Below are 141,886 nucleotides of genomic sequence, written 5' to 3' on the forward strand. Positions count from 1 at the left end.
TCATCCCTTGTTTCTTGAAGTAACTGTTGAGATGGGTGTTGCGGGAACCGAATGGAAAGGTGAAGGGTGGAGTCATCAGCGTATGAGTGGATAGGGTTAGATGTACAGCTTAGAAGATCATTGATGAATAAAAGGAAGAGAGTTGGTGATAGGACAGAGCCCTGAGGAACACCACTGTTGATAGATCTAGGAGAAGAACGATGGCCTACTACGACAGCAGCTATAGAACGACCAGAAAGGAAGCTAGCGATGAAGGTACAGATAGAAGGATAGAAACCGTAGGAGGGCAGTTTGGAAATTAAAGATTTATGCCAGACTCGATCGAAAGCCTTTGAGATGTCAAGTGCAATGGCAAAGCTTTCGCCAAAGGCCCGAAAGGAGGATGACCAGGAATCTGAAAGGTAGGTGAGAAGATCGCCAGTGGAGCGTCCCTGACGGAACCCATACTGACGATCGGAAAGAAGGTTGTGATAGGAAAGATGCCTTAAAATTTTTTTATTAAGAATTGACTCGAAAACTTTTGAAATACAGGACGTTAAAGCAATTGGACGATAGTTGGAGGGTTGGGAGTGGTCACCCTTCTTTGGGACTGGCTGAATGAGAGCAAACTTCCAGCAACAAGGAAAGGTACAAGTTGACAGACAAAGGCGAAATAGTTTGCCTAGGCAGGGTGTAAGCACAGAAGCACAGTTTTTGAGAACAACAGGAGGGTTTGGCCATGTGGAGAGGATGGAGGGTGAAAGACTGACGAAGAGAGTGTATGTGAGTGAGGTGGAGGGGGGAAGAGGGAGGGGGAGGCCGAGGATGAGATGGAGGGATGGGGTGGAGAGGTATATGAGAGAGGGGGGTGTGAGTTGGGAGCAGGGCAGTGAGATGGCGGGGGACAGGGCGACTTGGAGGCGATTTGTTTGTGGCCATCCCAAACGGGACTGCGGCGTCTGGCAATAGATAGATAGATATATAGATAGAAATAGGGTTGGCGCCAGAACTGATCCCTGCAGCACGCCGGCGTTAATTGAGTGGAAATTGGAATATACATCATCTACTTTTACTCTTATTTTCCTGTCACTAAGATATGAAGAAATCAAAAGAACATAAGACATTAGTCCATAGTAAGGGAGTTTAGACAGAGGGAATGGTGCCATACTCTGTCGAAAGCTTTAGAAATATCAAGAGCTACTGCATGAGTTTTTCCAAAAAGATCAATTGATTGATGGATGGTATGAATTAAGAGATTGAGTATGTCAATGGTGGATCTTTCGTGGCGAAAACCATATTGTCTATCACTAATTAAGTTGTTGGATTCAAGATGTTTAACAATGTGCTTCTTAATTAAAGTTTCAAATACCTTACCAAAAGAAGATGCGACAGCTATTGGTCTGTAATCAGAGGGGTCAGACGAACTTCCTTTCTTCGGTTGGAAAACAGACAGAATATAAGAGAGAAGTAGGGGGGCAACTGGGTAAATATGATTTGGAGCAGATGGGGGGGTGGAAGGTGTGTGCAAGATTTTCACAGGAGAAATCTGTTTGGCATGTGAAGAGGTGTGAGGAGTGAAGAGAAGATGAAAGGGGGTGCAAGGAATAACATGGTGGAATGAAGTGATGAGACAGGTTGTGGTACAAAAGAAGAAAGCAGATAGTGAGTGGACGAGAAACAGGGGCATTGAGAAGTTGAGAGACGGAAGAGAAAGTTATATGTTGAGAAGAGAGAGGTGAAAAGATTAGTAAGAGAGAGTATGAAGAGAGTGGATGAGGAATTTTGAAGGAATCTGAGTGTAAAGTGGGGGGGAATGTAAGAAAATGTTCTGGAAAAAGTTGAATGTAGGGAAGAGTAAAGATATGGTCTTCGAGAAAAGTGAAGTCAGTGAATGTACAATGAGGCTGGAGGAGGAGGAAATGGAAAATGTGAGTGGGTTTATGTACTCGCGAAGTGTGATGAGTAAGGATGGCAGTTCAGAGGATGAAGTGCTTGAAAGGATACAACAAAGAAGAAAGGTTACTGGTTCTTTGAAATCAGTGATAAAAAACAGAGCAGTGAGCATGGAAGCGAAAAAGTTACTACATGACAGTATTGTGATAAAAACTCTAAGGTATGGAAGTGAAGCTCGGACCTTGTTGAAGGGACAGGTCAAGAGTGAGAGCAGTGGAAATGAGTTATTTGAGAGAAGCATATGGAGTCACATGGAGAGACAGACTGACAAATGAGGAAGTGAAAGAGCATTGTGGTGTGGATGTGGATGTGATAGAAAGCGTTAGGAGAAACACACTGAGGTGGCTAGGCCATTTGGAGAGGAAGGAGAACAAGAGACTGACAAGAAGAGTGGCCTTTGGTTCCTTCTTCCTTGCATTAAAAAAAAAAAAAAAAAAAAATGTGAGTGAGGTGGAGGAGGGGAGAGAGAGGGGAAGGCCAAGGATGAGAAGGAGGGATGGAGTGGAGAGGTACAGTATATGAGAGAGCTGGGAACAGGGCAGTGAAACGGCAGGGGACAGGGTGATGTGGAGGCGATTTGATTGTGGCCACCCCTTACGGAATTAAGGTGTCTTGACAATATATTATATATACATATATACATATACAGTAATCCCTCCACTATCCGACGTAATAGAGCCAAAGGCATGTCCGGAAAGTGGTCCTGTCTGGATAGTGGGCACCAGCCTCCTGGACTTGTACTTATGGACCCTAACTCAGAAAAACACCTATACAACTCCCTCTGGACATGCATAGCATCTATTTAAGACCCAAATCACCCCAATAGGGACATAAAAGACTGAAATAAGTGCAAAAGAACCACAAAATGAGGTTTTAGAGGTGAGTTTATACAATGTTAAACATTCTGGGTACAGTACTTACAACAAGTCCCTGGCTCCTGGACTGGTACTTATGGACCCTAACCCAGCCTAATTTTGAAAACCACCTAAATAACTCCCTACCGGACATGCATAGCACATATTTAAACCTATTTAAGACCCTATTCACACCAATAATGGACATAAAGCTTGAAATGAAAAGGAACCAAAGAATGAGGAATTAGAAGTGACTGTACCTCATCCAGGGTAATTACAGCACATTTGTGGCTGCCTTTTGCAAGGTTTTGGCAGTGGTGAAAATGCTCTTGAAGCACATACAGTCACCCAGTGTTGTGCTGCACTTACAGTAATTCTTTGCACTGTGAGTTATAACTGTTTAACACTGCACATTGTTAATTGCACCAGGCCACTTCCAACCGCCATTTGCACTCCACAGTTAAACCTTTGCACTCTAAATTCTAATTTCTTAACACTGCACAACTTCGTGAAATCCCGTGTGGTCTAGTGGCGAGGTATTGCAGTTTATTCACTGTTTATTTACAAAAAAATGAGCACGTGTGGCTCCCATTACAACATGCTACCACTCACAATCGAAGTTAGGCAATAACTGTTTCAGTGTTGGTGTGTGAGAGGGAAACAGAGTTGCCAGATCGCAATGGCCACATTACCAAACTCCTCAATTTTCATTACCAAATTTAACTTTTCATTACCAAATTCATAATGCTAGCAATTATTCTTCACTAATTATATATACAAGTGGAAATACATGTAATCACTCTTTGTTTAATTAACAGCACGTTGGTTATTTTCACGCTATGTACGTTAGCAGATTAATCAGAGAGAGCAAACAATCCACCATCTCCATCCTGTGTATCCTCATACATGTGAAAAATCCGTTTGGTAATGCATTACTCTGATTCATTACCAAACGAATTTTTCATGACCAAATTGGCCCACATTTGGTAATGAAAAATACCAAATGGCAACCCTGACAGGGGAGGGGGCAGGGGGGAGGAAGGAGGGGGTGAGGGTCTGTTGTGTAACAGCTGTTCAGCGCCACGCGGCAATTTCAAATTACGGGTGGGAAAAAATTCGGAGTTTGGGGGGATTTTTTTTCTTTTTTTGGCCATTTTTGGGTTCCGAAGGTCCAGGCCCACAATGTCTGGTAAGTGGGGATGTCCGGAAAGTGGACATCCAGATAGTACGGGGATTGCTGTATATATATATATATATATATATATATATATGTATGTGTGTGTATATATATATATATATATATATATATATATATATATATATATATATATATATATAAAAATATATAAGTAATCACTCTAATATCCGGACGCCCAATAACCGAACATCCCCACTAACCGAACCTTATCGTCCTGGGATCAAACATTCCCAAAATGGTCCGAAAATCCAAAAAAATTGGAAAAAAAATCGATTTTTTGCCGTCCGTAATTTGAACTTGCCGCGCGCGCCACGTGAGAGCATTGTTTTGGTTCGTCATTCCTCCGACGTCCGATAGAGCGCCGCTGCATCCTCCCCACTTCCCGCCTGTCTCTCACCGCGACAAGAGTCACCGCTCGACGTGAGTTTGCGGCTGTCTTCAGAGTCTTCTGTAGTCGGTACGCCATCACCACTACCCACCGATGCACCCCTTGGACGCCTGCCAGTGATACTCTCGGGCTCTGACAGTGAATAAACAGCAAGAATTTCTCCACTAGACCACACGGGAATTTTGAGTGTTGTGCAGTGAAAAAAACGGTGTGTTGTGTTAAGGTTTTCAAGTTGGGAGAAAAGACTAAGTAGAAAAGAAATTTAACGTAACTAACCTTCTTTGTTTTGGCTTTGGAAACTTAAAAAAACTTGGGAAAAGTTTATGTGCAACACTTAAATTTAATGGAACATTATTTGGACTAAAGTGAACACTGTGAAAAGAACGGACTTCTGTGTGTTAGTGACTAAGTTCAGTGCAAGACTTCAGGAAGAGTGTAGTGCAAGTGCTTCAGGAAATCGTTCTTACTGTCAGAGTCCGACAGGAGGTGGTTATTCATCAAGGTGGCCAGGGACTTGCTGTAAGTAGCCAAAATGTTTCATGTTGTACTATTTCCCATACTATATTTACCAGAATGTTTCATATTGTATTTTTTCCCATACTATACTTACCAGAAAGTGTCATACTGTACTTCTTTCCATACTAAACTTATCTCATGCATGTGCAGTAGGAATGTGTTTTTCAGAGTTCGGTTAGGTTCGGTTAGGTTAGGTTCGGTTAGAGTCCATAAGTACCAGAATGTTTATTAATGTATGAACATACTTCTAAACCCACATTTTATGTGTCTATTGCATTTATTTCAGTCATTTATGTGCCTTATTGGTGTGATTTGGGTGTTAAATAGGTGCTATGCATGTCCGGAGGGAGTTGTATAGGTGTTTCTCTGTGTTAGGGTCCGTAAGTACAAGTCCATAAGCTGGGGCCCAATATCCGGACAAAACCAATATCCGAACCTACCGATGGCTCTATTGATCCGGATATTGGAGGGGTTACTGTATATATATATAATATATATATATATATATATATACATACATACGTATATATATATATATATATATATATATATATATATATGTATATATATTCATTCATTCATTGCCAGATGCCATGTATCCCAAACGGGGTGGCCAAGGGCTTAGAGTTAATTGTTTTACAGGGAGGGGCACTAATCCTCCACCAACCCCACTTGACACGTAGGGATGCCAACAGCATCCGGTGTTCCCGGGCGGTCACCCATCCAAGTACTAACCAGACCCAACGTTGCTTATGAGTTTATTATTTACTCTACTTCGGCCTTGGTATGCTATTTATGGACATTTGGGTGAAAAAAGTAACGTGCCTTTTATTTATAAAAGAAAAAAAAAAAAAGCTTGATCATATGATGTATGTAGCAGTCACATGCTATTCTTCATATGGTGTACGTAGCAGTTGCACGCTATTCTTCATATGATGTATGTAGCAGCTACCGGGTTAATCCCAACACATGCTTGCACTTATATTTGTGTATAGTAATATGAATAGGTTAATGCAGTCTACAGCTTATTCCAAGGAGGCCTATGTCAAATAAGTCCTTCAAGTAATAATCATATTTAACGTATTACTGCAGTAGTAGTGGTAGTACTGTAGTTGTTAACCCCAAGTTCATCTGAATATGAACCCAGTAGACTGCAGGCCAAAGCTGCCACCACCTTTTTGCAGTCCACCATTCCACTTTCGGGAATAGGAAGGGACGTGAGGAGCATTTGCATAACTGGCAGTGCAGCCATCCAGCTGTCAGTGCCACCATACAAAGGTGCCCCTCTTCAGCACCCCATATTACTATACAGCTATGAAACAAGTACAGTTCAACTCAGATAATGCGTAAGTGTGAAAATGGTCCTCGTTACACCTTCCTAAATGCCTGGTGGTCTGGTAGTAGAACCTTGGGTTGGAACAGGCTGTAGTATATATGGTACACTACAATAATTCAAGTTCTAAATGTGGCTAAAGGTTTCCCTATCATATAAACACTGCCAAGGGCATAGGTTGGTCACCCACTCTTAACTGTTCTGGATATATATATATATATATATATATATATATATGTACGGTACAGCAATCCTTGTAATATCCGGATGCCCAATTTCTGGATACCCCAATTTACGGACATTTTTGGCCTGGGACTTCGTAACCCCAACATGGCCCCCCCCAAAAAAAAAAAAAAAAAAAAAAAAAAACTTTTTCCCCTCCGTAATTTGAACCTGGTGTGCGGCGTGGAGCAGCTGTGTTTTGACATGTAGTTCCACCGATGTCTGCTATAGCGCCTCTGCATCCTCCCCATTTCCCACCCATCCTTCATCGTGAGTGCATGCTTGTCACCATGGCCTCCCACGTGCTTGCTTTTGTGGTGGTGCCCTACCTCCTGCAGGCTCTCCTGTTTCTCCCCTGCCTCTTCTTCGTGTGTGTGATGGCGGCACCGCCACCCGAGAAGAGGAAACAAGTGGTTCTGACTCTGGAGAAGAAGAGGAAGATATTGGACAAGGTGGACGCGGGATGGTCGATGTCATGCATCAATTCAACCTGGCCTGCTCTACATTGTTTGATATCAAGAGATCCCGCGACAAACTTACCCAGTACACGGCTGACTTCGCATCGAAGACCAAATGCAACATGCATAGGGAGGTTATGTACCCTTCCAGGTTTGCTGAAATCGACCGCTCCACTCTGATTTGGTTTCGCCAACAACATGCTGCTGGTGTGCTGGTGAGTGGTACGGAGCTGAAGGCTGCTGCTGAGAAGTTCGCAAGGCTCCAAGATGCCCCAGACTTCAAAGTATCCGAAGGTTGGCTCATTGCTTTCAAGTTATGACATGGACTTACCAATCATGAGGCCCATGGCAAAGCTCTGGAGGCCAACGAGGATGGAGTAGAGGAGCTTTGGCAGAAGGTGAAGGGCTTGATCGACAGGGAGGGCCTCACTCTCAGTCAAGTCTACAACTCTGACAAAACTGGTCTATTCTATCGCTCGTTGCCAACAAACACCCTAGCCGAGGAGATGGAGAAGCATGTACCTGGCCACAAGCTCTCCATGCAACGGATATCTGCTTTGTGTTGTGCCAATGCTAATGGCATGCACAGCTCAAGCCTGTTATTGTCGGCCGTGCAAAGCAGCCTCGGTGTCTTCGTGGGGTGACGGATGTCCTTCCTGCGGTGTGGTACCATTCTGTGAAGGCTTGGTTCACAGCCAAGATCTTCAGAAACTGGTTTCACCAGCACTTCATCAAGGAGGTCATCCATTACCAGATGAACACACTGGGAATCCCACACGACCAGGTAAAGGCCCTCCTTCTGGACAATGCACTTGCGCATCCATCCGACAAGGAGTTGGTGGCTGAGAATGGCCGAATTAGGTGCACGTTTCTGCCACCTAATACGACTGCTCTCATCCAATCAATGGACCAAGAAGTGATCGTGGCAATGAAGAGGTTGTACCGTCGGAAGTTCCTGGACGAGGTGATGGTTGTTCTCGAAGACGAGGATGAGCGCAGGGAGGGACAGGACACACAAGGCCAGCGGACTTTGGAAAACCTTCGCCACTACAACATCAGGTCTGCCACCTACAACTAGGCCAGTGCATGGAAGGAAGTCCCTGTCAAGACTTTGGAAAGTGGTTGGTTTCGTCTGCTTCTCGGAGCCAATGTGGTGCACGATTTTCTAGGTTTTGACGTGGATGACTTCCATACATGTCTTTGTGCAGCTGGCGACGATGTTGATGTGGGCGAAGTGCGTGAATGGTTGGATGATGACAAGGGCAATCTTGGGTGTCAGATCATGTCTGACATCGAGATCACATCTTCAGTTGCAGGTACAATTACCCAGCTTGAAGATTCCGACGAGGAAAGCGACAATGATGCAGACTCCTCTTAGCATGCCACTACTCCGGCCATCCCAAAGCTGAGCACACTCTGGGAGCACGTAGAGTTTGCTCTGGACTACCTTGAACACCTGGACTGCGACAGAAAGATGGGACCCTTGGGACTTGACACTTTGAGGCAGTGCATAATTATTCGCCAGAATCATTTTTCCTTGCGTCAATCAACAATTGGCAGTTTTTTCAGGCCTGTTACCCCCGCCGTGCCCAGCCCTGGCTCCACACCACTGCCTCCCCAAGACAGGCCTTCCACCTGCGAGCCACAGCCCAGCACATCAGCCACGGTGGAGTCGCCACTGGACGTGAGTTTGTGCCTGTCTTCAGAGTCATCTGCAGTAGGTAGTACATCACCACATCCCAGCGATGCGCCCCTAGACCACCTGCCTCACCTACTCTCGGACTCTGACAGTGAATAAACAGCAAGAACTCGCCACTAGACCACATGGGAATTTACAGTGTTGTGCAGTAAAAGGAACAGTGCGCAGTGTTAAGAAAGTAGAATTCAGAATGCAAAGACTTAAGTGCAGTGTGCAACACTAGTTACATGAGAGTACAGTACTGTACAGTACAACTGAGTGCAAGTGAGAAAAGAATGTGCACTGTTAAGAAATTAGAGTTCACACTGTTAAGAAATTAGAGTTCAGAGTGCAAAGACTTAAGTGCAGAGTGCAACACTGGTTACAGGAAAGTTCAATAGAGCACAAGTGGGAGACGAATGTGCAGCGTTAAGAAATTTGAATTCAGAATGCAAATGACTAAGTGCCGTGCAAGACTTGTTTACTGTAGGTGCTTCTGGTGCACCTTTTTCCTGTCAGAGTCTGAGAAGGGGCGGGTTATTCATCGAGATGGCCATGGACTTGTAAGTACCCAGAATGTTTAATAACGTACTGTATTTTCCATACTCACTCTAAAACCTCATTCTCTGGTTCCTTTGCATTTATTTCACTCTTTTATGTCCCTTATTGGCGTGAATAGGGTCTTAAATAGGTGCTATGCATATCTGGTAGGGGCCAAATATCTGGATGGGCCCAATTTCCAGACATGTCTTTAACTGAATTACATTGGATATTAAAGGGATTACTGTAATCCATCAATTACCGGAACATAATAAAGCAAAAGGTATGTCTGGGTAGTGGTAACATCTGGATAGTGAACACTATTCCCCAACAATACCCAGACCCTACCTATACCTAGACATGGGGTAATCATAATCTGTAATCGTAATTGACTGTAATCGATTATAGACTTTTGTGTAATCATAATCATAATCAATTACTTAGGCATTTTTTTCAGAGTAATCACAATCGTAATCAAATACAGTACTCTCATATTGTGATCGTAATCATGGTTACTTTTACAATTACAAGGTCCCAGATAAGGTATTCTTCCACAAATACTCATCAAGAATAAAATACTGTAGTTCAGTGTCAAACAGTCAAATATACACCATAATAGTCCACAAGTAATAAGAAAACAAAAGTGAACTGTAGGTTATCACTTAGAAGCTTCCATATAATGTCCTACCTAAGCTAGAATAATATCACCTGGGAAGATCTCAGTTGGTTAAAAAGTTAACAGAACGAAAGGGTCAAGGACAAAGTGAAGAAAAGTCTCGGAGCTTGAATTATTAAAACACATTTATATTGCATCCATCCATCCATCATCCAATCCTACGTTGCCCCATGAGAAGCGTAGAAGCCCGAGGCTAGGCAGTTGGTCCTGATATTTAAGATGAGAGTGACCAGTCTCACTCATCCCTGATTGGCAATACATGAGCAATAAACCCCAATCACCCCTTGGATATAAACCTTCACCGGCTCAATCCAACTGGAGCACAATAATTACCCACTAAACCACCAGGTGCCAAAATTTGGTTATATGGTTACCACTCGGCATAGTAAATGGTTTCCTGGTGTACAGGAAACCATTTGGCTTGTCACTCAGTGTAGAGTCACCCACAGGCAGAAGGGAGAGGAAAGAATGAAGGAATGAAAGACAGAAGAGTGTAAAGTCACCTAAATTGGCAAAAAAAATAAAGGAACAACTTACTGGACATAGCAATGTACAGTATATTTTTATCCAGAGTAACAGTCGCCATAGGTTCTGCAGAGCTTGACTCTATGTTCTTCCTTATGCAGGCAATTCTTATTAAAATGATTTGCATATAAGATATAAATCCCTAGAAAATATCAGTATTATATTACTGGACAATGTTTTTGCTTTTAAAAACTGACCAGCTATTTACTTAATCAATGTCAAGTATAAAAGAAACGTGCTCATAATTATATAGTGCATAACAGTACATGCAGTCATGACTGTAATCATGATTACTTCTTATGTAATCGTAATCAGTTACTCTTACTTTTACTGTAATCATAATCGTAATCATAATCTGAAGTTTGCAAAGTAATTGTAATCGTAATCGATTACAATACCCCTGTAATCGCCCCATGCCTGCCTATATCCACCTTCAACCTATTCCAAACTTATTTCTACAGTACCTATGCTTAAAATGGCAGTGTTTTCCAGTCATTCAGGCATATATAAACATCAAAACACACATAGGCATATCAAAAGTAATGGTAAACATCAAGAAAACCCTGCAGGAAAACCACTGAAAACAAAAAAACACCCTACCCAAACACTTCTGTATGACCCTCCTTATTTTGCTAGTGTTTTCAGGTCATTCTGGCATATTTTGGCATCAAAACATAAACAGGAATATACTAAATAATTTTCAACACCATGAAAACCATGCATGAAAACCACTGAAAACCAAAAAACACCCTACCTAAACACCACTGTATTTACAGTACCTCTCCTATTTTTGGCACTGTTTTCGGGATATTCTGGCACATTGTGACCTCAAAATACACATAGGAATATCCTAAATAAATTTTAGCACCAAGGAAACTACGAAAGAAACCTAAAGCTGCCTCCCGAAACACATTCAATTGGAGTACTTACCACCCAGAGCATCGCTGCCAGGCTTTGTAACCCGCCACCTCCAGCGGGTTGTCCCGTGTGGTCTAGTGGCAAACACTAGAGCCTAACAGAGGTCAAAGAACTCGTCCTCGTCTTCCTTAACCTGCTGGAGCTGGGCGATGACTGGGGATGTGCGGTGCAGTGATGGTGGCCTACCCACCTCAGGGGACTCCAAAGACAGCCGGAAACCTACATCTAACAGAAATTCAGCGGCTGTCAACGTGCTCAGTTGTGGATCTGAAGGTGAAGACGGGAAACGAGGTGGTGGTGGTGGTGGTGGTGGTGGTGGTGAGAATGGGCTGGCACTCATGGGGGTCACAGGCTTGAAGACATATAGACGTGTACGGTAAGTAGGAAGACTACTGGGCCTTGAAAGCAGGCTGTGAAGCCTATGCCCAGAGTTGGACACACACACACACACACACACACACACACACACACACACAAAAGACTTGATGAACAAGTCAATCCTTGTTTGATGGTAGGACCGACGATTCTGCCGGAGGATAACAGCGTCTCGGACTGCCCGCAGCTCCATTGCCAGGCGGAGTGGCACCAACTCCCTGTCACAGTGCGGATGCCTGGCATACTCCAGCATCCCCTCCAGGTAGCCACAGAGGACACTGAGATGAGGGAGTGAAGGAGTTGCAGAGGGCTGCGAGTCAGGGTCCTCATCCTTGTCCTCGTCGGTCCCGCTGTCTTCATTCCATGCCAGCAGAGGCAGCAGCGGCGATTTCCTCATCAGACATGGTCTGGTAGTCATGATCGCCATCGTCGTTGTACAACCAATCCCACACGTCATCAACATTCACCTGCTCTCCTGCCTGTCTAAGGCAACTGTGGAAATCTTCCACATCAAAGCCCTTGAAGTTGTGCTAGGCTTCGATTCCCTGCAGGAGACGAGACCAACCGTTCGCAAGGGTTTTGATGGGGACTTCCCTCCACGCATTCTCCCAGTTGAACAAGGCAGACTTCAGGTCATAACACCGAAGATTCTGCATGGTCTGCTCCCCACATGTGTCTTCCACTGCGTCCTCGTCCTCCAGCACCACCATCACCTCGCTGAGGAACCTCAGGCGGTACAGTCTCTTCGCAGCCACAATCACACCATGGTCCATTGTTGAATCAGAGCAATCGTATTAGGTAGCAGAAACATGCACCTTATCTACCTGTCAAAAGCAACCAAATCCTTCTCAGAAGGATGTGCAGGAGCATTGTCCAGGAGCAGGAGTGCCCTCACCTGATCATGAGCAATTCCAAGGACCTCCATTTGATAATGGATAACCTCTTTAATGAAATGTCTTTGGAACCAATCTCTGAAGATCTTAACAGTAAACCAGGCCTTCACAGAATGGTGTCACACAAAAGGCGGGCTATCCATCGACCAAAGGAGACAACAAGGTCGTTTTGCACGCCCAACAACAACAGATTTGAGGCAGTGCGTCCCGTTAGCATTGGCACAGCACAAAACAGGGACATGTTGTTTGGATAACTTCCAACCAGGCACCTTTCCTCAGCCAGGGTGTGGATGGGCAAGGGGGGGTAGAACAGACCAGTTTCGTCAGCATTATAGAGTTGACCAAGGGCAAGGCTTTCGTCCTTGATCAGGCATTGCACTTTCTGGCAAAATGGATCAACTTCTGTTGCCGTGTCCAAGGCTTTGCCATGTGCCTTACGCAGTAGTTTAACCCGTCACGTCCCAAGTTATTTCGCACCTCTGACACCCCCCAATCCCAAGGTATTTTCGAAACTTTTTTTTTGGCTAAAACCAACCTCCACTTTTGTTGAGAAACATCGAAAATTCATAGAGAAATCGCTCACCTGAGGTTTAAAATACTCGATCCAGGTACCAGTACCTCCTTACCTGACTGGGTGTTCTAACAGGCTGGCACCAGAGAAAACGAGTTCTACGGGAGGGTAACTATTTCACACCACTCATAAACGCTATTTATTTATTTACTTGGTACGAATTTACATGTAGTATGAGAGTATATTGGTTTTCAAATGGTAATATACGCATTTAAGCATTGTTTCACTCACTAACTCATCACCATACCTGACCTTCTTTTGCCACATTACCTGATCATTATTTCTGACTGTTTCTTCCTCTAATGCTATGTAAACTTTGTCCTCCACATTGTCATCGATTGGGGAATCACTCTGGTCCTGAATGTCTTTACTGGCCAGGTCACTGATAACAGGTGAATTGCCAAGACAATGGCATGAGGGGGGGAGAGGGAAGGTTATGCAGTGTAAGGCATTGTCCCTGCTTGGCATCTTGAAGAGGAATAGAGGAAGGTGTCCCACGTATATGTACGAAAAATCACACGCGAAAATTGAAAATTGTGCAAATTAGGGACCTTGCAATTGAACGTACCAGTACGTCGCCAGGACTGGCAAATGCAAAATGTTGCAACGTACCCATACATCGATGGGACGGGGCGGGTTAAACCTGAAGAGCCATCCCTCCGACGCCTTGAAGTCCTGGATGTTGTGCAGACATGCAAACTTCTCAGCAGCAGCCTTCACCTTGGTCCCACGCACTAGCACACCGGCACCACATTGATGATGAAACCACATCAAAGGCGAACGGTCGATAATGGCGTGCCGGGCCTGGGCCATTACCTTCCTGTCGCCGCGTCGTGTGCTTTCACCAAAGTCCTGTCCATACTACAAGCGCATGTCGCGTGACTTCTTGATATCGAACAGTGTTGAATGGGTTAGATTACAACATATTTGTGAAGAACACATCCTGTGGTCCAGCCTGGGTCATCCTTGCCCAATATCTAATGCTTCTTCTCCAGACTCAGAACCTCCTCCTGCTTTTCAGGTGGTGGTGGGGCCATCACCACACACACAAGAATGCAGCATAGCATGGCTACAACCTGAAGAAGGTAGGGAACCACAAGAAAAGCAACCGCAGTCACAGCTATCACTGCAAATGGAACCACTCAAGGGGGGCAGAAAGGCGGGAACTGAGGTGTGGGTTTCTGTTCGCCTGCAAGCAGGAGAGTACAGCGCTGCCATACTGCACCAAACAGTTGCTTTTGAGTACAAAGGAAGCCACTCGCAGCAAACCGACATCTGTCTATAAGGCTCACTTCTGTTTGCCCAGGCAAGGGTTAGCATGTGACAGCAACAGCAGATGACCAGTAGAGCACCGCCTCAGGCAGTGTATGACTCATGCGGCCTGCCAGGCGACTCTGACCATTCGGTAGGGAAGCGGACAGGTGTGCATGATGGGGGGTTTCTGCACTAACCCTGGAGGCTAGAGGACTCCTGCCATTCAGAGAGCAGTACATTTACTCGTGGGTTGTGGCCTGTGTTACCTGCATGATGGCCACCAGTACCCCTCAGCCAGGAACAACGCTCGCCTCCTCGGTTCAATAACAGCCATAGAATTTTCTCGAAGATATACTCAATCTCTTTCCCAGGCAAAATTACATAGGATATCTCTGTTTAACCTACCAACCCTAACCCTTCCTAACAGGGCTGCATGGCTAAGGTGGCTAACTGTGGTATTGAAATGAATACCCATACCAAATGGAAGTGCATTATATAGTACAGTACAGTATTGTACTGTATATACAGTACTGTACACACATACAGTAGAATACAGTACTGTGTACAGTACAATACTGTAGTAATGTACTATCATATGCATTGGTATAGAAATTATTGCAGTACCGATACTCTTTGTCATCATGGCGTGTGAAGGAATATCTTTGTGTGTGTGGTGCGTGTGTGTCTCCCGGTGGCCGCGCGATTTTCAACCTTTGATAGAGAGGTGGACGGGCGCTGTCACCGAACATGTACTTGCGGGTTGTGGTCTGTGTTACACGCATGGTGGCCACCTGCACCCCTCATCCAAGAACCACACTAGCTTCATCCTTTCAAAACTAACCATAGGAGTTTCTTGAAAATATGTTCAATATGTTTCCCTGGCAAAATTACAGCACACAGTTTAACTGTATTTTACCTTACCATACCTAACCTATCCCAATATGGCTGCTTGGCAAAGGTGGGTGACTGGCACTGAAACGAATACTCATACCTAATGGATGTGTACTGCACAGTATTATACTGTACATACACACAGAATAATGTACTGTGTACATTACTCTGTAGTACTGTACTATCATATGCACTGGTACAGAAATTACTTTACTGTACTGATATTGTACTCAGCATGGGATGCTCTCTCTCTCTCTCTCTCTCTTTGTGTGTTGTGTGAGTGCCTCTCAGTGGCTGCGCAATTTTCAACGTTCGGTAGAGAGGCGGATGGGTGCTATCACCAAACGTGTACTCGTGGCTTGTGGTCTCTGTTCAATGATGGTGGCAGCTGGGCAAAACTTAGCCCTGTGGCCGCGCGACTATTGACGTTCGATGGAGAGGCAGACGGGCACTGTCAGTGAACATGTACTTATGGCTTGTGGTCTATGTTACACGCGCGGTGGCAGAGGAAAGAGCTAGTCCGGTGGATGTGCGATACTAGACATTGGGTAGGGATGCATACAGTCATATTGCTCGGCTGCTGGAGGTTCATTGGGAGTGATCGGATGAGTGTGCGACTTTGACCGTTCAGTACAAGAGTGGATGGACATTTTAGCTCTGATTGTGGGTTACGGACTTCTTCCCACTCACGGCTCGAACCCAGCGGCCACGATACCGAATTTTGGACATGCCAGCTGGCCAGCTGAAGTTCTTGGGCACTTTTATGTCCGGATAATAGCAAGTAAATCCAGATAATGGTTTAATAGAGCCAAGGCTCTGCGTTCGGATACTGAACATGTCCGGATAATGAGTGTCCGGATAACTGAGGGATCACTGTGTATATATATATATATATATATATTTATAATAATAATGTACCAGTACCCATGAACTCAGTAAGAGCGAGGAAAACAAATCACTTGATTTAAAATTTGATGAGTCTACACAATTCCTGACATCTTCAGAAATTCAATGGCAACTTAACAACTTATAACAGGTCATGTTAGCATTGTTTGCTGCTACAGCCTATGTCAGAATAATCATTCAGGTCAACCAAAAGTCTGAAAACTCACCACAAACCTGTGTTAACTTGTTCCACAACTCAAGCTTCTTTCCCCTCTCCCCTTTGGCTTCATCTTGTTCTGCCACTGATATTTTAACATTCAGTGGCTCCAAACTTCCCGTGGCAACTCCATTTTCCCATTTTTCACCTGGCTGAGTCTCACTTTCTCCACTGCCAGAACTCAATGCATTGAGAATGCAGAACATCTGATGTCAGTAGATTCAATGCAGGTGTGGTAAAGTTGTAAACATTGGGTAACGGTCGATGGTTTGACTGCAAAACTATTTTATACTGAAAAATAATGCAACAGTAAATTTGAATGCTGTAATAAAATACCGGCATTCATATCATGGCCTACAAACAATAAGTTCAGTATATGTCTATTATGAATTACTATTAACATAAACAACACTGTCAGTAACACATTATATAATTATCAGTACTCGGTCCCCAGTCAATGTTCTTACTGACTCCACTTTCTGATTTTAGAAAATGGCAACAAAACATTAAACAACTAAAGATTGCTATATTTTTTATTAAACAACATTTGTCCGGTGTTGTATAAAAATCGTACAAACATTACAGTTACCATGGATGGAAGTAAATTCAGTATAACCTGAATTTTATACAATTTTAATTCCTGAAAATATCTGAGGCCAGAAAAAAAAAAAAAAAAAAAAAAAAAAATCTTGGCTAAAACCCTGAAAGCCAACCCCTAGGGATTATTCGTCTGGGCTAAACCTAGATAGATAATATAGCCCTGCTAGGGTTATGGGAGGACACTAACCATATACGGTGTATAAGTAAGCCTAGATGCCCCATCACCCAGTCTTTAGTACAACGGTGATGGGTCTGCACGGCTGGCATCTTGAAGTGGTCCAGCATGTAATAGTGGCACTTGTTTTAGAATGAATTCAGACCATGAAAATAAATGTTGTGGTGGTGGTGGTAAAAGTAATTGCTGTTGTGGTAGTGGTTGTTGTTGTGGTTATTATGGTGGTGGCAGTGGCATTTTTTTTTTTTTTTTTTAATGTGTCCAACTCTGGAAATAGGCTTCACAGCCTGCTCCCAAGGCCCAGTAGTCCTCCTACATACCATACACCTCTATATGTCACCACTTCAGCGCTAACACCCACCATCCATATTGAATACATGCAAGGGCTGTCTCATACAGGCCTGGTGTACAGTATTTGTATTAGCAGGGGTATATTTATAACATGTCAGCGGGTCTTCTGGTAGATCAGTATGTCTGCTTTTATTAAATTCAGATCCTTAAACTGTACCCTGCCCCAGTGGGGATTTGAACTTGGGTCCAGTAGGACTGCAGGCCACCTCTCTACCGACTGAGCTACCGCCTCCCCCGTGTTGTGGTGGTAGTGGCTGTTGTTGTTGTGGTGGTGGTTGTTGCTGCGGTGGTGGTGGTGATTGTTATTGCGGTGGTGGTGGTGGTTGTGATGGTAATTGTTGTTGTGGCGGTTGTGGTTGCTGTTGTTGCGATGGTTGCTGTGGTGGTCGTTATTGTTGTTGTGGTGGTGATGATGGTGGTGGTGGTTGTTACTGCTGTTGTGGTGGTGGTGGTGGTTGTTGTGGTGGTGGTGGTGGTGGTGGTGGTGGTGATGGCTGTTTTGGCTGTTGTTGCTGTTGTGGTGGTGGGGATTGTGGTTCCTGGTTCATCTGAAATGTGAACTCGGTGGACTGCAGGCTCAAGTTTCCCTACTGCAACCGACCTTCCTCCTTTCAGGGGATAGGGAAGTAGCTGAGGGACGCTTGCATAACCAGACAGTTGAGCTGCTCGTGCTGTCAGTGCCACCATAAGATATATTCCGACACTGTCTACATTCCAAAAACAGCAGTGTTGTGGCATTTCCAGGTAAACAGTGGTCAACTTTGCCCATTGTCAGGAACACAACATTGTCTGCTTCAACCGTTCCAAAACGGCAGGCACACAGATACATCGAAAGTAGTGTCTTGAAGCATCTAGACTTTTTCGTAATTATCTAGGGTGCTACCCCTCTGGGCAAAGGAAGCAATCCTGGTGCAGCACAAACTCTCGCCCTTGCGATCTCGAGTCACATGCTTTACCACTGAGCAACCTCACTCCCCAAAAGCCCTCTCCTAACAACAGCCCTCTGACCTGCATCTGAAACATATAGATCCATGACCACAAGGCAACCAGGCCCTCACAAACATCAGTTAATCAGTCATACTCAAACTATAGCAACCCCAACATTTGCCAACATAGAACAATTCACTCGACTTAAACCGAACAAGGACTGCAACACATCCTTCTTCACACAGACCCATACCCCACTATTTAGCATGCCATTCAAAACGGCTGATTACCTCATTCTCAACAAAGCCATACCCCATGTCCCCCTTGCTCCTTCACAACATGGATTTAAGAGCACTACACTCTACCGACTAATCTCACACAATAAGCATCGAACAGCATCGATTCTGAGACACCCACACATCGCACACTTCTCCCAACAGACTTTAGTAAATCCATCATTGGCATCCCCTGACACAAACTAATCAAGATTTACAGTGCAACACAAGCTTGGAGAATAACAACAAACACTGGCATGCCAACCATCTGTCTGGTAAACAAGCACATATAATGATGTAACATTCCATGGCATGTTGTTATGAACATAAAATTTCCCTAACAGATTTCCACATGGCTCTGTCCTCTCACCCACACTCTTTAACTGAGATATGCATGATATTCTCACACCTCAGCCACCCACAAACATATTTATCACCATACCAACCACACACCACATTGCAGACATTATGCACCCTGCAACAGGACTACCTCAACACACTGCCGACTTGAGGAAAACAGACTGACAATCACCTCAGTCAAATCCACCGTCACTCTCATCACCTGCATTATACACGAAAACAGGTACTCCTCTCACATAACAATTAACATTGTAAATGAGCTGCACACACCCTCCAGAGATCCCTGGAGTGATATATAACACTGGACTCACCTTCAAGGATCATGAGTACACAAGACATCAAGAGGCAGTGCATCTCCAGACTCAACACACACAGGCCAACAAAAGGACCAGCCTTTGGGCAACAAAACGAAACTCTCTCCATAATCTACAAACACTATATCAGTGCTGTCCTATGCCTCCCCCAGGATAGGCTTCCATCAATAACTAATATTCACTATATCCATCCATCCATCATCCAATTCTATGTAGCCCAGGGGCTAGGCAAGTTGGTCCTGACATTTAAGATGAGAGTGACTAGCCTCACTCATCCCTAAGTGGCATTACATGAGCAATAAACCCCAACCACCCCTTGGATATAAACCTACACAGGCTTAATCCAATTGGAGCACCTTAATTACCCACTAAACCACCAGGTGCCATAATTTCGTTATATGGTTACCACCCAGCGTAGTAAATGGTTTCCTCATATACAGGAAACCATTTGGCTTGTTACTCAGTGTAGTCACCCATAGGCAGAAGGAAGAGGAAAGAATGAAGGAAAAAAAAGACAGAAGAGGAAATGTAAAGTCACCCATAGGCAGAAGCAAGAGGAAAGAATGAAGGAGAGAAAAACAGAAGAGGAAGGATGGGCAGACACCAAAAGCATTGAGCGAGTGGATGGTGAGCAACCCCACCTACCACAATATTCTTTAACACTCTGCAAATCATACACAAAACCCTGCACATCACCAATGGCTGGACAAAAACCATTACCACAGCACACTTTCACTTAACTGAAGTCCTCCCTGTCAAAGACTACCTTAATATGAAAGGCATTAAATTCTGTGTAGCAGCCTGTGCCAATACACAATATCCATCACTACATGACACACAACACATCGAGGCAAATAACACAATCACCACATAGTCATTATTAAATCCTCTACAATATCCAATCCCCTGACATTCTAACACTGGTGGTGAAGAAATCCCTACATAGTCACTATACATAATGGGGCAATACAATTCCTCAATTAGAGCACTGTATTAAATACTCCTGACAACCACCCATTGGAGGTGTCCTTAAACAGAGCAGGGCATTGCCTAGCCCTCCTCAGCTACCAGCTTAGATTTGGGCTGGGTGGAATCTCAGATGACATTTGCCCAGTTGTAGAATTAACCCACACAGTTTAAAGCACATAATGGAGTACTGCACAACACATGCCATACTGTGATGCAGACTCATCAACTGTGTAAAGAACCTGTGAGATAATCACAGTTGCTTAACTGCGGTTGAAGGTTGTGTTCGATCAAACCGGGGTTGATTAGACCTAGACAGGTCATACAGCCCTGCTAGAGTTACTGGAAAACGCTACCCTTCCCAGCGAAGGCAGCTACTCACGTGGGGTGCAAACTCTCGGCCTCGCAATCTTGAGTCCAGCACTCTACCAGCTCCACAGAGACTGGGGTTGAGCAGTAACAACAGTACCAGTTGTTTGGGAAGTTAATAATACATGAGAACTGATGGTACAGGTATGTAACACATGGAAATCATGCTATAGTTTGTTTTTATAATTTGTAATACCTTAAACCACTCTCACACATTGAATACCAAGTCTTGGTTACACAAGAATCCTTATTTTAGCTAGGAATGAACTACCGTGGTTGCTGGTCAAATCCACCTCCCAGTATGACAACACCTGGCCAGCAAACAAGTTGAAAAGATGTAAGTGATCTTCCACTGGTAAGAACAAACATACTAATGAATCTCCTTGGTTGCTAATCATGTATAGTGTGTGTGTGTGTGTGTGTGTGTGTGTGTGTGTGTGTGTGTGTGTATTTTAGGATCTTCCTCAGGTTAGAACAAACGAGCATAAGCATACAAACATATGACTTTATTTCATTGCCTGGATGCCAGTTTAGTCAAAGAGACCAAAGCCCATGTCATCATCAGACTCCTCCTCAGGCTCCTCCTTCTTTTCTTCCTTCGTCTCTTCCTTGGCCGCAGCTGGGGCTGCACCACCACCGCCAGAAGAAGCAACTGCACCACCACCTCCCACTGGCATGGACCCAATCTTGCCCATTCCTGTTGACAAATGAATGAATGCCAGTCTTCATCATTCTGACCACTTTTTCCTAAACATGGTTATAGTGAAATACAGTCCAAAAAGCAAGGAATTATGGACTCATGATTGATTATTCCTGCTGATATGAAAGGGATGGTGAGTGAATGTCATAAGGTCACATTCTTGGCAGTTAAGATGGCTCCTTTCCACCCCTTACCAAAATTCTACACTCACTGAGTGCAAAAAATGATATAAAGTGTATGGTGTAAGATAGAATTACCAGAGGTAAGGAATATATCAAAGGCTTGAGCGAAAAACAAATTGGCTTTAGAAGTGGAAATGAATGTGGATTAAATATGTAACAAGACACTGAGGGGGGGCTGTGAAAAAGACTGTAAGGTATATAGGGATCTGTAAATAGAATATATGGCAGTCAGACAGGGAGCAAGAAAGTTTTCCACATGTATGGAATGGATGGGAAGCTGCTGAACACTGCAGAATTAAGATGATGTAGTGAGGCCTAAGTGATGGAAGATGGGTGTCTGAGTTGTTTAATATCAGTGCTGGAATGAAACAAAATGTGTGATGTCCACATGGCTGTTTGATGTACAGGCCATTTCATGAAATGTGTATCATACACCTGGAAGTTATTCTTGGCCAGATTCAAAGTAATATACGCTATATCAACACAGTTTCAATTCTCAACCATACAGTGCGACAATTACTGATGACCTTAATGAGTGAATGTGCTCTCCCACTTAAGGCATTCATATGGATGTCAGAAACGGCAGCTCCGTAATGGTTAAGAAAAAGACCCAGGCTGATACAGATTTAAATGTTCAAAGTTAGCTTTTGAGTATCCTGAAGTCTGACACACATTCAACCCTTTGAGATTCTAATGAGGCAACTGCACGTCATATGAAATCCAACCTCTGAGACTCTGATAATGTGTCCAAGCATCATAAAAATAATTACCTGTCCCCGCCCTGGAGGGGCTTGGGGACAAGTATTTTCACTCAGTTTGTCTGTTTGATTGTTTGTCTGTCTGTCTGTTAACAACTTTAAGCAAAACTACTGGTGCGGTTTTGACTATGATTACAGGATGATGGGCTATGACCTTCTGATAACCTAATTAAATGTTGGGCCAAACTGAGCAAAGGCCCAGGCTGTAGGGCCAAAATATATATATATATCTCATCTCATCAGCCGTTCGAGTGTCCACTGCAGGACCAGCCTATCCTGACCAAAGTGGGGACGATACAGCCAATATATCTCTACCACATGGCTTAGGCTGTCTGGTAGAGATTGTATGTAGGGTAAGAAGTGCTTGTAACTGTTGTGTTGGAATGGCTTTGGATGTGTGTGTGTAGTCTGCGAACCTAGTGTAATCGGCCCGCGCAAGCCGATTGGGTGCAAACATACTTTGCAGTATGCGACACTGGTTCAACCACAGCACCACATATGTCTGCCAATGAAATACGTGGCATGAAGAATGCTCCCAAAGTTTATTACCTTGGCACGGCACGAACCCTCGTTCTTCAGCGTATGAAAATGCACACTTTACCACTGTACCTCAGAGGCTCTCATATATATATATATATATATATATATATATATATACACACACACACACACACACACACAAAAGGGGACAGGTAAAATAAGTTTTTCGCCATAACTCCTTTCAAATTCATCATATCGACATGAAACCAAAACCTAAGGTGCATCTTTCAATTCTGCATCCCATAACATGTCTCATTACATCAGAGGGGTCACCCCCCCCCCCAGTTAGCAGTAGTGGGGTCAGTGTCAGGTGGGTCATGCCTAAAATTTCAAATGGGCATAAAATCGTCAATTCTCACACAATTTACTCCAAATTTGATATGTGACATTGAATACATATCCTGTTGTGTTTATAGGTCAGCACTAAAATGACTGCCAGGGATGGCCTTGGCACTGCTTCTAATTGTTTATTCATCATTAAATGTGACTACGCTTCATAAGAAAGAAACTAGAGCATGACATCAAAAGATCCTTTGTTGCCTCCTCTTCCTGCAGCATCATCTTTCAAGTGCAAGGTCCCCACACAACAAGAGTAGAGGAGGCAATTTTCAGTGAGAACCAAGATATTTGGTGAGTACTTGTGCTAAGTCTGTTCTCTGCTCTGCTAAAAATAATTTCATCCGTACTAAATGCTCTCAACTCTCCAATTCGAATTCTTCCCATTCCTTCTGGCACTTGCCAAAAACCTTTCTAACAACTTTATCTCATCATCCTTCCCTCCTCTTTTCTACTCTGATGGCTCTGTAGCTATTTCTACTGATAAAGCAGATCTCTTCGCTCAGCCTTTCTCCTCCAATTCCACCATAGATGATTCCGGTGCTGTTCCTCCATCACTTCCCCTCTCTGACTTCCTCATGGCCGACATTAAAATTTCTTCAGCTGATGTATTTTCTGCCATCACTGGCCTCAACACTAACATGGCATATGGGCCTGATGGGGGTCCCTCCTGTTGTCCTCAAGTACTGTGCTTCTGTGCTTACACCCTACTTAGGTAAACTCTTTCACCTTTGTCTATCAACTTGTACCTTTCTTTCTTGCTGCAAGTTTGCTCTCATTCAGCCAGTCCCAAAGAAGGGTGACCATTCCCAAACCTCTAACTATCGCCCAACTGCTTTAACATCCTGTCTCAAAAGTTTTTGAGTCTGTTCTTAACAGAAAAATTTTACAGCATCTTGCCTATCATAACCTTGTTTCTGATTGTCAGTATGGGTACCATCAGGGATGCTCCACTGGTGATCTTCTCACCTACCTTTCAGACTCCTGGTCATCCTCCTTTCAGGACTTTGGCAAAAGCTTTACCACTGCACTTAACATCTTAACCCCTTAACCACAGGGCGTCAATTTCGTGACACTCTGGTGCAATGGATCATACCGCGGGGCATCACTTTTGCAAGTCTGTGTTATTTTGAATTCGCCTGGGCTTTGAAGTGGTCGCTTGTATCATCTTTCAGTACTTCCAGTGTCTAACAATAGTCAGTGCTGCTATTGTCATCTGTTCTTCCATCCACTGTTGACAATTTTGCCATTTCTCCCCATTCTTGACTCCCCTCCCTACCTCCCCTCCATTACCCTCTCCTCCCGCCTGCCCCAGCTGCGCAACGCTAGGCAAATCTTGCCCGGATTTTTCACTCATTTCATCCATTGGCATGAGCCCTATGCCTTATTCTCATACAAAATAATATATATAAAAAAGAAAAAAGGTAATTGATAGTGCCATGCACCTGGAATTGGCTAATTATCACCTGGCAACACCCCACATGCACTCATTCACTAATCCCTGTTTATATCCCCTTGAAATATGCTGTATGACCTGTTCTCATAATAAAAATATGTATAAGAAAGGAAGGGAGAAGCCTAAGTGATATTTACATTCACCTGGAACTACCTAGTTTATTATGTATTGTCTAGATTTCCTGCCAATCATTTCATAGCGTATATATTAGCAGCTTTCACCACGCTGATGTTGGCAACCCTTCACTGCCCCTAGACCCAGCAGTCAGTTTACTCTCGTCTTTCAAGGTGAAATTACGTCGGATTCGCGCCTGTCCAATTCCGCTGCTTTTTAGCCCCATGCAAAGGTCCCTGTGACCTCATTTGTATCGTTCGTTCGTTTTTAAAGGCTCCAACATGCTTGCATGTGTCGGCCTTGGTCACCTAATGGCGGCTCTCCACGCTGCACGATCCATTGCAGCCTCCCTGTTCAGTCCCTTAACCCTGAGGTCACACTTAAAGACCTCGACCCATGTCTTTCTCGGTCTACCCCTCATAACCCCACCCCCAATATTAACACTTCTCACCTTCCTCACCCATTTATCATCCCCCATCCTCTCCACATGTCCAAACCATCTCAATCTACCCCTCCTCATCACAACACCAATACACTCCAGTCCCATCCTGCCTCTCAACTCCTCCATCGTAAACCCAGCCCCTCCAGGCCTTGGACGCAGGGACGCACTGCACATCCACCTAATCATTGTAATTTCTGTACGTCTGAGCTGGCGAATATCTTCCTCCTTCACTACCCAGGTCTCACTACCATACAGCATTACACTCCTAACACATGCTGCATACAAAGACCCCTTAGCAAGTAGGGAGAGTCCTCTCAGTGTCAGGAAAGGCAAGAGCTCCCTGAACTTCTTCCAACCACTTCTCACCCTAGCCACAGAGCTAGCTCCAGCCCCACCTCCAGCACACAACATGTCTCCCAAATAACAAAACTCTTCCACACACTGAAGAGATTCACCAGCAAGTTCAAGCCTTTCACGTCTGACAATCTCCACCTGCGCTCCCCGACACGCCGTACACATAAAATCAGCATTATCTCGCAGTCTACCTCTGATACCACTATATCTCTTATGCACCCATTTATCACACACACCGCACAAGATGGAATTACTTCCCACGCCCTTGTGACAAACTGCACATGGCCACTCTCCCTCGTCTTTGACAGTACCGCCACCAACCCTAGATATCATCACTTTTGTTTTATCTGCATTTACCCTTAAACCCTTGTGCCCCATACCATCTCTCCACTTCCTAAACCTTTCCTCCACCTCCTTTTCGTTCTCTGCAATCAACACCAAATCATCAGCAGACAACAACTCCCACAGGAGTCCGTTTCTAAAGTCACGTGAAAGGGCTTCAAGTACCATGTTAAACAACATGGGACTCAAGACTGACCCCTGATGCACACCAACATTCACGGAAAACTCATCGCTCAAATCTCCATTCACTCTTACCTAGGTGTGAGCACCCACATACATAGCCATAACCACCCTAACCAGCCACTCCTCCAAGCCAAGCTTTCTCATTGCCCACTTCACCACCTCTCTAGGGACTCTGTCAAAGGCCTTTTCCAAATCAACAAAAACAAAATAAAGATCCCTTCTCCTACCAATATATTTTTCCTGAAGCTGTTGAACAATGAATATAGCATCAGTGGTCCCCCTACCTGGCATAAACCCAAACTGCATCTCATCAATATTCACTCTTTCTCTAATCATACCTTCTAAAACTCTCTCCATTACCTTCATTATCTGATCTAAAAGCTTTATACCTCTATAATTTCCTCTTTCCAGGGCATCACCCTTTCCTTTATACACATTTACAATTACACTCTTCAGCCAATCATCTGGGACAACACACTCATAAATAATCCTGTTTATCAGGTCAGTGACTATATTCACCCCTATATCGCCTGAGGCCTTCAACATTTCGGCAGTCAACCCAGACACACCTGCTGCCTTCCCCACCCTCATCCTGCCTATTGCCTCACTCACAGTAGCAGTATCAATCAAAGGCCAAGGGCCAGACACTGGATCTGCTGGTTCCAAACCTTCCCTGTCCCAGTCAAACTCCTCATTCAACAACCGGTTATAATGCTCTCTCCATGCATTTTTAATATCCTCACTGTTCATCACTACCCTTCCTTCATTATTCTTCACACACTGCTCACCTATAATATCCCGATTATCCCTCTTCACTTGACCTGCCACCCTAAATATCATATTTTTCCTTTCCCCATGATTTAGGTTATCAAGGTAATAGTCTCTGTGACTCAAACTTTGCCCTGTACACCTCTCTTCTAGCCCTACACTTGGCAGCCAAATATTCCTCTTTGCTACCACCCTTCTTCCATTCCCAGAAAAGCCTCCTTTTCTCCTTAACTGCAGCTTCTACACCCTCATCCCACCACCAAGTTACTTTATGTCTTGGTGGTCCTCTTGTCCAACCGCATGTTACATCAGTAATTCTCAAGAAATTGTTCTTGAGGGCTCTGTACTGTTCATTAACGCCTCTGTCTACAGCTCCCTGTTCAGCCACCACTCTCCTCAACTCGCTTTAGAAGGCATCCCTTACTACTTGGTTTTTCAGCTTCCATATTTTCCTCCTAGGTATGTAAGTCCTCTTTTTCATCACTTGTCCTTTATGCACCATATCACAAATCAATAGTTTGTGCTGCTGCACACACTCCTCACTTCCTATAACTTTAACATCCCTCACTAACCTCCTATCGGCCCTTGTAACCAGAAAATAATCTATCTGACTGCTACTTCCCCCAGACTCATACATAATTAATCTACTGTCTCTTTTCCTAAAATATGTCCAATTCCGCTGCTTTTTAGCCCCATGCAAAGGTCCCTGTGACCTCTACTCCTACTAAAGCTTGTGTGGGAAGGGGTAAAGGCTAAGTGACTCTGCTGTGGAACGTGAACTAGCTAATTTATCAATGATAATGATGGACAGTGACTACGATCTTTCTGGTCTCTAAAACAGTGCAAGTGAAAATGTAAATTATGTGTAAACAGCAAGTGAAAGCAATGAATGTAAATATAACTGAACAGTGGAAAATAGTTTTATAAGTTACTGCAAGTGACAGTGCATAGAAGTGTAAGTAAAACAGAAATGTAAATAAAGTAAATAAAATAAAGAATGTGAATAGAAATGTAAATAAGTAGTAATATAAGAATACGAGTATATATACAGTACTAGGAGTAATGAAAGTGAAAGTAATGAAAATGAAAGTGACAGCTTCGCTCTCTATGCTAGTATACACGAGAAAGTGAATGCCTGGAGTGAAAATAAACTACTAGTACTGAAAGAAACTTATAGATAAATATTGTAAAGTAGTAATATAAGAATACGAGTATATACACTAGGAGTAATGAAAGTGAAAGTGAAAGTAATGAAAATGAAAGTGACAGCTTCGCTCTCTACGCTAGTATACATGAGAAAGTGAATGACTGGAGTGAAAATAAACTACTAGTACTGAAAGAAATTTATAGAGAAAGTGAATGCCAGGAGTGAAAATAAACTACTAGTACTGAAAGAAACTTATAGATAAATATTGTAAGGTAGTAACATAAGAATACGAGTATATATACTAGGAGTAATGAAAGTGAAAGTGAAAGTAACGAAAATGAAAGTGACAGCTTTGCTCTCTAAGCTAGTATACACGAGAAAGTGAATGCCTGGAGTGAAAATAAACCACTGGTACTGAAAGAAACTTATAGATAAATATTGTATATATAAATAAGTGTAATAAAGTACTAGGAATATAATGTGTGAGTGTGTTTATAAATAATAAATGACAGCTCCACCTCAGAATACAATCGGGGAACCAGCCTGGGAGGAAAGCTCGTATGCGCTCGTAATTTACATAGCTTTCACAGCGTTTTTTTTTTGGAGTATGGATTCCAAACTACCTGAAATTCATAGAATAGTGTTTGTAGTTATAATATCAGGCAGTGGTAACCATATTACGGAGTGTCGGGAAGTGTAAAGTGGAGACTTCATTACCCAACTTCAGAAGTCTCCACAAGTCCTACGGTAGTCGACGAACGCTCAACAAACATCCCAGGGGAAAGCTGAAGGTATGTGCCATATGCATATGTAATTATAATATTCTAGGACTAATAACTGATTTTTGGCAAATATTTTTAAAAAGTCAGTCAGAACACGAATTTCCCCGCGTGAGGTGCATGGACCGCCTCCGACATGCCCACACTTAAGGGGTTAAAGGCTTTCGATCGAGTCCGGCATAAATCTTTAATTTCCAAACTGGCTTTCGATCGAGTCTGGCATAAATCTTTAATTTCCAAACTGCCCTCTTACGGTCTCCATCCTTCTATCTGTGCCTTCATCAATAGCTGGTCATTCTATAGCTGCTGTTGTAGACGGCCATCGTTCTTCTCCTAGATCTTACAATAGTGGTGTTCCTCAGGGCTCTGTCCTATCACCAACTCTCTTCTTTTTATTCACCAATGACCTTCTAAGCTGTATATATAACCCTATCCACTCACATGCTGATGATTCCACCCCTCACCTTTCCATTCGGTTCTCACAATGTCCATCTCAGCAGTTACTTCAACAAACAAGGGATGAGGCTATGGCACACCTAATGTCTGACTTGGCTCGTATCTCTGACTGGGGTAAAAATGATCTCGTTGTTTTTAATGCATCAAAAACTCAGTTCTTACACCTATCAACCTGACAAAATCTTCCACAGGAAGTACCCACTAATGTTTAATAATATCCAGCTTAATCCTCCATCATCCTTAAATATACTTGGGATTTCATTCTCTCAGGACTTATCTTGGAAAGATCATATTACATCTCTTGTAACATCTGCTTCCAAGAGATTAGGTGTGCTAGGCCGACTCCATATCTTCTTTACCCCTGCACAGTTGTTGACTTTATACATGGGTTTTACACGCCCGCGTAGAGTACAACTCTCATGTGTGGGGAGGCTCCCCACATACAGCTCTTCTCAACAGGGTGGAGTCAAAGGCGTTTCGTCTCATCAACTATCCTCCTCTTACTGGCTCCCTTCAACCTCTGTCTCTTCGCCGCACTGTTGCACCTTTATCTCTTTTGTACTGCTACTTCAATGGTCATTGCTCCTCTGAACTATCTGCTTGCATCCCTCCACCTCTACAATGGGCGCATAGCACCCATCTAGCAACAAACTCTCACCCCTTTTCTGTCTAACTCTCTATTGCAAGAGTTAATCGTTACTCCCAGTCTTTCATTTATGGAAGAGGAGCATAAGACAGTATGGATCAGTTGGATCAAGGATTGTGTGGGTAAAGTTGAAAGTTGGAATACAAATGTGGGCGATTGTGTGTGTGTATGCACCAACGCAAGATCGTGCTAGAAGAGTGAGAGAAGAGTTCTGGACAAATGTAGAAGTGTGCATGGAAAAGTTTGGAAGGAATGAGAGAGTGTTTTTGATTGGTGATATGAATGGTAAAGTTGGGAACGTGAAGGTGGATGGAACAGTTGGTGAGTGGGGTGTGCCTGCTGAGATAGATGAGAATGGCAGTGCGTTAGTGGACATTTGTGCTGGGAGGGGGTTGGTGATAGCCAATACCCTCTTCAGGCATAAAATGATCCACAGGTATACATGGCGAGTGATGAGAAGGGTGGGTGGTGAACTGAATGAAAGGAAGGCAATGATTGATTATGTGTGTGTGGATGAAAGGATGTGAAGATGTATATTGGATGCAAGAGTTTATAGGGGTTGGGGGAGTGGACTTTCTGACCACTACTTGGTGGTGGCCAGAATTAAAGTCCAAGTAAGATGGAGGAACAGAAGAAGGGAAAGACGAGAGGAAGGAGTAGTTGCAAGGAGAGTGGAAAGGTTACAAGAGGATGAGAAAAAGGCAGAGTATGAGAGAGAAGTGGAGGAACGATTGGGGAAATATGAATTGGAGCAGATGGGGGACGTGGAAGGTGTGTGTAGAATATTTACAGAAGAAATATGTGCAGCATGTGATGTGGTGTGTGGAAGGAAGAGAAGACGGAGGGGGGTGCACGGAACAGCGTGGTGGACTGAAGAGGTGAAACAGGCTGTGGCACAAAAGAAGAAAGCATACAATGAATGGATGAGGAATAGGGGCGTGGAAGAGGTTGAGAGGCGGAAGAGAGAGTTATATGTAGAAAGAAAGAGAGAGGTGAAAAGATTAGTAAGAGAGAGTAAGAAGAGAGTGGATGAGGAATTTGGAAGGAATTTGAGTGTAAAGTGGAGGGACTGTAAGAAAATGTTCTGGAGAGAGGTGAAAAGAGTAAGACAGGGTGGAAGTGAAGTTAGCAGGGGAGTGAAAGATAAAAATGGTAGATTACTAGTGGAGAAGGGAGAAAAAGTGAGCAGATGGAGAGAACACTTTAAGGAATTGTTGAACGTGGAGGATGGAAGTAATGCGAGTATAAGTGGCTGGGGAATGGCTGGGAGAAGGAGGGAGGTGAGAAGACAGGAAGAAATCAGTAGGATAGAAGTTGTGGAAGCAATGAAGAAAGTTAAATCAGGGAAAGCCCCAGGAATTGATGGAGTGTGTGGTGAAATGCTGAAGCATGGGGGAGAGATAGTAGTAGAATGGATGTGGAAGATGTGCAGATTGGCCTGGGAGGAAGGTAGAGTCCCGGAGGATTGGAAGTCAGGTATAATTATTCCCTTGTACAAAGGAAAAGGGGAAAAAGAAGTGTGTGGTAATCATAGGGGCATTTGTCTTCTTAGTATAATAGGAAAAGTGTATGGTAGGATACTTATTGACAGAGTTAGAGAAAGAACAGAGGAATTAGTTGGAGAAGAACAGGGAGGCTTTAGGAAGGGAAAAGGTTGTGTAGATCAGATATTCATTCTCAGATCTTTAGTGGAAAAGTTTCTAGAGAAGGGAAAGAAGTTGTATGCAGCTTTCATGGATTTGGAGAAAGCATATGACAGGGTGGATAGACTAGGATTGTGGAAAGTGTTAAGAATATATGGAGTAGATGGGAAGTTGTTGAATGCTGTGAAGAGTATGTACGATGGTGCGAAGGCTGCAGTGCGTGTGGATGGTGAACTAAGTGAATTTTTCTCTTTGAAAGTTGGGTTGAAACAGGGATGTGTCATGTCTCCATGGTTGTTCAATCTGTACATGGATGGGGTAATAAAAGAGGTACAAGGTAGGGTAGTGGATGTTGGAGTGGCCCTGGTGAGAGAGGATAGTGTTTGGAAACTCCCTGTGCTGTTGTTTGCAGATGATACTGTGTTGTTGAGTGAAGACGAAGGGGAGCTGCAAGGCTTGGTGGATGAGTTTGGGAGAGTGTGTAAGAAACGGAATCTAAAGGTGAATGTAGGGAAGAGTAAAGTGATGGTCTTTGAGAGAGGTGAAGTCAGTGAATGTACAGCGAGGTTGGATGGTGAGGAATTGGAAAATGTGAGTACGTTTAAGTACTTGGGTAGTGTGATGAGTAAGGATGGAGGTTTGGAGGGTGAAGTGCTTGACAGGGTACAGCAGGGAAGAAAGGTTGCTGGTTCTTTGAAAGCAGTGATAAGAAACAGGGGAGTGAGCATGGAAGTGAAAAAGTTACTACATGACAGTATTGTGATACCAACTCTAACGTACGGAAGTGAAGCTTGGACGTTGTTGGAAGGACACAAGTCAAGAGTGAGAGCAGTGGAAATGAGTTATTTAAGAGGAGCCTGTGGAGTCACATGGAGAGACAGGCTGACGAATGAGGATATAAAGGAGCGTTGTGGTGTTGATGTGGATGTGATAGGAAGCGTTATGAGGAACATACTGAGGTGGTTTGGCCATGTGGAGAGGATGGAGGGTGAAAGACTGACGAAGAGAGTGTATGTGAGTGAGGTGGAGGGGGAAAGAGGGAGGGGGAGGCCGAGGATGAGATGGAGGGATGGGGTGGAGAGGTATATGAGAGAGGGGGGTGTGAGTTGGGAGCAGGGGAGTGAAATGGCGGGGGACAGGGCGACTTGGAGGCGATTTGTTTGTGGCCACCCCAAACGGGACTGAGGCGTCTGGCAATAGATAGATAGACAGATAGAAGTATTGGTCAGTTCTGGAACTGTCTCCCTCTGTATTTCCTACTTCCTATGATGTCCAGTCTTTCAAACACAGCATGATTGTCATCCTGAAATGAACGGATCTTGAATTTGGCTCTTTTTCATATTGTTTTTGTTTTTCCTTGGAAGGAATGGTTTGTGGGCTCCTGGTCTTTGGTTCCTTCTTTCTTGCATATAAAAAAAAAAAAAAAAAAAAAAAAAAAAAAGGTAACACGACTTTTCTTTCCAATACACTTTCATTGGTGCCTCACCAGAATCCAACAGCCACTTGTACAGTACAGTAATGTACACTTCAGAACACTGTAAACTGTACTTACTGGAGAGAAGAGGAGGAGGAGGGGGGGAGGAAGAACAGTGTGATGTTTCAGAATGCCACAGCAGCACTACAGGGCCAACCAGGTTTTGGAGGGAAACCGATCACAATGTTGCCATTTAATAATAATAATGTTTTGGAAGAGACATAGAGTGTGGTGTAGGTTCATTTTAGTATCAGCAAATTCAGCTTCATAGCAGCAGAGGAATACAATGCAGAGTAAGAGAACATTTACCTTCTTGCTACCAGCCAATGAAAACTCTGCATTAGAATTTTCCCTCCCCTGCCTCAGCCAATCAAAACTCTTCTACTCCCAACCACTGCATCTCCCCTCCCTACCCACCGCAAGCACCCCGTGAGCTGCTAGGCCCACCAACTGTCAATGATCCGTCCCTCCCTCAACACTCCACCCCTTTCATATTACAGTACATGTACAGTATGACATGCTACCCAAAAGTTCCAGGGATTTGAATACTGTAGGAAAATAAGTTACCTTCCCTCCTAGTTTTCACTGTCGCCTTCAAAGTAGTCCCCTTGGGCACGTATACAGTGGTCCCATCGTTTTTTCCACAAGTCCATGCATCCCTGAAAAGCTTCAGGCGTGATGATCTTGAGCACCTCTTGCGATTCTGTCTGGTTCTCCTCAACACTTCATTTCTGCAACATTCGCGGCCTTTCATCTAACTTTCGCTCTGTTGAGCACCACTTCTCCTCCTCTAAACCTCACCTTCTTTTTCTAACGGAGACTCAGCTGTCTGAGGCAACTGACAGCAAACCCTTTTCTGTATCCTCCTACTTTCTCTATACTCATTTCAAAGCCAAAGGTGGCTGTTGTGTATACATACGCAACGACTTATCTTGCTCTCGTGTTCCTGAACTTGATTCTTCTGAATTCTCCACTCTCTGGCTTCGGCTTTCCTGTCATTCTCTGACTAAATATATCTGTGCTGTTTACTTATCCCCTAATTCTACTGACTATCAAAAATTCTTCGACTATCTTACTTCTACGATGGAACACATTCTGTCCATTTCTCCTTTCTCTGAAATCTCCATTCTTGGAGATTTCAATGTTCACCACCACCTTTGGCTCTCCTCTCCTTTCACGGATCCACCTGGTGAACAAGCCTACATCTTTTCTATCCTTAATGACCTAGAGCAGCTTGTACAGCACCCTACCCGTATCCCTGACCGCCTTGGAGAGAGCTCCAACATACTTGACCTCTTCCTCACAACTAATCCTTCTGCTTACTCTGTTAATCTTTTCTCTCCGTTGGGCTCCTCCGATCACAACCTTATTACCTTAACCTGTCCTATCGCTCCAGTACGGCCTGCGGACCCTCCAGGGAAACGTCGTCTCTGGCATTTTGGAGCTGCGGACTGGGAGGCCCTCAGGCAGTACTTCTTTGATTTTCCCTGGAATGATTATTGCTTCCATGGCCGTGAGCCATCTGAGTGTGCCTTGCGCATTACGGAGGTTATTCTCTCGGGCATGGAAGCATACATTCCTTTCTCATATCCTTTGACTAACGCAAGAAAGCCTTGGTTTAATCACGCTTGTTCTAATGCTGTCCGCAACAAGGAGAAGGCCTACAAAAGGTACCGGAGCCAACCCACCCCTGAATCACATAATCTTTACGTTTCTGCCCGGAATCGTGCTAAGTCTGTTCTTCGCTCTACTAAAAATAATTTCATCCATACTAAATGCTCTCAACTCTCCAACTCGAATTCTTCCCGCTCCTTCTGGCACCTTGCCAAAAATCTTTCTAACAACTTTACCTCATCATCCTTCCCTCCTCTTTTCTACTCTGATGGTTCTGTAGCTATTTCTTCTACTGATAAAGCAGATCTCTTCGCACAGACTTTCTCCTCCAATTCCACCTTAGACGATTCCGGTGCTGTTCCTCCATCACTTCCCCCCTCTGACTTCCTCATGGCTGACATTAAAATTTCTTCAGTTGATGTATTTTCTGCCATTACTGGCCTCAGTACTAACAAGGCATATGGGCCTGATGGGGTCCCTCCTGTTGTTCTCAAAAACTGTGCTTCTGTGCTTACACCCTACCTAGGCAAACTATTTCACCTTTGTCTGTCAACTTGTACCTTTCCTTCTTGCTGGAAGTTTGCTCTCATTCAGCCAGTCCCAAAGAAGGGTGACCACTCCCAACCCTCCAACTATCGTCCAATTGCTTTAACGTCCTGTATTTCAAAAGTTTTCGAGTCAATTCTTAATAAAAAAATTTTATGGCATCTTTCCTATCACAACCTTCTTTCCGATCGTCAGTATGGGTTCCGTCAGGGACGCTCCACTGGCGATCTTCTCACCTACCTTTCAGACTCCTGGTCATCCTCCTTTCGGGACTTTGGCGAAAGCTTTGCCATTGCACTTGACATCTCAAAGGCTTTCGATCGAGTCTGGCATAAATCTTTAATTTCCAAACTGCCCTCCTACGGTTTCTATCCTTCTATCTGTACCTTCATCGCTAGCTTCCTTTCTGGTCGTTCTATAGCTGCTGTCGTAGACGGCCATCGTTCTTCTCCTAGATCTATCAACAGTGGTGTTCCTCAGGGCTCTGTCCTATCACCAACTCTCTTCCTTTTATTCATCAATGATCTTCTAAGCTGTACATCTAACCCTATCCACTCATACGCTGATGACTCCACCCTTCACCTTTCCATTCGGTTCCCGCAACGCCCATCTCAACAGTTACTTCAAGAAACAAGGGATGAGGCTATGGCACACCTAATGTCTGACTTGGCTCATATCTCTGACTGGGGTAAAAATAATATGGTTGTCTTTAATGCTTCTAAGACTCAGTTCTTACACCTATCAACCCGACAAAATCTTCCACAGGTATACCCACTAATGTTTAATAATATTCAGATTAATCCTGCATCATCCTTGAACATGCTTGGGGTTTCATTTACTCGGGACTTATCTTGGAAAGATCATATTACATCTCTTGTAAAATCTGCTTCCAAGAGATTGGGTGTGCTAAGCCGACTCCGCTCTTTCTTTACCCCTGCACAATTGTTGACTCTATACAGGGGTTTTATCCGCCCCTGTGTGGAGTACAACTCTCATGTGTGGGGAGGTTCCCCACATACAGCTCTTCTCAATAGGGTGGAGTCAAAGGCTTTTTGTCTCATTAACTCTCCTCCTCTTACTGACTCCCTTCAACCTCTGTCTCTTCGCCACACTGTTGCATCTTTATCTCTTTTCTATCGCTACTTTAATGGTCACTGCTCCTCTGAACTGTCTGCTTGCATTCCTCCACCTCTACGACGGGCGCGTAGCACCCGTCTGGCAGCAAACTCTCATCCCTTTTCTGTCCAACTCTCTAATGCAAGAGTTAACCGTTACTCCCAGTCTTTCATTCATGCAACAGGTCAGCTCTGGAACTGTCTCCCTCTGTCTGTATTTCCTGCTGCCTATGATCTCCAGTCTTTCAAACGCAGTGTGTCCAGGCATCTCAAAATGATCGGATCTTGAATTTGGCTCTCTATTGTATTTTGTTTTTCTCTTGGAGGGAACTGTTACTGCGGGCTCATGGCCTTTGGTTCCTTCTTCCTCGCATTAAAAAAAAAAAAAAAAAAAAAAAAAAAAAAAAAAAATCAGGTCAAATCGAAATCCTTTCAGTCGTAATTTCAGCTTAGGAAACAGGAAAAAGTCACAGGGGGCAAGGTCAGGTGAACAGGATGGGTGAGGAATGACTACCGTGTTAGTGGAAGCAGGGAACTGTTGGACAATAATTGATGTGTGGGCAGGGGTGTTGTCATGATGCAGGACCAACTCCTTGTTCTTTCACTGTTCTGGACGTTTGCGGCGGATGTTCTCCCTCAGACACTGCAAAACTTCACAGTAAACTTTCCCCTGACAGATTAACCGGGTGGGACAAATTCCTTGTGAACAATCCCTTGGATATCAAAGAAAATGATCAACATCGACTTGATACTGCTGCGAACTTGATGTGCTTTTTCGGCCTTGGTAAATTGGGAGACTTCCATTACGATAACTGTTGCTTTGTCTCAGGGTTATAACCATAAACCCATGATTCATCACCAGTTATGACCCTGGAGATGAATGTGGTGTCATCTCTGACCTGATTCTTGAGCCCCCTGCAAACTGCAATGCGATGTGCCTTCTGCTCGTTGCTCAGCACTCTTGGCACAAATTTTGCACTGATGTGTCTCATGCCCAACACATCCGACAAAATGTGTTGCACGCTCCCAAACAACAGTCCAACGATATCACAAACATCATGGATAGTTCGTCGACAATCTGCAAGGATAGCCTGACGAACATTTCCGACGTTTTCTGGTGTCGTTGCCGTTAACGGTCGTCCTGAATGGTCATCGTCTTTGACGGATGTTCATCCTTCCTTGAACTGCTTGTACCAGAAAAATGTTCTGCTTTGGTACATGGCACTGTCACCAAAGGCTTGATGAAGCAACCGGTGAGTTTCTGGAGCCGTCTTGTTGATCTTGAAGCAGAACTTGATGCAGGTTCTTTGTTCCATGAGGTCTGTCATTGCAAAACCACCAAACCATCTACACACCACGTTACAATAGTAAGCATAGCTCAACAACATGTCCACTCAAAAACACGGCTGGGGCCAAACGATGCACAAGGGGTGCTGCTGACTCCCCCTAGTGGCAAAAGGCAAAACTGCAAACGGTTGGCTCCCTCTGTTCAAATTACCAGAACTTCTGGGTAGCACCTTGTATAATCCCATTCTTTTTGTGTACAGTATTTTATTTCTTTATTTTCTTTTTTTGTGATTGTGGCTGGAGGTTTGATGACAATAACTGTCTCATGCAGGATAATAATGTACAGTACTTTTAGTCTTTGAGAGAGGTGAAGTCAGTGAATGTACAGCGAGGTTGGATGGTCAGGAATTGGAAAATGTGAGTACGTTTAAGTACTTGGGTAGTGTGATGAGTAAGGATGGAGGTTTGGAGGGTAAAGTGCTTGAAAGGGTACAGCAGGGAAGAAAGGTTGCTGGTTCTTTGAAAGCAGTGATAAGAAACAGGGAAGTAAGCATGGAAGTGAAAAAGTTACTACATGACAGTATTGTGATACCAACTCTAACATACGGAAGCGAAGCTTGGACGTTGTTGGAAGGACACAAGTCAAGATTGAGAGCAGTGGAAATGAGTTATTTAAGAGGAGCCTGTGGAGTCACATGGAGAGACATGCTGACGAATGAGGATGTAAAGGAGCGTTGTGGTGTGGATGTGGATGTGATAGGAAGCGTTATGAGGAACACACTGAGGTGGTTTGGCCATGTGGAGAGGATGGAGGGTGAAAGACTGACGAAGAGAGTGTATGTGAGTGAGGTGGAGGGGGGAAGAGGGAGGGGGAGGCCAAGGATGAGATGGAGGGATGGGGTGGAGAGGTATATGAGAGAGGGGGGTGTGAGTTGGGAGCAGGGCAGTGAGATGGCGGGGGACAGGGCGACTTGGAGGCGATTTGTTTGTGGCCACCCCAAACGGGATTGAGGAGTCTGGCAATAGATAGATAGATAGACTTTTAGCCAGAAGGAAGGGTTCTTCTTGCTGGGTAGTGTTGAAGATTTTATCCTTTCTGCTGGATACCATTTTAATTCAACCATTAGTTGCCCTGAATATTGTTGTGAGTTTCCCGTATTTAGTATGTGGTTTCATATATACCAGTATACAATATGATATCTTGTATTTTTACTGTTACATATTTTTATTCATGTTTTATTAGAATTTGTGTATTCTCTTATTTTAGAAATGTTATTGTTTTTAAAAGAAGGAAAACTTTAGTGCAAACAATGATAACTGTACTGCATGCACACACACACACAAATGATATCAGAGCAAACAGACATGTCTCAACCACCTCTGCAAACCTTAAGGAGTTTTCAGGAATTACGTTTGTCCTGTCTCCTGTAGTCTTCTCTAAAGTTTAAAGCACTGTCTGGTAATATGGTCTGCCAAAAATGTAAAGAGGCATTGTCAGCAAATATCTGAGTATACATGAATGTTCATAGGAATTTTAATAACAGCTGTTAGTACTGTACCCAACCAATAAATGTGGCCGACAACGTAAACATTGAGGGACCCGAATTTCTAGGATACGACAGTGAAACAAGTGTGATGGGTTTCGTTAAATACAGTAGTTGTTTATGAGAATTAGTGAAGTGGAAAAGAAAGTGGAGGGTCTAGTAGCAAGCAACATGCTTGAAAATACTGAAAACACCATACAGAGTCTGATACAGGCCAGTGAGACGGTGAACCAGGAGATCAAGAATTTGAAACAAGAAAATATTGAATTTAGGAGAAAATTAGAAGACAGCAGTAACAAAACACAGAAGGTGAGTAGTGTGTTACAAGACCAAAAGGCAAAGTGGGCACATGTGGAGCAAGAACAGAAAAGATGTAGTCAACTTAAGGGGAATAATTCAGGAAGAAGGGGAAATGAACAAGAAAAAAGGGAAGAAAATGTTGTGAAAATAGTGAAGAAGAAATAGAAAAACTGTAGAAAGGAACAGCTCTGTGGTATTATTTGGAAACAGGGAGGAGGAAGAAAAAGTTAGATCTGAGAGAGACTCAAATCAAGGAAGAAATGCAGCAGTCATCGATCCTGAAGGAAGCAAGTGGGAAAAAGAAACTGAGGAAGTAAAGAGGATAAGGCCTTACAAGAAAGGGGAAGCAAGACCAATGAGTTAAGTTGCTGTCAGAAGGTGTAGTAAACGATATACTAAAGGTGACCTGGAAACTAAGCAGAGGCAGGGATGGAATGTATTATAGAAAGAAAAGATTTGAATGAAACAGAACTTTAAAAATCTTTGAAGGAACAAGGAAAAAATGACAGGAGGACAGGAAGAACGTGAATTTTGGGGGGAGAGTGATGGATATGAAAGTAAGGAAGTGTTATGTGAGGAACTAGAAGTGAAGGAAACAAGGGCGATGGTTATGAATACCAAAAAGAGAAGAATGAGTAAAAGTGAAACCGGGGCAGTAAATCTAAATACTGTATCATGTATAGTAATGTAGATGGGTTAATATCTAAGAAAGGGAAAACTGGAAACTATATAAATGAAAAACTGAAATTGTTTGCTTGGTGGAGACTATAATTGCCCCAAGATGTTGATACAAAACTATATGGATGAAACAATTATAATATTTGGACGAAGGATAAAGAAAGCAAATTTCGGGGAGGTGTAATGATTTTAACTCTTACTTAAGAACAAAAAATATAGAAATTGGAAATACTGTGGCTGAACTTTTGGGAACAGAAATAGAGGACTGTTATGGAGAAAGAACAGAATAGATGCAATACTATTTTATATGTCCCTCCCAAACTAGGGCATGAACAAAAGAAGATTATGAACAGTTGATAAGAGAATCCATTACTATGCTAAAGATGTTAATTGAATGAGGAAATAGAATAATAATCATGGTAGATTTTAACTGTTGAGAAGTTGATTGGGAAAGTATGGATGCTGGGAACAATGAGGCATCATGGAGAAATATATTAATGAAACTGGTGATGGAAAACATGTTCATCCATCATCCAATCCCATGTCGCCCCATAAAGAAGCATAGGAACCCAAGACTAGGCAAGCTGGTCCTGACATTTAAGATGAGTGACCAGCTTCACTCATCCCTGAGTGGCATTACGCTAGCAATAAACCCCAATCACCCCCTGGATATAAACTTACACAGGCTCAATCCAATTGGAGTGCCTTTAATTACCCACTAAACCACCAGGTGCCATAATTTGGTTATATGGTTACCACCCAACCTAGTAAATGGTTTCCTAGTGTACAGGACACCAATTCGCTTCTCACTCAGTGTAGTCACCCATAGGCAGAAGGAAGAGGAAAGAATGAAGGAAAGAAAGACAGAATAGGGGGTGTAAAGCCACCTGTGGGCAGAAGAAAGGGGAAAGAAAGAAGGAAACAAAGACACAAGAGGAAGGATGGAAGAAGGGAAAGGGCAGACACCTAAAGCAACACTACATCGAGTGAGTGGATGGTGAGCACCCTCACCTATCACAGGAAAACATGTTAACTCAGTTAATTAAAGAAAATACAAGAAAACAGAGGAGACAACGAACCATCAAAGCTCGACTTGGTATTCACAAAGGATCCAGATGATGTGAAAAACATAACTTACCAATGCCCCTTTGGTAAAAGTGATCATCTGGTTATTGAGATGGAAGTGGTGGGAGTAAGGGAAGGAGAAAGAGAGAAAAAACACAGAAAATAGATACAATTAGGGGAAGGCAGACTTTGCTTCCCCGAAGAACTTTTTCCAAAATGTACACTGCAGTAATATGAATGCGACAACAAATGTCAATGAGAAATATGAGTTTTGATAGAAGTACATAAAACAGTAGTACATATGTCTCAAAATTCTCCAAAGCCATGGAAAGGAAGAAAGAATGGTTTAACAACAGATGTAGAATGGCACATGAGGCAAGAAAAAGAGCATGGAATAAAGTAAGAAGGTATAGTGAAAGCGCTTGGGAGAAGTACAAGCAGGTAAGAAATGAATATGTAAGGGTGCGGAGTGACGAAGAAAGGAAGTACGAAAAAGAAATTGTAACTAAAATGTAAAAAAAAGCCTACACTATTTTATAGGTTTGTAAATGATAAAATGAAAGTTACGGACAGTATAATCCAATTAAGGGATGGTGATGAAATTTACAAAAGAGAAGAATAATTGTGCGAAATAATGAACAACAAGCTGCAGTCAGTCTATTTGTTGGAAGAGGAATTTAGGGAACCTGAAATGAAACCCAGGATGACAGGCATGGCAGAAGCTGCAGCTGACACACATGAGATGCTACAGCTGATGATGGACTTGGATGTAAGGAAAGCAATGGGACCAGATGGTGTGGCTGGATGAATCCTGAAGGAATGTGCTGACCAATTAGTGTGGCCTGTTTATGTCAACATTAAAAGCTCGCTGGAAAATGGACAGTTACCTAAAGACTGGAAAAGAGCAAATATTGTGCTAATCTTCAAGGGAGGAGATAGGGAAGATCCACTCAATTACAGACCTGTATCACCTACTAGTATTGTTTGTAAAATCTGAGAAAATTATTAGAAAAAGATGGATAAAGTATTTAAAAGAAAATGAAGTGATAACACCAAGAGAATTTCGTTTTCAGGAAGGAAGATCATGTGTTACTAACTTATTAAGTTTCTACAGAAGGGTAACAGATGTCATACAAGAGAGAGAGGGATGGGCAGATTGTGTCTATCTTGATCTCAAGAAAGCATTTGACAGGGTGCCCTATAAGAGACGCTGTGGAAGTTAAAGACCTTTGGAGGGGTGCATGGGAAACTATTAAAGTGGATGGGTAATTACCTGATAGGAAGGCAGATGAGAAAAGTTATAAGAAACAAGGTTTCATAAAGGAGAAATGTGACTAGTGGAGTACCCCAAAGCACTGTCTTAGACCTAATAATGTTTCTAATATATATAAATGATTTGCCACACGGTTTGAACAGTTACATGAGTGTGTTTGCAGATGGTGCTAAATTAATGGATGGGGTATATGTGCAGGAGTAGGTGAGAATGAGAGGGCAAAGGAAGGAGTATGTATAGTTGTGAGTAAAAGATGGAAGAAGACCATAAGACAGTATGGATCAGTTGGGTCAAGGATTGTCTGGGTAAAGGTGAAAGTTGGAATACAAATGTGGGCGATTGTGTGTGTGTATGCGCCAACACAAGATCGTGCTAGAAGAGTGAGAGAAGAGTTCTGGACAAATGTAGAAGTGTGCATAGAAAAGTTTGGAAGGAATGAGAGAGTGTTTTTGATCGGTGATATGAATGGTAGAGTTGTGAATGTGAAGGTGGATGGAATAGTTGGTGAGTGGGGTGTGCCTGCTGAGATAGATGAGAATGGGAGTGTGTTAGTGGACATTTGTGCTGGGAGGGGGTTGGTGATAGCCAATACCCTCTTCAGGCATAAAATGATCCACAGGTATACATGGCGAGTGATGAGAAGGGTGGGTGGTGAACTGAATGAAAGGAAGGCAATGAATGATTATGTGTGTGTGGATGAAAGGATGCGAAGATGTGTAATGGATGCAAGAGCTTATAGAGGTTGGGGGAGTGGACTTTCTGACCACTACTTGGTGGTGGCCAGAATTAGAATTCAAGTAAGATGGAGGAATAGAAGAAGGTAAAGACGAGAGGAAGGAGTAGTTGCAAGGAGAGTGGGAAGGTTACAAGAGGATGAGAAAAAGGCAAACTATACGAGAGAAGTGGAGGAACGATTGTGCAAATATGAATTGTAGCAGATGGGAGACATGGAAGGTGTGTGTAGGATATTTACAGAAGAAATATGTGCAGCATGTGATGTGGTGTGTGGAAGGAAGAGAAGACGGAGGGGGGTGCAAGGAACAGCGTGGTAGAATGAAGATGTGACACAGGCTGTGGCACAAAAGATGAAAGCATACAATGAATGGATGAGAAATAGGGGCGTGGAAGAAGTTGAGAGGCGAAAGAGAGAGTTATATGTAGAAAGAAAGAGAGAGGTGAAAAGATTAGTAAGAGAGAGTAAGAAGACAGTGGACGAGGAATTTGGAAGGAATTTGAGTGTAAAGTGGAGGGACTGTAAGAAAATGTTCTGGAAAGAGGTGAAAAGAGTAAGATAGGGTGGAAGTGAAGTTAGCAGGGGAGTGAAAGATAAAAATGATAGATTACTAGTGGAGAAGGGAGAAAAAGTGAGCAGATGGAGAGAACACTTTAAGGAACTGTTGAACATAAAGGATGGAAGTAATGCGAGTATAAGTGGCTGGGGAATGGCTGGGAGAAGGAAGGAGGTGAGAAGACAGGAAGAAATCAGTAGGATAGAAGTTGTGGAAGCAATGAAGAAAGTTAAATCGGGGAAAGCCCCAGGAATTGATGGAGTGAGTGGTGAAATGCTGAAGCATGGGGGAGAGATAGTAGTAGAATGGATGTGGAAGATGTGCAGATTGGCCTGGGAGGAAGGTAGAGTCCCGAAGGATTGGAAGTCAGGTATAATTATTCCCTTGTACAAAGGAAAAGGGGAAAAAGAAGTGTGTGGTAATCAAAGGGGCATTTGTCTTCTTAGTATAATAGGAAAAGTGTACGGTAGGATACTTATTGACAGAGTTAGAGAAAGAACAGAGAAATTAGTTGGAGAAGAACAGGGAGGCTTTAGGAAGGGAAGAGGTTGTGTAAATCAGATATTCATTCTTAGATCTTTAGTGGAAAAGTTTCTAGAGAAGGGAAAGAAGTTGTATGTGGCTTTCATGGATTTGGAGAAAGCATATGACAGGGTGGATAGACAAGGATTGTGGAAAGTGTTAAGAATATACGGAGTAGATGGGAAGTTGTTGAATGCTGTGAAGAGTATGTACGATGGTGCGAAGGCTGCAGTGCGTGTGGATGGTGAACTAAGTGAATTTTTCTCTTTGAAAGTTGGGTTGAAACAGGGATGTGTCATGTCTCCATGGCTGTTCAATCTGTACATGGATGGGGTAATAAAATAGGTACAAGGTAGGGTAGTGGATGTTGGAGTGGCCCTGGTGAGAGAGGATAGTGTTTGGAAACTCCCTGTACTGGTGTTTGCAGATGATACTGTGTTGTTGAGTGAAGACGAAGGGGAGCTGCAAGGCTTGGTGGATGAGTTTGGGAGAGTGTGTAAGAAACGGAATCTAAAGGTGAATGTAGGGAAGAGTAAAGTGATGGTCTTTGAGAGAGGTAAAGTCAGTGAATGTACTGCGAGGTTGGATGGTGAGGAATTGGAAAATGTGAGTACGTTTAAGTACTTGGGTAGTGTGATGAGTAAGGATGGAGGTTTGGAGGGTGAAGTGCTTGAAAGGGTACAGCAGGGAAGAAAGGTTGCAGGTTCTTTGAAAGCAGTGATAAGAAACAGGGAAGTGAGCATGGAAGTGAAAAAGTTACTACATGACAGTATTGTGATACCAACTCTAACGTACGGAAGTGAAGCTTGGACGTTGTTGGAAGGACACAAGTCAAGAGTGAGAGCAGTGGAAATGAGTTATTTAAGAGGAGCCTGTGGAGTCACATGGAGAGACAGGCTGACGAATGAGGATATAAAGGAGCGTTGTGGTGTGGATGTGGATGTGATAGGAAGCGTTATGAGGAGCACACTGAGGTGGTTTGGCCATGTGGAGAGGATGGAGGGTGAAAGACTGACGAAGAGAGTGTATGTGAGTGAGGTGGAGGGGGGAAGAGGGAGGGGGAGGCCGAGGATGAGATGGAGAGGTATATGAGAGAGGGGGGTGTGAGTTGGGAGCAGGGGAGTGAAATGGCAGGGGACAGGGCGACTTGGAGGCAATTTGTTTGTGGCCACCCCAAACGGGATTGAGGCGTCTGGCAATAGATAGATAGAGATATTAAATGTATTGACAGTTGTAAAAAACTGCAAGAGGACTTGGACAAACTCCACATTTGGAGCCAGACTTGGTAAATGGATTTCGATGCCATGAAGTGTCATGTATTAGAAATGGGAATGAGTGAAAAAAGACCACACTGGACATATAAAATGGGCAATGGGATAATTAGTAAAAGATGAGAAGGAACTGGGAGTAATTATCCATGATGACTTGTCACCAGAAAAGCATATGGGAGTAATTATTCATGATGACTTGTCACCAGAAAAGCATATAAACAGAATAATTGGAGGCACCTATGGATTACTGACCAACAAGGGAGAGGCTTTTAATTATATGGACAAGGAAATGCTGAGGGAGTTGATAGTGACCATGATGTGACCAAAACTTGAGTATGCGGCTGTGGTATGGTCACCTCATTTGAGGAAGCATACTGATAAACTGGAGAGGGTTCAACGGATGGCAACAAGGATGATACCATGCTTAAGGGAACTGACCTACAATGACAGATTGGAAAAACTAAAGTTACCAACACTGCACGAGAGAAGAGAAAGGGGTGACGATCACGATCTTTAGAAATGCAAGAGAACTGGAAAGGGTAGATAGAGAGGATCTTTTTGTGTTGGATGATGGAAGAACAAGAGGTCATGACTTCAAGCTGAGGAAAAGTAGATGTCTTAATGATCTTAAAAGGTTCAGTTTCCCAAATAGAAGCACAGGTATTTGGGATGACTTAGACAGAGAGGTGGCGCAGGCAAAAAACATTCATGTGTTTAAAACTAGACTGGATAAATGTAGACATGAAGACAGAACAACACGAGCTTAGCTCATTTCCTGTATACAGGTAGGTCCTGTTATCTGACCACTTGATATACAAGAAACTGATGATACGACCTGGGTAAATTAGAGACTATTTTCGATATATGATCTCGAAAAATCCGATGATACGACATTCAGTCTGGGGCGAGGAGTGAGGATTCTAACTCAGTCATCCCAGCAAATGCAGTCACTGCCATTTTCTCTCAACCTTGGAGAGAAATGGCAGGACTGCTCAGCTGCAGCATTGCCAGACATGCAATAATTATCACAAAATGTAATATTTTGGCACACTCTGTGATATGCAATAGCGTGCATGCAATAATGCGATAACTTTCATAACTTCATAATCTGAAAAATAAATCGGGGATTGCAAAATTAACAAGTCTACTGTAAGACTAGTACAGTAGTAGGATTTAGTAACTTTTACGATAACCAGGATTATAATCTGGTAGGTACTTAACAGTTAAACAAATCAATAATGTTAATTAACCCCTAGGTGCCAGTTCATGTCATATGACGTGCAGTCGACAGACGATGGTTCACAACATGTGACGTTTTCATTTTTCGCAGGCATATTTGAACTTCCTAGCATGCCAAATTGACTCAAAGTATTGTCACTGCCTGTCTGGTGTGTGGGGTGATGCTGACTGGTGATGGTATGGGGTGGGGGTGGGGTTGAGGGTGGGGGCTGAGGTGGGAGAGTGGTGGGTGGGCAGCCCAGCTGTGAGAAAAGAAGCGTGGTGGAGGGTGGTGAGAGGACCGCATAGGGAGAGTGTGGCCTTGAAAGCCGGCAACAAAGAGTAAGTACGTGCTTTTGATGTGTTTTTTGTCATTTGTGACTGATTTGTAATGGAAAAAAAAATACTCTGAGGAAAGTCTGAATTAAAAAAAAAAAAAAAAAAAAAAAAAAAAAAAAAAAAAAACAGCCCGGTTCTGGGACCTGGTTAGGTTGTTCTGACCCCGGCTCCTAGAGGTTAATCACTCCACATATAAATATATTAATTCCACAGGAATTACCGATTTAATATGAAGAAATGCCTTTGTTTATGAGTGCAATAATTTGGATCAAAAAGCGATAATTTTAATGTGCCGGGTACGATGATACGGGTTTGGGAATCTGGCAACGCTGCTCAGCTGGCAACCGCCAGGCCAGCTTCCTATCTCTAACAAAATATTACCACCTATAGATGAGTGTTATGCAAGTTTTATATGTTTAATTAATGTGCAGTCATGTTATTTGCATACTGTTTGCTCTTTCAGGTTGCCTTCTCCGCAGTTCAGTAATATAGATATGTTTGTTGCATTTGGTATCATATATTTTAGCTTGAAAACTTACCTTTGATGGGGTCCTTGAACCCAACCAATACTTTACCACTGGTTACGTGTTTCATTATACGAGAATTCATTATACGACTATGCCAAATGGAACCAAACTGCTCACATCTTCGGGACCACCTTGTGCTACAAATAGGTAAACACACACACACACACAAAACCTCCCTCCATTTCGTGCCAAAGCACTGACCGCCGTGCATAATTACTAGAAACTTGTGTAATTTTTTTCTGGCACTTTACTGCCCAATAGCTGGCATAAATAACAATTAACTATACATATCATTTGGTAGGCAATTTATCAAAGTTTTTCAGTGAAAGAAAAAAAAAAAAAAAAAAAATACTATTACTTTTTCTATGGAAAAGTAGAGATTTTTTTTCCAGGTAACTTCAACTGCTCATTTTTACTTTTTTTTCTTTCCTTTTCTGAACATAGAGTGATAAAGTACAACTATTCAGCTTCCAAATAACACCAAAAACAGCATCCTATCATGAAAAATAAATTTATGCAGACTGATCAAACAAAAATACAGTAAGACCTCACTAGAGCGGACTACTTGGGGCCAAAGCCATTCCGAAAAATGTGAAATTCCAATAAAAGAGATATCAGGACTTCCCCCTGCTAACCCGGACTTCTTCCGATATATCAGACATTAGTCCGGATCGAATGGTTTTTAAACTGTTCTGACTACCATTGTGCTACTGTACTGTGTTATAACTTCACTACAATAATCAAATGGTACTGTATAATATATATAATAATACTATACTGTACACTAATAAACATGTCATTTATATACCATATTGTGAACATAGCTGAAGAGGTCAGGCAGTTCAGACTGCTTCTGGCTTTATCAAATTTTCTCCGATATAGAGGAATTTAGTCTGGTAGTTATGTGGTAGGTGGGGGTGCTCACCATCCACTCACTCCATGTAGTGCTGCTCTCGGGTGTCTGCCCTGTCCTCTCCTCCATCCTTCTTTCCTTTCATCATCATCTATCTTTCTTTCCTTCATTCTTTCCTCATCCTTCAGCCTACGGGTGACTTTACACTCCCTCTTCTGTCTTTCCTTCATTCTTTCCTCTTTCTTCTGCCTATGGGTGACTCTACACTGAGTGACAAGCCAAATGATTTCCTGTACACCAGGAAACTATTTACTACGCTGGGTGGTAACCATATAACCAAATTTTGGCGCCTGGTGGTTTAGTGGGTAATTATTGTGCTCCATTCGGATTGCACCAGTGAAGGTTTATATCCAAGGGGTGGTTGGGGTATATTGCTCACATAATGCCACTCAGGGATGAGTGAGGCTGGTCACTCTCATCTTAAATGTCAGGACCAACTGCCTAGCCCCAGGCTCCTACGCTCCTCGTGGGGCAACGTAGGACTGGATGACGATGATGATGATGATGATGATGTCTGGTAGCTCCTCGATTCCGATAAAAGCGAATTCCAGTCTATTGAAGTCCGTTATATCGAGGTTTTACTGTATCGCTAAGTAAAAATGTGGCTGAGAATCATAAAAAATTTGCATCTTTTTCCTTTTGCTTTACTGCACAATAACTGGCATAAATAACCATAAACTAAATATCATTCAAAAGGCAATTTATCACAGTTTTGCATGGTGCCAAAAATACATAAATACAGTAACCCCTCCAATATCCGGATCAATAGAGCCAACGGTAGGTTCGGATATTGGTTTCGTCCGGATATTGGGCCCCAGCTTGTGGACTTGTACTTACGGACCCTAACACAGAGAAACACCTATACAACTCCCCCCGGACATGCATAGCACCTATTTAACACCCAAATCACACCAATAAGGCACATAAATGACTGAAATAAATGCAATAGAAACATAAAATGTGGGTTTAGAAGTATGTTCATACATTAATAAACATTCTGGTACTTATGGACTCTAACCGAACCTAACCGAGCTCTGAAAAACACATTCCTACTGCACATGCATGAGGTAAGTTTAGTATGGAAAGAAGTACAGTATGACACTTTCTGGTAAGTATAGTATGGGAAAAAATACAATATGAAACATTCTGGTAAATATAGTATGGAAAATAGTACAACATGAAACATTCTGGCTACTTACAGCAAGTCCCTGGCCACCTCGATGAATAACCGCCTCCTCTCGGACTCTGACAGTAAGAACGATTTCCTGAAGCACTTGCACTACACTCTTCCTGAAGTCTTGCACTGAACTTAGTCACTAACACACAGAAGTCCGTTCTTTTCACAGTGTTCACTTTAGTCCAAATAATGTTCCATTAAATTTAAGTGTTGCACATTAACTTTTCCCAAGTTTTTTTAAGTTTCCAAAGCCAAAACAAAGAAGGTTAGTTACGTTAAATTTCTTTTCTACTTAGTCTTTTCTCCCAACTTGAAAACCTTAACACAACACACCGTTTTTTTCACTGCACAACACTCAAAATTCCCGTGTGGTCTAGTGGAGAAGTTCTTGCTGTTTATTCACTGTCAGAGCCCGAGAGTATCACTGGCAGGCGTCCAAGGGGTGCATCGGTGGGTAGTGGTGATGGCGTACCGACTACAGAAGACAGCTGCAAACTCACGTCGAGCGGTGACTCCACTGTAGCTGATGTGCTGGGCTGTGGCTCGGAGCATGAGGGCCTGTCTTGGGGAGGCAACAGAGTGGAACCAGGGCTTGGCACAGCGGGGGTCACGGGCCTGAAAAAACTGTCAATCGTTGACTGACGCAAGGACCGACGATTCTGGCGATTGATGATGCGCTGCCGGAAAGCACGCACTTCCTCCACGAGTCCCAAGGGCCCCATCTCCCTGTCGCAGTCCGGGTGTTCCAGGTAGTCTAGGACGAACTCTAGATGTTCCCGGAGTGCGCTCAGCTTGGGGATGGCTGGAGTAGTGTCCTGCTGGGCGGAGTCTGCATCATCATCGCCTTCGTCGTCGGAATCTTCAAGTTCGGGACTGACACCAGCAACCGAAGACGCGATCTCGATATCAGACAACGTCTGATACCCAGGATCGCCCTCGTCGTCGTCCAACCACTCACGAACATCGTCCACATCAACATCGTCGCCGTGCGTACGTAGCCGTGCATGGAAGTCATCCACGTCAAACCCTAGGAAATCGTACTCCACATCTGTTCCGAGAAGCAGACGAGACCAACCATTTTCAAGAGTTTTCACAGGGACTTCCTTCCATGCACTAGCCCAGTTGTACAGCGCAGACTTGATGTTGTAGCGGCGAAGGTTTTCCAAAGTCCGCTTGCCTCGAGTGTCACGTCCTTCCCTGCGCTCGTCCTCGTCCTCGAGAACCACCATCACCTCGTCCAGGAACTTCCGACGGTACAGGCGCTTTGTTGCCACGATCACTCCTTGGTCCATTGGTTGAATGAGAGCAGTCGTATTAGGTGGCAGAAACATGCACCTAATACGGCCATTCTCAGCAACCAAGTCCTTGTCGCACGGGTGGGCAGGTGCATTGTCGAGGAGAAGGAGAGCCTTTACCTGGTCGCGAGGAATTCCCAGTGTCTTCGTCTGGTAATGTATGACCTCCTTGACGAAGTGATGGTGAAACCAGTCTTTGAAAATCACAGCTGTGAACCATGCTTTCAAAGAATGGTACCATACGACAGGAAGGACATCCATCACCCCACGAAGGCACCGAGGCTGCTTTGCACGGCCAACAATAACGGGCTTAAGCCGGTGCATGCCGTTAGCATTGGCACAACACAAAGCAGATATCCGTTCCTTAGAAAGCTTGCGGCCAGGTACACGCTTCTCCGTCTCATCGGCGAGAGTGTTCGTTGGCACCGAGCGATAGAATAGGCCAGTTTCGTCAGCGTTATAGACTTGACCGAGAGTGAGGCCCTCCCTGTCGATCAAGCCTTTCACCTTGTGCCGAAACTCGTCCACTCCATCCTCGTTAGCGTCCAATGCTTCGCCATGTGCTTTACGGTTAGTAAGGCCATATCGTAACTTGAACGCGAAGAGCCAACCCTCGGATGCCTTGAAGTCAAGGGCGTCGTGAAGCCTTACAAACTTCTCAGCAGTAGCCTTCAGCTCCGTTCCACGTACCATCACACCAGCTGCACGTTGCTGTCGATACCAAATCAACGTGGAGCGGTCGATCTCTGCATACTTGGGGGTAAACATAACCTTCCTCTCCACGTTGCGTTTGCTTCTCGACGAGAAGTCAGCCGTGTACTGCATGAGCTTGTCTCGGGAACGCTTGATATCGAACAAAGTCGACCGGGCCAGGTTGAACTTGCGGAGAATGCGAGAGGAAGACCAACCCGCATCAACCTTCTCCAATATCTCCCGTTTCTTCTCCAGAGTCAACACCACTCTCTTCCTTTTCTCAGGAGGCGGGGCCATCATCACACACACTAAGAGTAGGGCAGAGAGCAGCAGGAGGCCTTGCAGCAAGTACGGCACCACCACAAAAGCGAGCACGTGGGCAGCCATGGCGAACAGTGCAGGTCTTGTCGCGGTGAGAGACAGGCGGGAAGTGGGGAGGATGCAGCGGCGCTCTATCGGACGTCGGAGGAATGACGAACCAAAACAATGCTCTCACGCGGCGCGCGCGGCAAGTTCAAATTACGGACGGCAAAAAATCGATTTTTTTTCCAATTTTTTTGGATTTTCGGACCATTTTGGGAATGTTTGATCCCAGGACGATAAGGTTCGGTTAGTGGGGATGTTCGGTTATTGGGCGTCCGGATATTAGAGTGATTACTGTATATATCTTGATTATTTTTGGCAAATATTTTTCTACAGCTAAGTATAAAATTATTTGTTTATAGTTAACTTCAACTCATCATTTTGACTTTCTACTTCTTTTTGGCAGATGAATACAGGGCCAAAGTAGGGGAGGAGTTAGAATCTGTGAACTGGAATGAAATGGATCTAGACAGCTTGTGGAATGCATATAGGGACTGCTTAGTTAGGAATGCTAACGTGGTGTGTGGTGTGGCAAGAGTAACAACAATGAAGAAAGGTACAGCATGGTGGGATTAAGAGGTTAAGAGAGCAGTGGAGGAAATGAGGAAAAAATGGTTAGAGCGGATACAGGACAGGGGTACAGTTGAAATATGAACTGAATATACTGAGAGCAAGAAGCATATAAAGAGACAAGTGACAAGGAAAAAGAAGAAGGTAAAGGACAATCTAGGAAGAAAAATAAATGCACTCTGAAAATAGGAAGTTATTCTGGAAAGAGATGCATTAATGTAGAAATGACAGTGGAAAGAAATACGAAAGTGTGAAGGATGTATGTGGTAGATTATTGACCCATGGGGATGAAGTAAGGACCAGATGGACAGATTATTCTGAAAGTCTGATGAATGGGAATGGAGAAAGCAAAGTGACTTAACGTGATTGGGTTTGGGGATGCATGGAGAAGGATTGCAGTGTCGGGAAACGAGTCACTCACAGAGGTGAACAACGCTCTGATGCATCTGAAAAATGGGAAAGCAGCTGGGGTTGATGAGGTGTATGCTGAGATGATTAAGTGTAATGGAGAGAGCAGAATGAAGTGCTTCTTAGAGATATGTACGAAGGAATGGATGAGTGAAACTGTGCCAGTAGAGTGGAAAAAGGTAGTGATTGTACCCCAGTACAAAAATAAAGGTGAGCGAAGTGAGTGCAAGAATTATCGTGGCATAAGTTTATCGAGTGTTGCAGGGAAGGTATGTGAATGAATTATTACAGAGAAAGTAAGGGAGATATCAGAAGTCCTAGTGATTGATGAACAGGGTGGCAGATGATGTGCGGATCAAACATTTGCAGTGAGACAGATAGTGGAGAAGGTGTAAGCAGGACTATAAAGTGTAACTATCAATGCGGGCATGCAACAAGGTTGTGTGATGTCCCCATGGTGTTCAATATGTATATGGATGGGGTGATGAGAGAAGTAAAAACATGAGTAATGGAGAGAGGGATGGCATTGGTAATGAATGGTGATGGATGGAACATCTCAAATTTGTTGTACAGTATGTTGATGATGCAGTGCTACTTGCAAATTCCAGACAAGAGCTTGGTATACTAGTGAAGAGTTTTGTAGATGTCTGTGAGTGTCATGCCTTAAGTGTAAATGTAAATGAGTAAAGTGATAGTTACAGAGAGATAAGGTGGCTCCCAGTGTGATGTTACAGAGAATAGAGAGAGACTGGAATTGGTGAGAGAGTTCAAATACCTGGGTACATGGATACAAGAGGGGAAAATGTACAAAAGAAGTGGAAAGTAGAGTGACACAAGGCAGGAATGTAGTTGGTGCTATGAAGGCCTTGATAAGAAACAGAGGCTTGAGTGTTGCTACTGTGGGAGGCTTACATGAAGGAGTGTTAATGCCAACTTTAACATATGGATATGAGACTATGGTGTGTCATGAAAGTGAAGTCAAGAGTGAGAGTAGTTGAGAGGGAACTGCTGAGGAGTGCATATGGAGCAGAAAGTGGATTGGATACGGAATAATGTGAGCTGTGAAAGATGTGGAGTAAGGAAGTCTGTGGACACCAGAATCAATTCTTGGGTGTACTGTGATGGTATGGTCAAGTGGAGAGAACAGATGACAACAGTGGTGAAAAAGGTATATCAGGGCGAATTTGAAGGAGGAAGGAGGCAAGGTAGACCGAGAAGAAGGTGGAGGGATGGGGTGGATAAGTGCGTGAGAAAGAGAGGTCCACAAGGTGATGAGGCTAATAGACAGACAAGAGATTGAGCTGACTGGATTAATTTTGTGAAATGCACATGACCAGGGATTAGGCACCCCCTTTCAATGTAACAGTGTTCGGATTAGCTCTATTAGATAGGTATATGCAAAGCTACAGTATGTGATGAAAGTTGTTTGGCCTATCAGATGTAGCCAGGACTTCAAGGGCTTGAATGACAAGTGAATGGAAGCAAGGCCCATTGAACTGGACAAACTTTGGCTGTCTAGACATTTCTACTCCTTAACTTGCCCTAGGGTGGGAAAGGTCTGGATGGTGACGATGACTACGACGACGATGATGATGATGATAATTTTGTCTTTTTCTTTTTTGAACATACTACGATAAAGTACAACAATTCAGCTTTAGAAAGACACCAAAATCAGCATCCTATCATGAAAAGTAAACCTATACGGACCAATCAAAGAAAAATATTGCTACAAGTAATGCGGTCAGTGTGAAAGCAGGTGACTCTGAGACAGACATAATTTGATAGGGGCTGAAACCTCATAAGGTTAACAGGAAACCCTGGGGGGAAAAAAAAAAAAAAAAAAAAAAAAAAAACTGTTTTGGATGAAGATATAGCAATGAATGGTGACGTACTGTATCTCAAATATAATCTATGCAGATGATGTGTTCTAACCCACTATAATCCTACCCAACCCAATCTGATCATACCTTCAGCAATGAGTTGGTTGAGTTCCTTTCCCTCCAGCTCAGACACAACCTTCTTAGCTAGAGCCGCATCACAGTCCACACCCACACTGCCAAGCACTTTCTCAATGTCCTTGGCTGAGGGGGTTGAGCCACTCAGGGCCGCCAGGCAGTAAGCAGCAACGTAACGCATACTGCAAAGGAGAGAAATGGCATTAAAATTGTGAATCAATAAACAAATAAATTAAATTTTACCCTCTTTAGAGTGTACAGATCTCAGACTATGTTACTGCAGAACATGCACTGGTGGGAGACGGATCTACGCCAGTAAGTGTTATATGCTTACCATTAGGATTTGAACTGTGATGCAGGAGCCACAGCCCTTTTCAACCCAGAAAATCTACCCCCAGGTGTCAAGTGGAATTTACATACCTTATTTAACTTGTATTACTTGGTCCATTTCTGATGCAATCTGCGAATGCTTGAGCGTACAGCATGCATCACTATCTTCATGACAACAGATTTGATGGATTATGGTGATTATGCCTTTCACTCTCATGGACACACCTTCTGCTCACGTCACTCAGCAAACAGGACCTGAGCAGAAGGTATGTCCTGTAGAATGGAAACTGCAAATTAAGTTCCAGACATCAGATGGCAGGAATGGTATTTCAAAGAAACAAAGAAATCATGCAGGGATGAAGCAGGATAAAACTTGATCTATATCCATCAACAGCTTGTTGAATGAAAGTATTGTGTCTCTCTATAGCCAGAGGCCTTAATCCAGAGGGGATGGCAATAAAAAAAAACTGCCTCAATGTTCCTCTGTCCTATGCAATCAGGGTACTCTCCCTCCATCTCACACAACCTTCAAGGCCCTATCGCATGGGCAACCCATTCATGAAACAGATGCCAGTGGTACCACAGAATGGTAGCTCAGGCCAGTGTTGCCTATCACAAGATGTTCCGAGTACCTAGTCACCTAGTTCTTCTTGTTCATTATCAAAATCAGCCTGGTTTTTCTCAGCTGGCCATAGCTAAGGTCAATAGACCTTATCCGCTGCAGATAATGCACACTAGACAGCCACAAGCAGGATATGAACACCACAAGTTCACAACAGATGGTGCATCTCTTACTACCAACAGAACTGTCTGACCTATCATAGATGTGAACCATATGAGTATTATTGCAATGGGTACTGTAGGCATTATTCTGCATGAAAAGGAACCCACTGCTTTCCCCATTGCCTTCATGTGGGAACTTCCCTTTTAAAGAAACAAAAGCACCAAATGACATTCCATTATCTGTACTGTATAAAATATTTGAAATGTTTGGAGAAAAAAAAAAATAATAATACACGGTAGCAAATGATGCATGCCATAACCAGGATAAAACCTATAGAGATGAGGAACAAGGAGACTATGGAGTCTGGGGCAGCAAAGGTGAACCTGGACAGTCATGAATGGGCCTGTTGGTGAAACAAACTTGAGTGATCACAACACTCCCACGGTAGCAAAATTGGACTGCTAATGATGCTTGTTGCGTACATGTCCCCTTCACTCAAATACTTCTCCATTCCATTCCTCTTCTTCATTGGTCGTCCTCTCTTACTCTCTCACTCACACACACTCTCATAGACACTCTCACCATTCATTTCGCATGACCAAACTATCTCAGGGTACAGGACAGGGTTGGAAAAAAAAAAAAAAAAAAAAAAAAAAAAAAAAAAAAGTTTTTTGGGTTTATTGTTTTTTTCTTATTTCTCATATTTATAGATAAATCAGTTAAACTAAGCAATTAAAAAGTAATTTAGAGTGAAACAGAAGGTTTTGTGTTATCTGAAGAACAGACACTTAAGACATGTATTTTTGTTACAAGGTGGTCCAGCTGGACAAAGCCTCTGTGAACTTGTACTGTACTGGAAATGGATGGGTGAGGTAGGCTTGACTACTCCTGACTCAGTATTCAGTGTCTCGATCTCAGTTTCTCCTTTGTAGTGAGAGGACAACAGCAACAAAATGCCTGCTAGTAGAATCAGAAAAAAAGGCAACAGAATGGGATGAAGTTGATATTTTAGAAAATGATAAACAGAAAGCAACCTGAAAATACTGCAACCAAAATAAGTGCTAAAATTGAAAGACTGAAACTCACATCCAAAAATGCCCCAAGAGGAAAGTTCATTACACTGGTCTGCATTTCAAAACTTTCCTTCAAAGGTTAGAGGTTTTTCAGCTGATTTAAGATCAGTTTCGCATGCCGAATTCAGAAATGTAATCCATTTCCTTCAATCAGGTCAGGTTATTTAGATATGCTAGATTTGAAAAAACTGCATGTATGGCTCAAATAGTGTTACTGAACTGGTGTGCATGAATTATGTTTTCGTCCTAAATTGTCACAGGTGCCTTTAAAAGACCTTCTTTTCTTCATTTCGGATCTGGATTGTCACTTCAATGAATCGAAAGTACAAGAACCACCCTGACAGGTTCTGCTATATCTGTGGAAATGTGATCCTTTCAGACCGTCAAGCGAGAATTACAGATTTTGTGAAGAAGTCATATCACGGTTACTTCAGAGTCAAACTAGGCGACCAAGATAAGCCATTCACCCCTCATATCTGTTGCAAAACATGTGTTCAAAACCTACAGGATTGGAGGAACAAAACAAAGAACAGTATGCCGTTAGGTGTTCCGATGGTGTGCCGGGAAGGTAAAGATCACACCACAGACTGTCATTTTTGTATGACGAATCTACAGGGCATCAGTCGCAAGAACAAACATCATGTTCAGTATCCTGAAATTCCATCAGCCATCAAGCCAGTCCCCCATGGCCCAGATGTTCCTGTTCTTGAACCTGACGTTAACATGGGATCGTCATAGAGTCTGGAGATGCGACCGATGCAGACGAGTCTGGTACATTTGAGCCAATGAGGGAGACTGACCGGTGCCCCTAAGCCAAGCTGAGCTCAAAGATTTGACGCAGGACTTAAACCTCTCCGAGGAGTCTGTTCAGCTGCTGGGTTCGCGCCTTTGTGAGAAACATCTGCTGGCACCAAAGACAATGTTCTTTTGGTAACGAAACCGAAAGAAAGAGTTCCAAAAATACTTTTCGTTTGATGAGGCATCTTCTCTCGTTTACAGCAACAACATCGCCTACCTGACTGAAGTGATGGGTTTGAAGTATGATGCTACAGAGTGGAGGCTTTTCATCACTTTGTCGAGTAGGAATCTCAAGGCGGTTCTCCTGAACAATGGCAACAAGTTCGCTTCGATCCCTGTTGCACACTCAGTTGAAATGGGGAAAACCCACAACAGTATGGAAAGTCTGCTGTCGGCTGTCAACTACAAGGACCATGGTTGGTTGATCTGCGGAGCTCTCCAGGTAGTTGGTCACATCCTAGGACTTCAAGGTGGGTACACAAAGTATGCATGCTTCATGAGCCTGTGGGACAGCCAGACAGACGACCAGCATTATTTCCAATGAGAGTGGCCATCTAGACATGGACTACAACCCGGCTCACACAGTGTTCTGTCCCACCCTCTAGTCGAACCACACAAGATTCTACTCCCACCACTGCACATAAAAATGGGTCTCATGAAGAATTTCGTGATGGCACTGGACCAAGAAGGTGGAAGATTCATTTTTCTGTGACAGAAGTTTCCATGCGTAAGCAGAGAGAAACTGAAAGTGGTGATATTCGATGGCCCTCAGATAAGAAAGCTCACCAAGGACACTCTCTGTGATGAATCATTGAATTTCTCTGAACTCTCTGCTTGGCTGGCTCTTAAGTCGATCACTGCGAACTTCCTGGGCAACCACCATAGTCCAGAGTATGAGAAAGCTGTTGATAAGCTGATGAAGAGTTTTCGTCGACTAGATGCACGCATGTCGGTGAAAATCCACTTCCTCAGATCTCATCTGGACTCTTTTCCAGAGAATTGTGGAGACTTCAGTGAAGAGCAGGGGGAGCGTTTTCACACAGACATCCGAGTGATGGAGGAACTCTATCAAGGACAGGGGGAAGTCAACTTTCTGGCCAACTACTGCTGGTGCCTAAAGAGGGATGTGGTGTCTGCCCAGCAAAAGCGGAAGTCCCTGGAGAGGCCATTCAAACCTGATTAGCCTAGTATATCATGCTGTACCCTTCTTGCGATCTATAAGAACTGCCTGTAAAGCCTGTACATATATAGCAATTGAGCTATGCTACTAGAAGAATCACTCACGTACCAATACGACGGGAAGTTATCATTTCTAGAAGGTATTTTATTTCCAAAATTTGACCTGACTGAGAAGAAATAATACGATTTTCGGAATCAGCGTAAGAAACTGACCCAAGAACAGCAAATATATCCTTAACCTTTATAATCACACAGACCAGTGTTATAGGGAAAAGGCAAGTGAGTTACTGAGTAAGGCAATTTGAAAGACTAAATAAGTAATTGTAAACCGACATTTTTGTATGGGCAAATATGAATTGGAGCAGATTGGAGACGTGGAAGGTGTGTGTAAGATATTTACAGAAGAAATATGTGCAGCATGTGATGTGGTGTGTGGAAGAAAGAGAAGACGGAGGGGGGTGCAAGGAACAGCGTGGTGGACTGAAGACGTGAGACAGGCTGTGGCACAAAAGAAGAAAGCATACAATGAATCGATGAGAAATAGGGGCGTGGAAGAAGTTGAGAGGCGGAAGAGAGAGTTATATGTAGAAAGAAAGAGAGAGGAGAAAAGATTAGTAAGAGAGAGTAAGAAGAGAGTGGATGAGGAATTTGGAAGGAATTTGAGTGTAAAGTGGAGGGACTGTAAGAAAATGTTCTGGGAAGGGGTGAAAAGAGTAAGACAGGGTGGAAGTGAAATTAGCAGGAGTTTGAAAGATAAAAATGTTAGATTACTAGTGGAGAAGGGAGAAAAAGTGAGCAGATGGAGAGAACACTTTAAGGAATTGTTGAACATAGAGGATGGAAGTAATGCGAGTATAAGTGGCTGGGGAATGGCTGGGAGAAGGAGGGAGGTGAGAAGACAGGAAGAAATCAGTAGGATAGAAATTGTGGAAGCAATGAAGAAAGTTAAATCGGGGAAAGCCCCAGGAATTGATGGAGTGTGTGGTGAAATGCTGAAGCATGGGGGAGAGATAGTAGTAGAATGGATGTGGAAGATGTGCAGATTGGCCTGGGAGGAAGGTAGAGTCCTGGAGGATTGGAAGTCAGGTATAATTATTCCCTTGTACAAAGGAAAAGGGGAAAAAGAAGTGTATGGTAATCATAGGGGTATTTGTCTTCTTAGTATAATAGGAAAAGTGTATGGTAGGATACTTATTGACAGAGTTAGAGAAAGAACAGAGAAATTAGTTGGAGAAGAACAGGGAGGCTTTAGGAAGGGAAGAGGTTGTGTAGATCAGATATTCATTCTTAGATCTTTAGTGGAAAAGTTTCTAGAGAAGGGAAAGAAGTTGTATGCGGCTTTCATGGATCTGGAGAAAGCATATGACAGGGTGGATAGACAAGGATTGTGGAAAATGTTAAGAATATACGGAGTAGATGGGAAGTTGTTGAATGCTGTGAAGAGTATGTATGATGGTGCGAAGGCTGCAGTGCGTGTGGATGGTGAACTAAGTGAATTTTTCTCTTTGAAAGTTGGGTTGAAACAGGGATGTGTCATGTCTCCATGGTTGTTCAATCTGTACATGGATGGGGTAATAAAAGAGGTACAAGGTAGGGTAGTGGATGTTGGAGTGGCCCTGGTGAGAGAGGATAGTGTTTGGAAACTCCCTGTACTGTTGTTTGCAGATGATACTGTGTTGTTGAGTGAAGACGAAGGGGAGCTGCAAGGCTTGGTGGATGAGTTTGGGAGAGTGTGTAAGAAATGGAATCTAAAGGTGAATGTAGGGAAGAGTAAAGTGATGGTCTTTGAGAGAGGTGAAATCAGTGAATGTACAGCGAGGTTGGATGGTGAGGAATTGGAAAATGTGAGTATGTTTAAGTACTTGGGTAGTGTGATGAATAAGGATGGAGGTTTGGAGGGTAAAGTGCTTGAAAGGGTACAGCAGGGAAGAAAGGTTGCTGGTTCTTTGAAAGCAGTGATAAGAAACAGGGAAGTGAGCATGGAAGTGAAAAAGTTACTACATGACAGTATTGTGATACCAACTCTAACGTATGGAAGTGAAGCTTGGACATTGTTGGAAGGACACAAGTCAAGAGTGAGAGCACTGGAAATGAGTTATTTAAGAGGAGCCTGTGGAGTCACATGGAGAGACAGGCTGACGAATGAGGATATAAAGGAGCGTTGTGGTGTGGATGTGGATGTGATAGGAAGCGTTATGAGGAACACACTGAGGTGGTTTGGCCATGTGGAGAGGATGGAGGGTGAAAGACTGACGAAGAGAGGGTATGTGAGTGAGGTGGAGGGGGGAAGAGGGAAGGGGAGGCCGAGGATGAGATGGAGGGATGGGGTGGAGAGGTTAATGAGAGAGGGGGGGGTGAGTTGGGAGCAGGGCGACTTGAAGGCAATTTGCTTGTGGCCACCCCAAACGGGATTGAGGCGTCTGGCAATAAAAAAAAAAAAAAATGGGGGGGGGGGGGTTAATGCCAATCCTGGTACAGGACCGTATCCTAAATGGCTTTGGGGATATTCATGGAATTATAATACATGTGAAAAATCCATTTGGTAATGCATTATTCTGATTCATTATCAAAAGAATTTTTCATTACCAAATTGGCCCACATTTGGTAATGAAAAATACCAAATGGCAACCCTGACAGGGGAGGGGTGAGGGAGGAGGAAGGAAGGGGTGAAGGGGCCATGGTGCAACAGCTGCTTGGCGCCGCGCGGCAATTTCAAATTACCAGAGGGTAAAAAAAAGTCGGATTTGTTTTCTAATTTTTTGCGATTTCTGGGCAATTTTGGGAATATAGGTCCCTGGACCAAAATGTCCGGTAAGTGGGGTGTCCGGATAGTATAGGGATTACTGTATATATCTATGTATATATATATATATATATATATATATATATATATATATATAAAGTATACATACACACACACACACTCGACCCTCCATTTCCCGGACTAAAAGGGGGAGGGGGGAAGACCAGTCCGGGAACCCTAAAAGTCCGGCAATTGCAAAAGCCCAGCCCCACACGCCATTCACCGTTCTATTGCCATACTTTGAATTCTCCAATATTGTCCAGCAATTACTTTGATATTCTGAAGCATTCTGGAATGTAGGCTACCTATACCAACATAACTAACACAGACAGTACGTAAAATAATAACACTGACACAATAACATAAATATAAATGCAATACATAATAACATAAATATAAATAATGCCACAAGTTGGAAGGAACCGGTGGGGTGAAGCAGGATGGTGGCCATGATGCTTTTCATGTACAAAAATATCTTTTCGTGTAATACAAATGGCCTTTATTGAGTCTAAACCTTGCTAAAATTATACTGTGTTGTGTAGCAGACTGCTTATACTTTTATATGAGGGAATAATGGCCGGACTTTTGTGAGAATCTCGGACTTGTACAGGCATATGTTGGGCATTTGATAATACTGCCCAGCCTCAGCACCATGTCCGTGAAATCCGAAATCCGGGAAATTGGGGTACGGGAAATGGAGGCTTGAGTGTACAGTATATATTATACACACACACACACACACACACACACACATATATATATATATCACAACACTAGCCATCAATTGGATTCATCTTGGGTAAAACAAACAAAACATGATAATCATTGTTTTTATTATTCAGGCTGTTATTGTTATTCAGACTTAGTTATTCTTTTCCACAAAAGATGGCAGAATATCCTAGGTTGGCACGCAGCTCAAGTGCAAGGGAATGTAGTGGGGAAAAAGTTCTTTGTTGGGTATGGACTGTAGCTGCCTGAATCGACATGAAGAGTAATTAGTAGGGTGACCACAGTCGCTTAACATGGCCATAAGGTTAAGCATTAGAAGCACATCATCAAATCAGTTCATCATCATCCTGATAGTCTGTTCTATTTTTCTGGTTATTTCTGGAGTGATAAATGCATGTTTCTTGTTAAATATTTTCCCCTGTTGTTTTAAGCTATGTTTTGCTGTAACAACTCTTGATTCTTCAGCGTAATGGCGGAAGTGTCTGCTGTTCGCAGATTGGTATCTCAGGTGCCTTTTAGTACTCCACCATCATTCACACTAAATTTACACAACTTACATGAAGGGAAGATGATCTCACCTAAACATATTCGGTAAATGGGAACGAAAGTGATGCACGGATTCAAGCTGTTGTCTTATAGGCCTATATTCTCAAGGATAATTATTTTAGTACCAGTACTAGATACATCTCAGGTTATTAACATTTGATATTTGATCACAATATACTGGAGAACAAACAAAATATACCTCCTTAGCAATATTACGGACAGCTGCCTGAATGCCCCTCATAACTTGTTTATAGCTGATCCCGCCGACCAGACATGATGCCAGCACTCCAAAACTAGCTCAAATGTATACAATTTAAAACCTAAATTAGCAGTGGATGCCAATCTGGAAGCGCTAAAACCTAACTGGGGGGCTCTGCCACCCAGACCCCCCAGTGATTATAACCCACCTAACCTAGTGACAACTAAAATGTGCACTACATAAAACTTGCACCAAAACAGTATCATCCGTTAAGAGCGTTCCTTAATCATGGTGCAATTATCACACGACTTTGTGATGGCACAGGTAGGTGCAATCATAAAGCAAATCTTTATAATACCATACAGGAGACATCCATTAAATTATAACACAGGTTAGTACAGTAATACTGCGCTCAACGAATAAATTAAACCACTTCCACTTCACATTCCGTAAAATATAAGATACGCGCAGTATTACGTACAATAATGGAACCCCCAATTTATGAACATTTTTATACACCATTTTTTAAAAAGCCCAGTATATACACTAATCTATAAAATATAACAAAGGATTCTGTCAACACTTCCTTCCAACAGGAAATCTGGAAATAGGGCATCACTGATGTACATATTTAATACTGGCCAAGGTAGAGCTGCAAAGAAAGTGGTTGAGGAGGCGAAGGCGAAGACAGGAGGAAGCAGCTCCTGTGAGAAGAGTGGAGAAATTGCAAGATAGTGAGAAGAGGACAGAGTATAAGAGCATAGTGGAAGAAAGACTGGGAAGGTATGAGCTAGAGCAGATGGAAGGGGTGGAAGACGTATGTAAGATATTCACGGAAGAGATAAGCGCAGCGTGTGAGGCGGTTTGTGGAGTGAGGAGGAGATGCAAGGGTGTGCAAGGAACAGCATGGTGGAATGATGAGGTGAAACGAGCTGTGGAACAAAAGAAGAAGGCATATGGTGAATGGTTGGCGAGTAGAGGTAGGGGAGAAGATGAGAGAGAGAAGAGAGAGGTATATGTGAGCAGGAGAAGGGAGGTTAAGAGACTGGTGAAGGAGAGTAAGAAGAAAGTGGATGAAGAGTTTGGGAGGAATCTGAGTGTGAAATGGAGGGAGAGTAAGAAATTGTTTTGGAAGGAGGTAAAGAAAGTAAGGCAGTGTGAAAGGGGAAATAGTAGGGAGTGAAAGATAGGAATAATAGATTGTTGGTGGAGAAGAGAGAGAAATTGAGGAGATGGAAGGGAGCACTTTGAGGATTTGTTGAATGTAGAGAGTGAGAGCAGTGTGAGTATAAGTGGTTGGGGAATGGCTGGGAGAAGAAGAGATGAGAGGAGGGAGGAAGAGATCAGTAGGTCAGAAGTAGTGGAAGCGATGAAGAAGATTAAGCTGGGAAAGGCCCCAGGAATTGATGGAGTGTGTGGTGAAATGCTTAGGTATGGGGGTGAGATTGTTGTGGAGTGGATATGGAAGTTGTGTAGATTGGCTTGGGAAGAGGGGAAGGGTTCCAGAGGACTGGAAATCAGGTATAATTGTTCCTCTGTACAAAGGAAAAGGAGAGAGAAGTATGTGGTAACCATAGGGGTATTTGCCTTCTTAGTGTGACTGGTAAAATATATGGTAGAATACTCATTGATAGGGTTAGGCATATGACAGAGGAGCTAGTTGGAGAAGAACAAGGGGGATTTAGGAAGGGAAAAGGGTGTGTAGATCAGATATTTGTTCTAAGATGTTTAGTGGAAAAGTATCTAGAGAAGGGAAGGAAAGTGTACGCTGCCTTCATGGACTTGGAGAAAGCTTATGACAGAATAGATAGGAAAGGTATGTGGAAGGTATTAAGAATATATGGAGTGGAGGGGAAATTGTTGAGTGCTGTGAAGAGTATGTACGAGGGAGCTAGGGCTACGGTGCGAGTGGATGGTGAGCTGAGTGAGTTCTTTGATCTCAATGTGGGACTGAAACAGGGGTGTGTAATGTCTCCATGGCTGTTTAATATATATATAGATGGGGTCGTAAAGGAGGTACAAGGTAGGGCAGTGGATGTGGGGGTGGCCCTAATGAATGAGGGTGAGATTTGGAAGCTTCCGGTGTTGCTGTTTGCTGATGATACAGTATTGTTGAGTGAAGATGAATGGGAGTTGCAAGGTTTGGTGAATGAATTTGGGACAGTGTGTAGGAGGAGGAAGCTGAAAGTTAATGTAAACAAAAGTAAAGTTATGGTGTTTGAGAGGAATGAAGTCACAGAGTGTGCAGTGAGGTTGGATGGTGAGGATATGGAGAATGTGAGTGCATTCAAGTACTTGGGTAGTGTGATGAGTAAGGATGGAACTTTGGGGGATGAAGTACGTGAAAGGGTACAGCAGGGAAGGAAGGCTGTTGGCACACTGAAAGCAGTGATGAGAAATAGGGAGGTGAGTATGGAAGTTAAGAAGTCACTGCATGATGGTATTGTGATCCCTACCCTGACGTATGGAAGCGAGGCGTGGACCTTGCAAGAGGGGAACAAGTCAAGAGTGAGAGCAGTGGAAATGAGTTACTTGAGAGGAGCATGTGGAGTGACATGGAGGGACAGGTTGACGAATGAAGAAGTGAAGGAACGTTGTGGGGTAGATGTGGATGTGGTTGAAAAGATTAGGAGAAATACACTGAGGTGGTTTGGACATGTGGAGAGGATGGAGAATGAAAGACTGACTAAGAGGGTGTATGTAGGTGAGGTGGAGGGAGGGAGAGGGAGGGGTAGACCGAGGATGAGGTGGAGGGATGGAGTTGAGAGGTATGTGAGGGAGGGGGGGGTGAGTTGGGGGGAGGGGAGTCAAATGGTGGGTGACAGAGTGACTTGGAGGCGTTTTGTCTGCGGCCACCCTTTGCGGGATTAGGGCGTCGGGCTATAGATAGATAGATAGATAGACTTGGTAGGAATCTGCTTCTCAAGAAGTAGGACAGCCCAGACCTGCTGGCATGCCAGCCCTGTTTCCTATATACATCATCATCACAATAGACTATTGATTAGAGGCTGAGTTTTGTGCCATATGCACAGTAGTTGCACTACTTGAAGGACTTCGAATTATGAATCGTAGTTATTCAATATAATTGAACAGGATGTGACCTGACTGTGAGTGGAGGGACTTTTTAAATGATGTGACTGAGTCAGCACTAACAGTATCATCTGACATAGAGTTCCAGAGGTCAATACATTTGATACTGAAAAATCTGCGTCTACACTCACCTGAAGTGCTAGGCTTGGCCACCTTGAATCTGTGGCCCCTGGTGTGAGTTAATGAAGGAAGAGAAAAAAGCTCTGGCAGTGCAATTGGGGACTGGCAATGGCAGATTTTCCAGCACTTAATAAGGTCAGCTCTGATAAGTCTCCCTTTCACAGAATACAGGCCCAGGTTTTTCAGACGGTCACATAACTGAGTTCAGACAGACCATTGATTTGATTAGACCATTTGCGCTGTAGACTCCAGGAGCCTCAGGTCTCTGTGACAGCCTGTGTTCCATACAGTGGAGCCGAACTCCATGATAGGTCTGATGTGCGATTTAAATAAAGTCAACATAAAATCTCGGTCACGACAGAGAATGGACTTCAATAAATTACTTGCGAAGCCTGCTGCCTTTTTTTTACGGTATTTCCTATGTGCGAATGAAATTTCAGGGAACTGTCAACTAAGATACCCAGGTCTTTGAGTGTAGTTTCTACAGAGAGGTTGGTGTTATTCATGCAATAGTGCCGAAGTGTGCCAACAGAGTTCCAATCTACTGGGCCTCTCTGACATCGTAGTACAGTGCACTTGTCAAGATTGAAAAGTAAACCCCAGGACTCAGCAATATTGTACACCATACCTATGTCCTTCTGGCATGCACTTATATCTGCAGCTAATGAGGAACAGGTGTTTTGACGCAACTTGAGGCAAATCTTCATGTCATCAGCAAAGTATTTGCATTTGGAGCGTATGTATGAGGGCAGAAAGTTTATATATACCAGAAAGAGCAAGGGGCCTAGAACAGATCCCTGGGGAACACCACTGAGAACATTCCTTGAGGAACTGGTGCAGCCGGACACAGACACTTGCATTGTGCGGCCGGACAGGAAGTCAGAGATCCAGGTCAGCGAGGAACCACTGACCCTAAGTGGCCTCAGCTTGTCAGTGAGTAACGAATGGTTGACGATGTCAAAGGCTTTGCTAAAGTCAAACAAGACAACATCCACAACATACCCAACATCCAACCACGACGTAACGTCATTATACACAAGTAACAGTTGGTCGTCTACTGTTCTACCATGTCTAAATCCATACTGCTCATTTGACAGCACTCCACTAGTGTCAAGGTAGTTGTATAATGCCTCTGTAATAAATCTTTCCAGGGTTTTACAGCAGACAGAGGTTAGGCTAATAGGCCTAGAGTTAAGAGGCATGTGTCGAGAGCCTTTCTTGAACATAGGAATGATAATGGATTTTTTCCAATCCTGTGGCAATTTACCAATGGTGACAAACTTTTGAAATATCAAAAACAAGGGTAAGGCTAAGGCTGGGCAATATTTCAAAAGACTGGGGTGGAGGCCATCTGGTCCCATACTGGCGTTCAGGTCCAGGGCTGCGAGCCTATTCCTCACTTCTTGCAAAGATAAGGTCACTGTATCAAGGATACCCTCAAAAGTTTGGTGAGGGAGGGGAGCATAAGGAGCATGTGTCGAGTAAACTGTACAAAAATGTGTAGCAAAAGTTTCTGCCATCTGAGTACACTCAGATGTTAACACTCCATTGTCCCACCTAATGGGGCCTACTAAGGGTGCACCTACTTTCTTATTTCTAATGTACTAGTGAAATAGTTTTGAGGAGACCTGTAGTTTTCTAATCAGTGACATTTCATGATTGATTTGCATATGCGTAGTTACGAAAGCTGTCGTTGAGAGGGTCATAGTGTGACAGAGTTCGAGAAGCCTAAGGAGATAGTTTTCCATAAACACTCCTGGAGTGTTTGTATGTTTCCCAGGCTTTTCTGCAACGGTTTTTCAAGGCCTTGGGAGGTGATCTGGGAAGTGGGGAAGGCGTGCTAGACATATTCGGCACACACTGGTCAACTAATGGGCTATGGATGACTGCAATCTGTCATACATAGGATCAATCGACAGGCTTTGGAGTTCAAAATGACTATTTCACGCAGATTACACTGTATTTATTTTGTTGTATTTGGCTTTATCCCAGGAGCACCTGATGTGCAAATAGCTATCTGTCACAACAGCGGCCTGAAAATAATATTGTAATAGCACCGGACAGTGTCCACAGTTGGGCAGGGGACTCGCTACCTCAATTTCTCCTACTCTGTCATTCTTGGTGCCTGAGCTTAATTTTTTTTTTTTTTTTTAATGCGAGGAAGAAGGAACCAAAGGCCATTGTTACCCACCGGTGCAAATCTAGACATGCAAAATAGTCCAGGAACGACTGGTGGAGGGGAGGATATTTCATAGCCAGTGCTGTGCTTGATTTCCAGTTGATAAGGGGTAAGTTACTTCCCAACAATTAGTACCTCTTTGGATGGACAGAAGTCTAATAAGAAATTTAGTAATGCTTGGTTATCATCATCACTGCTGGAAGGAGGGAGATATATTACAATAATGTACAGGTAAATGTAAGTAAATGGATGGCACAGACATTATCAGAGTTGGTGTTGATACCTACATAGCTTATTCTACTCCTTATATATATACATACTCCATGCTTATGGATATTGCCTTTGGTGTCAATAAATGAGAGGTTAAAATTATTAATTTGAACAAACGAATCAGGGATTTCAGGCAGCAGCCAGGTTTCAGTGACTCCAAAAATATCTATATCATTGTCTGACAGAAAATCAGAGATAAAATGTAATTTATTAGTGATACTATTTACATTGCAGAACCCAAATTTCAAATTGCAAAAACTCACTGTTGCCTGGGAAGACAGTGAGGTTATTGGTTTAAATTTCTCATGGGTGTATTATCTTGCGAGTGGGTTGCTGCAACATGATCTATCCATACATGTCCTAATCCTGCAGGTCACCATCACCTAACAATGTATTCTAGCCTACCGGTACTGGAACACTACCTAAACTAACCTGACAAATTAACTAAACCTAACCTGGTCTAAGTGTACCTAACAATTTACCCTAATCTAAATGAAATGAAATCCACTCCAGAATAATCATCAGTACAGCAAAAGGGGCATGGATAACACCAAGGACACACTGTCAACAGATAAAATGAACAAGAAAAATAATTTACTCCCCCCCAAAAAAGAGATAAATTAATTTGGGTAATGAGTAAATCTCTTCCATTATGCCAGAACCAAACACTCATAGGTAAGATTTAAGGAACATGATGATAATAGTGGCGCGGGGAGAAATTCAGCAAGAAAAGGTCAATTACCACCCTGAGAAGTTTGAATACATAAAACAAACTGGAAGAATACAAACTGAATTGGTATGGCCTTTCTGCTACTTAAAGCAAAGCGTGCATTTACCAATAATATAATGGTTATATGTCAACAGGTTACACGTGATAATAGACACATGCATCTGACAAAGCTGGGGAACAAATGTGACGTCACACGTGGTGCGGGCTACCATATATTGGCAATACATTCCTCACTGCTTATAGCTAATGCCACATACTCCCTACACCCTACACACCCTTTAACATGTTTATACCCAAGTATTACATTAATAACTGGGTTAAAGACATGAAACCTCAAAGACAACTGTACACGAGTGCCATAATACCATCAATTACTTCCTTTTAATCCTAATTTATCGTTATCAACACAACTTCATACAATCCACAATCATTATACATGTTTCTGCCACTGTACTATACAAATCGCAGGACCTTAAACACAAATAAACTCACTTTTAGGCAACACAGCACGAAACGCATCTACTCATGCGTTCTATGGAATCCCGAGAAGGTATGGCCAAAGAATTCTGAATCGAAACCTCGGGAAAATTAAGAATTCTTAATTTTTCTTCAGACGCTTTGTTTTTCCTGCAGGAATAATAGCAAATTGACAGACTTGGAGGGCAATATCGGAATCATGGATGCATTTAGCTTCCCTATTATATAATCAAAGACCTCAAAATGTGAATCACATGTATCAGTTTGCCAGCGACAAAATCAGCCGGCAGTTGTGTAAAGTAAAATTGATAACGTTTCTGTGTTTTATAAATGAAAGACTCAAACTTGAATCATATGTAATTAATGATATTTAAAACCAGTGCCTCCAATATTAACAGCGAGCGACAAAATATTGCCACTGGTATCTGAAATTAATATTTGAACTCTAGTTACAGTACATGCATTCAAAAAATCGCCTAAGCACAGTCTTGATACTGTGACTTACCTCACTCTACTGAATTTCCAGTATGAATCTGTAGCTGAAAATTCTCAGATGTTAAAAAATGCACAAATCAATGTACAATAAAATTTGCCGCACTTTTAGCCGCGTTTTCGTGATTCTTTCCACTCTTTCAGTTCACTGTTTGCCGGTATACAGAAATGTTTACCGTATCAAAAGTTACGCTAACATCTAACTTGATTCTGATTGGTCAAAACTAGACATTCATATCTGGTTCGGACACAGTTGCCAGATCCCTTTTCTCCAGCCCAATAGGGCTACTTTATAGACGTAAAAGAATGGAACAACAAGCTGTAAAAAGAAACGGAAGTAAAAGATTCATGGCGAGTCTTAACAAACAACTACATTAAAAAAAAAAAAAATGCATCACATATGATGAATTTCTCATAATTATCACACTTGGCCTACATAGGAGGTTCGCAGTGTCTAATCCGCAGGTCTAAAGGCGCACATTTGTTTGTTATCGCTCATCTTCAGCAAGACGAGGCGATACAGTTTTCGTCGGCGTCTCTCTCTATCTCTCTCTGTTCCCAAAATATCTCCAAAAGTTGTGGAGGAATTTTTAACAAGACTTCAGGAAATAGTAACTATGTGGTCGGGCAGAAGAGACTAAATCTTGGTGAGGATTTGATCAAAGACGACCAAATGCCAGCCGGAGGCCATATATCAAAGCATTTTGGCCAACATCTCATCAATGGATAGAGGTATTTTCTTCAGATTTGGTTTGTATGTAACTTGTAGCAGAGAGGTGAAAATTTTGACTAGCCCATCGGAAGAGGTGGTATAGGTTGAAAAGTTAAATATTTTCACAAATAAATTCGATAATTAGAGGGAAAACCTAGAAATAAAAACAGGATGAAACAAGAGCTCATTATGAGGCCAGCATTAAGAAACCATTGGATCCTGCTTTAAGTAGCTCCAAGTAAAGAAAATATAGCTACATACGGTCAGTGGTTACAAAGTATATACAAGGTACGACAAACGGAGGTAGTGTACGTACATTTAGTGTTTCTTGGCTTAAAAATATGGAGTACCTGTACAACAAAAGGAGGTGATGGGTCTTGCCATAGTCATGTCAGTATTAAAACAATATAAACAACATAAGAATGAATGCTGAGGTGTAATATTCAAGTAAAATCGTGAAGAGATAAATGAAAGTCTCCTGAACCGATAAGAATATGAACACTGGGCTACATTTTTTGGTGTTGGGCGGGAAGGAGACATCTTCGTCTGGCAATACTGTGGCCCACCAAAACATTGAGGATCACATGTGGCCGTCCTGAAGGGAAATGTCAGTCAGTTTTGGTATATATATTGGGTGTAGCTCCTGCTGCATCGCTGTCCATAAGGTAAGGGACATGAGCGACCACACTTACTTCTTCAGGAGGAGGTATGTGGGAAGTGGAGGCTTAATGTCTTGGAAGGAACGCCTTTGACCGACCTAGGGCTTTCCACTAGATTATTTAGGAAGTCATTTTTACTCATGAATTATGATATTAATACCATATCTTAGCAACCATATGTTTTAAAATAATTAAGTTTAGAGTATCCTCCGGTATAATCGAAATTTGCAATTAGGGTGATTGTCCATCCATTCAAATAATTTTGGTATATAAGGGGCTTGGTTATTTCACCACGGTAGTGTCATCCAGCATTTTCTTTTTTCCAGAGTTTTCTCATCAGGTTTCCAACGTTTTCTCTGTTAAGTGTGCTTGTATTATTCTTTTTTTTTTTTTTTTTTTTTTTTTTTTTGTAAGATCATTCTTAACGTCTTGAACTGTGGAAGTACCATAGTTAGTTATGCATTTCCTGCCACTTTAACTGTGTATATTAACCCATTTACTGCTGTGCATCAGTTTAATTTTCCTTCATTGCACCTACATCCATCTGTTATTTTGTTGTGCTCTGTGACATCCCCAATTTAGAGGGGTCTTCTCTATGATACAGTACTTCTGTCATAAATGTGTCTTTATGGAGTTTCAGTATCATCCCGTAAGTAGTTTTTCTGATCATGCCACTCGACTTTGACCTCTCAATACTGCCATCCCCAGCTGTGCCAGGGTGGTTGAAGAGGCCCTTATGGAGAGGGCAGATTTTCATTCAGCATATCGTGTAGCTTTTGGTAATGCTATTATGACTGATGCTTATGGGAGTTCGGTTGAATATTTAATGTCTCCAGTAGTGAAAAATTTAGAGCGCAGTAATAGTTCTAATAAATTTCAACTTTTATTTGTTGGGAATGAGCAGTGAATGTTGTATTTCAGGATGGCAAGAGTGAGGTGGTGGCCAACGCAGCCGGAGACAGAGTGACGCCAGCGCTGGTGGCGTACCATGACACTGAAGTGGTGAGTCACATGCCTAGATGCACATCATGTAAAAACAAAAATATGAAACATTTCCATCTTTACAGTTTGAAACAGTGGACAAAGAACATGAAAGTAATCTTCAGTAATCTGTCATGAATGTGTTTGCTTGCAGTTTTTACTGGTACAACATTTAGAAGAAACTCTGTACCATTACATGTTAACTACATTATCCATTTAGAACTACTGTATATGACCATGCTGATTTTGAAGTTAGATGACTCTTTATTTTTCTTATGCAGTCATTGTTCAGATAACGCACGAATATTGTTCCTGGCAGGTCCCACTTTATGAAAATTCTGCATGATACTGCCATATTTTCACATGTTAAAGGGTTTCATGGTACCCAGGCCAGCCCCAACTTCACCTTTTGAGGCCATTTTCCCGGGATTTTTCACAGGACATTTACCTACATAAAAATGACTTCAGGATATACAAACACTGGAAGAAGGGGGAGTGGGGTTCCAAGGCAGGGCAGGACTACTATTGGTCCCCAGTATGGTCCTCTGGCTGCGCCGGCCCCACATGATCCTTCATACATTTATAGAGTCAGTTGGAATTCCTTCCCTCTCCCGTCAGTTGCAGTACACGACCTTTCCATTTACAAGCGCTGGGTCAGACACTCGAAATCTTTTGTCCTGGGCAGATCTCCCGTAGGCCCACACTGTCTTCAGTATGGCATTCTTCTTGCCCAGGATCTTACGAATAGTTGACACATTGACCTGGTCAGCTTTGGCAGTGGCACAGTTACTTTCTCCTCTCTCCTTCCACTTCATCACGTCAAGCATCTGCTCCTGGGTCAAACTCTTCCGCCATCTTGCTGAGTCACGGTGGGGCGGCATGGTCAAGCTGGGTCAGGTGGCCAAAAAAAAAAAAGCAAAGTTAACACACAGCATGTGGGGAAAGAGTTGACTGGAGTGGCCCGGGAATGCTCGGCAGACCGTGACGACACCCTGCGCCGACTTGTGACATGCACATGTCACGGACAGATGCAACGCGCGCTATGGCTAAATTTGCCTGCATTTTGTTTGTTTTTACCTTGTTATGACCAGTTTTCTTGTGTAATGACTAAATATTCCATAATTTTTGGTCTCATGCCACATTATCACTATTATAGCAGCGTAATACAGATATTCCTTCCCTAATGTGGGCATTTGCTTCCGCATCAACCTCGTGTTAGGCAAATATCATGTTAAAGGGACTCCAGAAAACCCCAATTTCCTTACGCACCCCTGCCCAAAGTCCACTTTTTCCCCCCTTATGGTGCAAATTTTTTTTATACCCCCCAATTTAAATCTCCTAAAAAGCATTAATATGGTTATAAAAAATACATTAAGTCAATACAGGACTTTATTTTCCACCACTGAGTCCCCCAATCCCAACCAATTTTGGAAAAAAATTTTTTTGGCTCAAACCTCTGCTTTTGGTGAGAAACATCGGAAATTCATAGAGAAATAGCTCACCTGAGGTTTAAAATACTGAATACAGGTAGCCGTACCCCTTACCTTACTGGGTTTTCTATTAGGCTGGCTCCAAAGAGAACGAGTTCTGTGGGAGGGTAACAATTCCACACCACTCATAAACGGTATTTATTTATTTATTCGGTACGAATTTATATGTAGTACGAGAGTATATTGGTTTTCACTCAGTAATATAGGCAAAATAAGCATTGTTTCACTCACCAAACACATCAACATACCTGACCTTTTTTGGCAACATTACCTGATCATCATTTCTGACTTGTTTCTTCCTCTAATGCAATGTAAACTTTGTCCTCCACATTGTCATCGATTGGGGAATCACTCTGGCCCTGAATGTCTTTATTAGCCGGTCACTGGTAACAGGTGAATTGCCAAGACAATGACATGTTGGGTAAGGCATTGTCCCTGCCTGGCATCTTGTGCATCTTGTAGAGGAAGGTGTCCCGTGTGTATGTACCAAAAATCACGCGCGAAAATAGAAACTTGTGCAAATTATGAACCTTGCAATTGCGTGACGTACCATGGCGTTGACAGGTCTAGCTGTGACAAAATGTTGCGACGTACCCATACGTCGACAGGACGCCTCGGGTTAAGGTGAAATGAAAGCACATTTCAAGTGTTCCAGGTGCGTTTTGCCAAGGTTTGTCGCCCTGCCTCCTGTAGTCGATATGACCCTGCTTACACGGTGCCGACTGTTAGGCATCCACAATCAATAATGGTATGGGGGTGTTTCTCAGGTGAAATGGGAAGGGGAGGCCTCTACTTTCTTTCTAAGAACTTGGTGATGATTGGTGGCTGGTACATTCTAGTTCTGAAAGATCATTTGTTAAACTTTTTTGCTATTCATGGGTGCGACTTTTTCATGCACGATTCAGCTCCATGTCACAAGTCAAGAAAGGTGACAAAATCGCTTCAGGATAATCAGATTGAGGTCCTCGACTGGCCAGGCTTCAGTCCAGATCTAAATCCGATAGAAAACTGCTGGGGAAAGATGAAGAAAATCATGCTAGAGAAGACACCCAATTTGGACAACCTCAAGATTAAACTGGCAAATGTTTGGTGCAAAGAAATATCCTTAGATTACTTTAGAGATCTAAGTGATTCCATGCCAAACCCCATCCAACTGGTCCTGAAAAACAAGGGAAATATGATTATAATAATGAATGGCATTTCATGAACAAACATTGTGATGTACTATGATTTCTGTGTTTTTTAATACCTTATGGGGGAAGGTCCTATGTCAGTTTGCAGTAGCTGTGTATATATATATATATATATATATATATTTATGTGTTCGACTCTGGGCATAGGCTTCACAGCCTGCTATCAAGGCCCAACAGTCCTCCTACATACCATACACCTCTTCATGTCACCACTTCGGCGCTAACACCCACCGTCCATATTGAATACATGTTAGGGCTGTCTCATACAGGACTGGTGTGTTGGTATTAGCGGTGGTATTTTTACGACATGTCGGCGGGTCTTCTGGTAGATCAGTAAAGCCTGATTTAATGAAATTCAAATCCTTAAACTGTTCCCTGCCCCAGCAGGGATTTGAACCTGGGTCCACTGGGACTGCAGGCCACCTCTCTACCGATTAAGCCACCGCCTCCCCCAAATATATATACTGTATATATATTTATGTATATAAATATATATATATATATATATATATATATATATATATATATATATATATATATATATATATCCATCATCCAATCCTACAATGCCCCAAGAGGAGCACAGGAGCCTGGGGCTAGGCAGTTGGTCCTGACATTTAAGATGAGAGTGACCAGCCTCACTCATCCCTGAGTGGCATTACATGAGCAGTCAACCCCAACCACCCCTTGGATATAAACCTTCACCGGCTCAATCCGTCTGGAGCGCAATAATTACCCACTAAACCACCAGGTGCCCAAATCTGGTTATATGGTTACCACCCAGCATAGTAAATGGTTTCCTGGTGTACAGGAAACCATTTGACTTGTCACTCAGTGTAGAATCACCCACAGGCAGAAGGAAAAGGAAAGAATGAAGGAAAGAAAGACAGAAGAAGGAATGTAAAGTCACTCATAGGCAGAAGGACAAGGAAAGAATGAAGGATAGAAAGAAGAGGATGGAAGAGAGGAAAGGGCAGACACCCGAGAGCAGCAGTACATCGAGTGAGTGGATGGTGAGCGCCCTCACCTACCACTTACACACATATATATATATATATATATATATATATATATATATACATATATATATATATACTATACATACCATATTATGTACAGTATATATATATATATATATATATATATATATATATATATATATATATATATATACATATATATATATATACTATACATACCATATTATGTACAGTATATATATATATATATATATATATACAGTAATCCCTCTAATATCCGGACGCCCAATAACCGAACATCCCCACTAACCGAACCTTATTGTCCTGGGATCAAACATTCCCAAAATGGTCCGAAAATCCAAAAAAATTGGAAAAAAAAAAATCGATTTTTTGCCGACCGTAATTTGAACTTGCCGCGCGCTCAGCGTGAGAGCATTGTTTTGGTTCGTCATTCCTCCGACGTCCGATAGAGCGCCGCTGCATCCTCCCCACTTCCCGCCTGTCTCTCACCGCGACAAGACCTACGCTCTTCGCCATGGCTTGGGAAAAGTTAATGTGCAACACTTAAATTTAATGGAACATTATTTGGACTAAAGTGAACACTGTGAAAAGAACGGACTTCTGTGTGTTAGTGACTAAGTTCAGTGCAAGACTTCAGGAAGAGTGTAGTGCAAGTGCTTCAGGAAATCGTTCTTACTGTCAGAGTCCGAGAGGAGGCGGTTATTCATCGAGGTGGCCAGGGACTTGCTGTAAGTAGCCAAAATGTTTCATGTTGTACTATTTTCCATACTATATTTACCAGAATGTTTCATATTGTATTTTTTCCCATACTATACTTACCAGAAAGTGTCATACTGTACTTCTTTCCATACTAAACTTACCTCATGCATGTGCAGTAGGAATGTGTTTTTCAGAGTTCGGTTAGGTTCGGTTAGGTTAGGTTCGGTTAGAGTCCATAAGTACCAGAATGTTTATTAATGTATGAACATACTTCTAAACCCACATTTTATGTGTCTATTGCATTTATTTCAGTCATTTATGTGCCTTATTGGTGTGATTTGGGTGTTAAATAGGTGCTATGCATGTCCGGAGGGAGTTGTATAGGTGTTTCTCTGTGTTAGGGTCCGTAAGTACAAGTCCATAAGCTGGGGCCCAATATCCGGACAAAACCAATATCCGAACAAAACCAATATCCGAACCTACCGATGGCTCTATTGATCCGGATATTGGAGTGATTACTGTATATATATATATATATATATTTATATATATATTTATATATATATATACCATATATATACTGTGTATATATATACAGTGTATGCACACACACACACACACACACATTTATTTCCCCCATGGGCAGATCTTTCACATATTCTGAAATAGTAATGGAATGCTGTAGCCCAGCCACAGGCCTCCATACCATGAAAGTGGTATTGACAGTATGGAACATTTTGTTTTTACAGACACTCTTCAGTATAAGTGAGGGAGATGTAAATATTTATTTAAAAATAAAAAGATAAATTGGGGAAACCAGCAGATCATCGTCATAGCAATCAACGAAACTTTAATAGGCAGTTCACTGTAACTTACTGTGGATCTGGTAGCACTATAGAATATGATAAAGGATTCGTAGAATGATGGCAACTGACTCTCAGCTTTGTTTACTGTAGTGGAGCTGTAATAGGCACTTTTTTGTAACTTGTAAGTTTAATAGCATAAAAGAACAGTAATAAAAGAGACAATAACAAAGGCTTAGTGTATATCACATTCTGATTTTTATAATTTTTTTCTCATAGACAGTCAGAATCTATACAGAAAAATACCCCTAAGAAAAATGTGTGCTAATACATAAAGGAAAATATATTAAACATTTGGCTGGATGGTTGTGCATATGAAGTGGAGTGAGGATTCCAGTGGCTTGAGTGGCAAGTGAATGAGTGTCTGGCCAATTTCAGTGGGCAGCTGTTGATTACTTCTTTTATTGTTTTTTCTTTTTACAGCATTTCCATTCTGGACCCTGCCTCACTTAATCCTAAGCTGGAAATAAGAGATCATGGTGTTTCAGTAAGATTTCTAATAGTGTTAGAGGCATTGGCTTTTATATACTTGTGGCTGAGTTTCCTTGATAGGAGTAATGATTGTCTGGCTAGTTACAAGCATGTAACCGTATTTCTGTTGTAGTACCTCCCAGGGTCAGTGGTAGCCAGTCATGTACTACCTCTTGTATGTAGACCTATCCATTTCTGTATTTTTCTCTCCTGCAGGTGACAGGTCTAGCGGCCAAGCAGGGGATGATACGACATGCAGGGCGAACCATCCAGGGTGTCCTGCGTGATGCTGGGGCCAGTGAGGACGAGGTTGTGGGGCAGAGTGGGGGAGGGGGCACATGTAAGGCCATGTGGGAGGAGGGACGGGGGGCACGATACTTGGTTCAGCGTGGGGAGAAAACCATTAATGTTACACCGGAGGATGTTCTCACTCATATCTTCACTCTACTTAAAGGTGGGTCCCTGGGTTAGGTTAGATGTGATAGCTTAGGTTAAGTCATATTAGGTTATGATAGGATTGGTTGTCAGATTAGGGTATGATGGGTTAGGTTGAGCGGTGGAAAGTTATATAAAGTTTAAATAGATTAGGTTATTAAAATGAGGGTGGAGGTAGCAGGGTGTGGCACTAGGTCCAGTGGAGGGAGGATACCTCTACTGCCACTCCAGAGAATGTTCTTGCTAAGGTTGGCTTGATGAGAGGAGGTAGGGATGAAATGAGGTAGAGGAGAGTTAAGTAGAGATGAACCAAGTATGGCAGAGATTAGGAATGATGCAGTGTAATTTAGCAAGCAGTGAGGTAAAGATGAGGGTGGAGTGTGGTATGACATTTTCTCACTTGACAAAAATCACTAACTCTGTAGGTTTCTTGATTACCAAGTTTCATGAAATTGGAGGGTAAATTTTGCTGGTAACCACTGAGACTCATTTCTGCCGCACAGCTAAGGCGTAGTGAAAATAATGCTACAATAACTTGGTGTTTTGCGTTGTGAGCAGCACAGTTGCATCAAATGAAAACACACTGGCAATAGCGAGGCATAGCAGGGGAAGGAGCAACTTGCTAGAAAATACTGAGGTAGAGTCGGGTGGAATTAGGTAGAGAAAGCTGAGATGGAGGTTGGAGTTGGAATGAGGTAGAGAAGACAGAGGCAGGGATGGTGTAAATTTGTGGCAGGGTGAGGCACAGATGGGATGGGATGACACAGGGTGGAATGAGATGAGGAAGGTTGAAGCACAAAAGGTTAGGTTTGATATTAGATTGGGTTGAGGCAGAGTTGGTATGAAATGAGGTAGAGAAGAATGGGACAAAGCTGGTTTGTACAAATCTGACAGATCTGGATCACACTCACAGCTTGAATACCATACTGTACTCAGTTTTGGTTGCATGAAATTTGATGAGTTTGTGTTATAAGGTAGTAATGATTGTCCTTGGTTACTATATTCTGATCATCGACTGAGCCAAAAGGGGGTTAGGGATCTTTAACCAGTGAAAACAAACTGAATACAGTTCTCTTGGGTTCCTATTCCTGTCTTGTGAGAATCTTAGCCATTATCATCATCATCATATCATCATCGTCCGGACCTCCTTTCCCACCCTAGGGCAGGGTGAGGAGTAGCGATGTCTGGACAGCCCAAATATTCCCAATTCAGTGGCCAGTCTCAGCCATCTAGTTTAATAATATGGTAACCAGTACATTAAGCTGTCCTATAGTTAAGCATGACGTTTGTACCATACAGCTTTATTCATTAGCAAATATTCCATTAGATATTGCGTCGGCACACACCAGCGAGAGTGAGCTACCAGTGGTGGTTTGTTTACCGGGATGGAGTGGTGAGGGGGCAGTGACATCTGTGAGGAAGGCTGCCACAAGAGCTGCCTTTTCTGTTATGGCAACAATCACACATCCTGCTGCGGCCGTTCTTGCGTATGGCCTCGCCGATGACAACCAGCGTAATCTGTGAGTGCCTCTTGTTATAGCATGTTTCTAACTTGAGAAAAATCCCTAATCCGTTTTAGCTCAGTTGATGGCCAAATGTACCGTAGCCAGATTGGAGGGTTGGTTTGACCCATTCCTGCTTCATAAGTAGTGACCAGTGAATATTATAGAATCTTGACTTAAGTATTCAAGTTGTGAGAGTAGTCCAGCTGTATGAATGACAATTTTAGTTCTGCTTGGTTTACTTTAATTTGGCGTAAGGTGGCCATCTCTTGAACTCTGAACTGTAATACAAGATTAACACTAGAATGTGGTGCTAGTCATGAAGAATTGTTATGGAGAGAATGAAGAGACAGTACTGTGATATTGTGCCATTGAACTGTGGAAAGCATCATGCAGTGTGAGAAAAATATCTGTCAACTTAAAAGTGAATGAACTGTAGGTATGTACTTTTTTTTTATTATGCTAAATGTCCATAACCTAAAATAACCTAAACTGCAGTTGTAGTTTGCTTTGAGATTTTTATTTTTTAACAGTTGCATGTGCATGCATGCATGTTTGCTTGTGTACTTGGGATATAGTGCTGCTCATGGGTGCCTGCCCTTTCCTCTCTTCCTTCTTTCCACCCTTCCTCTTCTATCTTTCCTTCACTCTTTCCCCTTCCTTCTGTGTACGGGTGACTTTCCACTGTGTGACAAGCCAAGTGGTATCCTGTACTCCAGGAAACCATTTACTATGCTGGGTAGTAACCATATAACCAAATTATGGCATTTGGTGGTTTAGCAGTCAATTAAGGTGCTCCAGTCGGATTGAGCTGGTGCAGGTTTATATCCAAGGGGTGGTTGGGGTTTATTGCTCATGTAATGCTACTCAGGAATGAGTGAGGCTGGTCACTGTCATCTTAAATGTCAGGACCAACTTGCCTAGCCCTGGGCTTCTGCGCTGCTCATGGGGCAACACTGGATTGGATGATAAATGAATGAGTGATGATGATGATGATGATGAAATGATGACAGTATTAAAGAGGAGGAAGGTGGTGATGACAGTGATGAGTGGTACTGATGATGATAATGATGATGATTGTTTTGCAGTAACGTGGTGGTGATACACTGCGGTGGAGCGACGGTGAGTGGTGGTGTAGTTGAGGTGGCGGGCGGTCTGATTACCACAAAGGAAGCCATCACCTCCACCATCACAGCTGGCGACTCCATCACAGACATCCTTGTGCAACACTTTGCTAAGGAGTTTTATGCGTTAGTATCTCAGACATTGTACATTTATTGGGGGTTTTCAAAGTTATACAGTCTCTCTCTCTCTCTCTCTCTCTTCCTCCTCTTTTTTTTTTTTTTTTTTTTTTTTTTTTTTTTTTTTTTTTTGACAAAGTTCTTCCCAGGTTCAGGCTATCTGTTGACTGGTATTTATATGTCTATAGCCAGAGACTTCAATCTTGAAAGGGATGACCACAAACAAATTGTCTTCATGTCATTCTGACCTGTGCTGTTAGGGTGCCTTCTGTCCAGCTCATAGCCATCTCACTCATATACCTCTCCACCCCATCCATCCATCTCATCCTTTGTCTCCCCCTTTCCCTGTCCACACCTGTCTACCTTATTCGCATACATTCTCCCAGTCAGTTTGTCTTTTCCATTCTCAATACCAGAACAAAGGATGACTCACAAACACTCCACTATGCCCTCACAGTAATGCAGCCCCCTCACCATGACAAAAAGACTCTATAACTGTTAATATATGCACTAGGAAGAGAGGTCAGTAATCTACTTGAAAGGAAGTTGGGAATGGCTCAATGATGAAAGGAACTGCCTAGCCAGGATAAATGCTTGATTGGAAAAATTCTATTAAATATGAACCTTAGGCTGAAATGTGGGCTTGGGGTGAAGCTACTTTTCAAAACAAAAGCATCAGCATGCACCACACCAACAACAGTATTACACATACAGCTCTTTAACATAAAATCGACAAAAGATTTCTAGGCAGAGCTGGATGAAGTGACCAGTTTCTTGCAGGACACTTGAGTTCATGTTCAGATGAGCATGGGTTCACAACATCAACCCAGCTCTCTCTCTCATAATTCTGGAAGGTGTGGCCACAAACAAATTGCCTCCATGTCATTCTGTCCCCTGCCTTCTCTCCAGTTCACACCTCTCTTACTCATATGCCTCTCATCCCCATCCCTCCACCTCATCCTTGTTCTGGCCTCCTTCCTCCCCTCTACCTTGCTGACATCCACTCTTCTAGCGAATGTCTCATTCTGCCTTCTCTCCATGTGACCATATTGTACTATATAATAAACACAACTTTGGTGCTGGTGAAGACAGGATCATGCATTGGCACTAATATAACCATGAGACTAGTGTACCAGATTATACAAACATTTCTCACCTCTCTCCTGTCTCCCAAAGGATGATGGTGGACAACAGGAAAAGGGCACCTTCAGCTTATAGTTCATCAGGTTCACGTCCAAATGAGTCTGGGGGACAGCAACAACAATTCATATTTATTGGGGGAATTTTATTTTTGTTCTTGTGGCCCCAGGCTTATCTGAATGTGAACCTGTGGACTACAAACTGAAGTTGCCCTTTTTCAGTCCACCATGCCCACCATCTTCCTTTCGGGGGATAGGGAGGGAGATGTGAGAAGTTCATATTGGTACCATCATATGATGGTGACTGTCTCCATTACCTGTTTGATATTAATCCCCCCCCCCAAAAAAAAAAAAAAAAAAATAAAAAAAAGCTGTATTATTAAAAATTGATGAGTTTTTTTTTTTTTTTTCTATTTTTTTCAGTAAGTACAAAGGCGACCCGCTGGAGAATCGACGGTCGAGGAGGAAGCTTTATAATGCAGCCGAGAATTGTAAACATGTCCTGTCCACCATGAGCACTGCACAGGTCAGCCTCAGATAGAAGGGAGGGGAGGAGGGGGGCAGTCATAATAGCCTTAATGGCACAAATGAGGACTGAAGTTTGTTGGTTGATGGGTGCAGGGTGTTGTGAGTGAAGTTGATGTCGAGTAGTGTCAACTAATAAGAGTTTACAAGGTGAAGGTATTGGTTTGCTAAGAGATGGGGTAAGTTAATTACAAGAAAAAGTTAGTATCTTAAAGACCTTGCAGTCTATACCGAGGGGATACTGTACTTTGTACTGTATTTGCTTGGTAATGCCTATCCAGTTTGCAAACATTTTAGTGTGTGCAAGATCCTGTCTAAGCCTCATTTAAACTGCCCTTCTGTAGTACTGTTAACAACATCGTTGGGGTGACTGTTGCAGATGGAGCAGATTCTGTACTTGAAAAAGTTTTCACACATACTGGTGTTAAATCTTTTCAGTTTCAGCATCCAACCATGATTGTGTGTTTAGTATGTGTTGAGACTAAAGAACTTTCTTTGGTCAAGATTGTCAAACTCATTAATTATTTTAACCCCTAACCGCTGGCTGATGTGTACAGCCGTCACGATTCAGGCGAGGAACGCTGATGGCTGATGGCATATACTGCACCCACCTTCCCACCACCCTTTGAACCCGCGACCATTTTCTATGATACCCACCAGGTTGGACCCCCAGGTACCCCGAGGATGCGCGGTCCAGTCTGTACATGGCACTGGTAGCGTGGGGAGCCATGTCTTCTTCTTTGTCATCGTCCGATTCCACAACATCTCTTGAAGGGCTCGATCGCCTCGTCGACCCCTGTGAAAGTTCTGCCCTTTGTGCTGGGGATGAGACTAAGTGATAGTGCCTTGGACGACACTGTGTCCTCACAGACACTTAGTGAGAGCGCGTCCTCGGAGGAGAGGAAAAGCTACCCTGTGGAGAGTGACCTCTCTCACCCTCCGACCCCTAGCCGCTCTCAGACGCCAGAGAAGGCTCTCAGACTCCTGCAGGAGGAGGGAAGGACCTTCAACAGTTCACTGAGGAGGAGGAGATAGATGATCCAGTACTCCGGGCAGGTGAGCGTGAAGCTGGTGGTCATCAGCAAAATAAACACCAAAGAGCCGTCTCTCCTACACACTCGCCGCCTGCATGCCAACGTCTCACCCAACAACATTCACCTACACCTCGGCCTAGCACCTCAAAGGCAGATTCTCCACAACCAGGCCCTTCGGGAGTGGTATTTCTCCCACGAGCCCCACATGATGATACTCGGCACCAAGTGTCTCCTCAGGCAAGTCCCGCATCAGGGGAGTCATCATCCGTGTCACGGGGTTTTTATAATATCACGGTAATTTTGATATAAATGCTTAAATATTATTTAAATTGATAATAATATTCAATAATATTGAAGAGCAGAGACAATGATTGTCTTGCTACATCAAGCAACGATTACTTTACGCTGGCTTAGCACGATTCTCTGAGAATGAGAATTTATAAACTTCCTCAACAGTACACAGCAGAGACTAATTACTCACAATTGCTGAATTACTGTACTGTTAGCCTCTGGAGAAAGTTACATCACCCCTGACAATAAATAACTAATACTAATAATAATAACATCAGGTTCTTGCTGATGCATTAACTCCTGGCACAACGGATTTTAAGTTAATACAACAAGACTGGTCTAAGTACCAGTTATGAATAGTAAATGTTTATGCAAGCTAGGAGCTATATGGAAAATAAGCTTAATTTGGATTAAATGAAACAAGAGTTTACTTACATTAAGCTCAAGAAAGGAACTGTTAAATTTATTAATCACAAAAAATAAATTTAACGTTACAATTCAAATCAATTAAATGAGACGCACTCGCTCACTCACACAGAAGCTAAATACTTACGCCTAGGAAAAACACCTTAACTAAACTCTTAAAACTAGGAAATACACAAAAGAAATACCAGTCGATGAATGCTTTGTATCACCCAGGGGGTGGGAGTTTGAAGAAACTGATACTCTGTGGAGCTTGGGATGCTAGCTGACCTCTCTTCACTTCTGAGCACAGGACCTCTCTCCGTCAAAGCCACCACTAGACTGAATTCAAATAATGTACAGGCAGGACGCACAAGCTACCAGAAGGCGTGGCTAACGGTTTAGGCAAGCAGAGGTGAACGATAAAGAAACAATAGTATCGCTCAGTAGCGCACTTAGTGACGTGCATCAAATCGGTCACCCCTGAAAACGGTGACGAATGATTTGAAAAGTATACCCCGAAATGGAGAGAGAAACGGTTAACTGAAGCGATACACAGTGAGTTTTCCACTAATAGTTCGTGGCTTCTCACAAAAAGGAAATGTCGCGAATTGATTCGTGACATTACGCCCCATGAAAATTAAATCTTTCTTCCTTCAGAAGAATGATTTCAATATACATACATATAAATCCTAACTCAGTCACACAAGATTCACACTGTGGTGTGTGTGCTATCCTGCTACAGGAGAAAATCGCAGTCGCCAGTGAGTGAAAAAACCTCGTATTTACGTTAATAGAAGCAAGCTTGAGGGAAAAACTCCGTGACGACGGTGAAAATCCTGTACTCAGGTCAAACTGAGCGAAAATTCGCTACATTTACACTGACAACTAATTGTTGTGTAGCGTGGTGTATGTAATACACGGTGTAGGTGTGACAGTTGTAGTGTAACTGTACCTACGTGTAAAATGACACAGTAAATAATATGGCGACGACGAAGGCAGAGGAGAAGAGGCAGCAGCGTGCGGCAGATGATCAGCTGGTCTGCACAGCAAAACTGCTACACCCATTGCTGAACCTGCAAAACCAATTAAGGTGGAGCATCAAAAGTGTCAATGAGACAAAATTCTTACAATTACTCTCTCTGGCTAGCAGTCAGTACATGCTATGAAAAGTACACTCGAGGTCGCCATTAATTTTAGCACACGATTATGGTCGGCAAGTTGAGAATCCCTGTGCAAACTCGGGTCTTCCATAGCCTCGAACTGCACACGGGTCCTCAACCTGTGCCTCAACCTACAGTACTTATATTAATATCGGAGAGCTGAGAAACCTTGTGCAAACTTGGGTCTTCCATAGCCTCAAGTCGCCTCTGCAGAGTTCTCACTTCCCCCTTAACCTACAGTACTTATATTAGTATCGGGGAGCTGAGAATCCTTGTGCAAACTTGGGTCTTCCATAGCCTCAAGTCGCCTCTGCGGAGTTCTCTCTCGAACTTCCCCCTTAACCTACAATACAATACTTATATTAGTACCGGGAAGCTGAGAATCCTTGTGCAAACTTGGGTCTTCCATAGCCTCAAGTCGCCTCTGCGGAGTTCTCTCTCGAACTTCCCCCTTAACCTACAATACTGTACTTATATTAGTATCGGGAAGCTGAGAATCCTTGTGCAAACTTGGGTCTTCCATAGCCTCAAGTCGCCTCTGCGGAGTTCTCTCTCGAACTTCCCCCTTAACCTACAGTACTTCTATTAGTACCGGAAAGCTGAGAATCCTTGTGCAAACTTGGGTCTTCCATAGCCTCAAGTCGCCTCTGCGGAGTTCTCTCTCGAACTTCCCCCTTAACCTACAATACTTATATTAGTATCGGGAAGCTGAGAATCCTTGCAAACTTGGGTCTTCCATAGCCTCAAGTCGCCTCTGCGGAATTCTCACTTCCCCCTTAACCTACAGTACAATACTTATATTAATACCGGGAAGCTGAGAATCCTTATGCAAACTTGGGTCTTCCATAGCCTCAAGTCGCCACTGCGGAGTTCTCTCTCGAACTTCCCCCTTAACCTACAGTACTTCTATTAGTACCGGGAAGCTGAGAATCCTTATGCAAACTTGGGTCTTCCATAGCCTCAAGTCGCCACTGCGGAGTTCTCTCTCGAACTTCCCCCTTAACCTACAGTACTTCTATTAGTACCGGGAAGCTGAGAATCCTTATGCAAACTTGGGTCTTCCATAGCCTCAAGTCGCCTCTCAACTTCCCCCTAACTTACGGTACATAATATATATGTACAGGCCCTGGACATAATGTGTCCTGTGGGGCCAATGGGCGAGACGTCAGGTCTGCACCCACTTCACCACTACCCTGTCTCTCAACTGTCTCAGAGATTATGGGTGTGGTTACAAATGGCACAGGAAGGGCATGTCCCTGATTAGTGGTGATACTTTGGCACACACTACAGGAACGGACAAAACTATCTATGTCCCATCCCATCCCTGGCCAGAAAAAGTCACCTCGGATACAGCCCTGGGTCTTCCTTTTGCCCATGTGACCTCCTGAGACTGAACAATGACCCCATTGTAACACTGCTAGGCGGTACTTGGCGGGAACGACAAACTGCAGTCGAACCTCGCCCTCGGGTGTTCGTGACTCACGGTAGAGCTGTCCTTGTTTGCGAAGGAACTTGGCTCGACCTCCCCGTGAATACTTAATCACTCGACCCTTTTGTTTGTTCCGCACGGTAGCAAGTGTCGGGTCAGATTGTTGTTCTTGCACAACAAGTTGACTACACATCAGATCTTGCGGCGATTCAATGATCACTGGGATGACACAGTCTGGAGCCTCAGTCATGGCTCGTGTTACCGCAGCAGCCGAAGTCTGAGTAGCGTCATTGGAGCAACTATCCTTGACTCCATTAATATTGCCTACTATAAAGTCAAATAGAGGCTCTGGCATGACAACCGCAAGTGTCATACCAGTGTAAAATGGAGATGCCACCTGGATACATGCCTCAGGGAACAATCTCACTGATCCATCAATAAGCTTTGCATGGATCTGTCGACCTGTATACTGCTCAGGCCGAACTAAACTCTGCTTAACAGAGCAACCTGAGGAACCATTGTCTCTCAGGACCTTCACAGGAATGTCTCCCACTAACCCTGGCTGAACAAGGAAGGTACTGTCACCTGTGGGAGGGCCTGTGGAGGAAGCAGCTAGCCACTCATGAGGCTGCTGAAGTGATGTGGCAAACATTGTGCCTTGAGGGTTATATTGGGAAGATGGAACATTGGCCATCTGTGGAGGGGGGTTCACTGTCACTGTGGGACTAGTGAACTGTGGGGAAGTACCCACACTGGTAGGGACGTGACCACCATGCTGCTGCTGAGGAATGAAGGCTGCATTCGCTTCCTGCCTCTTTTGAGCTGGTGGTGAAAAACTTTGTCCCGACGGTCGGTTGCGTGGCTGATACTGCTGCTGGTTAGGGTACTTGTTGTACCTCTTCCACTCAGGTTTCTGAGTGTTTTGCCCCTGGTCCTTCTGTGGTTTGCTTGGACCTTGACCATTACTCTGAGAACGGCCTTGGTGCTGGGATTCAGTCTGAGACGGCTTCCCAGACTTGGCAGTATCTTTTCTGCTCCAGGTGTTTTGCTTACGAGCTTGATACCCGTATGCAGTAAAGAATGCGTCAGCCTTCTCTGCCATTTGGCTGGCATCTTTCACCTGGCAGATCTTAAGCTGTGCTATGAGTTCAGCAGGCCACGACCTCTCTAGCTGTGTACGCAGCATAAGGTCAATTATCCCCTCACGCGTGGAAGGAGTTTCATCTTTCTCCATCCACTCATTTAAGTAAGCTGTGAGACGATCAAGGAACTGAACAGCAGTCTCCTTGTCTTGGAGACGAGCTCGCATGAACTGAACTTTGGCGTCGTCTACTGTGAGACCATACGCCTTAATGAGTGCAGCTTTCATCATCTCATATGTGAGATTGTCTCCACGAATTCTGTGGAGAATATCGAGGGCAGGGCCCTCAAATAAACTAAGAAATTGGATCCGCTTAGCTGCCTCATCCAGTTGATACATGTCTGCCATGTCCTCAAAACGAGCTATGTACGGCTCGATTCGCTCGCTTTCCTTGTATGAAGGAAGCTTGATGCGTGGGGTCGCCAGGACATGTGCAGGAAGAACGCTCGTGGATTTTGGACCAACTGCACCAGGTGTATCTGAAGCCAAGGAATCTCGCTTGAGCTTCATCATTTCATATTCGTGTTTTTCACGTGCCTCATGTTCGGCACGTTCGTGCTCTCGTTCTCGCTCGCGTTGTTCACGCTCATATTCGCGCTGTTCTCGCTCTTGTTCGCGCTGTTGTCGCTCTTTTTCTAACTCAAGCTCGCGTTGTTTCTGCTCGTGTTCGCGCTGTTCTCGCTCGTATTCGCGCTCTTTCTCACGCTGCTCTTGTTCATATGCACGCTCTCTTTCACGTTGTTCGCGCTGTTCTCGCTCGTATTCGCGCTGAATCTTACGCTCTTCACGGGCATCATTCTCGCGCTGCTGTTCCTGATTATGCCGTGAGAGTATATACTCTTTAATTTCGGTTGGGTCCGAAAGACCCACATCTTTGGCTTCCTGTAAAAATACAGTAGTAGCCATTTCGCTAATTTATTAAGCAAACCGAAATTGAGTACTGACTGCTTAGCGACGAATACTAATAAACAAAAGTAAAGAGTACAGACACAAGCTAGTGGTGACCAGTCTTATCCAGTTAACTGGCAAAGAATAAATCAAAAATGTAAATGACTGGGAAGACTCAATAATAAACACAATGGTACGGCGACTTCCCAGAAGCGAATAAAATTGTCTGGCGTTACCAAAAATAAACTAGAGTTAAGTATTCTATTGATTAATAAAGCAAAATTCACTTGCTAAATTAAGGGTAAACACCAGTAAGCTTGTGCCTATAAACTTTAATGATAAATACCTAAATATGAATGAGTGAGCACTATCTCGTGAATAGCTTTATAGCTAGGAGTTAATATCCTGGAATGAGGTCGCCAATTGTCACGGGGTTTTTATAATATCACGGTAATTTTGATATAAATGCTTAAATATTATTTAAATTGATAATAATATTCAATAATATTGAAGAGCAGAGACAATGATTGTCTTGCTACATCAAGCAACGATTACTTTACGCTGGCTTAGCACGATTCTCTGAGAATGAGAATTTATAAACTTCCTCAACAGTACACAGCAGAGACTAATTACTCACAATTGCTGAATTACTGTACTGTTAGCCTCTGGAGAAAGTTACATCACCCCTGACAATAAATAACTAATACTAATAATAATAACATCAGGTTCTTGCTGATGCATTAACTCCTGGCACAACGGATTTTAAGTTAATACAACAAGACTGGTCTAAGTACCAGTTATGAATAGTAAATGTTTATGCAAGCTAGGAGCTATATGGAAAATAAGCTTAATTTGGATTAAATGAAACAAGAGTTTACTTACATTAAGCTCAAGAAAGGAACTGTTAAATTTATTAATCACAAAAAATAAATTTAACGTTACAATTCAAATCAATTAAATGAGATGCACTCGCTCACTCACACAGAAGCTAAATACTTACGCCTAGGAAAAACACCTTAACTAAACTCTTAAAACTAGGAAATACACAAAAGAAATACCAGTCGATGAATGCTTTGTATCACCCAGGGGGTGGGAGTTTGAAGAAACTGATACTCTGTGGAGCTTGGGATGCTAGCTGACCTCTCTTCACTTCTGAGCACAGGACCTCTCTCCGTCAAAGCCACCACTAGACTGAATTCAAATAATGTACAGGCAGGACGCACAAGCTACCAGAAGGCGTGGCTAACGGTTTAGGCAAGCAGAGGTGAACAATAAAGAAACAACAGTATCGCTCAGTAGCGCACTTAGTGACGTGCATCAAATCGGTCACCCCTGAAAACGGTGACGAATGATTTGAAAAGTATACCCCGAAATGGAGAGAGAAACGGTTAACTGAGCGATACACAGTGAGTTTTCCACTAATAGTTCGTGGCTTCTCACAAAAAGGAAATGTCGCGAATTGATTCGTGACAATCCGCTTACTCCCACACCTCTCCCTCTCCTGCCCCCTCACCCCCTGCCCGTGGGTGTGCACATGTGCAGAAAAAAACGTCCTGCACATAGCAGACGGCCGACTTTACCACATGTGAGTAGAGTTGATAATACCTTTTTGTGGGAAGATGGAGCTGGCATTGAGCTGTCTGTGCCGGTGTTCGACGAGGAGGGAGCAGGCATGCAGGAGGATGAGCTTCCCCCCAGGCCCTGGACTTTTAGCAGTATATTCAGGACTATTTTCACTACTACTATCATGAAATGCCTAGTAGTGGAAATAAATTTCCACCAGGCCATGTGTTTGCGGACGTGGCTGCCAGTGAGAGCATGCACATGCGTGTCTGGATACCTGTGGAGGTGGGGGGAAATGTTTGTGTGACTAGCCTTTACCATGTTGATTGCACACGTAAGAAAACATGCTTCATGACTATTGGTTGGTTGATGAACTCATGGACACACTTGTCTTCAGTAAGTACATGGCCCATGACAGGTACCTGGTCATCCTAAGGTTCCGTCATTTCAATAGAAATTACGGGCGTGCACTGAATGACTGGTTGTGGAAAATAAGACCAATCCTACCAATGCTCATGGAGTCATTTGCCAGGGTTTTTCGTCCGTTTCAGAAAGTGAGTCACTGGTGTTATTCAGGGGCAGGCAGGCATTTATTCAGTATGTGCCATTGAAGCATCACTGCTTTGGCCTCAAATTCTTTGTCCTTTGCAACTGCAACTCTTGGCATGTGCTAGATGTGATAGTTTATTCAGCAACAGATGTTGATATACCTTGGGATGATCCTTACGGTTTCTTGACGTTACTCGTGAAATTGCTCATGGAAAGGTATTTCAACAGGCACCACATTCTGTATACTGATAGTTATTACATTGGCCTAGCATCGACCAAGTATTTGCTTGACCACGGAACTGGGACCTGTGGAACTTTAAGGCTAACAGAAAGAATATCCCTGCATTTCCAGCAGATACCGAGAAGGGAGCCCTTTTGACAAAGAAATGTGGCAACATGTTAGCCCTTCTCTGGCATGACAAGAGACTGGTTAACATGTTGTCTACAGTACGTAAGGGTGTGTATGTGGAAACTGGAAATACAGACTACAGGACCAGGGAACCTATGGTAAAGCCAGATGCTGCCAACGATTACAATATCAACATGCGGCTTGTTGATAAATTGGACATACAAATTGGTGAGGTTGATTGCCTACGTAAGTCCTGCAGGTGGTACAAGAAGGTGTTTTTACACCTTCTTGATATTGCTGTCATGAACAGTTTCATACTGTTCAAGGAACTCAGCAGGAAACCTCTCTCTCTACGAGAGTTTGAAAGAGAGCTTGCACACGAACTCCTTGAAGAGTATTCAACTGCACAGGTGACAGGTGCTAGGCAGGAGACAGCGGGTGCAGCGGACAGGCTAAGCTGTGCCGAATATTTCCAGCAGCACAGGCTGGTAGAGATTGGCTGTACCACAGCAGGGTGTCAGGCCTACAGGCAGTGCCACATCTGTCACACAACCAAACACCGTCCCCCAGCACGAAAAGAGACCTCTTACCAATGTGCAGAGTGCAAGGTCCCCCAGTGCCCTAAATGTTTTTGCAAGTATCACTTCGAGCATGACTACTGAGCAGGTGTGTGGGCAAGTAAATAGTAAACAGGAATGCACAAGTGTGTGTGTTTTGTATAAGTGAAATGTTGGATATTATAAGTGATTTATAGTAAGTGCTATGATATAAGTGTTTTATAATAAGTTTTACAAGTCCATTGCAATAAGTGTGACTGTTTATTGAATATTGGTGAAAAATTATTGGAGTACCTTGAGTTAGCCTACCTGTTACCTGAAAGAAAACCACTTGTGAGTGAGCCAGAAAGAAAATAATCTGGTTGGCTGTAACAAAACTATTTCACACAATACTCAGGGAAATTGTGCTGAGTATGAGCATCAGTGTATCCTACCTGTTAACTGAAAGAAAGCCACTTGCAAGTGGGTCAGAAAGAAAATTACTTGCATGGCTATAACTGTATTACATCACTTGACACTCAAGAAAGTTGTGCTGGATATGAGCATCAGTGTATTTGTGATGTGAAGTACAAATAATGTAAGTTGTGTATAACATAAGATTTTCATGATGCCCCTGATTAGTACAAATGAGTCTGAATTTTAATACAAATAATTACCTCATACTCAACATCACTGCATGAAACAGCCACAGCATTTACTTGTCAAAGTGCAATTACCCATAATCATGATATCAAGTGCAGTTATAAGTGTCCTTGTAAAGGGAAGTTATTATAATTGAAGGAAGAAGTGAGTACAGAAAAACAAAGAGATATTTCCTTTCCCACACACCTACAGGGCATAGTGGCACTATGAAATGGGCAGAAAACCCTTTGGGGAGCCACATGGACAGGGTGATGATTCATCCTTATGGTGGTGAGTCAGGAAGAGTTGAGGAACGAGTGGAATTTTCCACATTCCATCCAAGGACGCCCGGGCAGTATCACAATCACCACTTCTGTCATTGCTACCAGCACTAGCCAGCGAGGCCAAGGCCTCAGCCATTGGCATGCGCTCGGATCCACCCTGCCAGATGTGAAAAACCAGTCGTCTTTAACTCATCCTTACTTATCGACGGGACCACCTTGAGACCTCAGGATACCTTCAATGGAAAGAGGAAGAGTTGATGAGTCTTAAGAGTTTTTATTTGCTTCTCTATCTGTTATACTTTGGTCGATATTAGGGTGTGAAGTAAGGGTATTTTTGCCAAAATGTCAGAAATCCCCCATAAGGTGGAGTGGGTGACAGCCAGAAACCCCCGGCGGGTAAAGGTTAATCACCTCAATGAGCTGATGTTGTAGTCTAATGAAAACAGTGTCAGAATCCTCAGGTGATCCAAGCTCAGTCATCTGATAGATGGAAAGAGTTTTGTAGCTCTAGCTTCACTCTTTCAAGTCTATTTATATCTTTCAAACTTTTCATAGTAATGGTATTGGATTGCTAAAATTTAAAAAAATATGTGTGACCACTACAATAACTAATGCATAAAAAGATAAGGGGGGAGGGGTGATTTTTTTTTTTTTTTCCCATGCCATCCACATCCACCTATCTGTCATAGGCAAAGAAGAGTGTGACAGAAATTTTAAAATTTGGGGTGTGAGTGTAGTGTCCATTGGTGGTTGAAGAAGTATAGGGATGAGGGTGCCAAGGCAGTGCCAACCCACACATGAGGAGGCCTTATAGTATTCAACTTTTCCACGTACAGTACTTTAACCCCTAAGCATTGGGTGATGGTTATAACCAACACAATATTGGTGGATCAGGGGCACCAGGTGACGGCTATACAGTAACTGCAAGTGTTTTCGCGCCACAGTTTGAAGTGGTCGCCACTTGATCTCGTCACCAAATGGCAGGGATAGCCTCCAAGCACCCGAGGCAAGCATACCTCAGTCGTCTCTGTGACTTTGCCAGGTGTAGGACAATGTTTTCTTACTTCTCATCCGATTTTGTTCCCACCTTACATGGACCCTTGCATCATCCGCTCCTGCCAAGCCGCTTTCCAAGAATACAGTACTTGAAAAGGGCTCAGTGAGTGCCATGAGGCATGCCTTGGATACAACAGTGTCTAGTTCATCTAGTAGTGGAGTAAGCTATCATGCTGAGAGCACAGCTGTAGTTGGCGCCACTGGCAAACACACGAACACGTCCTGCTTTTATGCCGCTCTCGCGCAAAAATTAGTTCTCTTCCTCACATCCCTACTCATCAACGCAATGACCTAGAGACCTTGGGATACATTCATTCACAAGAGGAAGAGTTGGTGAGTAAAGTGATCATTAATTCGTTTCCTTTAGTGGTATACTTTCCGAAATATTAAGGTTTGAAAACAAGCAGTTTTCACTGGTGTCCGAGAAATTGCCCATAGTGAGGTGATGACTTTGTTAAATATTGCCTGGCGTGTGAGGGCCAACAGTGTTAGACAAATAGAACGTAATCCATGTCTGACAGCCCAGGAGTTAAATGAATCCCTCTTGCTTGATAGTGTGGGATCTGTCTTTCTGTGTGGTCTGATGAGGCAAAATTCTCAGTGATCGGGGATCTTGGGGGAAAAGTTTATCACTAGGCAAACAGCAGCCCTCTCAACCCTAAGTACTCTTGCAGTACAGTTAAGTTTCTTGACTAGATGATGCTGTGTCTTGTTTTTCCTACCATGTTGTTGGGGAGCTCGTATTCTTGCCCAAGAATGAAGCTATGAACCAGGCTAAGTGCCTTGAACTGCTTTGTGATTAACTCCGTGACTCTTATGACAAGTTTGTACTTGTGTTTTTATGCAGGATGGTGTGCCCTGCTGCACAGCCAGATATGTTACGCAGTGTTTAACCCTTGCTGCACTGCAGACTTCATATGAGACACAGTGAAAATCTGCACTGGCTGAGCTGCAAGCCTCATGCAGGGTACAGTATATACTGGTTATGAAACAGTGACCCAGGGGAGGTAAGCTGTCATACAAAAAAGAATCAGCGTGGCTGGGGGTAAAGGACTGTGAGATTAAGTACATTAGTGATGGGTCATGCAGGTTGCCAGATAAAAATCCAATAGAAAGCTTTTGGGGCCATTATTAAATTCAGTCTTTAGCAGGAACGTGGAATGTGAGAGGAGTGAATGATGAAGTGAAAGAGAGAGAGATTGTCCAGGTGCTTGAGGATGCAAAAGTGGATATATGTGGATTGACTGAAACTAAATGGAAAGGTGAAAGGATGAGAGAATGGGAATACGGTGTAGGTATATGTGCGGGAGTCAGTGAGAATGAGAGGGCAAGAGAGGGAGTATGTCTGATGATAAGCAAGAAGTGGAAGGAGAATATAAGAGAGTATGGAACAGTGGGTGCAAGGATTGTATGGGTGAGGATGAAAGTGGGTATACAAGCATGGGCGATTGTATGTGTGTATGCTCCAACAGAGGATCGAGTGGCAAGAGTGAAAGATGAGTTTTGGGCGAGAGTAGAAGCATGTATGGACAAGTTTGAGAGGAGCGAGAGAGTGCTGTTGATTGGAGACATGAATGGCCAAGTCGGGAATGTACGAGTGGTTGGTCAGTGGGGTGTGCCAGCGGAAGTAGATGGGAATGGTAGTGCTTTAGTGGACATCTGTGCTGGTAAGGGGTTGGCAATAGCCAACACCTACTTTCGTCATAAGATGATCCACCGGTATACATGGAGAGTAATGAGGAGGATGGATGGTGAACTTGTTGAACGAAAGGCAATGATAGACTACATGTGTGTGGATGAGCGAATGAGAAGACAAGTGTTGGATGCAAGGGTGTGGAGAGGGTGGGGGAATGGAGTCTCGGACCATCACTTAGTGATGGCCAAGGTAGAGCTGAAAAGAAAGTGGTTGAGGAGGCGAAGGGGAAGACAGGAGGAAGCAGCTCCTGTGAGAAGAGTGGAGAAATTGCAAGATAGTGAGAAGAGGACAGAGTATAAGAGCATAGTGGAAGAAAGATTGGGAAGGTATGAGCTAGAGCAGATGGAAGGGGTGGAAGACGTATGTAAGATATTCACGGAAGAGATAAGCGCAGCGTGTGAGGCGGTTTGTGGAGTGAGGAGGAGATGCAAGGGTGTGCAAGGGACAGCATGGTGGAATGATGAGGTGAAACGAGCTGTGGAACAAAAGAAGAAGGCATATGGTGAATGGTTGGCGAGTAGAGGTAGGGGAGAAGATGAGAGAGAGAAGAGAGAGGTATATGTGAGCAGGAGAAGGGAGGTTAAGAGACTGGTGAAGGAGAGTAAGAAGAAAGTGGATGAAGAGTTTGGGAGGAATCTGAGTGTGAAATGGAGGGAGAGTAAGAAATTGTTTTGGAAGGAGGTAAAGAAAGTAAGGCAGTGTGAAAGGGGAAATAGTAGGGGAGTGAAAGATAGGAATAATAGATTGTTGGTGGAGAAGAGAGAGAAATTGAGGAGATGGAAGGAGCACTTTGAGGATTTGTTGAATGCAGAGAGTGAGAACAGTGTGAGTATAAGTGGTTGGGGAATGGCTGGGAGAAGAAGAGATGAGAGGAGGGAGGAAGAGATCAGTAGGTCGGAAGTAGTGGAAGCGATGAAGAAGATTAAGCTGGGAAAGGCCCCAGGAATTGATGGAGTATGTGGTGAAATGCTTAGGTATGGGGGTGAGATTGTTGTGGAGTGGATATGGAAGTTGTGTAGATTGGCTTGGGAAGAGGGAAGGGTTCCAGAGGACTGGAAGTCAGGTATAATTGTTCCTCTGTACAAAGGAAAAGGGGAGAGAGAAGTATGTGGTAACCATAGGGGTATTTGCCTTCTTAGTGTGACTGGTAAAATATATGGTAGAATACTCATTGATAGGGTTAGGCATATGACAGATGAGTTAGTTGGAGAAGAACAAGGGGGATTTAGGAAGGGAAAAGGGTGTGTAGATCAGATATTTGTTCTAAGATGTTTAGTGGAGAAGTATCTAGAGAAGGGAAGGAAAGTGTATGCTGCCTTCATGGACTTGGAGAAAGCTTATGACAGAATAGATAGGAAAGGTATGTGGAAGGTATTAAGAATATATGGAGTGGAGGGGAAATTGTTGAGTGCTGTGAAGAGTATGTACGAGGGAGCTAGGGCTACGGTGCGAGTGGATGGTGAGCTGAGTGAGTTCTTTGATCTCAATGTGGGACTGAAACAGGGGTGTGTAATGTCTCCATGGCTGTTTAATATATATATGGATGGGGTCGTAAAGGAGGTACAAGGTAGGGCAGTGGATGTGGGGGTGGCCCTAATGAATGAGGGTGAGATTTGGAAGCTTCCGGTGTTGCTGTTTGCTGATGATACAGTATTGTTGAGTGAAGATGAATGGGAGTTGCAAGGTTTGGTGAATGAATTTGGGACAGTGTGTAGGAGGAGGAAGCTGAAAGTTAATGTAAACAAAAGTAAAGTTATGGTGTTTGAGAGGAATGAAGTCACAGAGTGTGCAGTGAGGTTGGATGGTGAGGATATGGAGAATGTGAGTGCATTCAAGTACTTGGGTAGTGTGATGAGTAAGGATGGAACTTTGGGGGATGAAGTACGTGAAAGGGTACAGCAGGGAAGGAAGGTTGTTGGCACACTGAAAGCAGTGATGAGAAATAGGGAGGTGAGTATGGAAGTTAAGTCACTGCATGATGGTATTGTGATCCCTACCCTGACATATGGAAGCGAGGCGTGGACCTTGCAAGAGGGGAACAAGTCAAGAGTGAGAGCAGTGGAAATGAGTTACTTGAGAGGAGCATGTGGAGTGACATGGAGGGACAGGTTGACGAATGAAGAAGTGAAGGAACGTTGTGGGGTAGATGTGGATGTGGTTGAAAAGATTAGGAGAAATACACTGAGGTGGTTTGGACATGTGGAGAGGATGGAGAATGAAAGACTGACTAAGAGGGTGTATGTAGGTGAGGTGAAGGGAGGGAGAGGGAGGGGTAGACCGAGGATGAGGTGGAGGGATGGAGTTGAGAGGTATATGAGGGAGGGGGGGTGAGTTGGGGGGAGGGGAGTCAAATGGTGGGTGACAGAGTGACTTGGAGGCGTTTTGTCTGCGGCCACCCTTTGCGGGATTAGGGCGTCGGGCTATAGATAGATAGATAGACTTTAGCAGCATGATACTTTGAATATTCTGAAGCTGAAGGCAGCAGTAAGGGATTATTGAGCAAACACTGAGCTGCTGATCCTCAGACACATTGCAGATTCTCTTCCTACGTGTTTCAAGTTATGTAAGACAGGTCAGGGGAAGCCATTGTCCTACTAGTTTGCAGGTAAGAGTTTGTTTCTGGTTGTATTTGTGTGATGTAATCTGTTGCTTGGGCAGGAGGGGGACCTCATGCCTATCTTCCTAGCGAGCACCGTATAATGGTGAGATACCGATGGCTGAGTGGTCTGTGACTTGTATGGGTGGTTTCTGAGCTGCCTAGTATCTTTCAGTGTTGTCAGAAGTTGTGCATTATTTTTATACATTGTACTGAATTGAAACATATGAACTCTGTGCAAATATCATTAGTTGATGCTTATGGCATTTTACAGGTTAAATGATACAGGAAGAAAAAATTGTAATGTAGTGGTCAGATTTGGATATACTGTATTTTATCCTAATTGGCAAAATATAAAAAAAATCTGCTGTACCAGATTTTATTTATTTATAATTATTATTTTGTTTTTTACTACAAAAAAAAATGAACCTGGGCAGGTAAGTGGGTACATACCCAGGTAGCTACCTGGTACAACCCTAATATTTTTATGATAGGTTTCCTTGTAACTTATTTTTTTTTATTTTCCAGAAGAGACATGGAAAAATTCTTCCTCTTGTGCGTCCTGCAAAAACAACTCGAAGTTATGACAAGGAATTAACCTTAAATGTTGTTGAGAATGCCGTCCTTGATTTTTAATGGGATTGGTTGAATTTTATATCTTGCCATCTGTGGGATTGGTTGAATTTCATATGTGCTTGCCATCTGTGTGTATGTATATGTTTGCATGTTAACTTAGGACACATGCCAGTCACCATGTGTACATTTGCAGGTGTACGTAGAATCTTTGTGGGAGGGTGTAGACTTCTCAACGACACTGTCACGTGCAAGGTTTGATGGTCTTGTGGGACCGGCTCTGGCTACGTTTCTTACCCCTGCCAGGGATGCTGTGCAACGATGCTCTCTCCCACTCACTCAGGTCCATAAGGTGAGAGAGAGAGGGGGAGGAGGAGAGTGAGAATACATTTTTTGGTACAGTGGAATAAAACCTCATTAATAAACTGGACTAATTCGGAGAAGACCAGATAGGTAGGGGCATAACTTGAGCACTAAGTTGTGGTTGCATGAAATTCAGTGAGCCATAATTATGAGGTTGGAATGAATCTCCTTGGTTACTAGTCAAATTTACCCTTCAATTTGATTTCACTTGACCACCATCTGAGTTGAAAAGAGGCTATGTATCTTTATCAGATGAAAACTCTGATACTGTGTGTCATGTAGCTCTCACACCGTTTGTTGTTGTTATTACCACCTCTTACTTAGTAACTTTGGTTTGAATTTGGAGTCTTTCTTCTCAGCCAAATAATTTCCTGTAACCCAGGAAACCATTTACTATGTAGTGTGGTAAACAAATAAAAGATAAAGTGCTTCTTGCTGGCCTAGTGAGTTAAAAGGATCTTCAGCTAGATGTATCCCATAAAGGGTTTAAATTCAAGAGGCCATTGGGCAGCACTTCTCACATACTGCACCTTGGAGGTTACAAATTGGGTCCCTGTGCTCCTGATAGGACATTACTGTAAAGGGATGAGGTATAACATCTTTTTATTTTATAAAATTTTTAGCAGGATTACTGCTGTAAATTGGGGGAACTTGCTTGTCAGATTTGTAGATAACAGTGAAATTAGTTGGCAGTTTTTCTTTAATTTGCTGAGGACTTAATGCCAAAAAAATATGACAAAAAAGGATGCATATATTAAGGACTGAGAGAGGAGCTAGGGCAGCCTGATGATGGAGAATGATATGACTTGGAGGTGATTTGTTTGTGGCCACCCTTTCTGGAATGGTGTCTGACACTAGTTAGACAGATATCCTCATTGCCTTCCACAGGTCATACTCACTGGAGGCTCAGCAAAAATCCCTCGGCTACAACAGCTGGCAGGTGAGACTTTCCCCAATGCCACGGTGCTGTGCTCCCTGGCCCCGGATGAGGTACTGGCCACAGGAGCCGCCACCGAGGCTGCCCTCCTGCTGGCCCGCCCTGCTCCCCCTGCAGCTAACTCCCCCGCTACACCACCATCGTCCACCGTACCTGCACTTGCCACGTCTGTTTTTTGCTTGGTGAGTTGATGTGGAGTAGTTGGTAGTTGTAGATAGTAAGTGGATGGCTATTGTCAACCCTGAGATGTACTATCATAAGGGTAAAACAAGGCTGCAAGCTTTGTAGTGGTGACCATCATCCACTCACTCGATGTGTTACTGCCATTACAGTATTTTACTATGTCTGCCCCGCTTTCTTCTTATTTCTTCCATCCTTCCCATTATGTTTTATTTTTCTTTATACATCAGGTGGCTCTACACTGATTGACAACCCTAATGTGACCCAGGAAGTCATTTACAATACTGGATGGTAATTACAAAACCAAACACAGTAGACCTCCAGTTTATGTGGGTCTGATTTGCACACACACACACACACACACACACACACACACACACACACACACACACACACACACACACACACACACACACACACACACACACACACACACACACACACACACACACACACACACACACACACACACACACACACACAGCATTGGTGTTGATGCCAAGTGAACTTAATGAACCTATTAATTGTCATCATCATCATCATCCAGACCTCCTTTCCCACCCAAGGGCAGGGTGAGGGGTAGCAATGTCCAGACAACCCAAGTTTGCCCAGTCCAACGGGCCATGCTTCCATTCACTCATCATTCAAGCCCCCAGATTCCTGGCTGTATTTGATACGCCAAAAACTTCCACCACATTCTGTAGCTTCACATAAACGTATCCAATAGAGTCAATCCGAGCGCTCTCACATTAAAAGGGGTGCCAAATCCCTGGTCATTTGCTTCTCCTCACAATATTCATCCAGCCAGCTCAAGGTCTTGTCAGTCCCCTAGCCTCACCGACTTCCATACCTCTCTTCCTCACACATTCATCCACCATATCCCTCTACCCTCTCCTTGTCCTACCTCGCCTCCTCCCTCCTTCAAATTCACTCAGATATACCTTTTTCACCACTCTGTTGTTATCCATTCTCTCCACATGACCATATCATCTTAGTACAGTCTTTGATTCTGGTGTCCACATACTTCCTCACTCCACATCTTTCATGAATCACATTATTTCATATCCTGTCCACTCTCTGTACCCCATGTACATTCCTCAGCAGTCCCATCTCCACTGCTTTTACTCTAGACTTTTCATTTTCTTGCCACACTGTAGTCTCACATCCATATGTTAAAGGTGACACTAACACTCATTCATGTAAGCCTCGTGCAGCTGCAACACTCAAACATCTGTTTCTTATAAAGTCCTTCATAGTACCAGCTACCTTCCTTCCTTGTGTCACTCCTTTCCACTTCATTTGCACATCTTCCTCTCTTTTATATCACTGTACCCAGATATTTGAATTCTCTCATCAACTCCATTCACTGTAACATAACACTGGGAGTCACCTTCTCTCTGGATAACCATCACTTTACTCTTTGTTACATTTACTGTAGAGGCACGACACTCACAGACATCAGCAAACTCTGCACTAGTCTTCCAAGCTCTTGTCTGGTATTTGCAAGTAGCACTGCATCAAGAGCATACAACAAATTTGAGGTAGGCTGTTTCATCCATCACCATTCATTACCAAAGCCATCCCTCTCTCCATTACTCATGTTTATACTTCTCTTATCACCCCATCCATATGTATATTGAACAACCATGGGCACAACACACAATCTTGTCGCAGTCGCACGCCTACATTGATCATGAACTATTCATTTAGATACCCGGTACCCATCTACCCTTACACTTGCCTCACTTCCATCATAAAAACTCATGACGGCACCTAGCAGCTTACCATCTGCACCTTACATGCACAGAACCTTCCACAGTCCTTCTCTGTCTACTTTGTTGTATCTTTTTCCAGATCCATAAATGTCATAAACATCTTATAGCCCTTCTCACAAGCCTGCTGCACTATCTGTCTCACTGCAAATATTTGATCCACACATCCTCTGCCACTCCTAAAGCTACCCTGTTCATCACTCAGTTGGACTTCTGATGTCTGTCTTATTTTCTCTATAATAATTCTTCCATATATCTTCCCTAAAATACTCAGTAAACGTATGCTACAATAATTATTGCACTCACTTCTCTCACCTTTATTTTTGTACAGGGGTACAATCACAGCATTTTTCCACTCTGCTGACACAGTTTCACTCTTCCATGCCTTCTTACATATCTCCAACAAGCACCTCATTCCGCTTTTTCCACAACACATAATCATCTCTGCATACACCTCATCAGCCCCAACTGCTTTCCCATTTTTCAGCTGCTTCACAGCGTTCTTCATTTGTGCGAGGGTCACTTTCCTAGGCACTGCATTCCTTCTATGCACACCCGCAAAACCAATCATGTTTACATCTACTCTGCTTTCTCTATTCCCATTCATCAGGCTTTCAAAATATTCTTTCAATCTGGTCCTTACTTCATCCCCATGGGTTAAAATGCTACTTACATCCTTGGCACTTTCACATTTCTTTCCGCTGTCACTTCTACATTTCCACACCTCTTTCCAAAATAACTTCCTATTTTCAGAGTAGTTTGAATTCATTTTTCTTCCCAGATCATCATTTCCCTACTTTTTCCTCATCACTAGTCCTTTTATGTGCTTCTTGCTCTCAGTATAATCAGTTCTTTTTTCAACTAAACCCCTGTTCTGTAACTACTCTAGCCACTTCTTCCTCTTTTCTTCCGCTGCTCTTTTAACCTCTTCATTCCACCATGCCGCACATTTCTTCTTTGTTGTTACTCCTGCCACACTGCACACTGCTTTAGCATTCCTAACTAAGCAGTCCCTCTGTGCATTCCACAGGCTTGTCCAGATCCATTTCATTCCAGTTCACTGATTACAACTCCTCCCCTACTTTGGTCCTGTATTCATCTGCCATTTCTTTGATCTTCAGCTTCTCGACTTTCAGTCCAAGGGGTGGTTGGGGTTTATTGCTCACATAAATGCCACTCAGGGATAAGTGAGGTTGGTCACTCTCATCTTTCAGGACCAACTTGCCTAGCCCCGGGCTCCTACACTCCTCATGGGGCCATGATTGGATTATGGATGGATGGATGGATTATTATTATTATTATTATTGTTATTATCTATCTATATCTATTGCCAGACGCCTCAATCCCATTCGGGGTGGCCACAAACAAATCGCTTCCACGTCGCCCTGTCCCCCGCCATTTCACTGCCCTGCTCCCAACTCACATCTCCCTCTCTCATATACCTCTCCACCCCATCCCTCCATCTCATCCTTGGCCTCCCCCTCCCTCTTCCTCCCTCCACCTCACTCACATACACTCTCTTCGTCAGTCTTTCACCCTCCATCCTCTTCACATGGCCAAACCACCTCAGTGTATTCCTCCTAACGCTTCCTATCACATCCACATCCACACCACAATGCTCCTTTATATCCTCATTTGTCAGCCTGTCTCTCCATGTGACTCCACAGGCTCCTCTTAAATAACTCATTTCCACTGCTCTCACTCTTGACTTGTGTCCTTCCAGCAACGTCCAAGCTTCACTTCTATATGTTAGAGTTGGTATCACAATACTGTCATGTAGTAACTTTTTCACTTCCATGCTCACTTCCCTGCTTCTTAACACTGCTTTCAAGGAACCAACAACCTTTCTTTCCTGCTGTACCCTTTCAAGCACTTCACCCTCCAAACCTCCATCCTTACTCATCACACTACCCAAGTACTTAAACGTACTCACATTTTCCAATTCCTCACCATCCAACCTTGCTGTACATTTACTGACTTCACCTCTCTCAAAGACCATCACTTTACTCTTCCCAACATTCACCTTTAGATTACGTTTCTTACACACTCTCAAACTCATCCACCAAGCTTTGCAGCTCTCCTTCGCCTTCACTCAACAACACAGTATCATCTGCAAACAACAGTACAGGGAGTTTCCAAACACTACCCTCTTTCACCAGGGCCACCCCAACATCCACTACCTTACCTTGTACCTCTTTTTTTTTACCCCATCCATGTACAGATTGAACAACCATGGAGACATAACACATCCCTGTTTGAACCCAACCTTCAAAGAGAAAAATTCACTCAGTTCACCATCCACACGCACTGCAGCCTTAGGACCATCATACATACTCTTCACAGCGTTCAACAACTTCCCATCTACTCCACATATTCTTAATACTTTCCACAATCCTTGTCTATCCACCCTGTCATATGCTTTCTCCAAATCCATGAAAGCCGCATACAACTTCTTTCCCTTCTCTAGAAACTTTTCCACTAAAGATCTAAGAATGAATATCTGATCTACACAACCTCATCTCTTCCTAAAGCCTCCTTGTTCTTCTCCGACTAATTTCTCTGTTCTTTCTCTAACTCTGGAAATAAGTATCCTACCATACACTTTTCCTATTATACTAAGAAGACAAATGCCCCTATGATTACCACACACTTCTTTTTCCCCTTTTCCTTTGTACAGGGGAATAATTAAACCTGACTTCCAATCCTCCGGGACTCTACCTTCCTCCCAGGCCAATCTGCACATTTTCCACATCCATTCTACTACTATCTTTCCCCATATGCTTCAGCATTTCACCACACACTCCATCAATTCCTGGGGCTTTCCCCAATTTAACTTTCTTCATTGCTTCTACAACTTCTGTCCTACTGATTTCTTCCTGTCTTCTCACCTCCCTCCTTCTCTCAGCCATTCCCCAGCCACTTATACTTGCATTACTTCCATCCTCTATGTTCAACAATTCCTTAAAGTGTTCTCTCCATCTGCTCACTTTTTCTCCCTTCTCCACTAGTAATCTACCATTTTTATCTTTCACTCCCCTGCTAACTTCACTTCCACCATGCCTTACTCTTTTCACCTCTTTCCAGAACATTTTCTTACAGTCCCTCCACTTTACACTCAAATTCCTTCCAAATTCCTCATCCACTGTCTTCTTACTCTCTTACTAATCTTTTCACCTCTTTCTTTCTTTCTACATGTAACTCTCTCTTCCGCCTCTCAACTTCTTCCACGCCCCTATTTCTCATCCATTCACTGTATGCTTTCTTCTTTTGTGCCACAGCCTGTCTCACGTCTTCATTCCACCACACTGTTCCTTGCACCCCCGTCCGTCTTCTCTTCATCCCACACACCACATCACATGCTTATTATTATTATTATTATCTTGATAAGAGTAGGTAGGGACATCCACCATACAGTCACCGGATGTATTGTGATCTTCATGTGAATGTGCATTATGAGACAAGCTAATGGTTTCTTGTAAACCAGGAAACCATTCACTATATTGGTTGGTAACCATGTTCCCAATTGACACGTGGTAGTTTAGTGCATTAGGGCACTCCAACTGGATTTAGCCTGTAAGGATGTACTTTCTAGGGTTGATTGGAGGTCATTGATGACATAATGCCAATCAAGGGTGAGTGAGGTTGGTAACCCTAACATTATATATCAGGAGTGCAAATTGTAGCTGTGGGCTGCTATGCTCCAGATGAGGCAAAAAGTATTGAATGATGAATGGATGAAAGTATTGTATAGACTTGAGGGCTTATTGCACAGACTAATATTTTGTGCTTCTTGTGCCAACAGGTGTCAGAGGGTGATGGTGCTGGAGGTGAGTGCACACAAAGGTCAACAAAAACAGAGGGTGCGGAGTGTGTGTTCAGCCGGGGCACACCTACCCATGCCCGCCGCACCCTGACGCTGCCCCTCCCTTCCCCAACCCCACCCCAATGTCGCATCATAGTCTTTGAGGCACCGGATGACTCATGCCTCTCACAGGACACAGCCACCACCCCACTGTTGGAAGACAATGTATTGGCTCAGGTAGGTATGGTTAACAGGAGAGAGAGAGAGAGAGAGAGAGAGAGTGGACAATGTGCTGTTATTACAGTAGTAACATGACAAAAAGAGAGCATTATATAGATTTGCAGACCACACAGATCTTGATGTCCATTGTAAGTGGCTTGACCATAAAATTAATAGAAAGATTTACAGTAGTATCTGTTTTCAGAAGTGAAGAATTTACAGCAGTTTGAAAATAGGATAACACAGGGAGGGGTGGTGGTGAGGAGGATGCATGATGGTCAGTTTTCAGAGCTCTTGGATCAGAAAAGGCTGTGATTTATATGCTGTGGTTCAAATCCAAATGGTGGCCAGAGGTTTTTCAGTCATGTACAGTTCTTCAAAGGACATAGATTGGTCTTCTTGGACTACAGTAGCTTAGCATAACACAGGGAGGGGTGGTGGTGAGGAGGATGCATGATGGTCAGTTTTCAGAGCTCTTGGATCAGAAAAGGCTGTGATTTATATGCTGTGGTTCAAATCCAAGTGGTGGCCAGAGGTTTTTCAGTCATGTACAGTTCTTCAAAGGACATAGATTGGTCTTCTTGGACTACAGTAGCTTAGCATCAGGTTCCTACATTTTGAGGGGAGTACTTTGGGATTGGCTGTGATTATTACTGTAGATCCCCCCCCCCCACTTCTGTGTGTGTGTGTGGAATTGATAAAAAAGTCCAGCTTTAGTGCCTGGTTATACAAACATCCTCAGCTCTCTCCCTGTCCTCTGGAAGGAGGGTGATGGTCTGTTGAAGGGGAATTTAGATGAGCATGGGCCCACAGTAACAACATTATGACATTACTTAACAATCATTTTAATTTAGCTTCAGTAGGTAACCCTTTTAGTCTGATGATATATTTTTTGTTCTTATCTCCTGACTATTGTATTTTATTCACCTTAGGATAGATATTTCAAACTGGAGAGATTTAGATATATCTATCATTGACCTCTTTATTGCAAAACATATCTCCTAAGCATAAGTAAAAGTGTCTTCCGGTTGCAAGAGCACAGTCATTTCGCATATAAAGCAGCCAGTTTATCAGTAATTTGAACCATGTTATAGGCATCTGTGTACTGTAACAGGAGATATGGAGCGCTTGGGAAAACTAGCTTACAGTCCGGACCCTCCCCAGAGTCACCCATAATGAGCCCCGCAAACCTGCCCTGACCACCCCAGTTGGCCTTAAATGTTGCAGACAGTAACCATATCATCACTCACACCATCGCACATACACATGCCATTACCCCACTCCAGTGAGCCTCTGAGCAGTCAAGTGACCTGTTTATTGACAGTAGAAGATAATGCCATATTTGAGCCTGAGAGCCATGTTGCTGTGGATATTACTGCACTGCAGTAGCTTTGAGGACTTGAAGTGCCATCTGCAGTATATATATATATATATATATATATATATATACACCGGTATGATCATTATGGAAGTCTGTGAAATAGGCAACTTACTGTAATAGAACAAATATGTCATGAGTGTGAAGGAGTTCATGACTGTAGATTTTTGTTTCAGGTTTTTAGTTACTGTTGCATGTGCAGTGCATCTTTAAGAAAATATAGCAAATTAATATGTGCCAATGACTGAGTTTGTGAGATAGGGTAAGGTTTCCAGGGGTTTGGATGGTGAGTAAATGAGTGTCTGGCCAATTTCATTGGACATGCTGTTGATGCTTCTTTATCGTGCTTGTCATCTTTATGATCTGGACCCTGTCTCCCCCCATCCTTTGGTGGGGAGGGAAAAAAAAAAAGAGAGAGACCCAATTTCTTTCTCTCTCCTTTCTTCCTAGAACCTGCTTCATCCAGTCTTTAGGTGGGAAAAAGAGGTCAGAATGTTGAAAGTGATGAAAAATAATGAGGTTTTTGGTTTATTAATTGAAAGGTATTAACTAACACTGGACTCCTGGTGGTCTAGTAAGGTAAGGCTCTCAGACCAGATGGGAACCATAAGGGTTTCCATTTGAGGGATGATCAGAGTTTATTGCTCACATAATGCCACTCAGGTGAACGAGATCCATCACTCTTGTCTTAAATGTCAGGACCAAGTAGCCCGATCGGGTGAAAAAGGATTGGATGGTGGTCACAATGATGATGATGATGATGATGATATTCAACTAACATATTTTTTTTCTTATCCTGTAGATTGACCTCACTAGCCTTACTCCAGACTCCAAGCAGCTGCGACTAGATTTCCACTTGAAGAGGTAAGTGTCTGTCCTGTTGCCACATTAAAACTAAAGGGGCAAAGGTTGTTACTGTTTTTACATAGGGGCCACTCTAGTAAACTTGTGTCTCCTTTTCTTGCAGCGATGGTAGCCTCCATGTTGCCCTTCAAGAGTCTGCTGCCAAAATCAACCGCTCATTCGTGGTGGAGTCGGGACGGAGTTGAGGAAGGTGACGCCTAGCTCGTTGAATAAGGTCCTTGTTCTTTTTGTCTCTCTCTTGTATGTACGACTTAATACACAATTTAAGCATTTGATGCATATGATCTTGTCTTTTGATAACCCTTGTGTATGGTCAGCTAATTTATTCTAGTGTTCTGTTGTTAGAATGTACCTTTATATTGTCCCTCATCCAGGTCAGCATTACCTCATCTGGAGTGTTGGCACCAGGGGCTAGGCTACTCATTGCAGAAATTTAAGGCATGAGTGACTACACCCATACTCCGTAATCCGATGCATCGATAGCCAGCGCTTTGCTAGACTGAACACAAGAAGTAGGGGAACATTCCCACAATCTGAACAGTTTGAATGTCCGTTGCCTCGCTAGACCAAACACAAGAAATAGGGAAACATTCCCACAATCCAAACAGTTTGAATGTCCGTCGCTTCGCAAGTCTGGCACCCCACCTTTCCCTAGGTTTTAAATGAGGCTTTCCCAGTCCTCCCATCCTCCCTGTATCTCCTCACCTTCCCCTCCCTTGTCCCTCCTCCATCTCCCACCACCACACTCAGCTCTGCCAGGCATGTCTCCCTCCTTGTCCCCCTGCTCTCCCCCACCCCTGCTTGTCTCGTGTGTGTGTGTGTGTGTGTGTGTGTTAGAGAGAGAGACTAGGGGGGGAGGGTAGTAGGGATATTTGGCTTTCTTTTCTCCTTCCCTGTCCCCAAACCCTCCACCACCCCCAATTGTCTCCATCCCCACCCCTGCTTATCTTTCTCCCCATCCCTCTGCCATCCTTCACCCCCATTTGGTGCACTGCCAGCTCCCTACCTGGCAGTTTAGTTGCCCTGAAGCATCTCTCAACACTACATGTCCCACCACCCTACTCTTCTGCATGTGATGTTTGATATGCCATATTTGGCAGTAGTATTGTTTATGAGGATAATAACATTACCTATGCTGTTTCTGTCAGTCTCTATTAAGGTATATGAGAGTTTGGGTTTGGGTCTGGAATGCATTGCCGGCTTTTCTTTAGTATCTTATGGAGAAAATTGCTTCAATATCCGACATACTGACCAAACACTCCCACTGGTACACAACACTGTTGGATATTGGGCTACGGGTGTACTTGCTTGTCTGTGGATGGCAATATATGAGCAAAAAACCATAAGGGGCCACATCTGGTTGGATTGCCATAACTCACTAGACCAGCCTCATAGTATTCCAATGCTTGATTAATATAGTTAGCCAGTATACAACAAATCGTTTATATGTTGCCAAAAAGTTGGACCTTTTTTTGATGTATGATAAAATTTTTGCATAGTCGATGATTATGATCCTTTACAAAGCCTCACTGGTTAATATATGATAGCTACTTTTGCTTGTATGATCATCCTTACACAAGTCTAGTTGTTGTTCAAAGATGTCCTGTGAACTGGTCACTGTCAGGTGTGTTGGTGTCTGTGATTGAACAATACTGTGGTGTTGGAGTTCATGGAGGGAGTGAAGTGAAATACAGGTTAGGTGAGATGGAAACTTGTTTTTAGGCTTAATTTTAGGTGGTAGGCAGCAAGTTAAGTCCAGTAAAATAAAGTAACAAACTCTTTAGTTGAGTGGGAAATTTGTCTTTAGATTCTGTTGGGCAGGTGACCCCTTTGCCAGAAACATATCCCCACTGAACCCATATTATAATTGACTCTAGCTATCTATAACCAGATGCCATAATCCCCTAAGGGGTGGCCATTTGTCTTTGAGTTAGTGGTTTTACGAGGAGGGGCACCAACCCTCCACCAATCCGCTTGTTGACAAGCAGGGAACACGTGTGGGTTGGTTATATGGTTGCCACCCAGCGTTGTAAATGGTTTCGTAGCTTACAGGAAATTATTAGGCTTGTCTGTCTGTCTATAGTCACATGCCGTAATCCCATAAGGGGTGACCATTTGTCTTTGAGTTGTTTAATGGGAAGGGGCACTAACCCAGCACCAACCCACCTGTTGACACATAGGGAACATGTACAGTATGGGTTGGTTATATGGTTACCACCCAGCATTGTAAATGGTTTTCTGGATTACAGGCAACCATTAGGCTTGTCACTCAATGTAAAACTGCCTGAAAAGGAAAAAAGAGTAATAAAAAGCCATGGGAAAGATGGGAGAAATAAGAGGAAAGGAGAGCAGACACAGAAAAAAAAGATAAAGATGAGGAAAAAAAGTAGGCAGCACTACATCAAGTGAGTGGATGATGGTCACCACCACCTGCCACAAATAATTGACTCGGTATATGGTAAAATGTTTTAAGATGGATCATTTCAGATGTATCATCATTGTAAAATGAGGGTGAGCAGTTGTTAGGTAATTAAGGAATGCAATAAAAGGAGCTGACTGTACTGAATTGTAGTTTTAAGTATTGTATCAGAGTAGAGTATGGGAGTAGGGGTACAGAAGTTGTTGGTACTTCTCACTTCTGCTATATGGATTGTACAGTTCCTCACCCTCAGACCCTCTTCAGTGCACAAAAAGTAACTTTTTTTTTTTTTTTTTCTTAATTCATCCAGCCTTCTTTCCTTCCATCCACTTCTGTCTTTCTTTCCTTGTCCTCCTGCCTATGGGTGACTTTACACTTCCTCTTCTGTCTATCTTTCCTTCATTCTTTCCTCTTCCTTCTGTCTATGGGTGACTCTACACTGAGTGACAGGCCAAATGGTTTCCTGTACACCAGGAAACTATTTACTATGCTGGGTGGTAACCATACAACCAAATTTTGGCACCTGGTGGTTTAGTGGGTAATTGAGGTGCTCCAATTGGATTGAGCCGGTGAAGGTCTACATCCAAGGGGTGGTTGGGGTTTATTGCTCATTTAATGCCACACAGGGATGAGTGAGGCTGGTCACTCTCATTTTAAATGTCAGGACCAACTTGCCGAGCCCTGGGCTCCTACACCCCTCATGGGGCAACATAGGATTGGATGATGGATGGATGGATGTTTTGTAGCATTGCAGTAAAAGATTTACCTGCAGGGTATATGTCAGTGAAGTAAAAATATTAGCACCGGTAAGTCTTCATTTCCTTGTTTAAGTGAGTAGGTTAACATCATTAAACAATCTCATCAGGTGAGGATGACACGTTACCACATTCAGGTATCATGAGTTGGTGGGTGGCAGTGTGATATCACAAATGTAAATTGGGACATTGGTGGGTGGCAGTGTGATATCACTAGTGTAAACTGGGACATTGGCGGGTGGCAGTGGGATGAGATGAGGTGATAATGTTTGTTTTTCTTGGTTGTGGCAGAAAAGTTTGAAGCTCGGTTGTGAAGAGCACAGTCTGAGCTGTTGCTAACACCCTCATACACATGTGTGCCTGGAGTTGTGGCTTGCAGTCCATGGGTTAAAATAGCTAGTATAAGTTTTTTTACATATTTACTCCCTCAGTACAGTGATGTACAGTACTGTATTTCCAGTTTTGTTCTTGCTATCACCAGACAATTTTATTAAACTTAAGGAAGATGTCTTGTAGTGAAGAGGTTAATGGAGGCTATTTTATGTCTCCTAAAGTCTTTTCTAAGAGGAATAAAACATAAAGGTGGCAGCAGAAATAACGAAATATAATACATCAGTGTGAAGGGGCTTTGTACTTCTCATGAATTAACTCCTGCATTCATCTTATTCTTGTACCATTAACCATTTCATCGTCTGGACAACTCTAGTATTCCACTCCAGGTAACACCAGATGATTGCCTGAGTGTTAAGTTCCTTATGAAGCAACTCATTTTCACCATAAACTGCTTATGGTCTACAACAAAGTTCCTGAAGTTGATTTTTTTCCTTCCATTGCCCGATTTCTGAATTGTTGTAATTTTTCTTTGGTGAATAAAGATGAGTGGTTAGCCAGAATAAGACCTGTAAACTAAATGTGCCCACAGATGCAAGAGTCAGTTGAGACAACATTCTGTGGTATGTAATCCAGTGACTGCAGGGACTGGAAATTATGCAGGGTAATATAAGAATAATAGCAGGATAATGTCAGAATAAGTTTCTAAGAGCCGTATTCTCATCTGATTAGGTGCCCCAGCACTTCTTCTTACAAGTTTATTTTTTGCATAATGTATGTTCTTATCTGCTTGTAGGTAGCTGAGCCTTGGCCTCCTTATATTCCAAAAGGGGGTGTTGTTGTTGGTGCAACCCCAAGCTTACCTGGACGTGGACCTGGTGGATTGCAGAAAAACAGCCAATTCACCAGGTGCTCCCAGAGATTTTGTTCAGGTCATATTCAAGGAGTATGTTGTGATTGTGGTGCATAAGGTAAGTGTGGGGTCGTGTTGGGAGGCTGCATTGTAGTTTGAGCACAGATAATGTTTGAGCTGTATTTTGTGTTGATATTGTAGTAATGGCCATATTGTAGTCTGGCTGAGTACACACACATCTCTATAGGTAGGGTAGTGGCTGCTGGGTAGATGTCTGATGGTCATTCATGAAGGATGCTGTTTGTTTGGAGATTTTGAATGGCTGTGGTGCCTACATGTGGATGTATTGTGTTTATGAAGTGCAACATTGGGTGGAGAGTGGGAATGTTATTGAAGCATTCATTGTAATGTTGGGAGGTTGTTTTCTGTTTCTTTATGCAACATACAGTAGTAACACAGTTAAGATGGATCTCACTTCAAAAGGAATAATGTGTATTTTAACCCCTTGACACTCCCTCTTCTGTCTTTCTTTCCTTCATTCTTTCCTCTTCCTTCTACCTGTGGGTGACTCTACACAGAGTGACAAGCCAAATGGTTTCCTGTACACCAGGAAACCATTTACTATGCTGGGTGGTAACCATATGACCAAATTTTGGTGCCTGGTGGTTTAGTGGGTAATTATTGTGCTCCATTCGGATTGAGACGATGAAGGTTTATATCCAAGGGGTGGTTGGGGTTGATTGCTCATGTAATGCCACTCAAGGATAAATGAGGCTGGTCACTCTCATCTTAAATGTTGGGACCAACTGCATAGCCCAGGGCTCCTATGCTCCTCATGGGGCAAGGTAGGATTGGATGATGGATGGATGGAATTTTGGTGATTACCAGTATCAGATAAACGAGGGGTCTACTGTAGCTTAATATTACAAGGGGAAATTGAAAGTATAGCAGAGACATTTGAAACAGTTTTACTATCAATTAAAGAGGGGGTCCAGTTATGGCTTGCTTTATTTATGTATTTATTTATTTTTTTACATTTTTTCACTGAGGTGGTAGCGTGCACCAAGGCTCATTGCTACCACCCCCCTGAGATCTGGCCTAACGTTTATCATGCCCAGCGCCACAGGATCATAAACAAAGCTCACAACTCATGGTATTCTCAGTCTTCGCCCCACCATTTGTTTTTCTCAGTTGAGCACCGTTTCATTCCATGAACGATATTGAATTCCAGCAATCACTATGTCTGAGGGTAGGGAGTCACTAAGATTGGTCTCAGCATGGCTTGGCTGGTTGCAGCATATCTGGCCAGTTGATTAGTTGAGAGAAGACACCTTAATTGCCTCAACTCAGCACATATCTGGCCAGTTAAGTTGAGACATGAGCTCAGCTCAACCTGGTGCAATGTGGTCAGCTGATTCTAGTTTCACCCCTAACATCCAACGGTTTCACCCTCAGCTGGTTGTGATGTCTGGGATCTGAGGTATAGAGTCCCAGAGAGCTTTACTTATGATCTCACTTTTGCCCGCCCCTTTGTGAAAACTGCGGCTGACACACCTGATTTGTTTTGCATAAAGACCACTGACAAAGCAGTGGGATTTGTACACTTAGGGGGGAGGAGTGGTCAGAGAAAGTGAGGGGGAGGGGAGAATAAAGGAAAAGATTGTCTGCTGTGAGTAGGATGAGGATGGTGGAAGGAGAATGGCAGTGATAGGTTTGGGTGGGGTGGTCAATATTCAAAAGGTCATAGGAGATGTCATGGCATCTCCTCCCTGAATAATTTATTTTGCTTATTACACCATAACATTGTCTTGTATGTTTTTGACATTTGATTGTCAACTAAGCTTGCCTTAACATATTATCATTGTTGTGGTTCTGGGTTCATCTGAAATAGAGCCCGGTGGACTGCAGGCTGAAGCTACCCTTCTCTTGCAGTCCACCATCCTCTTTTTGAGAGACAGGGCGTTGAGGGATGTCTGTATTACCAGACAGTGGAGCTGCTTGGTTATAACAGTGCCACCAAGTGAAGGCATCCCACTCCAGCATTGCATTAACTAGAAGATAATGAGGTATAATATGCAGAATAAACACTAAGGAAGAGGTTACAAAATCTCCAAAGCCACTTAGAATATAAACCTGAGAGACTGAATGGGATGTGGGAGGGGGTGAGGGTGAGGGGCAGGGTGGCCTGGGCGGCAGTATGACTGGGGTGAGAGGAGGAATACGGGCACTTAGTGCCCGGTCTGGTGGAGTCACAGTATAACACTTAGTCACCTTTTCAAGGATCATTTGGTCAAAATAAAATAAAATGTTGCATACATCCACAGAACATAATGAAGATGATACACATACAACAAGTAATAACAATAAGAGCAACAACTAGTGTGTGATGCTATGTACAGTGAGCGCAACACATGGTGGCGGCGCCACGCCACCTCTTGAGCAGTGTGCGTCCTAGCGGTGTGGTGCCGGGCAGCAGCAGCAGTGGTGGCAATTGCCTCCGCCGCGCTGCGCCACCACTATCACAGTCTGGCGGCCCTGGGACCTTTGGCCATCAGGGTCGCCCTCACTACCACGCCGCCTTCACCAGCCTGGCCTGCTGTCTCCTTATAAAATAATTTACAATAAAAATCTGTTCAAAATTACAAATATCTGACACGGCGCTGCCGCAGCCTGACCGTGGCCGCCACACTCAGAGGGTGCGACGGTGTGGCTGCATGGTGGCAGGTGGCGCGGCGGGAGTGGCTGCGGCGGCTGAGGTATGGCTTGTACTCTCCTGGGATTGTCTGTGGCGGTGGCCTCAGGGTTTGGCGGACGCGACGGTGTGGATGGCGGGGGTGGCGGTGACTATCCCCGCCACTGCTGGTGCGGACACCACCACCACTGGCTTAACCAGGCCGCCCAGCCCACCTGCCAGGGAGGTAGTGTACTGCGTGGACACCAGGGGCACTCCACCCCCACCCCCAGTCTTGAGCCCTTTGCTGGTGACTGGAACTGCTGCTGGCACTGCCCCACGCTGCCCCTGCGACACCACCAGTGGGGTCACCAATGGTGTACCCAGACCCGACACCAGCGTACCCACATTACTGCCCAGACCTGACACCAACTGTGTCAGACCTGCAACAAAAAACATCACACAAATCATCATTAAATGCTAAATGTAATACACTCTCATCATTGTTCGGACCTCTTTTTCAACCCAAGGATGAGGTGAGACTTGGTCCAGAAAGCAAGAAGAAAATCTGATACAGTACAGTAGAGGGAAAATTAGTCAACAGTATATTCATATAAATAGCCACTTATTAAAACCCCTGGAATTCTGACTCAGTCTCACAGGCATAACTATCCAATTATGCAAGTTTCACAAAACATGCCATATTAACACATCATCATCATTATAATATACATACAAGTCAGTAAAAAGAACTGACTAAATGCCAGAAATAAATGCCCTCAGGAATCATTTTTCTTTGCTTGGTCACACTGTGCCCTGCCATCAACTTTAGCTGGACTGCATGGGGAAAAAAAAAAAAAAAATAGTGACTTATAACAAAGACTTTACATAACTGTTTAAATGGACCAACTAAAGGGATGTGTGGCAGGGAGGTAGGATGAAAACAGGGATGGGATGGCCTGCATACATATTAATCCTTGCTGAGCTGTAGGCCTCATATGAGGCACAATGACAGTCTGCACAGGCCAAGCTACAGCCCTTATATGAGGTACAATTTACACTGGGTATACAACAGTGAGTCAAGGGAGGTACACTACCTTGCAAAGAACTCAGCATGAGTTACGGAAAAGTATTTTGGTACTGTATTTGTACTACTGGGATGGATTGTTTGGATTGGCTGGGAGTTTTGTACTGTACTAACCATTGGCGTGTGTGATGGGGAGGTAGGATGAAAGTAAAGAGGGGGCAGCCTGTGTGCACTTCACCCCAGTCCCGCCCACACTCAGGTTCAGCGGTACTGTTGTCATTGTGCCGTTGCTTCCTGAGGGGCCACAGGAGATAGGTAATTAGATATGGTAGATTATATTCAGGATCATCATCATCAGTACAGTAACATCAATATCCCATTGAGCCTAGCCTAGTGATGTCTTATTTTATTCTTGTCATCTGACAATTTTATTTAGGTTAGGTGAGAACTTTTTTCAGTATGAGAGGCTTTCAAAAGCTGAATAAACTTATCTAGTAGCTGTAAGAATAAACTAAAATTGTGTCACCTGGCTTAAAGAGGTTGATTATTATTCACTATGGACAAGTTGGATGCTTAATAACCAAGGAAACAAGACTGAGGCATTAGCTTTGAAGTTAGCTTTGACTCAAAATGCTTTGTCACTGTGGACAGCATCATATGAGGAAAAAATAATTTAAAGATATCGTCCTTTGTGGGGAGGGGGGGAAGTAAACATCCCCATCATCCCTCTACACTTTTCTTCCTGGGAATCCCCAACAGCAGATGGTCGGGACTGAACTACCTCCAGGCAATTTTATCCTCATATAACTCACTCTCAAGTACTCTGTCTTCATTGTTATTATTATTATTTTATTACTATTATTATTATTATTATAATTGGTGGATAAGGGTGTGAGGAAGAGAGGTATAGAAGTCGGTGAAGCTAGGGAACTGACGAGATTGAGCTGGCTGGATGAATGTTGTGAGAAGACGTGCATGATCAGGGATTTGGCATCCCTTTTTAATGTGGCAGCATCTGGACTGACTCTATTGGATTTGTTTATGTGAAGCTACAGAATGTGGTGAAAGTTTTTGGCGTATCAGACAGAGCCAGGATTGAAGGGGTTTGAAAGATGAGTGAATGGAAGCGTGGCCCACTGGACTGGGCAAACCTGGGCTATCGGGACGTTGCTTCTCCTCACCCTGCCCTAGGGTGGGAAAAGAGTATGATGATGATGATGATGATCAGTTACTGTACTTAGGTCACTACATGGAGAAGGGCCAAATGCAGAGTACAGGATCCTGTTTATTTCAACATTTCACTCACCAGAGCTTCTTCAGGAATAACATCAGTGGACATTGCTCTACTCCTTAAAATTTAAGGATCACCATCCAGGCTGAGGACTATTTATAGTCCTCAGTCTGAAAGGTGATCTAAAAGCATTATGGCCTTTGTCGAACCTATGTTTCACATTTACATTATTCATATTGAAACACTTTATATTTGTATTCCACCACTCGTTTCTCTAAACCTCAAAATGTTTCTCCAACATGTATTTTATTACATCCTGAACAAGGTACCCTGTAAACTCCTGCCTGGCATACATCCTGTCTACTCTTTTTTCTTTTTCAGTCAGTTCTCAACTGTTACAAAACCTATTCTCACAACACTGATACCAACCTTATTTAGCAATAGGGAAAAATTAGTAGGTACTGAGGTGTTAGGTAACATGCCTGTGAATGATTTTATTAGTTTAGCTGACCTCTGTGTTTCTAACTAGCTTCACTTTTCTATCTATCTATAGCCCGACGCCCTACTCTTGCAAAGGGTGGCCACAGACAAAACGCCTTCAAGTCGCTCTGTCACCCACCATTTGATTACCCTCCCCCCAACTCACTTCCCTCTCCCTCATATACCTCTCAACTCCATCCCTCCACCTCATCCTCAGTCTACCCCTTCCACCTACATACACCCTATTAGTCAGTCTTTCATTCTCCATTCTCTCCACATGTCCAAATAATCTCAGTGTATTTCTCCTAATCTTCTCAGCCGCATCAACATCCACCCCACACCGTTCCTTCACTTCTTCATTCGTCAACCTGTCCCTCCACATGCTCCTCTCAAGTAACTCATTTCCACTGCTCTCACTCTTGACTTGTTCCCCTCTTGCAAGGTCCACGCCTCGCTTCCACACGTCAGATTAGGGATCACACTACTATCATGCAGTGAACTTCTTGACTTCCATACTCACCTCCCTATTTCTCATCACTGCTTTCAGTGAACCAACAACCTTCCTTCCCTGCTTCACTTTTAATGATAAATATTATAGACAAAGGGTAGCTACTAGCTTTAACGGCATTTTTCCAAGAGAGGTAGTTTGGCTTAGGTATGTAGGCGATGTACTTGTGATAACTCCTCGTAAGTTAGATCTGAGCAGGCTTTTAGGTAAATAAAGAAAATAGTATAAAATTTATGGCTGAATATGAGAATGATAACAGGTTGCCTTACCTAGATGTACTTTTATTAACGGACGAAAACAGGCTGAAGTTTCCTAGTTTTTAGGAAAATTACCTCCAAGAATTATTACACATTTATCCTGCAATGGATACAACGACTAAACTAGGCACTGTCACTGGATTTTATCTTCGGACCTTGAGGATATGTCTGAGAGAATATCTAGAGGAGGAATATAAGAATATTCTTAATGCTTTCACTGAACTGAAATTCCCTCCCTACTTTATCATAAGGGCAAGGAAGAAGGCTGAAAATATCCGTACAAGAAAAGAGAGGAGAGAAGAATGTGAGAAGAGGATCATGTTACCTAATATCTCAATAGCTAGTAATGTTTCCCCACTGCTAAATAAGGTTGGTATCAGTTTTGGCGCCTGATGGTTTAGTGAGTAATTATCGCGCTCCAATCGGATTGAGCCGGTGAAGCTTTATATCCAAGGGGTGGTTGGGGTTGATTGCTCATGTAATGCCACTCAGAGATGAGTGAGGCTGGTCACTCGCATCTTAAATGTTGGGACCAATGCCTAGCCCCAGGCTCCTACGCGCTCCAATCGGATTGAGCCGGTGAAGCTTTATATCCAAGGGGTGGTTGGGGTTGATTGCTCATGTAATGCCACTCAGGGATGAGTGAGGCTGGTCACTTGCATCTTAAATGTCGGGACCAATGCCTAGCCCCGGGCTCCTACGCAATGGGGCAATGTAGGATTGGGGGATGGATGGATGGATGGACAAGTGTTGTGAAAATAGGTTCTGTAACAGTGGGCAATTGACTGAAAAAGAAAACAGAATAGACAGGATGTATGCCAGGTAGGAATTTACAGTGTACCTTGTTCAGGATGTACAGTAATAACATATATGTTGGAGGAACATTTCAAGGTTTAGAGAGACGAGTAATGGAACACAAATATGACATGAAGTGTTTCAATATGAACTAGAAAGCACTCACAGAGTGCATACCTCTGCCAATGCAATTTCCATTAAAGAGGATCCAGATCCATGGATATAGGATCCAGATCTGCCCCCAAATTTAATCAATTCTACCTTGGTCCATAGCCCACCTTTCTGGAAAATTTCACTGAAATTCAATGATAACTTTTGGAGATATTGTGTGGGATATTCTGGAGCCAGATCCACCCCAAAATTTAATCACTTCTTTCTTAGTCCATACCACATCTTTCCACAAAATTTCATTGAAATTCATGGAGAACTTTTGGAGATATTGTTCGGGATACTCTGAATACGGATAAGGCCCAAAATTTAATTTCTTCCTTGGTCTATGTCCCACCCTTTCACAAAATCTCATCAGAATCCATTCATAACTTTTTGAGTAATCCTGCTAACAGACAAAGAAACACACAAACAAACCAACATGAGGTAAAACATAACCTCCTTGGCGGAGATAATTATGCGATCGTGAAACCAGTTTGATACAGGCCACAATGCCAATTGGAAAGATTCGAAAATGATTAAACATGTAGACTGTAGCATGAAATGTAGATGAGTCCATCTTCATTGCAAATGTATGTAATGTCAACCAAAATAATGGATTCTTTATGTTAGCAAAGTCACTGACATACCTCTTAACAAGCAGACATCCAGGTTAGCCTGGTGGTGCATGACTGTTTACTTGTTGTGTCTAGGTCACCATTCAGGCTGGGGACTATTTACGGAGTGGAGTGTTGTCCACTGATGTTATTCCTGAAGAGCCTTTGGTGAGCAAAACGTTGAAATAAACTGGATCCTGTACTCTGCATTTGGCCTTTCTCTGTGTATGATATAGTCTTTGCTGTTTTCCACACAATACTTGGGTCACTGAGGTAAATCAGGTCTTAGGGAAACTGAGACAAACCTGGTGTAGGTGTAAGGGTGCGAGGTGGGGCTGGGACAGTGAGGTGTAGGGCGGGTACACCATTCTTGTTGTTGAATGCCACCATCATGGGTGTGGCACTACCCCCAGCTGCGGCCACCACCTTTCCTGCATCTTCTGAGGCATCCCCACGCTCCCCATCATTACCTCCACCACTTGCCGCTGCCGCTGCTGCTGCCGCTGAAACAAGATAGATGAGTGACAGAATTTACTTGGAATTATATGTAGAAACAGACAGACTAATGAGGATGTTAAGGAACCTTGTGGTGCTGATGTGAATGTGCTGGAAAGTATTAGGAAGAGGAGTTTTGAGATGGCTTGGCCTTGTGGAGCAAAAGGAGACACAGATTTACTTGAAGAATGTATGTAATGATGATGGAAAGGGAGACAGAATGATGAGAAGCGGTGCAAGAATGAAGGTGGTGTGAGTTGAAACGAGGGCAGCCTGATGGCACAAGCCAGGGTGACATGGAGGAAATTTAAATGTGGCCATCCCCTCCAGAATGAGGGTGTCTGACTATACATTATATAAAAAGACCGACAGTTTTCTCAATCTTGACAACAACTGAGAAATTTGTCACATTTAATTTACTTCTCCTAAAGGCAGTCCTTGTTATAAGTCAGTGAAGAGTTCCAGTATTGTCCATTAACAGTTTTTTTCTGTACAACTGAAGATGTAAAGTAGAGGAACTAACAAATCAGCTCTGCTATAAAAATGGAATTTTTTTTGGCAGTTTGTCTCTAAGTTACTATGAAATTAAAGGAAGGGTGAAGGAGATAGTGTGACATACCTGGGTGAGCAAGGGTGATTGTGAGAGGTTTGGGGGCAGGGTGGGTGTGGGTGTGGGCATGGTCGGCTGGCAGAAGTTTATATCCCTCCGGTGTTATGACCTGTATGGCTGGTTGACCCAACAGACCGCCGGGAGCCCCATTTAGCTGGACACCCCCAGCCACTAGATGGGCAGGGAGATGAAGGCCAGTTGCCCCGCCCACAATTGGCAGGTGCTCGGTCTGGACTGGGGCTGGGGGGGTTCGGCCTGCCCCCTCCCCTGCACCCCAAGTCTCCTCCTCTCCTGTGGCAGCAGTAGTGGTGTATGTAGCAACCACTGGGGTGTAGTGTGATACTGGTGGTGGTGGTGGTGGTGCCTGCTGTTGTGGTGGTGGTTGTTGTGGCGCTGTCCATTCACCGGCTTGATGCGGGGAACGGCCAGATGGTCCACGTGGGGATGCTCTAGCTGCATCTATACTTGTCGACAGATTGAGTGGCTGGTTGGGGTCACTGAAGTCTCGGGGCGGCCCAGCCACACCCTCACTCCCAAAACTGGTGGGAGGCTGTCGTGGGGCAGGGTCTGAGTGCAGGCGGGGCGACATGGTGGGAGGGGGTGCGGGTGGGCCGGTCACTGGGGTGGAGACCTGAGTGCCGGCATCACGTGGGGCCGGGGCCGAAGCTGGGGCTGAATTTGGGGTTGGAGCAGGGTCATCATCAAGGTCAGGCTGCTCGGATGCTGTAAGAATGGTATCCTTTGTAAGCAGGTTTGTTTTCCTAGCAATATGGTGCTTAAAAATTACATAAAAATACTTTGTTTCTCTAAACATTTCCACTTTTTGTTTTTTTTAATTGGTTTAAGTACAGAATGGGGGGAAGGATGTAGGAATATCTTGCATATTAGTATCACTTTGTACAGTTTTTGCTTAGTCTGATTTTACATACTGTAGTGTCATGACAACCCTAATCCTTACTTAAGTAGGATAATACCTGTAGTGGTGCTCTTGGTATCCTTGTCCTTGTGGTGGTCGAGGCTGGTTGGGTCAGGCAGGAGAGCTGAGAAGTCAATGTGGTCCCAACGTGCTGACAGCTCCTTCTTTAGGCTCGACAACTTCTGCTGGTGTGCAATCTTCTCACGGGCAAGGCGCTCCATCTCATGCTCATACTCTCGCTCCTTGCGCTTCAGTGTCTGTGGCAGCATGTGGCACATCATCATCACCATCATCATCATCATCATCCTATTTGCTACTGAAGTATAGTTTGTCCACCTTGGTAGAGATATTCATCCTTTTGCAGCTTCTTTACCATAAATAAATTACAGAATATAACAATAATAGTGCTCTATATACTGTACAGTACTTCCATAACAATTTGCGACTGAAGAGTTGAGAGGAAGGATGGGACTAGAATGTACTGGTGTTGCAATGAAGGACAGAATGAGATGGTTTGGGCATGTTGAGAGGATGAGGGATGACAACTGGCTGCAGAAGGTTAGAGGTGTGAACATCACGGGTAGGGTTGTGAGTCAGACCAAAAAAGACATGGAACGAAGTCATAGCAGGTGACCTCTGGGGTCAGGAACTGAACAGGGAGGCTGGTGTAGGTCAAGCAGTGTGGAAAGCTGCCATCAGGTGACCAAGGCTGACCCATGCAAGCATGTTGGAGCCTTTATAAACAATACAGTACGATACAATGTGACTACTAACATGTTCTGGTGTTACTGCCTTGCTACATTTGTTTTTTTCCTTTCTCCCCTTCCCTCCCTCCACCTCTCCCTCCTTCCTCTTTTCTCCCTCTCTCTCCCAACTTCTTCCCTTCCCTCCTTCTCTCCCTACTTTGCTTTTGCTTTCCTTACTTTCCTCTCCACCTCCATTTCCCTACTTTGCTCCCTCCCTCCCCCTCTTTCTCCCATCCTACTTCTCTCCTGCCATCCCTACTCTCCTCTGTAGCCTACTTTCCTCCCTCCCTTTCCCAATCCTCCCTCCCCCCTCCTCCCTACTTTACTTCACTTCCCTACTACTTTCCCTCTCCCTCACTCCATCTTTCCTATAAGCACAAGTGCTCGTGGGCCCCTTGGGACCCTCGCACTTGCTCCTGCGGAGGGCTCTCGCGCTGTTATAATATATTTTAGTTATAGCTATGGGCAAAAAATTCTACGGAGATCCTATCCCAGGTGCGACGTTTTTTGGTCAAAATGTGATCGCTCATTAAATATAGTAAAAGTTTTTCAATCGTGATGGGACCAAGTTTTTTCGCATCAGCGATTTTTTTGCGATTTTTATGCCAATTTTGGTGCGATTTTAATGTGTAGTTTCGGCTGCCCAAAACACACACACACACACACACACGGCTAATGCTATAGTATATTAGATTGTAATCTCTCACTACCCCTCCCTCCATCTCTCTCTTTCCAGCTTCTATCTCCTTCCCTACTTCTCTCCCTCCCTCCACCAAGTAATCCTCTTAGCCACACCAGGGGTCAAAACCAAGGTTCTCTCTCTCTCTCATACTGATGATGATGACGACTTATTATTAAAACGTTATACAATGAAGCATGACTATACACTTCATTAACTTGGTATTTTGATGTACTGACACATCGTGAGAGACAGACGGGGGAGAGGAGGCTGGATGTGACGTAGTATGAAGTGTCAACAAAGCCCAAAATACCACATCAGTATCGTAACACTGATTATTGTTTACCGCTACACGTTATGAAATAAACCACTTATCGCAACTGGCTGATAAAATTCTCTCTGCGTGTGTGATAGTACATTTAAATACGAAGATTATGAAGGTTTTCGTCATGCTAAACTGTAATGCTTTAAAAAGACAGTTAATCTAAACATTAAATGTTTATCGATTAATAATTGAACAGAATTAGACTCGTCCATACTCGTAAACACATACACTCGTATTTAGATTCTGAGTTTGCAATTAATTAATACTGGAGACGATGAGCTAGTTTAAAACTGACAACTGGAATTCCCCACAGATAAGCAAAACTGCGAGAGAGAGAGAGAGAGAGAGAGAGAGAGAGAGAGAGAGAGAGAGAGATGCAATGACAGGTGCGGATTAAAGCAACGGGGGGGGGGGGGATTCACAGAGTTTTACGATCGATTTCCTGTCATAAATATTTTCAAGTAACATAGGAGGAACGACATCTTTAAACCTCCCACTACAGAACTCTCTAAAACTCTTAAGTGTCAAATACTGAGCTCCCTACAACTCTCAATAACCGATATCTCTTGTTACCTCATCATAGGGAACTTCGTTATTTTTTCCTCATGTATTTTTTTTTATTACATTGTGTTTTAGTGGTTATTGGTTTTTCTGGCATCCACTTGTCTTTAAATTTTCCGTTATTATTCTCTTACTCCTTCATATTGCTCTTTCATTTATCTCGTTTTTATTTTTTTTCTTCATCTAGTATTTCGTATTTCTTCATGTTACTGTTTTGTGCTTTTTTTTTTTTTCGTTATTATCTCGCATTTCTTCATGTTGCTCTTTTGTGTATCTTTCTTCTGGTGTAATTTTGGCGGCGTTGTGGCAGTTATCGTATCCCTGGCATCCCCTTGTACCCGCCAGACGATAAGTCCTTTCTCGCTCAGCGGCAGGTCATTCACTTGATAGAGAGAGAGAGAGAGAGAGAGAGAGAGAGAGAGAGAGAGTTTAATTGTGAGGGGGTGCTACGAGGGGGGGGGGGGAAGAATGGATGGAGAAATAAGAGACAGTAAAAGGCGAGGGGGTGTTACAAAGGAGAGGAAGAACGGAAGGAGAAACGAGAGAGTTAAAAGGTGAGGGGGTGTTACGAAGGGAAGGAAGAACGGATGGAGAAATGAGAGAGAGAGGGGTGGAAGGCCGAGTACAAGACGAGACGTGGGGGAGGAGGACTGGAAGTGTGCTAAGCTTAATGTGAGAAGGGGAGGGAAGGAGATAAGACCAAGAGGAGAGGGGAGGGGAGGGGAGGGAAGGAGATAAGACCAAGAGGAGAGGGGAGGGAAGAGAAGAGGCAAAAGAAGGAAGGGAGGGGGGGACTGGGAGAGAAGACCAGAGGGGAAAGAAGGGAAGGGAGGGGGAAAGGGAGGTGAGGAGGGGAAGATGAGGAAGGGAAGGGAGGGGGAAAGGGAGGTGAGGAGGGGAAGATGAGGAAGGGAAGGGAGGGGGAAAGGGAGGTGAGGAGGGGAAGATGAGGAAGGGAAAGGAGGGGCGGGGAGGAGGAAGGTCAGAGAAGGGAGTTGTGATCAATAAGGCGATGACGTCACAGAGGCCATGTGAAGTGATGACGTCACACACACACACACACACACACACACACACACACACACACACACACACACACACACATCCATTTATATACTCACCAACACATTCAAAACTCATACACAAAACCGTTAATAAACATACTGAATACAATTATACTTTGTTTCACACACAGTAACAACAATAATAATAGCAACAACAACAACAACAACAACAATAATAATAATAATAATAATAATACCTGTATGTTAACGTTAAATGCAAATTCCGAGACTGATTTTTTTTTTTTTTAACAGTTTAAAGGCGACATTTACAGCCAGATAACAAGGTCACTTACAAAGGAAGGAGTGTGAAGTTTAGTAGGTGGTGTGTGTGTGTGTGTGTGTGTGTGTGTGTGTGTGTGTGTGTGTGTGTGTGTGTGTGTGTGTGTACATTTATTATCGCTTACGTCCTATCCCGTGTCAGTATTTATTAATGTTCCCAAATCCTTGTGACTACTCATAAGTGCTCATGAGTGTTCATAAATTCGCGAGAAATCCTAAGAGCTACTTATGAAGCCTCACAAACACTGCCACTTTTCGCATCTCAGGGCCCCAGTAGACGTGCTGGGTAGCTGTTACAATGACTTAAGAGTTTCTCAAGCGCTAGAGATTGCAATATGGCCGACCAACTTCGAATCCGTCATCCGTGCTTCTTTCGTCCTCGAAGAAACACTGTTACCGTCGCAAGGATGTTATGTTTTTACCGGAGTTGGTTTGTTTGTCTGCTGGCAGGATTACTCAAAAAGTTATGAACTGATTTTGCTGAAATTTCTGGGAGAGGTAGGGTATGGCCAAAGGAACAATCCAATACATTTTGGTGGTGATCCGGATTCATCAACCGGATCCAGGAATTTTCTGAAGGATTATTTGCCACTGGGATGGTGGCAATTTCAAGATTCTTCCTTCTAACTCAATAAATAATGCCTACAATGCTTGCACAAAAATTACAAGATAACATTCGGCCTTGGCGGAGGTTTGCAATCTCGGACTGATCTTGATGGATACGATGATGATAAACGGAAAAAGGGTATACACTGGATCTTGATGACCTCGTTCACGTGATTGAGTTCGAGAGTGAATTGCTACCGCAGAGAGTGAAGCCAAGCTGTAACTGCAGATATATGTGGCATTAACACTGCGATCATTAGCATTTTTTTTAAATTATCACAAACTACCTGAAATTTGTATTACAAAGAACAAAAGTATCCCCCCCCCCCTCAACTGTCACAAAGTTGCTTTAAAAACAGACCAAAATGACAAGACCGGCTACCGGTACTCGTCCAATTTTTGCATCTGAAAGTAACTCCGGATAACTGTTGATAAAGGTTAAGATGTCCATATCAATATGCTTATTTGTATTTATAACTCAGTATTTCTGCAAAATACCTGTCTGACAAGGCGAACTGGTCATTTTATAAAGGCAAGACACTTTTTCTAACTGCAGCATGTTTTCTCTCGCAAGCAAGTCCTAAGACTGCTCCTGATCACAGGTCTGAGAGCGTTGTTGAATACCTCCTAGGAACTTCACAGCTGTTAGTGACTTGGGGAGATGTGAGTGGATACTTGTGAAAAATCACAGGTATGATGATAAATACAGGTCGTGGTGGTTCATTGGTTAGAACCTCCCAACAATATCCGATGTTGGCTTCACTTTGTTTTATCAATTTATACAAACTGTTTTTATCAATTTTTACAAACCTGAATGTGCCTATGCGCCGCCTTCAGGATGGTCTGGTTGGATATCTTCTTGTCCTCCAGTGCTGGCAGCTGTCGCCGGAGAGTCTCAAAACACTCCTTCAGGTGGGCTCGACGGTTCTTCTCCAGCTTGTTGTGAACCTCGCGGGACGGGGTGCTCCTGCAGGGGTAAACAGGGGGGAGGAGATTAATGGAGGGGTATAAAAAGTTCTGGGACTTCGGAGGGCTGACGCATAACACCACTGGAAGATAAAGTTGGCCAGTTCCATAGTCTGTGTTCCTGAGCGGTTCAAAGGAGGGAAGAGGGCGTTGACAGGCTTTTAGGGCGTGAACAGAGGGCTGAGTGACATAAAGGTCATGGTGAAGTTTGGTGATATCTTTGTCTGTTTGTAAAAGAGTTCTCAGAGGGTTGAAGGATTTGAATGGATTGAAAGTTGAAGTATAAGAACACTGAGATATTTAAGGTTGGCTGGTTCCTTGGGGGCTGAGCAGGAGGTTCCGTCTTTTATTTCATTTTCTGGAGGAAGGAGGGGAGGGTTGAAAGTGATTTTAGGTTTTTGTAGAGGGGTTTAGACAAGGTTGAGGCCTTAAGAGCACATTAATGAGTTGGACTTACTTTCATGGGCCTTAACTTGTGCCTCGGCCTTATTAGAAGGATCATTTTAACATCAAATCAGTGTTCTGCTCCTACGAGAAGCTGTATGGTTGGCATTTGACTCAATACATCATGTTTAACCCTGACCTTGAAACGGTAGCCCCTTAGGGTAAAACAGTTTCCATTACCGTATGGTACTTCCAGGACAGTTATTAGTTCTTTGTCCATGACTGTGACAAATTAGCACCCGACTGCATATAATGAGAAACGGGCGAAAAAAAAAGTTAGGTAAAGAGAAGTGAGTGAAAAAAGTTTTGGAAACTGTTGACTCTCTTGAATTAGAGGGGAGCTATCCTTCGTGTTAAAGGTACTCGCTACAAAACATATTTACTACCTGACGCTGGGAATCCATTGTTCAGTTCTACAAAACGTCTGATTAGCGTCATGCTGTATTGCAGAGAGATTTGGCCACTGAGAAAAGAACATACAAGCACAAGGAACATACAGTAAGGAGAATGGCGAGATAGATGAGTACAGCAGTGAATGAGACCTACGAACAGTGTACTGCAAGAGATGCGAAGTGGTACGTTAAGATGGCCTGGACTATGGAGGGGAGGGAGGAAAAGGACTGGTTGAGAAGGATCACTGGTATGACTGCGGAGGGAAGAATGTCCAGAAGCAGACCAAGGAAAACATGGGATGAAGTCTTGCGTGGAGACCTCAGGGGTTGGGGAGTGAGTAGGAGAATGGCTCCTGATCGTGACAACTGTTGAGTTGCCAGTGGTATCAAAGGTAAAGCATCAAGAAAGGGCTGACAGATTTGGTACCCACCCTGAGCGTTTCTTTTCGTCCCTGAAGGTGTCATCGTGGTAGATGTGGTGGGCGTGGTTGTTGTGGTGGTGGGTGTAGGGGTGTGGGTGTGTGGGGGGCGGCAGGGTGAGGGGCTTAGTCACCCCGTTGTGCCGCCCCCCAACGCCAGCTCCCACACCCCCATCGCGACACTCACTCCCGCTTCCAGCACCCCCACTAGAGGAGGTGGCGGTGGGGGAAGTAGTTGAGGAAGGTGGGGAAGCTGAGTCAAGTCTCAGAGCGCTGAGAAGGCCAAGTGGGGAAGTGGCCCCCCTCACCCCGCCCCGTGGGGGGGAGGCGGGGGGCGAAGTGGGATGTGTGGCAGCTCGGGGTGAAGTTTGCTGGCCCCGAACACCCACGGTGGGCGGTGTTAGAGGCCCGCCCACCCCGCCCACACGCCGCACATCATCACGGGGGTGGGCGGGGCTGGTTGGGGAGGTACGGGGGGCTACGGGTGAGGTAGGGCCCGGCGCTCCCCCTTGCTGGTGTTGTTGGTTGTGGTGTTGGTGGTGGTGGTTGTGGTGCAGGGGTGGTGGGCGTCGCACCACACCTCTCTTAACGCCATCACCTCCACCTTCATCACCACCCTCATCTGGAACACAACACAACACCGTTACGACACTGTTAGTATACTGTTCTTATACATCACACAGTACTGTACCGCTACATTGCACTACACAGGAACACATATGCCACACCACACCAGTACACTCGTCCTACACACACACACACACACACACACACACACACACACACACATCAAGATATGATAGATATAATTCTCTCTCTCTCTCTCTCTCTCTCTCTCTAAGTATGGTAGATGCAACAGGTGTCGTCATCATCACCCTAGACCTACTACTTATTAACCGTTTTAGCCCGAAGGTGTACGGTACTGTATTAGATTCTTACTGTCTGCAGACGATTTTCCTGACATAGGAAAGATCTGTAGTAGTAGTAGTAGTAGTAGTAGTAGTAGTATAGTAGTTGCTGTTGTTATTGTTGTTGTTTTTGTGGCCCTAGGCTCATCCGGACGTGGACCAGGTGGACTGCAGGCTGAAGCACATACCTCCTGCAGTCTACCAACCCCCCCTTGAAGAACTGGGTGGAGAAATTAAGGACATTTACATAACTGGTCACGGAGCTGTCCCGTGCCACGCCGTGAAAGCATTCTTCTCCAGGACCACAACAAACGTAAAGACGAACGCTGGAGAGGATACGTGGGAATGGAAGAAGAGATAGAGGAAGAACGGATATCACTGCGAAAGAAATGGAGTGTGGAGGTGGAGTGAAATGGGGTGTGGAAGTGTGTAAAGGAATGGAAAGTGGAGGTTGGTAAATAATGTGGAAGATCAGAAATTGGCCAGATGTGGAATGAATGTAGACATGAACGTGATGGATGTAATAAGGAGGAGGAGGAGGAGGAAAAGTTGGCGTGGATGTGGAGAGGAGAAAGGTGGAAAGCGGAGAGGAGTGGAGGCAGAGGTGGTCAGGGTGGAGGCAGCAGCACCATGCAGTGGAGCGCAGGCCAGACATAGTACACAACGATGAGAGAGAGAGAGGGGGGGGGGAAATGGTAGATGAGTGAGGGGAAGAGGAAAGGGGTGGGAAGGGAAGGCGAGGTTGAACGCTTGGTGGGCGCACGAGGTAGTGGAGTAAACAAGGAGGGGAGGGGTGAGTGGGAGGACAGACTATAAAAAGAAAAACGCACACACACACACACACACACATCAAATCACTACTTTATTCGATCCAGATTAACGTCTCCTAAAATACCAAACAATACAAGTACACATCACCAAAACACCACCGAAAAAAGCCCTTAAAATTACATAAAACGACCCTATAAATGAGGAAAGTAAATAGAGAGCGCATGGGGAAGGCTATACATGGGCGGAGTCAGAAGGGGCGTGGGCGGGGCTGTGTGTGAGTGGGCGGAGTCTACACACTAGTTGCCACGTTTAGCTATTTTCATACGGTGGCATATTTATAAATTTTCTAGAGCTGAAACCCGAGGAGGTATTTTTACATTATTCCAATCTACAGGCTATTATACTTCTCAAATAGTAGGAATTGGTTTTAGTGCCGTATTCTGGGTGGCACTAAGTTTCAGAGCACATTTTTCTTGGCAATTTAAGTTTATTACACCTCACGTGCTATTGTTGTAAATATACCTCGGCATGTTGTAAACCATTTCGAAACTACAAGTCATGTAGTTAAACAAAACAATGCTTAGGTGTAATATGCGTATTAAATCGCTAAAGAAGGGGTACTAGGAAACCTCCAGTCACTTACAGATCCTTGATAATTACGAACCCAGATCCCGAGGTATTTACATGTAACGCCAGACTGACATCTATTATCGATTTTATTATATTCGCGACATTAGAGATCTTGGCAGTGTCTGTATTTACATTTTATAGATATTACTGTTATCTCTGGCGATTTAATGGGTATGGTGCATGTAATGGTTTGCTTTCACCTGACAGAACTGGTCCACTCCCATAATTAGAAATGGCCCAAGTCGTGACTGCATGAAATTCGATGAGTCTTGGTTATGAGGTAGGCAACTAAAATCGACCCCCAATCTGACTAGCTTCACTTGGCTATCAAATGAGCTGAAAGAGGTTACAGATCTTCGTCTATCAATGTACACTTACAGTGAGTCTGGCAACTCACCTACACTGCATATTTCTAGCGATAGTATCGTAATTTCAGTTTTATTTTAGCAGCTTTCTAGAGATTTTAGTACTATTTCCAGCTATACTCTATATACTGTATATCTGTTTCTACCGATATACTGTACAGGTTTTTGTGCACGTAGACACTTGCTAATCTGGCATCACCAATGCGCGCGCACGTGGGGATGGAGGAAGATGAGGGGGAGAGGGGGAGGATGGCAGTGGTGGCGGTGGTAGTTCCCAAAACAGATTTACATAGGTCGCTAAACTTGCATTCACATGGTGTTAGAAAGACGTTAAACACAAAAATCTGTAAAATTACCAAGAAATAGGCTACAATCGCAAAAACTTAGTCATGAGAAGCCAAAAAATAGATATATAATGCTAAATGGAAATCTGTGGACGTGGCTATAAATGGCCAAAATGGCAACCTGGGCTTGTGGTGGTGGTGGGAGGGTGACTTACGTAAGAGTCACATGAACAGCGGTAACGGAACACCCTGCCTGCCTGCCTGCCTACCTCACACGTACACCACCCCATCGCGCACCTACCTACCTACCGCCCCCCCTACCCTACTTCACCACCTGTCTTCCAACCTATCTATCTCTACCATCCCCCTACATATCTAGCCACATACTAGTCGTTTGCCTAACTACCCACATACCTATCCACCCACATAACTATATACCCACTTCCCTACTTGCATCACCACTACCTACCTACCTATCCACCTTGCTTCACTTGCACCCACCAGTCTACCTACGTCACACACCACCTGCCTACCACCCATCACCTACCTACCACCTATTACCTACCTACCCACCCATCCCAGCCTCACCCTCACTGGCACATCCAATCTCTGCCTGACTCTTCCTGCCCCCTCCCCCCATTCCACCCGACCACTGCCTTCCTGCGAACCTTATTTCCTTGCCCCCCACCCCACCCCATCTCTCTCCACTCTTCCCCCCCTCCTTCTCCCATCACCTCCTGCCTTCACTTCAAACCTCCCCCAACCCACCATACCCAACCTCCCCTCCCTCCACTTCACACCTATACCCCACCCTGCCTCTCTCGCCTCCCGCCTAGCTTCTGCATTCTGGGAGCGACAAAGTTTGCATCCCTTAGTACGTTCTCCCAGCATTGCCACAACAGCGACAGAAGGCGTAAGCAACAGTAATGCACGTTAATAATTCATTCCGCCTCTAGACACACCGATTATTTTTCAGCCATGCAGTATTCCAGTGGATATTGGCGGCGATTGTACTCGGTAAATTATTGAATAGAAGGAATTTATCTGCACTTTCAATCAAAACTAAAATGTACACAAGAATTTTCCGCTAAAGTATGCATAGCCCGTGATTGGATATTTGCACCAGAGGGCGGGGCCTTGGTGAGAAATTAAACAAACATTATGACATTACTAGAAAAAGCTTGTCTCTTTCTCCCTCTTTTCTGTCGGTTTCGGCTCGGATGTTTTATGAGGGTGGTGGCTGGGAGGGGGAAAGGTGGACCAAGGAAGAGGTGAGGGCTGGGCATGAGCTACGTGACTAACCCTTTCACTACGATGGCATACGTTCATATTTTTTTCCTTGCTGTGTCCAAGTGATTTGTAAAACTTGGGATTGGCTTCAGGACTAACGGATAAATAGATGTGTGGGGGGGGAGAGAGAGAGAGAGTATCCATTTTGTTGCTGTCCTAAAACTGATAAAGCAGAGAACGTGTTATTTATATAAACTACGATGCACAATTACAAAAACTACTCTCTCTCCAGACGCCCCAACCTGCCTGCCTCTTACCCTGCCTCAGGCGTTAACACCTGTCGTTCCTAACCCCGCCTACCTACCTACACCTGCCTCCGTGTGTGTGTGTGTGTGTGTGTGTGTGTGGAGAAATTTGCACACATTTACACACCTACCACTCACACCTGTGTAATGAAATATGCACATACATACCCTTCCCTCCCTCCCCCCCTCTCTTTCTCTCTCTCTCTCTCTCTCAGATTCCCAACCTGACCAGGCACATGAGGCAGGAGTGTAGGCAAGGGGGTAAAGGGTAGGCAGAAATAGGTAGGTAAGCAGGTAGGCAAGGTCGGTAGGCAGGTAGTTCTAAGGTGGGGAAGGTGAGGCAGGCAAGATTAAAGAGGTAAGGGCTTGTGTGTGTGTGTGTGTGTTAGAGAAAGAGAGAGAGAGAGAGAGAGAGAGAGAGAGAGAGAGAGAGAGAGAGAGAGAGAGAGTGGAGGTTAAAGAGTGAGAACGAGGGAGGGGGGAGGAATGGAAGAAGGGGAGGGGTAGATAAGGGAGAGAAGGGAAGATGAGGAGGGGAGGGAGGAGTTGAGGGCAGGAGAGGGAGAGGAAGGAAGGGGGAGGGGATAAGAGATGAGTGGGAGGGGAGGAAAGAGGAGCGTGGAATGTGTACATGGTACGAAATGGCAACACTTCCCCTCCCCTCCCCTCCCCACTTTAGTGTCTGACTCCGCCCACTTCCCTCCCCTTCCCTCCCCACCCCAAAGTCGCTGTATAGTATTTGGCAACCAGACAAGTGCACATCCCCCCCTCCCCCTTCCTCTCTTCCCCTCCCCCTCCCAACATCCCCGTCTCCCTTGCCCTTCTCTCCTTTCCCCCCGGGCCGGTCAGACTCTACGACAAAGTTCGTTTCCACTCCCTCTTCACCCAGCACAACTGGGCACCAGGATGTCAAATAGTATGTAAAACGTTGTGGAGATTTCGTAACCCTTCTTCCTTAGCGATTTATCCTGCACATTACGCCTCATTATAATCCTAAACGTTAAGAGAATGTTAAGGTGTAATACAAAAAATAAATTGCTAATGAAAAGGTGCTACCGAAGCTTCCTGTACCACCTATACACCCCAAACCTTCCCATCCTATTCTCCTCTTAGTTTCTCCTCACCCCCTCTTTTTCTTATTCTTCCCCCCTCCCTCTCTCCCTCTTCTTTATTTTCCTCCCCTCTCCTATCTGTCTCCTTCCTTCCCCCACTCTCTCCCTCCCCTTCTCTGCCCTCCTCCACTTCCCCTTCAAATCGTCTTTCCTCTCCCCTCTCCCCTCCACTTAGACTCACAAGATCAAGCCTGGCCAACACCACGCCTCTCTCTCTCATCTACTTACCACTTACTAACCAACGTACCAGCATACATATCTACCTACCTATTAACCTACCCACCTCCCTACCTTCACAGTATACCTTCACCCTATAGTACCTGCCTTCCTCCATCTACCTACCTACAGCCTATCTATCTACCTGCCTACCTACTAATCTATCACCCAACCCACTCCGTACCTACTTACCGTATCAATCTTCTAAGAGAGTATCGGTAAGTAATTATTATGTACACATTTAGAGGGTTCGTGTGCATTTCTGACTTTAAACACACACACACACACACACACACACACACACACACACACACACACACACACACACACACACCTGTTCATACTTACGCAGGTGTTTCTGTCCACACTTGTCATGTCACATACCTTCATCCTCTCTCTCTCTCTCTCTCTCTCTCTGACCCAGTTCACAGAATCCACAGCTAAAAATACGTAATTGGTTTTCCTTCTAAGTTAACGTTGTTTTGAAAATAACTTTATTGGTTAAATAGACCAGAGAGAGAGAGAGAGAGAGAGACTGAGAGAGAGGGAGGCATGTTGTGATACAGGCACGCAGTGTAAGGAATGATTGTGTGTGTGTGTGTGTGTGTGTGTGTGTGTGTGAAATAATTATACGCGTGTATACATCAAATGTGTACGCGTTTAAATCATTATGTAAGGGGGGGGGTGTACAAATAATAGTGTGCGCGTATATATAAATAACAGTGTGTACGGACGCGTGTGTGTACGTGTGTGCAAGGTCATAGAGTGTCTGGCGTGGAATTTAAAGTCAGGCCCTTACACACCCCACCATGCTCACCCCCACCGTGCTCACTATCACGCTCACCCCGCCACGCTCACTGCCATGCTCACCCCCACCATGCTCACTATCACGCTCACCCCGCCATGCTCACTATATGCTCACCCCGCCATGCTCACCACTGCGCCCTCAACTCTTCACCACACCTTGCACAGAGAAGACTTCGTAGTTCCTCTTCCTTAGCGATATATGCATTACAGCTGAATGTCCTCTTGTATGTTACTAATGCAGGCGATACTGGTACACAAAAGAGTGTAAACGTGTAACATGCAAAATAAATCAAGAAGGAGGATGTGTTTGGAAGCCTATGGTGAACAGTATACATGCTCAATTCAACACCAGTCAGCATGTATACGCTATGCTCCGTTTAACTCCACATAAGCTCATTTTAACACCACATATGCTCAATTAACACCACCTATGTTCCGTTTAACACCACAAATGCTCCGTTCAATATATACCACTTTATGAAGGAGCCAACACGCGTAACTCAGCTCAACGCAATGCCTTTGTTTTATCTGACTCATTTCCTTCTGTGCGATAACGTAGTGTTTTAGTGTTGCTATTTAGATTATTTATTTTATATTTATGGGACTGGTGAGATCAGAATACATACATAGCCCTCTTTAACCCCTCCATTACTCGAGGCTGCAGTAGTAATAGTAGTAGTAGTCACAACCCCAGGCTTATCTGAAACGTAATCCCGGTGGACTGCTGGATGAAGTTCCCCTCATGTTGCAGTGCACGGGGACACAGTTGAGGGACGTTTGCATAACCGGTCGGAGGAACTGCTAAACGATATCGGTGCCACCACGTGAAGGCGTCTCTCTACAGCACCAAAATTAAGATTAAAAAATAAGTTAGTCAATGATGTTAAACTAGGCTGTATCTGTGCGTTTGTATGTATTTATGTGTGTATTTTACGTCAATTGTTTTCGTGGATGTATGTATGGAATATCATTACGTAAGTGTGTGTTATTACGTGTGTGGGTGTGAGCGTACCCTGCCATGTGCGTCTGTACTGTATCGAACGTTTATGTGTACATCCTGTTATGTGCGATTGTGTGTATCCTGTTATGTGCGTTTGTGTACATATATAAATGTGTGTGTGTGTGTGTGTGTGTGTGTGTGTACCTTCTCATGCGTAGATGTGTACGAATCCTATGTGCACTTGTGTATTGTGTGTGCGTGTATAACATGTTTCGTCATTTCGTGTGTGAGTGCAACTTGGTGTACCTCATATCGCGTGTGTGTGGAGTATTACGTCATGTGGGCGTGTGTATACCATGTGTGTGTGCTGTGACGTACGGTACGACGTGTGCGTATCTGTGCCATGTGTCTGTGTGCACGTTTAGTGTTTGTACATGTGTGTATGTAGGTGAAGTATTACGTCATTGTGTGTGTGTGTGTGTGTGTGTGTGTGTGTGTGTGTGTGTGTGTGTGTGTGTGTGTGTGTGTGTGTGTGTGCGGTGTTACGTCATATGTGCGGAAGCGTGTGCATCCTGTGTGTGTATGTGGATGTCATATGTTCTTGTGTGCATACATGTGTTTGTTATGTACGTGCGTCTGCGTGCGAATATTTATATGTCTGTGTATGTTAACCAAGGCTCCTAAGATCCACTTTGAGTTAAATAATACAGTATATAATGTGTGTGTGTGTGTGTGTGTGTGTGTGTGTGTGTGTGTGTGTGTGAAGGATGTCATGTGCGTGTGTGCCTATTAATATCATGCACGTATGTGTGTGTTTGCAACCTTTGTGCGTGTCTATTAATACCATTGTGTGTGTGTGTGTGTGTGTGTGTGTGTGTGTTAGCTACGTGTATACCTCCTACTGGCTAGCCTTTACCCGCAAGGTTTATATTTGAGTTTTGTTACTTCCACACGAATTTACTTAAAGGAAGGACATATTTTAAGTGGCACAGGCCGTTTCGCACCTCTTTCTCTCTCTCTCCCTGTCTCTCTAATATACAACAGATTTCCGAGGCACAAAGAATAAATCGCTTAGGAAAATGTGTTAACCAAATCTTCAGTGCCACTTACAACAGGGCCTCCTAACTCAGGCCTGTGATAACCGGCACATTTATCACACTATGACGTCATTCTAATCTGTGGCTCTGATTGGCTTGTGATAGGCCTCGTGGTCGTTAAATCTGATTGTCAACAACACCATTACGCCATCAGAGGAGCCATCAAACCTTCCCTGATTCTGACGGCCAATACACTCTGATTGGCATAGAGGTTATTCACAGGACTACAGTATAGTGTTTTTACTCTAACTTGGCCTAAAACTGCCATCTCTCCAACCCGAATGTTGAGTTGTGGCAATAGACTAACACTAGAATATGATGCTATATAGTCGCGAAGAAGTGCTGTGGAATGAATGTACAGCCACAGCACTGTATTTTTCTTCCCCTCGGCTACATGTAATAAGCTGCAAAGAGGCTAAATTCCGGGCCAAGTTAGAGTAAATATGGTATAGTTCAATCAACCGTCCATCCAACTACAGTACATTTGTCCCTAACAAGCTTAGCGATTTATATTTGGATATGGCTGGTTATTATCCTTTCGAACGTTATTTGTTCAAAGTATGGTGATATTGGAAGGATTTAAAGAACATAGAAAAGGACAGTAAAGTGTAATACGCAAAATAAATCGTTTAGGGAAAGATGCTAGGGAGCTTCCTTGACCGACGTGATACGCTACATTATTTCCCCGTATTCTGAGTTACGTAAGTTGCACCTCTACGTTAACGACTTAGTATTCTGAATTTCGTTGCAACTCTTCGTTAACGATTTATTTTTGCCTATAACACTTAGCATTCTCCAGTACCTTATGTATCGGGTTAATATCTACACAGTCTACATCACTAACATACCAAAGCATGCAGAAGTGTAAAGTGCAGAATAAATCGCTAAGAATGGGGTGTTACGAAATCTCCCCAGTTAATTAGCATACGACCTCGACTCTCGTCATCTACTCCATCATCTGAACCCCCCACCCCCTTATCCAGGCAGCAATTTGAACCTCACCCTATACTTTGAACCCATATTTTTGAACTCACCCGTAATTTTGGATTCAACCTATACTTTGCACTTTAAACACGTTATCTTGTACTCTGAAGCCTTTGTATTACTCTCAGACTCTTTATATTGGATTCAACCTTTTTCTCGTACTCTGCATCAATTTTGCATCAAGTCACTAAAGTACTCTCAGATCCTTTATTTTAGTATTCAAGACATATTCTGTACTATAAACCCATTAATTTGTATTCTGAAGCCCTGTTTTGTAATATACGCCCACATCTTGCAGTCTGAACCCCTTTTTTGTACTCCGAATACAATATTATATCCTCTGAACCTTCATTTTACATTCAGAACCCTAATCTTGTGCTCTTAGGCCAATTTGTGAGTTCTAATCCCCTTCTTCCCACTCAAACTCTTTATTTCGCATTTTAAAACCCTTATTTTGAACCATGAATCCATATCTGATATTCATAATCCACTTATCTTACATTCTAAACCCGTATTTTGCATTTTAAGCCAATATGTTATAACCAGAACCCTTGCTTTGAATTCAGACTCCCGATTTCTCTTCTGATCCCCTTGTTGTATTCTAAATTCATGTTATGCATCGTTAAGTCCCTGTCTTACAATCAGCACCTTTAAACCTGAACTCAGCATCAATATTTTGCATTCTGATTATTCATTTTGTATTATGATTTCTTATTTTGCTTTTAAAACCCATACGTTGTACCACGATCCCTTATACTGAACCGAGATCCCTTATGAATTCTGATTTTTTTTTTTTTTCATTCTGATTCCTTATTTTGCACTCTAAACCCATACTTTGTACCACGATCCCCAATACTGACTCGAGATCCCTTACCTTATGAATTCTGATTTTTCTTTTGCATTCTGATTCCTTATTTTGCAATGTAAACCCATACTTTGTACCACGATCCCCTATACTGACTCGAGATCCCTTACCATCAGCGAGGTAATTATGAATCCACTTCTTCTTCGGCGGGTGGGACCATTTCTCGACGGGGTCCAGCTGCTTCAGGCCCATCTTCACCATCACACGAACGCACCCGACCCGACCCGACCCACCCACAGCCTCACCGAATACGCTGTGGGGGCGTGGGGGTGGACGCTGGGGGGGGGAGGGTTGTGGTGGCCCTCTCGGTAGACTTGTGGTGGATGAGATGACGTGGGTGTGTGGTGGTTGAAGGTGGGTTTGTGGTGTGGGAGGCAGTTGTGGTGGTTGTGGGTGTGTGTGTGGAAGAGTTTATGGTTCAGTTGTGGTTGGGTTTGTGGAGTTACAGAGGTTTGGGAGGGGTGTGAGTGGGTTGGTAGTGGTTATAGGTGGGGTGTAGGTGGGTTTGTGGTAGTTGCAGGTGGGGTTAAGGTGGTTGAGAGTTCGTGCGGGGAGACTAGGCGGGGGTGTGGAGCCTGGCCCAGTAGTGGTTCAGTCTGGGTGTGTGGCTTCAGACGGAGTGTGGGTGTGAGTGGGTGTAAGGGACTGAGTGAGTGTAGGTGCGTGTGTAGGAGGTATGGAATTACTGTAGCTGTGTGTATGTATGTGTATAATTATCAGTTTGTTGGTAAGTGTTGCTGGGTGTAAATATTTGGCACTTTTTCTCCTGGACGGTTCCTTTGTGTCACTCCCTATGGTACCCCACTCCCTGTCCCCTTGCTACTGTACCGTTCTCCCCGTACTTATAGTGATACGCCTTTCCAACGGTACCACCTACACTTCCAGCGGTACATGAGGCACACTTCTAATGGTACTGTTCGATGTACCGGGTATCTATTTCGCGGTACGGTAGATATAATGAGGTACAGTTTTGATACTAAACTTCTCGAGGTAGAATGCAAGATGTACACTGCACTTCCCGACGTACGGTACTTTGGAGGTGCAAGGTACACGTTCAAAGCCACTTGAAATGAGGAACTGCAACAACCATCTTGTGTACCGTCTCCGCTAGTGAGGTGTGGTACAGTTGATGGGCCAGTAAAATGAGGTATTCTTCATTACTGGAGGTACGGTCCCTCTATAAAAGACGCTGGCCCATTATGAGGTGCGGTCCACTTAAATGAAGCACGGTCCATCTACTGGAGGTACGGTACGAACCATCTACAAGAGGTAGGGTCCAGTTCAATGAGGTACGGCCCGTGTATAAGAGTTACGGTCCATCTACTGTATAGCTGTTAAATGAGGTAAGGTCCCTCTGAGGTATGGTCCATCTCTAGGCAGTGTGGTCCATTTACAGGTAAGGTACACCCTATATATATAATACGGTCCATTTATAGGTACGGTATACCTTCCATAAGAAGTACAATTCCATGTCCGTTAA

General features: G+C 43.6%; 3 protein-coding genes across 5 annotated transcripts; 1 reads left to right on the forward strand and 2 right to left on the reverse strand.

Annotated features, from left to right (window-relative positions):
• Positions 1–21,151: 21,151 nt before the first annotated feature.
• On the reverse strand, positions 21,152–70,264 carry RpLP2 (ribosomal protein LP2). The gene is made up of 3 exons (XM_080268511.1): positions 70,206–70,264; positions 54,956–55,125; positions 21,152–21,358 (listed from the first exon to the last, which is right to left on the reverse strand). Exons 2-3 carry the CDS (start codon positions 55,122–55,124, stop codon positions 21,192–21,194), a joined length of 336 nt encoding a protein of 111 aa, XP_080124637.1. The 5' UTR covers position 55,125; positions 70,206–70,264; the 3' UTR covers positions 21,152–21,191.
• A 1,695-nt stretch (positions 70,265–71,959) lies between these two features.
• LOC145394730 (heat shock 70 kDa protein 14-like) lies at positions 71,960–109,550 on the forward strand. The gene is made up of 11 exons (XM_080268512.1): positions 71,960–72,059; positions 72,975–73,055; positions 78,968–79,205; positions 80,514–80,706; positions 81,777–81,938; positions 83,492–83,594; positions 99,982–100,137; positions 101,037–101,267; positions 106,840–107,076; positions 109,239–109,300; positions 109,404–109,550. Exons 1-11 carry the CDS (start codon positions 72,000–72,002, stop codon positions 109,483–109,485), a joined length of 1,605 nt encoding a protein of 534 aa, XP_080124638.1. The 5' UTR covers positions 71,960–71,999; the 3' UTR covers positions 109,486–109,550.
• Positions 109,551–116,454: 6,904 nt separating this feature from the next.
• LOC145394824 (uncharacterized) lies at positions 116,455–140,802 on the reverse strand. 3 transcript variants are annotated; one of them, XM_080268624.1, is made up of 8 exons: positions 140,517–140,802; positions 129,905–130,514; positions 128,482–128,638; positions 123,470–123,668; positions 122,505–123,218; positions 121,696–121,884; positions 117,530–117,649; positions 116,455–116,771 (listed from the first exon to the last, which is right to left on the reverse strand). In XM_080268624.1, exons 1-8 carry the CDS (start codon positions 140,605–140,607, stop codon positions 116,455–116,457), a joined length of 2,397 nt encoding a protein of 798 aa, XP_080124750.1. In that variant the 5' UTR covers positions 140,608–140,802. The 3 variants fall into 3 exon arrangements, with proteins under 3 accessions (XP_080124750.1, XP_080124749.1, XP_080124748.1); XM_080268623.1 differs by having other exon boundaries at positions 121,696–121,887; XM_080268622.1 differs by having other exon boundaries at positions 121,696–121,893.
• Between the last annotated feature and the right edge of the window lie 1,084 nt (positions 140,803–141,886).

This window comes from Coenobita brevimanus, chromosome 28 (assembly GCF_032717465.1).
Source record: "Coenobita brevimanus isolate Jiangsu-jjx chromosome 28, ASM3271746v2, whole genome shotgun sequence".
Taxonomy (NCBI): domain Eukaryota; kingdom Metazoa; phylum Arthropoda; class Malacostraca; order Decapoda; family Coenobitidae; genus Coenobita; species Coenobita brevimanus.

Bases quoted from the DNA above. Each gene is read 5' to 3' on its own strand.
- RpLP2 (XM_080268511.1), bottom strand. From the start codon at position 55,124: ATGCGTTACGTTGCTGCTTACTGCCTGGCGGCCCTGAGTGGCTCAACC. The intron at 21,359-54,955 runs GTATGATCAGAT...ATTTGTCAACAG, and splicing joins CAACCAACTCATTGCTGAAG to GAATGGGCAAGATTGGGTCC.
- LOC145394730 (XM_080268512.1), top strand. From the start codon at position 72,000: ATGTCAGTCAGTTTTGGTATATATATTGGGTGTAGCTCCTGCTGCATC. The intron at 81,939-83,491 runs GTTAGTATCTCA...TATTTTTTTCAG, and splicing joins TTTGCTAAGGAGTTTTATGC to TAAGTACAAAGGCGACCCGC. The intron at 83,595-99,981 runs GTCAGCCTCAGA...GTACATTTGCAG, and splicing joins CCACCATGAGCACTGCACAG to GTGTACGTAGAATCTTTGTG.
- LOC145394824 (XM_080268622.1), bottom strand. From the start codon at position 140,607: ATGGTGAAGATGGGCCTGAAGCAGCTGGACCCCGTCGAGAAATGGTCC. The intron at 123,219-123,469 runs GTATTATCCTAC...CCATTCTTACAG, and splicing joins TACCAAGAGCACCACTACAG to CATCCGAGCAGCCTGACCTT. The intron at 121,894-122,504 runs GTATGTCACACT...ATCTTGTTTCAG, and splicing joins AATCACCCTTGCTCACCCAG to CGGCAGCAGCAGCGGCAGCG.